Source organism: Trachinotus anak, unplaced genomic scaffold (genome assembly GCF_046630095.1).
Source record: "Trachinotus anak isolate AG129_WGS33_773 ecotype Australia unplaced genomic scaffold, CSIRO_AGI_Tana_v1 ptg000002l, whole genome shotgun sequence".
In the NCBI taxonomy this organism is placed as follows: domain Eukaryota; kingdom Metazoa; phylum Chordata; class Actinopteri; order Carangiformes; family Carangidae; genus Trachinotus; species Trachinotus anak.
In genome coordinates this window covers 2,223,950-2,330,044 of record NW_027273853.1, presented here as the reverse complement: position 1 = coordinate 2,330,044, position 106,095 = coordinate 2,223,950, and the positions used below count along the sequence as shown (strand labels likewise).

Genomic DNA, 106,095 nt, shown 5'->3' with positions numbered 1-106,095 from the left:
GACACAAAAAGGTCAGGACCACTGGACAAATCTGCAGGCTCCACAGCAGTGCATCTCCGCTCAGAAACATCTATCACTGACTTGACATATAGACTTGACATTGCTAAACCTCAACAGATACCGCAAAATATACTTAGCGAAGAACTTTGAGCTGCATCTAACATGAAATATGCTCTACAATAAAGTTATTATTATTAATACTACATGACTTTCTCAGTATTATGCCACCAATCATTAAAATTAAAAATCATAGCAGCTAACATCTGGCTGCATTAAAAAACTGAATGAGCCACTCTCTCATATCAAGGCTACAAAACCTCACAAAGGTATGTGGGGTGGCCTGAGAAGCACTAGCAGACACATAACACCATCGCTTATCTAATAACTGAATACATTAATAAGCTAATGGACAATCTGAATTTCTATCCATCTATCTATCTATCTATCTATCTATCTATCTATCTATCAAAAATAATAGCCTCCACTTTCCAGTTTGACAAATGCTCTATAGACAGGGATTTGCCGGCTGTCTTGGATCCCAAACAAACAGCTGATTAGAGGGCACAAACTAGACAGAATGTATGTCCAGTTATCATATTCCTCTGACTGAAAAGGAGGAGGGCAGAATGGAGGGTGTGTAAGAGCAGACTTCAACCCGGCCCAATTGGGCTGTTTTTAGCAATAAAAATTCTAGTCCCACATCTTGGAGAGGCTAAAACGGGGCCCCTGTCAAAGTCTCCAGGACAACAGCAAAGTCCCAAGAAGGAGTTAGAGAGCAGTAAGGAGTGTGCAACCAATGGACATCCTGTAAACTGTGGGGCCAGAACATGGCTGCCTCGTGGTTTGCCATCTTTCCCAACACGGCAAGCTGAGATGTCAACCAACCACACCTTTAGCATAGAGGATGTAGAGGACTGTAGCTGTAGGCTTTGAGGGACACACAGAGTAACAGAACAAATACTGCAGTGAAATGGGTGCCCCTGCGCTCAATTACTTTCCTCTTATATGAATAGAGAGTCCTGGTGAAGGGGGCTCTGACATTTTGGATAATGTCTATGACCACTAGAGGTAACCCTTCACCTCATAAACTCTCCCGCTCAAAAGCCAAGCAACCAGCTCCCAATTTTGAGGACCTGTTTACATTGACCTGTTTACTGATTATTCGTGCCTTTTCCTCCCTCACCTTGTCCAGCACCTGCTGTAACAGGGGAGAGGGCAGGAACACAATAACAGGGACATTGTTTCTGGCAAGAGATGTTGCTGTTGCTGAATTCTAAGCTATAATGTGGCATTGATCTAAGGATTGCAGTGTTGGTTTGTCAGTCCACCACTTTGGTCCTGACTGAAATATCTTAGCAACTATTGGATGGATTGCCACTAAATTGCAGGCATCCGTTGTCCCCAGAGGATGAAGGTGGTCCTGACCTTCCCTCGAGTGCTACCTTGAGGTTGACACTTGTGGTTGTTAGTGAAATATCTCAGTATTGTATGGGTTGGCATAATATTTGGTACAAATATCTATCTTCCCCAGAGGATGAATCCTAATGATTTAAGTGATGCCTGACTTTTCATCTAATGCCTCAATCAGGCCAGACACTTCACTTCCCCAAGTTAGGTAATCCCCTGACATTCAATATTGCACCATTATAATGTTGACATTTGTGGTTTTGAGTGAAATGTCTTGACAGCTATTGGATGGGTTAGAAAACATATCATAAAATTAACATTCTTTAAACGGATTATAATAAACAATTTACAGTAACTTCCAAGGAACAGGGAGGAGTTGTAGGGGAAGAAAAACCAGTATTTCTTTAACAATCTAGAGTTGCCAGTTCATCTGAGCTGCGTGTTTTTGGACTGTGGGAAGAAACCGCGGCACCTGGGTGAAATCCACACAGACATGCAAAGAACATGGAAACTCCACACAGAAAGACAGACCAGTCTATGAGGCACAGTACTGACCACTGAGCAACCATGTAGCCCACAGCAAAAAAAAAGGTAGTGGAGGTGTGGTAGAATTTACTGAAATGTATATGAGTAACTGCTGAATCACTGTTAATAACTCATACAGGTCATTGCATCCGTTGACACCAGACTGTCTAGTCAGGAAGATTGTAGTGTCTCTGTGTCTGAGCTTACTGGAATTTCTTTCATAGAGGAAACCAGAGAGGTACCTAACCTTTTCCTCTTTGATATAATAGGCTGGTGGAGGAAGGAGCATTTAAGTAGTTCCTGTGATGTTTCTCACATGTGGAGTCTGTTTCCTGGGCCCAGAGGAAATATATTTATTTAAGTCAACAGAGACTGACCAGCGTATATTTCTTTATTCATCAGGAGGAAAGAGAGGGGAGAGCTGCAGTATTTTACTTTGCTGTGGACTGAGCCAGACGCAAAGTAGCATACTACTTGTGTCCTTCTTAATCTTCCACCGCTGCTTTTGTTTCTTAGGTAACCATTATTACAATTGTCGCCTAACCTTGACCAAGTAAACCTAACCTAACCAGACATTAAACAGACTTTACCCTGCAAACTCCTTAGTATGAGGCCTGTGTAATGTCTGATTGAGGCAAGTGGACGTGTTGATGATGTTTCTATCATTTTTCCTGCATGCACTACCCAGGTCCTACCCCTCACCTGAACTAATGTATTTGGCAAAGTGAGAATGTGTCTCACATGGAAAGTCCATCATAACCCCTCCTTGGTGGCACCAGCCTGACTGTTGTGGGAGTATTTTTTGTTATATTTGACCTCCTAGTGTGCGTGAGCTGTGCTTGGTGTGTTTGTTTTTTTCTGTCTACTTGTTTGCCCTTTCCCCCTTGCCCTATCTTTTCCTCTCCCCCTTTCTCCCCCTCTCTCATGAAATAACATGAAGTGGACATAACTGTAAGTATTGCAGGTTACAGATACTTTTATATATGCAGATACTTTTAACTAATGCAGTCTAATTCAACAGTCCTGCATTGAACCCTTCTTCATGAAGGATGTGATGTTAAGTTTGTGTTGAAACTGTGTCAGAAAGGTGTTGATTCAACTGTAATGATGCAGTTTATCTGTTGTTTAGCCTAACGTCATTGATTTGAATGGGGTGGACAAAATAATAGTAACACCTGTCAGCATAACGCAATGTGTGGCACCACAAACTACATCCCCCAAAATGATTGTATGGCTGAATCAACACTTTTAACAGTTTCAACAAAAAACTGAACATTGATCCTTGATGGAGGTTGGATTCATTAAAGGATTGTTGTTTAAGACTGCATTAATTTTGTATGTGCACCCAATAAACTGCCAACTAAGTATATGTTTTTCTTGATAAAGACCATTGCAGTTACTGACTGTACTGACCCTAGAGGGTTAATCCAGCTGTCCTCATACAAGACACTGAGATCAGACAAGTCACTTAGAGCAGCAGTTTGAGCAGCTCACAGCGGTGTGAGCAGAAAACAGAGGAAATAAGATCTACGTTTATTCCATTCAGCAGTGCATATCAACTGCCAATGTGCATCAAAGACACGAGCCTTGATGCACATTGTTTGTGTCATATTGTGTGTTGCACGTTAAAGGTGCAATGTGTAAGATTTGGCCAGAATTTTAGTTTAAAATGTTCAAAAAATGAACTAACACTATCAACAGTGTGTGAAGGAGCCACAGTGATGATGTCATGACCAAGACCTCCATCTACTGTATTTACTGGATATCTACTGAAATTAGCATGCTAACCAGCTTGCTCTGGCCCGTCCTGTCTTGCAATACCACTTTGTGACACTAGATGACAAAGCAGAACAGCTTCCTCAAGAGCTTGAGGTAATGCTACAGCTCTCGACTAGCATCGTGGCCTTCCACCACTGGAGACAGCTCTTGGCGAGTAAAGACATGCAGTTTAATGCTGAGGTCGCAACTTTTCATAAAACCCCATTTTTTGTATCTTTTTAAAACTTACATCAGTGCTCCAGCTGACTCTGTCATCCCAGAGAGCAGTAGAGCCACAGTCTTTCTGGTTTAACAGCGTGCTGGACATCAGTAATTTATTACATAACTGAGATTGTATGGATCCTGTAGACTGAGTGAACACATGTTGATTGGTTCACCATACTGTAACCACTTTAAGTTACTTTTACAAGATTAGGCAGGATTGAGCAGGGGAGGAGGGGGGCTGAGGACTGTCAGCTGTTTTTGTGTTCTCTGAAGGGAGATACACTTTGAAAACCCTTCTTTAGAGCATTGCATTAAATGTTCTTTACCTAAGAGTTAACTTGTTTTTTAACAATGCACACATCTTTCCGTGGTGGGCCTTACAGTCATTATATGCTATAAAATAAAATGATAAAAATATGGTGAGGAATTATGGGACATGACATTAACTCCTATATAAACTTTACTTGGCTGTTATACATGCTTTAAACCATTCCATACTTGGACTCATTGAACCAGGTACATCATTCCCTGTATTTCCTGATTGGACCATGTCCATAAAACTTACAGTAAACCTGGATAATATTGGGCCTCTTAAGCACATGCTGGCACAGCAGTGTGTAAGCAGCAACCTTATCTTCTACAAGTAATTGTCAGGGAGACCTTTACTGACTAACACATTGGCTGAGACTGCAGAAGCCTGTCCGTTCATGTTTCAGTCATTCAATAAGAATAGGATGTACAAATTATTTCAGACTAAAAACTACAAAATCAGTTGTTTATTGCATTTAATTTTTCACATTTTTTTTAGATGCAGTATAGATGAAGTATAGTAGCATAATATGCAAGTTAGTAGGTACATTAATGGGTCTACACAACAGTGTTGTATATATATGTTGCTGGATAATTCCAAAAGGTTTTCCAGAGATCAGAATGGATCCTTTAACAGACATGAGCTTTGGACTACAGTCATATCCTCTTGGTCTGCTCATAAATACAGTAAACGTTACAGATCATTAATTTTCTTTGGGATCAATAAAGTATATGAATATTTATTTCAGATATTCCTCCATGATCATTGAGGCTGCAGGCAAACTCTGCTGGGAAGACGGTGGTCTGATGCCAGTGGTGAGGATGATATCTGGTGACGGAGGCTAATGTAGTAGTCATGAAAGTAGGTGATCACAGCCAGAGGGGGGCCCAGCAGAAGACACAGCCACACTAAACAGTTGCCGTAGTTTCCCTGGAAATAGTCTCTGAGGAATACTGCAACCAAGAGCTGGAAGGAGAAGACACAGGTTGTGTCCAAAGTCACTCACTCATTCACTACTCCCTACTCACTATCCAGGTAGGTCGATGTAGAGGACTATATAGTGAGCTTATCAGTAAAATTGAAAAACACTTTTGGACACTACTTGGGTAATCTTCTCTTTGCTGTTTTTCAGTCTTTCACTGCAAGCACAATACATGAGGGTTATATTGCTTGGTTAGTGACCATCGGTTGAACACTACTTTTAATGGATGCATTGTGGGATACTATCAGTCCACTATATAGGGTATAATAATTCTCACTATTGAGGACTACAGTGTCATTCTCTTTGCAAATTATTCACGACTTCTCAGAGAAAGTGAATCAGTGGCTGTGTAGCTCAAGAGCAAATAATACCTTTTATCAGTTAAGAACATATAGTAAGTTAAATAACAACTTTAAAAATTAAATACATTTGTTTATAGCTGTGTACTGAGACCTCAAAGGAAATACTGTTTATTACAACATAGATTTCATTTACATAACTGCAGCCATCAGTTCTATCAGTCATTATAAAAAGTAAGTGAAAGTGCTAAAAATAGGTGAAACAAGGCAATGAGCAGTCAGATGATCAGACTGATTTTAAACAAACCAACAATTTTTCCAGTTTAACTACCACGATACACAGGAAATCGAGAGTTCCGAATGTAACTAAGGTTCTATGAATTCTGGATGACCACCTGAGACGGTATGTGAGCCTTCCGCAGGGACTGACTGGATTTAGCCCCTCACTGATGATTCATATGATAAACTGTGTTGTCTTCCCACACCTCCAGCATATTTATGTGCTGAAGCTTCTATTAGGTTCCCAAGTCCCCCTGACTGTCCTGTGGTTCCACCCAGCCCCCCAGCCTGAGAGGGAGGAATCTGTTACTGCAATCTCCTGACAGAAGGGAAGTGAGCCCATGGGTACACTGCAGCACACATACGACTTCTTGCTCCAGGTTTTAGAAATCGAAGGCACTGGCTGGAGAGTCAAGGCCCAAACTGTTGACCCAGATCTGCAAGGGGTGCAGCGAGAGGAGCTCTGGATGGACAGCTGCTGTTGCTGCTGTCAATTTGCCAGCAATTGGAGAATCAAGCTGTATGTCAGCCTTGCACCTCAAGAGAGACAAGAGATGAGCACACTGGCACATGGAAGTGTGCATCCTTCAAATCAATGCTTGTAAACTAGTATCTCTCTAAAACAGTCTGGAGAACATCTGATGTGTGAAGCATGTGAAAACGAAAAACCTGGTTCAGCTTTCCGAGATCTAGAATTGGCGAAAAACTGCCATCCCTCTTCAGTTGAGAAGAACCCCCTCAATTCAACAGAACTTTCTTTACATTCTATGGTACTTTTCCTCAGAAGTGCAAAAAATTACCTGCCTGAAAGCCAGAACCCTCACGGGGTCATTGACAACAGTCATTGGCAACACCCAAGGGTCTGAAATCAAGGCTTCCCAGAGGCTGAGATGTTGCAGGGAGAAACGGCTGGTTTCCAGATGGGCATCTGGTCTTAAGACTTTATCTGGAGATACTATTAGAGAAGCGATGGAAGCATCAAAGGCAGGCATCTGGTCTAAGCCATACTGGGCAACATCCTTCACAGCAGCCAAGGCCCTGCAGTCACTGGGTAGGTGGGAGAACGCTTTGGGGTCAGGCCAGCACCTCTAAAGTTCAGCAATGTATGGCACAGATGGTGGAATGCTGAAGGTAGATGGTTGTGGATCTGTCAAAACCTGTTTAGGATGTTCACTGACAAGGTCTTCAATCAACCCAAAAGGAAGTGTCACTCTGCTTACTCATCGACCTACACTGGCTACTCACAAATCAAGTTCAAGTCACTAATGCTTGCCTTCAGAGTGACTTCTGGGTCTGCACCCATCTACTTGAACTCTATCATACAGCCTTATGCTCCTTCTCGGCCATTCCGTTCCTCCAGGGAATGTCATCCTGGCATTGCCATCCCTGCACACAAGGAAATCTCAGTCAGATTATTCTAATTTGTGGTTCCCCACTGGTGGAACGAGCTACCAAATACTATCACAGGAGGGGCATCCCTCTCTATTTTCAAGAATCTCTTGAAAACTTATTACGAGAGCACCTTCTTTCCTAAAAACCTGGACATATCTAACTAGCAATTTTTGATGCACTTACTTATACAATCTCCCAGCACTTACAAAATTAGATATTGTACCTAAAACTTATACAAAGGTTTCCCACTGCACTGTAGCTGTGCTATTGTCCTTCACTTGTAAGTCGCTTTGGATAGAAGCGTCTGCCATATGAGTAAATGTAAATGTAAGGCACAATGAATATCTGTCATGACCATCCTCTGGGCCGAGGTGGAGCAAGCAGGAATTGCAAATAAAGAGCATGATCGATGACAGGCCCAAATGTCTGCTCACAAATCAGCAAGTAGCGTAGTTCATTTATTTACTCAGAGCAACAATTCCCCAACTGTCGACATAATCATTGCAGCAGCATTTGAACTGTTGCAGGTTGTTTGCATCACCCAGATCACACATCATTTTGTTGGTATTATGTCTTGACCTCCTGCGCATGTGCCGATGCATATCCAGGTATTACATACCGTCTCTGGTGGTCGGGAAGAATGAAATAGAAGTAAGCACCTACAACGAGTATAAGAGGAAGTCGGTGTTACCCGTCGATTTGTTCACATCTTGTTTGATTGTCTGACTGTTTGGGTGTCTTGCTCCATTTAAACTTTTTTTTTTAGCCATGTCGCCATGTTCCCAGTGGTATCATACACAAAAGAACACAAAAAACAAAGTTGCAATAAACAGTAGTTTCCCTTTAAGTTATTTTTTTTTCCAATGGACTCACGTGACATACAATGTAATGTTCTCACCTGGAATACCATGACGAGAAAGATCCACAGACGACAGCTGTGAAGAGGCAGAGCGATCATATACTGTGCAGAAGAAAGGGCAGAAACATCACTACAGATTATTTTTGTGCTGTTATCCTCTCATTAGGCTGACATGTAGAAAATGCTACACTTTGATTGTTTAAATTTATTGTAATTTATCACTACGCTGATTTGTCACATAACAAGAGCTGGTTGTAATAATATTCCATACTTATATACATCTAAAAATGTCTGAGCAGAGAAATCTTCCACCTCCGTGCTATCAAAAGATTTTAATTAAAAGCCCAAGTGTGTAGATTACAAATGACATTCAGCAAGTCTGTCATGTACATTTCAAGAGTTCTGAGTTGCTGTATTTGTTCCTCCTGTACATACTGGCCATGAAGAGAGCTCTTACTCAAACATTTCCAATGCAATTTATGGGGGACAAAATGCACAGACCATACCCTGTGCAAAAATGCTTTTAAAAGGTCAACTAAAGCTAATTTGATGCTTCAGGAGGCAGTTTGTTGCAGCTTAGCTTATAAAATAGGTAATTTGTGTAAAATACCTACTGGATTTGACTCACACACAGCTCAAGCCTAATATTAGCTTCAAATGAACTCATCTTTGCATAAAAAGACTGAGTAGATGACCTCTTCATTACTGAGTTTATAAAGAAGGAATGATGTCAGAAATGGCTAACTTGAAATTTGTGAGTAATGTGAGAAATATTTTGAGATAGAAATATGGACCTATCCATTAAAGTCCAGCAGACAAGGACCAATATTAGCATTAATTTGTTTTTGTTCATGTGATAGTTGTAATACCAATATTCATTCTTCGTTTAGCACTGGTTTTGTTTTCATCAACTTCATCAAATATAAGCTGCTTCCTCTGTGAGGGTTTATTAGAGTCGATCTTGTAGTAAAACCAAAGCAATGTGCTAAAAGAGGCTAAACATGAAAGAGTTCATGGGAACTGCAAAGTTGGGTGATAATTCTGACAACAAGCAACACATTACATAAAGTAATTTGATCATTAATTTAAAAAATGATTGATTACTGGACCTGTTAAGAGCTGTTAACCCACCACATAATCACATTAGCCTAAGGAAAAACAACCAAATTTGTTGCTTCCTAGTTTGACAGTCCACATCAACAAATTTTAGCAAATACAGGTACACTATGGATATTCAATATGAAATCGACTATAGATTTTCAATATGTAATGGTCGTCTCCTGCCAAATGAAGGATTCACAAGAATGACTCAAATTTGCTTTATCCATGATCAGTGCTGTACCTCACAAATTGCTGCAGATGTCAGGAAAACCAGTAACTCTGCTTGTGATGATGGCACATTCTTTTCCACCAGCTGTGTGTATACATGTCTTCAAACGAAAGATCACAAAAATGAAATATCAAGAATAAAGACATTTAAGAGGGGAGAACAAAAGATGGATTATTTTGGATTCATGCCATGTGAGTAAAAACTGAGGGCTGTTCCACCCTGTCAGACCAATTTACCTGTGACACCATTTCTGAAAGGGAATATTCCAATTCCTCCAGAAAGTGGTAAGAGTTGTAGCATTCCTGTTAATGAAAGATTAACTGCAATGAGCCAGTGACTACATATGCAACAACACAATGTACAGACACTGATTTGTGCAACTGACCACCAGTCTCCGTAAAAACGACGATCACCAAATCGCAGAAGTTCTGCACAGAAATTCAGGTACGAGTGATTCAAGAAGAAGAAGAGTAGCCAGAGGAAATGTGTTGGTGCCTGACAGGAAAATGTATTAGCAACACCAACATAGCACACATTTAACAGCAGTCTCCTTCCTTTCCCAGTGTTCTTGTGTCACAAAGTTGCACATACTTTTATCTCTAATTATCACGTTCCTCTCCCTCCTTTGTCATCATTACCACCGGCTGGGACAACTCCCTCAAAGAGATTACATCTGTTTATCGCACACTGACATCCCACATCTGCTAAGTGCTTCATAGTTCAGGGAAATTCAAACCTGCATATCTTAGGCCAATAGAATGTAATGTTAAAATAAATAAAAATCACTCACCACCAGTCCCACCAGGTGCTCCACTCTCATAGTAATGTCCATACTCTATGAATAGGAATAAGTGAGTGTGTAAGTGGTCTTTCTTAATATTCTCAGTGATTAGAGGGACTGTGTTTCACTCACAGAGAAAGAGTTTTCTGATCTCTGGAAGATGGGCTCAATCCACTGAGGGTAAAAAACAAAGCAAAAAAACACAGTCACAATGCAAATTCAATGTAAATTCACACCACTAACACATTCAGAAACAAGACTGAGTTGACAGCCACATTAGCAGCACTGTGAGGCTTAAGTAAAGCTGTGCTTTGAGCTAAATGCTAATGTCAGTATGGTAACATGCTTACACTGACAATGGTAACATGCTTATGTTTAGCTGGTATAATGTTTAACAGGTTTACTCTCTAAGTTCAGCATGTTAGCTTGCTAACATTTGCTAATAAGCACAATATAACAAAGTGCAGCTGAAGCTAACTTCCTGGGTATTTGGTCATAAACCACAGCAGTAGACAACTTAACATTTTCTCTTGCATGAGAATCATTATCGTCTGTATTAAACTGCAAGACAATCCATCCATTGTCAAGATATTTCAGCAAAAGCCAAAAATGTCAACCTGCTGATGGCACTGGAGGAGAAGTCAGAGGATTACCAAAGTCACTATGATCATCCTCTGGGAACCATGACTGCCAGTTCAAAATTAAATGGACAACAATACAGTCCTCCCGGGTACTAAAGAAACATTTATGACATGGTTGACAAACACGGTGCCCACACCAAAATTCTGTACAAAGAACATAATGTCCGAAAATATGAGAAAATAATTCTGCTGTATTTATTTTGAAAACTGATTGTGGCATAAGTAGAAAAGTACACAACAAGCTGTGAAGCTGTGAGGAAGCAGACAGTCCCTGTTGTGCGTTCTTTTTTGATAACCCTGCATCTCATTGTGGATTATCCCCTAATATATCGAAGTAGAGTGTAACAGCCATGGTAGAAAGAAGCATACTGTACTTCCTCCCCTACATTACCTTACCTCCCACTACCCTCTCATAGTTTTTCATTATTCTTTGAAAAGCCAAAACATGTTACTGGGTTTTTCAATATTATAAAGAAACTGTTTATAGCATCTACTACAGTGTGTGCTGGACAGAAAGACTTGAACACCTCCTAATGTTAAAAATAAAAAAACATATTGTAATGTTTACATTGTTAGCTTTAAATAACTACAGGTCCCATGACCATGTGACTAAAAATGTGTTGTACTTTTCAGATTCAAAATAGTGAGGAAATCAACAAAATACCTGCGTTTATCAAGCTTGACCCTTATATCCCCACCCATGAGTACATATTCAGAAAGCATCTATTCAGACACATCTTGTACAGTATACAACACTGTAACATCACACATACACACCATACTATACCATGATACATTGATATTATTGATGCTATATCAAATAGCTCTGTGCAAATTCCCAGATAAGTACACAACAACATACTGTACAGTACAAGTTAACCAGCTTCTGTACCTGCTGTATAATGCCAACCATGATCTGGATGACGATCACCTGAAGGTAGAAGATTCAATTCAATTCAATTCAATTTTATTTGTATAGCGCCAAATGATAATATACATTATCTCAAGGCACTTTACAGGGTAAGGTCGAGACCTTACTTTATTATATTATATTATAGAGAAAAACCCAACAGTTCCCACAAAGAGCAAGTGCTTGGCGACAGGGGGGAGGAAAAACTCCCTTTAACAGGAAGAAACCTCCAACAGAACCGGGCTCAGGGTGGGGGGCCGTCTGCCTCGACCGGTTGGGTTTAGGAGGAGATAAAAAAGGGGGGTTGGGGGGAGGAGAGAGGAGAAAAGAGAGAGAGAGAGACCAGGAACAGCTGTGTAGGTAATGGTGTTATCAATAATAATGACAGATAACAGTGGTTAATAGTAAAGATGAGTAGTGGTGGATCTGGATCCTGCTGCTCCAGAGGCAGAGAGACCTGCAGAATGAGGACAGAGAGAGGGAGAGAGAGGAGAAGCACACTACAACACTACTAACTACAGGAGAGAAAAAAAATACAAAGTTAATGGCATAAAGTAATCAAGAGAGAGAGAGAGAGCGACAGAGATAGAGAGAGAGCGCCCAGTGAATCATGGGAATCCCCCAGCAGTCTAGCTCTATAGCAGCATAACTAAGGGATGGGCCAGGACATACCCGAGCCAGCCCTAACTATAAGCTTTACTAAACAAGACAGTTTTAAGCCTGATCTTAAAGGTAGAGAGGGGGTCTGCCTCCCGAACCCACACTGGGAGCTGGTTCCACAGGGTTAGGGTTAGATGCCACAATTAACCCTGTAATGCCTGACCCCAGAAATAATGGACAGAAAATTCTGATTTCTTGAATCTGGAACCTTTATTTGGCCCTTTCACAAAATTTGAAAAAAAAAATTACAAAAAATTATTTGCATATAGGTTTTTCCAAATTTTATACATGATTTTACTACATACTAAAATGCAAAAAAATATGCAATTATAACTTGCTTCAACAGATTAAGTTTTCATGTTATAATATTACTAAAAATTTCAAAGAAAGTGTCACTGGAAAATCGTAAAAATCACAATTTTCTTTCAGTGAGTTGGGAACTATCTGAAGGTGGCCAACTTGGATTGTCCCATGTGCTGTGTTTGAATTGTTGTAGTGATAAAGGTATCCACCAGGGGTTGGAAGACAAGTATCAGATTGAATACAAGAGGGTTTTGAGTGAAGTTTTTACCATAAGGTGATGCAATAGGTCTCAGAAATGCTTGTATCAAATTTGATGCATTTGGCATTATAGGGTTAACAACCTGCAGTGTCTATAAATCCTACAGTATATGTGAATATCAACTACCATATCTGGGCAAACTCATATAAGTAGATTCACTGTGTGCTCCAGCTCATGGCCTCAGGGTGGAACTCCCCTGTGCATGTAGAGAGTAAGAAGGAGTGTACGTTGGCAAGAAAAAGTTTGTGAACCCTTTGTGAACAACCTAGTTGTCTGTATTAATTGGTCACAAAATTTAGTCTAATCATCATCTACGGCACAAGTATAGAGAAACTTAAGGTGCTAACACACAAACTATTACAATCTTTTGAGTCTTTATTGAACTTGGCCATTAAACACTGACGGTGTGAAAAATAAGTAAACCCTTGCATTTCATAACTGGTCAATTCTCCTTGGACAGAGAGTACCTCAAACAAGCTCACCCAGCAGCTTAGACCTGCACTAAGTTGAGGAGGAATTTTTGACCATTCTTCCTTCAGAACTGCTTCAGCTCAGACAGATTCTCAGGATGTCTGGGGTGAGCTACTCTCTTGAAGTCATTCCACAGCATCTCTCTTTCTATGAACACTTTCTTTATTACTATTTCACAGTGCATAACTGTAACAATGAATAAGCGCAAGTGAAATAGAGATAACATAAAGAAGAAAAAACAAACCCCTATACAAATATACACACACATACATACTATACAATAAAAATAACTACTAGCTACTACTTACCAGTGTCCTACTTCTTCCCTCCATACAGTCAAAGTAGGTCTGCTATGTCTGCATCCTGCTCCTAATAGAGGACCCCATCAATCATCTTCATTTTCACTCCTCTGACCCAGTAAACATTCCAAGTTTGTATGTTCAAGATAATTATAGATAATTTCCTTCCATAGAAAGAGTATTTTTTTTCTAAGGATATAGATATAGACAATTCCTTTAACTATTTACCAATACTTGGTGTGTGTACATTTTTCCTTGACAATGTTATCATCCATGTTGCTTAAAACAAACAGCTCTACAAGGATCTGCTCTGTCTTCCTTAAATTGTGTTCTCTGGGGTAACAACCTAAAAAGAAATATTTGAGCTCCATTGTTAATTGTACAGATAAAATCTCTTCTATCATATATTTTACCTCTTCCCAGAATTTTTTCTTTTCTTGTTACATTTCCACACACAGTGTAAAAATGTTCCTTTAGATTGTGCTTAAAACATATATCAGAGATGTTACTACTTAAAATTTTCTGGGGAAATATATGTATGCATCAGCTAGTTGTATTGTAAAAGCCTAAGGTGGGTATTTGCTGTTTGTGATTGAGCTTCTTTACAAACAACTTCCCACTCATCAAATGATATGTCTTCCTGTAAATCCTCTCTTCAAACTTAAAGTTTAGCTTTGGAGGACTCAGGGGATATAAGTAAATTATAAAATCCAGATATTATGCCCTTTTCTGTACAGTCCTTTAAATATTATATTATAATATTATATATTATATTATATATATTATATATTCCTCTAACAGTGAATAGGGAAGTTTATCCAGTGAATGATTTTGTTTTGCTCCAATGATGCTTCTGATTTGTAAAAATTTGAAAAAATGTTTTCCCGTAATGTTATGTGTAATTGCAAGCTCCTCAAAAGACATCAATTTATCATCATTTGACCTGTATAAATCCAGATTAATGATTAATATTGTAGCCAGAAAATTGACAAATTTATTTATCACAATTTATCAGGGCCGGAATAGACAGATTCCTGAGAAAAACTATAACATCATCAGCATACAAAGCGACACGGTTGTCCGTTTGACCTATAATTACACCAGAGATCTCTGTATGGGACCGTACAGCTATGGCCAGGGGTTCTGTTGCTATAGTAAACAGAAGCACTGATAGAGGGCTTCCTTAGCAGCATCCTTTACTGATCTTAATTGGTTTGGATATTGTATTATTCGTAAGTATTTATGCACCAAGGTCAGTATATAATAATTTAACCCATTAACAAAAATTTTCCTCAAATCCAAAGTGTTCAAGGACATCAAAGAGACATGACCACTCGAGCCTATCAACTGCTACTCAGTGTCTAATGTTGGAAGAGCAGTGTCTGGTGTTTCCCTCTGGCTGTATAGTATGTTCAGTACCCTTCTGACATTGTGAAACCCTTGACGACAGCTGATAAACCCATTTTGATCTTTCCCAATTATCCACGGGAGTATGCCCTCAAGCCAACTTTTTATCGCACCTTTACATCTGAATTAAGAAGGCTTATTGGTCGAAGATTTTCACATCTATTGCAGGGTTTCCCTGGTTTTGGTAACAGTGTAATTGAGGCTTCTCTCAAGGACGGTGGAAGGATCTTGCTTTGAAAGGATTCTAATAACATATCCAAAAGAGGGGTGTGTAATCTGGATTTAAACTTTTTTGCACAAATCTATAGATAGGCCACCTGGCCCTGCAGCAGCCTTCCCAGATTTCACACTGTCAATTGCATCACATACCTCTGCTAATGATAACTCAGCTTCCAAACTTGATCTAAACTCTTTGGGGATACTAGGTATTTTGACATTATCTAAAAAGATTTTTTGAAACTGCAGAGCCAAATTATTATCAGAGTCAAATAAATTTTCATTAAAAAGTCTAAAAGCCTCATTTATTTCTATCAAGGGTAGGATCAACTCTGTCATCCCCCTTGCTATTCTGTGTTGAAGTAATGGATCTTTCATTTTGTAACTGTTTCATATGCCAAGTTAATATCTTTCCAGGTTTTCTCCTTGATCGTATATAATGCTTGTTTAAGTCTTAACAGACTTCCTGCTGCTTTAAAAGCTTACAAGTCCTTGATCTTTGACCTCAGTCATAATAATTCTTGTTAAGTTTTAGGGCAGGGTTTCCAAAATACTCTCCAGGGGTCTTATTTTTGATTCCAACATTCTCATTTTCTGGTGTGATTTTAGAGCTTAGAGCTTGTGAAATCAATAATCTGGCCTCTAAGAAACGCTTTAAAAACTTTCCACAGCATCTCTACTGGGTCTGGGCTCTGATTGGCCCGCTCCAGAGGTGGATTGTCTTGGTCTTAAGCCATTCTGTAGCAGACTTACTTTGATGTTTAGGGTCATAGCACCATGCAGCTCCTACTGAGCTTCAACAGGTGGACAGCCACCCTGACATTATCCTGGGAGAGACCTTGATAAACCTGGGAATTCATTTTCCCTTCGATGATGTCGAGCTGTCCAGGCCCAGAGGCAACAAAGCCCCAAATCAAGATGCTCACTCCACCATATTTCACCAATGGGATGATGTTTTCGTGTTGGTCTGCAGAGCCCTTTTTACACCATGCATAGAGCTGCATGTTCCTCCCACACAATTCAGCCTCAGTTTCATCAGTCCATAAAACATCTCCCCAGTTGTATTGTGGAGATTCAAGCTGCTCTTTGGCAAACTTCAGAGTTGCATTGATGTTTTTTTGGACAGCAGCATCTTCCTCTGTGGTGTCCATGGCAGCACACCATGTTCCATGCTCCATGTGGTCAACTCATGACCAGAGATGTTCCCCATTTTCAATGAGTCCTTTAAGCCTTTAGCTGTTACTGTGAGGTTCTTTGTTATGTTACTGATCAGTCTGTGTTTAGCTTATGTGTTGAGTCATCTTGACTGGATACTCACGTCTATGGAGAGTAGCCACAGAACTTAATCATCTCCATTCATAGACAGTTTGTCAAACTGTTGACCAATGACTATCTAAACTCTCTGAGATGACTCTGTAACTTCTGAGCTTAATCAATAGTTTTTAAGGCCCTAACTCCTGGTTTAGCTTTTAGTTGATATCATTAGCCGGGTTCACATACTTTTTCCTACCAACACTGTGAATGTTTGAATGATGTGTTCAATATGGAAAACAATGATTGTCAAGCAAAGTTGTAAGAAATATGGTCAGAATCTCCCCTTCCTGAGTTACGGTGTTGAAAAATGTGTTCTTACAGAACATTATCATGTCACAGTGAAGTTGACCTTTGACCATTTTGATAATAAATGATATTCTAATAGACATTTGCATTAAATTGTGTCATAATTAGCACATGAATTTGTGAGTTATGGCTTAGAAGGTGAACAACCTGAAAACATAATGCCTCCTCCATACTGCTACTTTGTTAGCAGCCAACAACTACAGGTCCCATGACAGTGTGAAATTTGATACATCTCTCATTTATACTGCAATAGTTGAATTTGAATGAATTGTTTTCACTGTGACATTAATTTAATGCCCCATTAAAATCGAAGCACAGAAAACTAAGAGAAGAGTTGAGCTGCATTTCAGTGTTGTCTAGAACGAACAGCATAAAGTTACCAATAATAAATGCAAAGCACTGTCATTGGTTTTCAAGAAGACTGTCAAATCAACTATTCAGTCACAGCTTAGGTGCAGAACCCTGAGAGCAATAATTGTTATTTTAACATTTAACCATGACACATGCGTGCATAAAAATGAAATACAAATGACAGTGTCTCTTGCATTTAACTTAAGTTCTTTGATTTATTTTCATTTAGGCATCATGCATTTTCCATAGTAAAAACCCTCTTAGGCCAATGGAACTATTTATTACTGCTGTAATTATTATTATAGTTGCCACACTGCTGTGATGTTTTTCATATTGAAAAGAGACCAAAGTCCAAAAAAACCCAATAAAAACCCCAATCAAACCTTAAAGATAATGGTGACACTCTGCAGCTTACCATTTCAAGCAGCCTGTGCAGTAGCTTATTGATGTTGACCTTTGGAGTACATGGGAAATCTCTCTGGTAGCACAGAGTAGGGGCAAGGAGGAAATAATACAGATCTGAGAAATCAAGAACAGAATCACAGAGGACAAAATGTATGATCATGAGTTAATGTAAAGAAATCAGTATCATCTTAAGCTTGACAAGCTGTTTCACCTTGGTAAGTCAGATGCTCACTGTGGGCTTTAGGTGCGACACATCCATTCTGGTCTTTATCTAAAAACAACAGATGAAAAATCAGAAGTTGGATTAGTTTTGTTTTTGTCTTAAAAAAAGTTAATACAACTTCTGGTGTTGGAGAAATAATCACCTGCATCAGTTAAATGAGCCTGTCGGTACCAGTGATTAGCTTCCTGATATGAGTAAAGCTTCATCCCCAGAACAGTGTAGAACCAGAGAGAGAAGAATGCTCCACCTGGTGGACAAACAGCACAAACATCCCAGCAAGGCTGGTAATGTCAGTATCTTTTAACTGTTCATGTCATATATATACACACACACACACACACACACACACACACACACACACACACATCTTTAGTTATTACCTGTTGATGTTGTAGGCTCATGTACAATGACTGCAGCTGGAAATAGCAGGAGCAACCCCAGATTTGCGAGATGTAAACAATGGCCGTTGGTGGGGGACAGCATACCCTGACAGATGAGGATAAAACAGAAGTATTGATTGTTCAATAATAATTATTGTGAGTTGATAAATCGTTTGACAGGAGACAAGCACAACTGATATGATATGGTCTGAATTTAAATCAGAGCACCATTGAGCCGAAATTACATTTCTCACCTTTTCCTGAGACCTCTCAAGGAGCAAAGCTGTAACGGCAAACACATTGGCACCTGGAAGAAATACAGATATTTTGTTCATTCACAACAACAGGCTCAGCGTGTTGTTTTACTATTTGTTGCTGCGGCAACCTAGTCCTCTCTAACAGTTTGTTGCCAAAAGGTTATCTGATGTAAATTTCTTTTATCGCTGGCTGTTAGTATTTTTGCTGCATTGAGTTTCTCACCCAGTATGAGGCTGACACATGGCCAGTTGCAGTTGTCCTCGATGAGATGCTGAAAGACCTTTTTGACATCTATCAAAAAGCCATGTCTGTCCAAAGGAGGAGAACAAAGGATGAGGGTCTTCATTCTTCATTCCTTTACTCACCAAGAGTTGCTTTAATTTCTATCACTTACTGTAATACTGTAGATAGCATGCTAACCAGCTAGGCCCACCCTGGTTGGCCTATCTTGTCACTTTCTGATACTGAGTCACTGTAGCACCAGACTGCCCTGAAATAGCTGCTCACAGGACGTATTATAGCCTCTTCTCTTGTAAACACAACAACTGTTTTAAAGATAAAGACTGAAGTTTCACTCTGAAGAAAATCACTTGTTCACTCATTCACTACAGATTATTGGACACTCGATAGTTGACATAGTAGTGGTGCAGTAAATTCAGACTTCAGACACATATTAATTGTTATTTTTCCCACATTGCATTGTGGGATTGTTAGCAGAAAGAAGTGTACATGCCAAGAAGACCTTTTTTTGCTCTGTGAGACTGACTTTGACCTGGTGATGGTGTTAGATGAAAAGTCAAGGAATCACCAGTCATTAAGATTCAACATTTGGTGACCATGAATACCTGTTCACAGTTCAGTGTGAACCAAGGAGGTGGACGGCATACTGACCATCCCAGAGCCATGCTGCTAGCACGGCTAAAAATGAAGGCTGACAGGATAAAATATTGTTGTGAGCAGTATTCAATTTTAACAGTTAAGATTTAACAAACACAACAAACACTTCCTTGCTGTTTTTACTTGTGTGCACATGATTACCAGAAGACCTTTTTTTTATATCCACAACCCCATTAGAAGTTAACATCAAAATATAATATTCTAACAATATTGTGTAACATACACATTCAGGAGGAGGTGAAAACCTATCCAAAGTCAAATTCAGTCTAAGTAGAAAATGTGCCCCATATGTTAATGTGATATATGTACACATATTGAAATTCCATATATGAAACAGGTGTACATATAAAATAAAAACATATATGTAAAAACTATATGAAACCTTTTAGAAATTGGAACAATTTCATACTGACATATGTCTATAGCCCATACAAATATGTATGTTTATGTATGTATGCATGCTTATATTGTAGACATATGTTACACAAATATATAGCCTGTCAATATATGTTGATGTTAACGTTGATGTTAAATATTATATATATATATATATATATACACACACACACACACACACACACATATATATACATATATACACACACACACACACACACACACACACACACACATATATACATATATATATATATATATATATATGTATATATGTAGAGAGAGAGAGAGAGAGGGAGAGAGAGAGAGAGAGAGAGAGAGTGAGAGAGATAAGGATATATATGACATATATTACGTTTCCATAGGGGACAGTAGATAAAGGTTTTTGCCTGAGGAGTGAGTCTATACATCCATTATACTCACTGTATGAAATTCTCCAAGAACAAGTGAGCATGAGTCAGGACCTGAAAATCACAGTGACACACATACATACAGTCAAGTCAGTAGGTCTTAATTCAGAGGTTCTCTTTTTAAATTGAAAGTACATGTTTGGTAACTCAGTAAAAACTCATAAATATCTATCAATTCCACAAAACAAAAAGAAGAGACAACTGACCAAGAGAATGATGATCCAGTTGAGGATGCCTCGGTATCTGGTGAAGCTGCTGTTGGAGCTCAGCAAAGAGTCTTGGACACTGTGGCAACTGGACAGAGAGACTGTTATTCATCATCATGTATGAGGATCTTTTTCACCAGTGTTGCCACCCTGCAAATTCTGGTGTGACTGCACTTTTAATTACCTTTAATCAGATAGTCCCTGCGTAGATAGTTGTTTCCTACAAATTACCTGCAGCATATACTATACATACTCTAAGTGCAGGTGTCTGTATGGGTATACATAATAATATTCTCATACTTAAGAGTCGCAAAAAACATCTGTCCCTCTTCCACTTCCTTCTTATTGACAAAACAACGGCATAACTTAGCTATAATTTTGTATCTCATTGTAGTTGTTTTGCTTCTCTCATTGTGTTCGTTTTGCATATTCTTGTCATCATTTTATGACTCTTGTCTTGAAGTGATGGAATGTCACTAAGTATATTTACACCAGTACTGTTCGACTGCATTTAACTTTACTACATTTATTTAACTAGTTAGTCAATAAATTAAGTTTTTTACATACAAAACATGAGTTCATAAAATGATAATTTGTCAAATATTTAAATTCTCAACAGTAAATAAAATGCTTCAAATTAGTTCTGCTTTGACCAGCTACAGTGTTAAAATGCTTTTACATGCAGTAATAATTCATTAATAATAATACACATATTGCACTCTAGGATTTTCCCAGTGTGTCTCTTCCCCTTGTCTGTGTGTGAGTGTGTGCTTCTCAGCAGGGGCGTGACGCAGCACTTGAACCTCGCTCACCTGTTTCTCATCACGCAGTCACGCTCAGCATAAGAACTCTCTCCCAGCTCTCCTTTCACTCATCGCCAGATTGTTTTGCTTTTCCTCGTGGAACACTCCAACCTTTACCTGTGTTTCCCCCTGCCTCAGCTCTTGCCTGCTCCAGTGCTGTTGCCTGCTCCAGCTGAACCTGTCTGCTGCACTGCGATTATCCACCACGCCGCTCACCTGCTGCCTCAACCAAACCACTCGCCTGCTCCACGCCAGCCATCTTCCTCCTCACTGCTCCAGCAAACACCTTCGCCCCTCATCATTCCCCCATAACTCAATCCATCTCCAAATTTACAACTATTGAGCCCAAATATAATACATATACACATAATAGTAACACAGACTATTTTTCAGCATTGATTACTTTGGACACTTTGGGTACGTAACTTTTTTGTAGAATTTTTACAGTGTAGAACGGCCATTTATACAAAGTACAAGATCTGAACCCTTCCTCCACTACTGAAGTCTTGTATCTGTAAGCTGACAGCTACAGTATGAACGGGTGATGGAAGCATCAGAGAGCGCTTACCAGAGCAGAGATGCATAGGGATGTTCTTGATCACTGGGTGGATCAGAGGCAGAAATGGGAGCACTGTCATAGAGGCCTGCACTGTCTTCTTCAGCTGAAGAAGAGGAGCAGACAGAGGCAAACCTCTTCCTCATCACACCCATCTGAGTCTGAGGGTTCATCCACAGGGGGAAAGTTGATCAGAGTTGGTTAAATCTGCTTTAGGAAAAACAGAAATGGCTTTATCATGTACTTTGCTTTGAAATATCAAATCCTTATCACTGCCTTACCAGACTGTAAAGATGAAATAGTGAGATAACAGCAAATGCTCCAAAGTGTTTGTTTTCTCAATGTCACTCTGTGGGATCATGACAAGTAAACTGTAGGATGGTAAGATAAAAATGTTTAAACACAAAAATCTAAAAATCTTATTTATACCAGAAACCTGACCTATTTCAAACTCAAGAAATTACAACAATGAGGCTTTTTTTTGTCTGTTGCTATTTTGGGCGTAGGACAAAAAGTTTTAAACAGTATTTATTATCACCTGGATATGGGTTTTATATGCACATTACGCATGAGCTGGGGGATTTCATTTGTTAATATTTCCTGTAATTGTTCACTCATTGTATGTGATGTGTAACCATCATCATCCTTGAAATTGTGATTGTGATTGTGTGTAGGACTGAGATCACTTCCATGAAGGCCCCTCTTAAACCCAGACACTGTGGGCTGCTTCCTGTCCTTTCACATGGAGGAGGACCCTGATGGGGGCTGTGGTCAAAAATGACTTGTAAAACTAAACTTCAGAATTTAACAGACACAAAATAACATGCCAGTGATTTAATAAAATAAATCCCAGAGAGCGGAGTTCTTTACTACAACGACCTCCTCACAAAGATACCATGGTGGGCGGCATCTTGGGACATCATTATAACATCTTATCAACATCATTGATTTTTTATTGCTTCTTGGTAGAATATATATATATATATATATATATATATATATATATATGTGCCGAATTAAACAATTGGTGCAATTTATTCATTACAATCATTGTGGGATTTTAATATTCCGTGTTACATTTGCTGTTAAGAAATGAAACTTTAAATTGACCGGAATCTGAATGAAGCCCGGTATGCCTTCCTCTACCAACCGTAAACGACTTACCTTGTCATTGCCTCCGAAAACATGGCATCCTCTCTGGCAGCTCGACGCAGATTAAAGCCACATCCCACAGCATCCACAGTTCATTGGCCTCCTGTCCGGATGTATCTGTACAGACAGAGCCTCTCTGGCCGCTCATTCCGGGTGTGATGTCCTGTGTCGCAGTTGAAGCCCACAAGAACGCCCCGTGAAAAAATTCAAAATAAAAGTCCCCCTGAAGAAAATTCAACAATAGTGCAGCGTCTTTCAGGCTACAACAAACCCCGTTTGTAGATGGTTGGTTTCACATTTGCTTTTAATTTGAAGCTATCCGACTTTCCTCATAATTTACTCTGGTTGTGTATGTTTGACTTGACACATTCCACAGTGGATCTAAAGATGCAAAGTCCTTGAAAGTCCTTTAGAGGAGCCTTTCCCAATCCATCCACCCAGAAACCTGACACCAGTGCCGGTTAACTTTGGGTCATTGAGCTCTTTGGACACCAATCGATCAATAATTAAAACTTCTGACCAATAAGTGAATATTTCCCCTTTTTTAAATCACTCAGATAAATATTCTTGCATGATTGAGTTCATCTTTTTTGTCGGCTTTTAAGAGTCATTTATTTAATTTACTTTTCATACCCGGTTTGTTTCTTTGCTGTTTTCCACGTGTTTATAGTCTGTGCATGTAAATTAAAAGTAATCTTTAACCCACTCAGAAATTACAATAAAGGAGAAACACCAAGTTCCTCAAAAACAGATTTATTTAAAAGGCAACATTTACACTGACAGCAACAAAACTAAATCCATATCATTCTGAGACAAACTCCTTCTCACACACTGACCTTGCATTGCCTTCCTTTGCACGACCAACTTATGTTTCAATCCATACAACAATGCTTTGACAGGTGCCATGTGACCTTAACAGTGACCCTACAGTCAGCCCTGTGATCATTACAAAGCTGTGTGAAGGTTGGTCCTAGTTTGTAAGTGAGATGGCCTCAGTTGATGGTGAGCACGTCGCTCTGGATCTCATGGCTCAGCTGGGTCTGCAGGTCACTCAGCTTCTTCTTGAGGACAGCCAATGCTGACATGACGATGGTCTCTGGTCGCAAAGACCCACATGACTCCACGTTGTAAAAGAACCTGTAAGGGGGGAGGGGAGCTGGGGGTGAGTCATGCTGTAGACGTTTGTTTTTTTTCTCCGCTGCTACCAAATTTGTCTTACAACATGTTCTGTACTTCAGGTCTACCCATGTGTAAAAAACTTCTCTCCTCACCTTTCTGGTTTTCCATTGGGGTCATAGGGAGCCTGAACCTCATCCTCCTCAATCTCTGAGTATTCACTCTTCGGCCTTGAAATCAGAGTGATAAGACTTTCGTCAGGGTATATGCACAAATTTGTTTTATTATTCTGTTGTTATCATTCTGTGTTACACATTAAACATGGTGAACAACACTGGAATAGATTACGCACCACTCCTCAGGTCGTGGGTAGACTGTGTGCCTCAGTGCATTGTCTGGGTCATACTCAAAGGACACCCCGGCTGTTGGGTTCCACTTGGCGTGCTCCTTACCAAAGCCTTTCTTGGCGTATGCCCTGAGTCGCAGCTCCTGACCTTTACGAAGCTTCACCAGCAAAATGTCTGTGTTGAGTCAGTAAATGACAGAGGAAGAATTATAGAGAGCAAGGACAATACAGTGTGGGATTGATGGAAAAAAACAATAATATGACAAAGGAAAAGACCTTAACAGTCAATGTTTATCCCTCCGGACAGCTTTAAGCTTACCATCTTGTTCAACATAGTCATTGGGATCGTTGTCTCGACTCCTGGAAGTCACCTGGAAAGGCACATTGAAACACTGTCTGCTTGCTCTTCACTCCATGTAATGATGTCAGTAAATGGAGAAATGACTCACTGGGATGACTCTGGGGTTGTTGGACAAAAGGTCACGTGAGGTGACATGACGCGTCTGGTCTTCAGTACATCGAACGTCCAGGGTCAACTCAACAGAACACTCTGGACAGAAGTCATCACAGGTACAGTCCTGCAGGAAGGGCAGATAACGGGTGGTGTCTATCTCTCAGTACACACAGTGACAACCAAGGAAAAACTCTGTGGGAGCTTTGATATAATATCACGTTATTATACACTATGTTTGTATGAAACTAAACTTTGGAGATATGATCAAAAATAATAATAATAACACAACATAGTGTGTGTATCAAGATTCATGGTATTAAGAAAATGCCATGAAGCCATTATCGTCCTTGACAAACAACAATAAATGATAGTAGAAAATGTAAGGACACTTTTTAGACACTTAATAATAAATAAATTCATGCAACATATGAAATCACAAGCACAAAAAAAATAACAGACAAACACACTATAAGAGATGAAAGCTAAGAGATAAAAGTCAACCCTACTGTATATAAAAACACTGTAAGAGTGTTAAAGTGACAGTTTGGGCTGTTTGACGTGGGGTTGTGTGAGGTAGTTGTCTGTCTGTTGAACTACTGTTTTTCTATGCACAGGCGCCTACATCTGGCTGCCTGACCCAACAGCTGATCTGCAGAGTAATACAGTGTGCGCTGTAGGTGTGCTTGTGTGTAGCAACACAGTTGTTCAACGGTTCACAAAAGGAAAGCTCCAGAGGAAAGGGCTTTTTAATGGCAAGATGAAATGCTAAAAATATTCAAATTAAAGTGTACACTTCAACTGATTTTTTTCTTTGGGCATTTTTAAAGGGGCTAGAAATCGTTTTTGCAGATGTCCCCCCAGACAGCAGCTCGTCACTCAGCTTCTGTGCCAGTGCTCCAGCTGCTTCTCTACACTGAGAGGGCACTGATCTGAATCTCCTGCAGGTAATACACTTACTACAGATAAGTACCTCACACAACCCCACATCAAATAACCCAAACTCTCACTTTAAGGCTGAAAGTGGGCAAAGACTTTTGGACCTCACTGTACTTAATGAAGGAACTGAGGCTCACTGGCACTAAGCCTAGAACTGGTAAAATCTCAGTCATTTGTAGCCTTGGGGTTTAAATGTCATTTGTGTTTCAGTACCATCGGTAGTCCATTAACAATGATGTTGCTGTATACTTACCCTGGAATACTGCATTTTGTCCACAATATCATCACTTGTGAGAGGTATAAGACCTGACAACACAGGAAGCACCCAACAGTCACCTTCACATGCATCGGACCTCTGTGGTTATTTTCAACTTTATGTCAACTAACTATCACCAAGTCACACTGGTCACACTGTAAATAAGTGCTACATACCGACTCTGTGTGCAATGAACTCATCATGTAGCACTGAGGAGTTGGCATCGATCTGGATCCAATCAATCGCTGCAAATAAAGTAATGCAAGTTATTCGCTTAGTTTTTGTGGTGTACTACTGTCGGGAGAAAGTGCACGCAGAGTACGTTTTCTAGTGTTCCAACGATACTGATAAAGTCAGGCAACTCTCCAAGATTATCCACACTCTCTTCAACTTAACTTATTTCATTTTGATTCATGCAGGTGAGTGATTTACATTTGTATCCATGAGTTGCTTTTTGGACAGTAGCTGAACTTGAATGAGAAACTATTTAGATGTGTTCCAATAGGAAAAGCTAAGTAGCAAAATGAATGATGGCTGAATTCCATTCAGCTGCTTTTGTTAGAGGATTCGGGAATAGATATTTTCATCGCAGACATTTTGATTGTCATTGCAGAGGTGAAACAAATTTTGTTGGCTCAGTTCCATTAAGCCATGCCTGAACAATACCAGGGTCACATACAGTAACTGGCATGCAGTCGTTATTACTGTTACTAAATAAACCAATGCTTTTCCTGCTACATGCCAGAATATCTGTTGTGAAAAAGGTCTATTGTTGCTACCTCACTGTCACACTGTTATGTAGTATCAGAATAGAACAGCAAATATTAATAACACCTGTGCTTTTCATACTACAAGTCAAAATGTCTATTGTGAAAAAAAGCTTCCAACAAAACGGATGGAAATTTTGTTCAACATGTTAGTTGAACTGAATCTAGGTCAAAATACTTTCAGTAATTTCCTCTCCATCTGTTTTTGTGACTCTTACCAAACATGTGAAAATTAAATTTAGCCAAACAAGAATTTACTTTACCTATAGTGGGAACTTCCGACATAAAGACCCGGCGGATAGAATTTGCTACCCTGAAAAGAAGAAAGACAGATGCTTTTAGATTTGAACAGAACTTGCACTTAACTGACCTTTAATGTTTCTAACTGGGATAGTTACATACCACTCTAGAATGACAAAACAACCACAATCTGTTTTCAATCTGATACCGAGTCATACCAGGCCAGGACCACTGATATCAATACTGATATTGATATCAATATTTGTTATTGTTAAAAGTAGCAACAAAGCTGAAAAATTAAAAGGTTAAAACAACTTTGGAAGGGCTCATAAGAAGTACTTAATAGACTTGGCGATATCCAAAATTGAATACCTCCACCTAATACCTGGTATTATTGCAGAGGGGTTTGTGGGGCTCATTAGTGAAACTGCCAGTGAACAGCTGTATTTGTCACAGGTACAATGTACAGTAAGCAAAGCAGTGAAATAAGGGTTGGATTCTGCAGCAGGGCAGACTGTGCAAAACTGCAAAAAACTAATTCTCGATATTATGAAAATTACTGAATATGATGTGAAATATTACAATAATCAATATTATTGAATATTGGCCCAAGCCTAGAACTTAGTCTGTGGTTTTTCATTTGAAAGACAAATAAAGAGAAAAGTTCACATTTATTTCCACTGAACTCTGATTCACTCTGTGTCCTTTGGAAGTGTCTACTTAGAAGCAAAGATATAAACATAACAACATCAAGTAGATCGTATGCACAGGATGTGATCTAACATGAGATGGACCCAGATTTCTGCTATCGATCCTAATGAAGTTATTATCGATCCTCAATACAAGACTTGGTATCAGTGGCGTTGATACTTTGGACATCGATCTGCCCACCCATGCTTCTGTCCTTCCCAAACACCTGAGGTCAAATTAATGTGGCTTCACTGAGGTTCAGAAATGAAGGAGCAACATTTCCTCACACTGGCTCACTGTTTAACAAGTGAAATGTATAACACAGCCGAGCTTTTGGTAATTCATCTCATTTACAACATTATTCATCTTAAAACAAAACACCGGCATCGTCACTTGCTCCTGTGTCCACCTGTTGGTGAGCTGGGTTTGTATATGCCGACACATTTCAGATACAGGAATGAGCCTGTTTGTATCATGTGCAGTTATTTAACGTATACGGTCTCACAGCATCCGTGTGTTTTGGTACCGAGGAGAGTAATGGCTGCTCTCTGCCGCACACAAACACACGCTCTTTGAATGTACGAGTAAAGGATACTCACGCCAAATCAGTGTTTTCAATGACGAACTTGACATTTTCGTCTGTCAGTTCTGTGATTTTCACCGTGGGCTGGTTAGCATACGGCATTACTGAAGTTAAAGATGTCTAAAGTCAACGTTGTGAACTCGACACACACACATACACTACCGCTGTTTTGGCTTGAAGACCTCCACCGAAATATATACCGTCCTCTGATTGGCCAGTAGACGTAAACTCGATTACTGATTGGTCACAGTGAAACGTGGAGGCGGGCCTTTATTTCACATCCGGGTCATAGATGCCTGGAAATCCTCTTTCAAAATAATTGCACTCACTCTCATTTTTCATTCGATTTGTCTCAGTGAGAGATCAGAATTTGTAATTATTTTTGAATGACATTGTTTTGAGATCGCAAATTAATTATTTGTTTCTCAAAATAACAAAGCTTGTTTTCTTGTGATAACATGTTACCTTGTTAATATGAGAAAAAACGCAGATTTCTTTACGTATAGAGACCATTCATCACGTTTTCCTGAGATCATGGAATCATTATAGGGAACTCGAAAATGTTTGTCTGGTGATGGTTCATTTGATCACACCTGATTATCTGCCTTCACTGTCTTTATTATCACTGTCATAACTGGCCGGGAGGATTCATATCTGAACAGTTAATCGAAGTATAAATGTGCAGTTTTGTTTGCTGAAATTATGCATAACATAACAGATACAATAACAGAGTACCAATGGGTACTCTGATAAATGTTGTAAGTAATAACAGGAAACAAACTTTTGTTTTCTTGTGAAAATGGGTCGATTATCTTTTTATCTCGAGATAACAAAGCTTGTTTTCTCTGGATACCCACTGTGGTGAGAAATTGTTAGTGCATAGAATTTAATGTAGTATATTTCAAATTATTCTGATGGCGCACATTTTCATTTATGTTTCGACAATTCCAGTGAAAAAAATTACATAATAGTGACTTTTGACTGCAAAACTTAACTCCTGGACTTGTGTTTGTCTGAATTCTGCCTTTATAGTAGATGACTCATTTCATTTTAATCCAACTCTCTTCCATGGTCATGAGCTCTGGGTGGTGACTGAAAGAATTAGTGAGACTCGTGGATACAAGCAGCTGAAATGGGTTTCTGCCATAGAGCAGCTGAGCTCAGCCTTGAAGACAGGATGAGGAGCTCAAACATCCAGAGGGAGCTCCGCTGCTCCTTCACTTCGAAAGGAGTCATCTGAGGTGGTGCGGGCATCTGGTAAGGATGCCTCCCTTTGGAGGTTTTCAAGGCATGTCCAAGTGGGAGGAGGCCCCTGGGTAGACCCAGAACTTGCTGCAGGGATTTTATATCCAATCTGGCCTGTGAACACCTTGGGATCCCCCAGGAGGAGCTGGAAAGTGTTGGTGGGGAGAGGGATGCCTGGAAGTCCCTGCCTAGCCTGCTGCCACCACAACCCGACCCCGGATAAGCAGAAGAAAATGGATTGATGGATGGATGGATGGATAATTCAAGACAAATGAAATAATTAATAAATATACAATAATAACTACTTTATTGAAGTCTTAACTGATCCGACAACAAAATGACAGATCTGTGTTTCCTTTTATACAAAGAGAAAAAAATGATCTGAGTGGGTTGGTGAAATCTTGGGCAGTCAAACAAATCTGGATTTAGCCACTGGTCCAGCAGGTGAACAGAAAGAGAGACCTACAGCCTCTGACAAATGATCTCTTGCTGAATTAAAATCATAATCCAATATTTTCAGTCATTTCATACAGATAATCAGAAATAAGAGCAAAAAGAAAATTAACTGATGTTCAGCTCATGATACAAACTAGGCATTCTGTCCGGATCAGTGTGACTGAGAGATGTTTGACCATCATCGCCTCTGGTTCACTCCTGTCAGATTCTTCAGCTGTAAAACACAAGACTTGTATGAGCCACATTTCTATCAATACATATAAATGTCATAACATATTTTTTAAACAATCCAAATTTTGTAAATAATATATATAAATGCAGAGCCCCTGCAGTGTTATAATGCACTGAATGTACAAGTCTTCATGCATGATTCAATTAGTAATATCATCATGGGAAAGGTTTCAAGTTAAAAATGGGGATTACTGGACTGCATGTCTAAAATCAAAAAATGAACAAGATTACTGAGGCAGATACTTACTGTTACAGCAGCTCCCATTAGCCCCTGTACAACGGCTTCACCGGTTGACTGCACCTACAGAACAAAGCAGAACACACAACTTGAAGAACCTGAAGGACTGAAGAATCTTATTCTGATTCTGCTTTATGTATCAAAGCATCCTCATCTGTCACTTTTCCTTTGGTTGTACCCATATTCACAAGTCTGTTCAGTAGGAGGAGAATGACATTCTTCACAACACTCAATCAGATCAGTTGTATAATTATTCCACTGATGGGTAAAGTTGGGAAACAGAGTGGTGGGTGTTCCTAAGTATCACCTGGAGTCTAAAACAACTTCTTAATGAGCACACTTCATTTGTTTGGCCTGTTGTTAAACTCTTTAATGCTGCAGACAGTGCAGCCTACCTGTTTGGCAGTGCTGGCCATGTTGACCACATCTTGAATGCGATTGTCAAGGAAGTTCCAGGTGTCCTGGAAATCGGGAGAGGAGTCCTGCACCATCACCAGCTCTGTGGTGTTATAGATGCCTGTCAGCGCTGCTCGTTTGGTGTACCAGTTCATCTATGTAGGAAAGGAGTGGTCCAGAAAGTTCACATCATACGTTTTTGAAAGGAGCAAGGCAACTTTATTTCTCCTGCAGATTTCATTGCAAGGAAACTAACTGTTCTTGATATTAAAATGCACAGAATATGCAGCACATACAGAAGCATGGCCTAAATGAAATTGAAGAAGCTGCAATGGCAACAAGGGAGAGAAGAGAAAGATTTTGGAAAGAAACAACTTAAATGGCACTCTATGACATTCCCCTACATCTGTGAGAAAATATACAGCTTGTTCAAGGAGGGATCATTTAAAAACACAGGAGCAGGCAGCTGAACAGACGAGACACAGTGTTCCAGCCGGCACTCAGTGGGGACAGTGTTTTACAATCAAGGTAAATCAGGCTACCTAATGCTGAAGCATGATCTGCTACAGCTACATTCTCACTCATTCAAACATCTACAACTACAGCTCATATATCCTACTCACTGTATTTCATGCTTTCATGCTCTATCACCTTCCAAGGGCACAACCTAGTTAGTAATATTCTCCAATCACCATTAGTTTTCTTTAGTATGATATGTGAATCTGCACAATTTCTGAAATCTGTATTATTAGGAAGTGTGTGGAGATAAACAAAGAAATATGTGTCGTGTTACTGTAAGTATCTGTGACTATTCTTTCTATCACTTTTTTCTCATTGAAATGTGGCAGATAAGAGAGTTATTATTTTTCCAAACACAAGCTATCACAATAATATTGGTACACCAAAGCAGATGTGACAAACACAGCCTGAGAGTAACACTTCTGGTGTTACTCTCAGGCTGTGAAGGAATTAAGAATAGTTTATTTAAGGGATCATTCACGATCAGATGTCATGAAATATGATAATAATGGACAAGAATGAGGTGACAATCTGAAAAACCATTATTTCCCAATATTAAGGCGTTTCAGAATGAAAATCATCAGTCTGTCCTCTTCTGCCCAGTGTGGTGAGACAGTTTAACCTTCTACACAACCACGCTGTGTACACAACTTTTATGTGCAAGTGTGTACTCGTGAAACATATCTTTGGAAAGAAAAGCTTCTGGAGATGTGATGGATAGAAACCATTTCAAGATAGAATCATAACAGCAGCTTCAATTATGGAGAGGCATTTTAGGTTTATTTTGAAGGAATGTTGTGGGGTAAATTCATCACTACTTTTCGCTCTGGTTAATGTAGCCTAGTATGAGCTGGGTGCTGATTCAGAACAATGATTAAACTTTTGACGGGAGCTATGATAAGACGAGCTCATGCAAACATCTGTTATTTCTATGGCATAAACAGGGTAGGTGGGGGCAGGGGGAGTAACCTGGATGGTGGCAGGTCGGATATCATGGGGGTGGTGATGAGAGGGGGACAGGAAGGTATGAGCAGTAGAGGAAGGGGATCGAGGGTGGTAGGATCCACTCACGTCTGTGGATCGGTCTCCGGCATAGTACCAGATGTCATCCACCAGGGTGGAGAGGTGCTTCAGGCTGTCTGGGATGTTGTGAGGAAGGAGCAGGATGCTCATCGCCTGAGGACAGGGACACCAAGTTGAGGAGCAAATGTAGTTTCTGCTTGAGTCCAGGTCATGTGTTATGACTCATCATCATGCACACTGTACCTGTGGCCATGTCTCAATGTAAGGGATGTACATCCGCAGTCTGGTCTCTACAGCGTCTCTCAGAAAGTCAGCAGTCTTCTTTGGTCTGAAACAAAGGTATCAAAGCTAAAAGCTGAAATGTGCAATCTTTTGTTTGGAGCACAACAGCTTACAAAAACAGCAGACTGACGGCAGTTCTGTGACATGAAAAAAAAACTGCAAAAAAGCTTTTCAAGAGATCTGTTATTTTTTTTTCCCTGATTGCCTGAGGTTAGGCTGAAAAAAGTTTAGTGAATTTACATTTTAACTGCAGAATTGGACTGCAGGTGTGTGTGTGTGTGTGTGTGTGTGTGTGTGTGTGTGTGTACGTACTCAGCCTGGCCCAGCTGGACCTGTTTGTGTTGTTCAGCCAGGATCTCTGTCAGCTGTGAGTTGCACTGGGCGATGAAATGCAGGACCAAGTCTCCAGCTCCATTGTAGAACATCCCCGTGGAAGCAGAGGACAGGCCCAGCGTCTGGTGTCAAAACACACACACACACGCGCGTGTGCACACACGGTCATTTATGTTTTTCATGTATTTTCAATTAATATTTCATTTTTAGTTAGATTAAGTATTTCAGGAGCGTTTTTAGGTCTTTATTTAGGCAGGAAGTGAAATGCTGATTAAGCCAAATAAACTTGAGGCAAACATGTTTTAGGCAGTAGCATACAAGCTAGTGGTAGCAACAACCTAGCTCCCATGAACAGATCTGGGCTGTGAGGGAAACACAAACACTTGGAAAGCAGCATCTGTAAAAATAGTGAATGCATTTTCTGAAATGTCACAAACATCAGAACGGGATCCGTCCAGTGTAAGAAAATTTGGAGTCTGCATCAGAGCCACATCAGTAAATAGTTTCAAGCTGTTCATGTGTGTAGGGAGTCAACAGGAAGTCTGCTGGCCCTGCCAGGGGAAGTTTCCAATGTGCATGCTCCCAACTGTCTTGGCTGGAGAACGTCTCTGGGTCACAAGCCTGGCACCAATTTTTGGCACATCTACCCAGTGAGCAACTTTTACAAGACTGAAGGGTGCACCATCCTGGGATGTGGTGTTCAGTGATTAATACATTCTGCACCATTTAATGCCATATTCTGATTGGTTGGTTTCAATATATGGTTTGTGGCAGCAGTTGTTTTGTCAAACTGTCTTTGGTTGCCGGATCAGCGGCACAGATACAATCTAATTTTACTTTTTCACCTCATTTCTCTCTACACTGTGTGTACAGCTCCTAAGTCAGATGAGCCCCCCCCATACTGTTAGTTTATTCACTAACAGTATGATTTTATCTGAACATAGCACGGTATGTTTGAGCACTCTGACTGTTGGCTGTGTTTGCTCTAAAAGCTACTCCACTTTTTAGTTTGAACAGCAGCTCACCTCAGCACCTGCTGCAATGGCTTCCATCGACCAGCCATGCTGCGGGACGAACTCCAGAGCAGCAGTCAAGATTCGAGCCTGAAGCTGCTCCTCAGTTTCGTACTCTTCCCCCTGCTCTCCACTCTGGTCCTGGTAACTTTACAAAGACACACAGACAGTGAAGTTTCAGCATAAACAGCACAGGGGTGGCAGGAGAAGCTCCTTTGCATCAGGACCTTGGACTTCTACTCTTGGAAATTCTAACACTATAAGGTGATGCCTGTAAACTGCAAACAAGAACGTTATATTTATTAGCACAAAAATTCCATATAATTGATATCCTGCTGAAAACATGTCTTTCAACTGACCTGGTGTTTGGCCTGGAGGCCTCCTCTGCTGCTGGGTCAGATGCTGAGTCTCCCTGGGAAGCTGCTGTTGTGTACTGTTCAGTAGTGTGAGCCTGATAGTGCTCATGGTAGGTTGTGGATGAGGAAGAGGGGGGTTTGTCAGATTTGGATTCATCCTGAAGCCTCAGTGCTGCACAATGGAAGCTGCGTCTCAGGCTTCTACACTGGGGGGTTGTTGCTGTTGGTGCAGCCACCACTGGAGGGGGGAATATTTTGTTTAGCTTCTAATAATTGGGTTGGGAGATGCTAATGTGCTGCAGTTCTTTTTTTGTAGCACTTGAAATCCAATGAATGTGCAGATGTCACTCACACGCCGTCTGACTCAGTACAAACTGCAGGCCTGAAAACAAGTTATTTCTTACAACTTGTAAAGGTGCCAGTACAATTCTGCGAATTGTACACTGCATAATCATATATACTGTACACTTTATGTGTGGCATGAGATCAGATTTAGTTTTTCTTCTAGTTGTTTTGATTTGTTTGTTCAAACCAAATTAGTAAGTGAATACCAAATATTTTCAAGTTAAAAGATTTTCAGAAAGATATCATGCAATATATGAACACAGGCAAAGGCACCAGTCTTTGGCCATGTCTGTATGGATGAATATGAAGTCTGGCAGAAGTGTGGGAGTAGCAATCCTTTAACACTGAAACTGAAATGGGAATATATATACTTGTACCTTCATATTAGAAAATCTAAGCTAATACACTCAGGTGGCAGTTTAATAGGGAATTCCTCACTAAAACTAATACAGTCTTGTACAACAGTCCTGGAATAAATCCTCCTTCACATAGGTTCCTGAGATGTTGATTCAAGTGTACGGTCATTCTGGAGGCTGCAGTTTGTGGTGTTGTTGAACTGTATATGGACATATGTTCCTATTATTTTGGCCGTTCAATTTACTAAAAGAAATACCTCTGTGTATAATGCAGTATCTTTCAACAGCACTACGAACCCCATCCTCCAAAATGAACAAACAGTTGAATCAACACCTCTCTAAATAAATCAATAAAAACAGAACATTATGTCTTTCACGGAGGATTTAATGCAGGATATCTGAATTAGACTTCATTAGTCTTAGCTCGGTGCTCCTGATAAACGGCCAACTGAGTGTAGGGGAAACACACCGACAGCTTGCATAACCAGAGAGAAAACGCCCCCCAGTTGCAGGAACTTGTTTGCCACACAACGCATGTCTAAATATTGAGGTCAACAAAACCGTAGCACCATGTCAACCAACAATAATCCGCCTAGTAATTTCTTTTTCTTAAAGCCACGGCCAACTTACAGTTGCCCAATGTTGTCCTTCATGACAAGTGACTTTGGCAGACCGTTAACGTCAACACTGGCTCGTTTCAACGTCATCATCATACAACTACAAACCGAAAGGATTGACGGAACTAGAGTAATTTCCCAGGCTGTCCGTGAGTAACGTAACAACACAATAACACAGTGGCCTTGTCTTACCGCTGCCCAGCCCCCGAATTGCCCTTCCAGCCCGGAGACCTCTCAGCAGCGCCGCCATGTCCAGCTGCACCGAGACGCTTTTTTTAGACAGTCACGTCACTTTAGCGCGACTCAGTTCACAAATACAAACTAATCAAGATAGATAGAATAAGACCGAAACCCAAAGGATGCACTCCTCAACTTAAAATGCATCAAAATATTTCTGTTGATGTAAACGAAAAAACAGAAGTTGCTTAATAGAATAAAAAATGAACGATAGACCTGAATAAATGTGTGACTATTGGTTTTTTTTTTTTCCTTCATTCCGTCATTTGTTTATCGTTATCTGGATTTAAATACTGGGGTCCGTGTCCAAAATATAAAATTGTGCTATGTGTTCCTGTATCCTGGAAACAATAATACATGTGTGCATTGGTTTAAAAGATAATAATAATAATAATGCAAAAAAACAAATACATAACAACAGTAACAATGGGGGGGTTGTTGTCAAAATTACTTTATGTTATTCCAAAAATATATCGCCTTCCTCATGTTCACCGCATTGTTGCATACAGGGTACAACGCATTAACAAAATTGCATTTTATTTTGAAAATCAAAACCGGAAAGACACATTTCTAGGTTACACAACTTCACACTTTAACTGCCACCAAGCTAGCAGGTAGGTCACTGTGTACATTGTATTAAAATGTTCCTTTATTTAAGTATTTTTTGCCACTAAAAGCTTTTAACATCAATCGCACAGAAACATAAGCACATTTTGTTTGTGTGCAGTCGCGTCCCGGTCTCTCGCAGTGTTAACTATGGGCTTATAAACTTGATAATCACCGGCGTTTTCTGCGTCACGTTGTTTGCTTGAGGTAACATGGAGCTAATCTTTGCATGTCATCAGAGTCAACAGCAAGCTAGTCTGCTAACTACTGGTGAACTCTTTTAGCTACATCATGGTTTTCAAGCTTAGTTTCGAATAATATTTTATTATTTGGTAACACTATTTTTTTAATCATCATGGGCTACCTGCTAGTTATTCCGTATGTAAGTTAATAATATAATGTCAAAATCTTATCCAGTTTTTTTATTTGACTTGGACAGGCGTTTGGGCACGATTTTGAAATTTGTATTTATTGTATGATTTCTATTTAAAACAAATTATCCTCTAACAAAGCCCTTTTTTAAACATGAGGAGAGACTTAACATCATAGGAACCCTTACTTCCGTTGTTTCTCAGTGAGCTGGGTATGACATCCAATTCCAGAATGCTCTTAGTAGAAGTGAACTGAGTTTTAGGCTGACGCTGGTCTTTGACCTTCACTTTTATCGTGAGTCCAGTTGACAAAAGCAAGAATGCAACCAGCAATAATGATATTTACCCTCCCACCACTTCTTAAGACTGTTATTTGTTATTATATAAATGTTAGCTGGCTTTATGTTCATTTGGCATTGTAAGAATGTCATAATGGAGACTTCACTGACATTAAAACCAAGCATTGCAGCACCTTAAGAGAACCTCTACTTTCTCCAGGAAATCATGGCAGACCTTGGCATCAAAGCAGGGGACAAGGTGCTGTTTATTTGGGCACAGCCCTCATCACCAGCAGCCTTGAAAGAGTATGCAGAGGAACTGGGTGCCACTGTTGGTGCAGACGGCAAAGTCTCAGTGGAGAACATGGAGAGACTTTTGCTATGTGAGTGACTTTAAATTTAAATTTTAACTCTTGCTATATTAGCCTGACTCCCAAAGTATGGCTGCAAATCTGGTGTAGGCATGTACACTTGAAGGTGTGATTCAAAGGTCAGGAGTAAAATTTTCTTTCCTCCCCTCCCCTCAGCCTCCCATTCAGCATCCACCTTTGACTGGGTGCTCTCTTGCCTTCTAGCTGACAGCTCCTCCGTCCACAGTTCAGAGACTCTAGCTGAGATGGCCAGAGTGCTGAAGCCTGGTGGGAAGCTAATTCTAGATGAACCAGTTACTGGTGAGAAACACCTTTAGTGTGAAGACCATGTTGGATTGCAGAGATGTTTAAAAGTTAAGACAATGACTTTCTAGACGGAAATGGTGATTAATGTGCTTTATAAGTTAATCAGAAGTTTACGTCTGTTAGACCTTGTTTCTTTCTGTGTTCCAGGAGCTGAGATACAGAGTATGAAGACTGCTGAGAAGCTGATATCAGTTCTGAAGTTGTCGGGCTTCATGTCAGTGACAGAGGTGAGTGAGTGTGGATCCAGCACAGAGTTGTAGGATAAGATACGCTCACACACAAAGAGCTTAAAAGATAAGTCATAATTATATGCCTGAGTGTGTGATTATTTTGTGAAAATGTTTTTCACTGTGTTTTTCCTTGTGTGCACTTATCAAACCTCAATGTGCAGTACAGGAAATAATCCCTGAACATAATTTTTGGATTGAGCCCATAAAATAAATATGAATCTGATATAAATCGTATTTTAGCATTGGTTAAAAAAAACATTTAAATGCTTTTGTAAATGTCTCCTCTCCACCTAGGTTAGTAAAGCAGAACTGAGTCCACAAGCATTAAGCTCCCTCAGGATGGCTACTGGTTACCAAGGAAACACCCTGTCTCGAGTCCGCATATCTGCCTCCAAACCCAACTATGAGGTGGGATCATCTAGCCAGATTAAACTGTCATTTGGGAAAAAGACAGCAAAACCAGGTGGGTTTATAGGCATGGTTTTCTTTTTCTGTATTTCTGTAGTGTGTTTTATCCACATGTCAAATTACAAGAGATCACTGTGCATCTGTTGGGAGGTTTATTCATTTGTGCGTGAGACTGCAGGGGAAAAAGACCACACTGCACTAATAGTAATAGTAATAATAATAATTATTATTATGATAATTATAAGCAGTAACAGCAACAACAATAATGTTAATGTAACTATGATATTATTAATTTTTATAAATTTAGCTGCAGGTGCTCTGCATGCCATTAATTGGTGAATTACCAACAGGAGTGATCCATCACAAAATGGATAACTGTAGCATTTGGTACATATGCTATTAGACTGTACTTTATTATTATTTTTAAAGCACTACAACATCTTAAAGTGTATTGATTAAAGAGTTTGAGATTTGAGAGTTTATATACAGAACCAGATGTACAGTTTTATGACCCAGCAAATACTAAGGTTCCCTCATTTTCTTGACTTACTTTTTGTTTCCAGTTAGTGTCAATTTTTAGCATCAGATTGTGTTAATGTGACAATTTTTTTTTCTCATAATATGCATAATCATTGAATTACCTCATCGCATTTACTGATGTAACAGATTCTGAACTTTGACCAGTGAGCTGTGCCTCACAGTTTCCTGTGAAATTGTATATTCTAAACTGTTGATGTGCATCTGTGGTTGCAGCAGAGAAACCCGCTCTGGATCCCAACACTGTCAAAATGTGGACACTCTCAGCCAATGACATGAATGATGATGATGTGGTGAGATATTGATTTGTATCTTTAAATCACTTACCTCAACGAAGATATTCGCACATCCAGATGTCTGATGCAGGTGCTCTGGAGAATGTCATCTTGAAGGAAAGAATATCTTTAAATCACTAAATGCAGTTTGGCCAGCTGGGCAGGGAGAAACTAATTTTCTCTATGTGGAAGTATACCACCTCGTATATAGTAACCTGTCATGTTGGGGCTCACACATATCTTTTGGGGAAATGCATCCTTTTCATCCTGTCATGTTCCTGTATTCAGGAAAGTTTTCTTGTCCCTTCTGTTCTCTTCCTCTAGGATCTGGTAGACTCTGATGCCCTGCTGGATGAAGATGACTTGAAGAAGCCAGATCCAGCCTCTCTTAAAGCCCCCAGCTGTGGAGAAGGAGCTGGAAAGAAGAAGAAAGCCTGCAAGAACTGGTGAGATCACAGCACAAATGTTTTGAAACCACAGACAAACACACGTCGGGGGTATGTTAGGTAGTCACTATAAAACATTTCAAAAATGTTCCTTACTGTACATTTAATTGTACTTTGAAAGCATTTACATGTTGCATGATGCCATATGTTGTCTGTTGTGTGTGTAGCACATGTGGTCTTGCTGACGAGCTGGAGGAGGAGAGTAAAGGAAAACAGAAGACAAATCTACCAAAATCTGCCTGTGGAAGCGTGAGTATATTTTTTGTTTGAATGTAGTGTCAAATTCTCACCCTGTTCAGTCTTCTGTCAAACTAATGTGTTAGCAGTGTGAAGAAATAATGATTTCATTGTTCTATTTGTGGCAGTGTTACCTTGGTGATGCGTTCCGATGTGCCAGCTGTCCATACATGGGGATGCCAGCGTTCAAACCAGGAGAGAAGATTGTTCTGGACAACAACACACTAACGGACGCTTGAAACCGCAGAGTTCACACATTTATCATTTATGCTTCAAAACATTACATTCCTTACATTTCTATCCATCCTGAGATGCCCCTGAAAATATAATTTTCTCTGGAGCTGCTGTTGGAGGAGTTCAGTTTCAAATGACAACACACGGCACCTTGTTTCCTCAATGACTCAACCAGCATTGGTTGTCATGCTGTCATGTCACCATAATAGCAATCACAGAGTTTCTTAATTTGAGAGGTTGGCATTGGCACTCCGAAAGTGAGTAACAGTGGGATTTGAATGAAATGGAAAAAAGTGCACTGTCATTGCAACTTTACTCCTACTGCTGTTATTGATGAAAATGAGGCGTGAGATCCACCTGGAAGGTTTATAGGAAGTATCTGAAAGCACTGAAATGTATTTGTTCTCTTAATTTACAATTATATTTACATCTGATCATTGAAGCAGTGACAGTATACACTCAAAACTGAAGTATGCAGGAGTCCATATGAGAAGGATCCAAACTGATGGGATTCAAGCTTATTTATGTAAATAAAGACACTTGTTTAGCGCTTCTGCCTTTTTCTGTTTCATTTTAATAAAATAAACTAGAGCTAGACGTATTGTGTTAATAGATGTCCCATTTATTTCACTGAATGTTGTTAGTAGTAGTATAGACTGGTGATAAATTCAAGGACAAACCTGAATAAATGAGTGTAGAAACATAAAAAATACAGATGTGCACACAGGTGGACTGCATGTTACAGTTAAACAAAGAGCTGAGCAGGCCCAGCTGATTTTGATTCTCTGTCAAGATGGAAAGAGGAAAAGATCTGAGTGACTTTGAAAGAGGGTTCATTCATTGCTGTTCACTGCTTCAGTCACAGATCTTCAACTGGCTCATGTTTCAATATGAGCAGAGAATAAACTGACATCTGTATTTACAGGCATGAAAAAGTTTGGACACCGTATTAAACATTTACTTCTTTATGAAGAAATATCCACATATCAATCCTCTCTCAAATGATATCATTAGATAAAAAATCACTTATGCAAAAAAATTCACAGATTTAACAAAAGAAATTGTCAAAGATGCCAATTCCCACTGAGGAAAAAGTTAGGACACCTCCACATTCATTATTACTTAAAAAGCCTAGAATTAGATTCCAGTACACCACATCAGGTCCAAATGATCAGAACATCGTTACAAAGCATGGCGAGATCCAAAGAGCTCTCTGAGGCCTTCAGAAAGAAGACTGTACATGTATGAGTCTCAGAAGGGCTATAAACAGGTCTCAAGAGAATTTGAAATCCACCAGTCCACTGTCCAGAAAATAATTTACAAGTGGAGAACATTTGAAACAACTGCCAACTTGACCGAGTCAGACCATCCTAGCAAGTTCAGCCCAAGAGCAGACCACAAGTGCTTAAAGAAGTCTCCAACAATCCTAAAATGTCATCACAGGACCTACAAGAAACTCTGCCACAGTTGATGTCAAAGTACACGCATCTACCATCAGAAAGTTTACATGGGAGGTGTGCGAGGAGGAAACCCTTGCTGTAAAAAACAGAAAAAAAAAAACATCAGGGAAAGACTGAAGAAATGTCATGGTTTGGGGCTGCTTTGCTGCAGCAGGGCCTGGCCAGCTCACCATCATAGAATCCACTATGAATTCTTCATTGTATTAGAGGGTGCTTGAGGACAGCGTGAGAGCATCTGTCCATTAATTGAAGTTGAAGCGGGGGTGGACCATGCAACATGACAATGACCCAAAACATTCCTGTAAATCCACCAAGGAATGGCTCAGGAGAAAGAAATGGAGAGGTCTGGTGTAGCCAAGTTAAAGCCCAGATCTGAACCTTATTGAGACGCTATGGGGAGATTTGAAATGAGCTGTGCAGGCAAGACCCCTCTCAAACATCACACAGCTGAAAGAATTCTGCGCTGAAGAGTGGGGGAAACCTTCTGCCAGTTGATGTCAGAGACTGGAGACAATTATACGAAATGCTCATTGAGATTATTTCAGCCAAAGGGGGAAATACTAACTATCATGGCACAGGGTGCCCAGGCTTTTTCCTCATTAGGAATTGGCATCTTTGTTAATTCCTTTTATAATAAGTAAATATATACTTAAATAAATAAGTGAATGTTTTGTTTTCACACAGCTGTGGGAAAGAAGTCAGTAAACAGGGCTGGACATTTGATGACAGTGGTGCATTAGTGAAATGGGAGGAAAAACAGAAGCAACTCTTAACGTTGAACGTTAATGCAGGACCTGATCAGACCGTCAGCAACAACAGTCTGTCTGCAGTTACACAGAGAGGGATGTTACAGTAGGGCTGCAGTGCATGAGGGTTCAGTTGTGCAGAAACCTATGGGAGAACTGCCTTAATTCTTTGTGGCACAGATTCAACAAGGTGCTGGAAACATTCCTCAGAGATCTTGCTCCATATTGACATGACAGCATCACACAGTTGCTGCAGATTTGTCGGCTGCACATCCATGATGTGAATCTCCTGTTCCACCACATCCCAAAGTTGCTCTACTGGACTGAGATCTGGTGACTGTGGAGGCCATTTGAGTACAGTGAACTCATTGTCATGTTGAAGAAACCAGTTTGAGATGATCTGAGCTTTGTGACATGGTGCGTTATCCTGCTGGAAGCAGCATCAGAAGATGGTTCACTGTGGTCATAAAGGGATGGACATGGTCAGCAACAATGCTCAGGTAGGCTGTGGCGTTTAAACGATGCTCAGTTGGTACTAAGGGACTCAAAGTGTGTCAAGAAAATATCCCCCACACCATTACACCACCACCAGCAGCCTGAACCGTTGATACAAGGCAGGATGGATCCATGCTTTCATGTTGTTGACACCAAATTCTGACCCTACATCTGAATGTCGCAGCAGAAATCGAGACTCATCAGACCAGGCAACGTTTTTCCAATCGTCTATTGTTGAGCCCTTGTGAACTGTGGCCTCAGTTTCCTGTTCTTAGCTGACAGGAGTGGCTCCCGGTGAGGTCTTCTGCTGCTGTAGCCCATCTGCTTCCATGTTCGACGTGTTGTGTGTTCAGAGATGCTCTTCTGCAGACCTTGGTTGTAACAAGTGGTTATTTGAGTTACTGTTGCCTTCCTATCAGCTCGAAGCAGTCTGGTCATTCTCCTCTGACCTCTGACATCAACGAGGCATTTTCTCCCAGAGAACTGCTGCTCACTGGGTATTTTCTCTTTTTCACACCATTCTCTGTAAACCCTAGAGATGGTTGAGCAGGAAAATCCCAGTAGATCAGCAGTTCCTGAAATACTCAGACCACCAACAACCATGCTACGTTCAAAGTCACTTAAATCACCTTTCTTCCCTGTTCTGAAGCTGGTTTGAACTTCAGCAGGTCGTCATGACCATGTCTACCTGCCTAAATACAATGAGTTGCTGCCATGTGATTGGCTGATTAGATATTTGTGTTAACGAGCAGCTGAACAGGTGTACTTAATAAAGTGGCCAGTGAATGTATATATACAGTGGTGTATATATGCTTTTACCATTTAATTGGAATATATATATAAGTACCGGTATGTATACATTTTAAATTTGGCCCATGGCATCAGTTCTTATTTAAAAGTGTTGAATTGACCGACAACTGACCCCCCCCCCCCCACTTCAGCTCCCCTCATCACAGCCTCCACAGTTAACAGTTAACACATGCAGACTGAGAGGACTGTGGAGCAGCACTCCTCACTGATCAACCTCCACTGAAAACCAGGTAATGTCTGTTACTGCTGTGATAGACATAAAGACTTCACAAAGCACTTCATCAAAAGTAGCTGTATGGTCGGGCCCTTGAAGTTGGGCCACTGACAAGTTTCTAACATCTGAGGAGCCTGGTCGTCTGTGAAGAAGTAAACCACCTTCCTTCATGGAAACTTTACAACAGAGATACCAGACAGAGGAAACCAATATAAAACTTCATTCAACATTTCTATAACAACACATCTGGCATTCTTATACACAAACTGTTCAATAACTGTAGAATTGGTAAATACTCTACTAGTTGCTTATAGGAAGCCCTTATTATGAATGTTTTACTTACATGAAGTATATTTATGCTCATATTAATATAATCATAAATAACATTCCTTGGATGTGGTGGACAGCTTTCATTCTCCACAGTCCAACATTAGATTCTGCTCAGTTTTAGGCCTGATAATGGTCAAATTACAATTAGTTAGATAATGAGTTAATATCATCAAGGCAAATGGCACACAGCACTGGCTGAACCCCAGACATTAAATATGCACTCAAAATACAAACAGTGACATGAAGTAAAAAGCAGTGCTCAGAGTTCATGGTTGTCCCACGTCAGTGGGACTCGATGCTGAAGTCCATCTTAATGTCTCCTAAACTGGGTTCAAAGGTGAAGCTGTAAGACACTGCAGCTCTGCCATCACCTGAGCTCTCCCATGGTGACCTGAAGAAATACACTCCCTGCTTCCTGTGCCGAGTCCACTCACAGTTACCCTGCAGGAGAAGGCAGAACAAGTAGTGATCAGGTCTGTCAGACGAGCTAACATCACCAGTCCCACTGTGTCACCAAACTTCATTCTGCTGCTTCCAGCTGATGATTGCTCTTATTTGACAGAAAATGCTGGAACGTTGGAGCAGCTGAAAATGATTTGAAGCAGGCAGAGGGTGCAGAAAATCATCTGCAGCTTCCGGCTGCTCTTAATAAGCTTTTTCTCTCAAACACAATTGATACAGAGTTCAGTGAGTTGCCGAGATTGATCCATCACAGACTGATCATTTCTAGTCGTATTTACTCTCTGAAAACTGAAATTACAGTGGATTTCCTCAACAACTACTGTCGAAGCTACTGAGCTTGTTCAACAGAGCAGCTCAGTAATCAGGAATAAACTCAAATGACCAGTGACAAGAAAAAAGAACAAAGCTCAGATTTAAAATACAAAACCACATAATATACATCACCTACACTGCACGTATTAAATGACACAGATTAGATGGAGTAAGATCGTTAATGAGCCAAAACCAAGTAAGAAAAGCTCAGGGTACAAAGGTGTTTAGTTTGTTCAGCACAAAAAAGCTATGATACCTGCTCACTGATTGATCCAATCAGACCCGCACTGACAGTGATGTCGCTGGTTAGGTGGTATTCCATCCACAATGCAACACCATGGCAACGACCAATCCTGAAACAGACATTTTAACAGACTGTTAACGACTCAACACTGAGAGAGTGAAGAAAAAAAATCAGCTCCTTTATATAGATAGATAGTTATTATAGATACTGTATATATTTATAGGAAGACAATGCACCTTATGAATGGCAGTGAGCCCTGACTGCTGATTGGCTGTTGAGGCACACACTGTGTGAAGTCAAAGGTCATTATGGCTGTGGACTGGGTCAGAGCACGGCACGGGTATTCCCACAGAGGGTGGGGCTCTGCCTCACGGGACTCACGGAAATCCAGAGATTGCTGGAGGGACAGATGAGACGAATTCTGCTTAAAAGAAGAATTTTTCAAGAAATGGACCTGATTTCCTTATGGCAAATCAAAACAGACCCAATTCAGGCCCTGTTAACTTCAAGCAAACATCATGAACCTGTCTTTAATCTCTCTTCTTCAATGTCAAACCATGAAATAACTGTTGCAAAGAAGCATCTTCTGTTCATTGTATTATGTCACCCTCTTCTCCCCATTTCAACCGTGTGTGTCCAAATCATGCTATTATTGTAGTAGAAACACCCATATTTTCAAATGTGCTGACATTACTATGTATTCCAGGTGAACATTTGAAGAAATTCCCTCAAGGAAACAAGTTTTTTCTCTGTAACACCTTGAGGGAATTTCTTCAAATTTGGTAAAAATGTTCACCTGGAATCAAGGACAAACTCATTAGGTTTTGGTGGCTAAAGGTCAGAGGTCAAAGGTCAAGGTCACGTTGATCTCACAAAACCTGTTTTTGGCCTTATGAACATAATATTTCAGTAAAACCTTGAAATAAACTATTCAAACTTTGCACAGATGTCCACTTGGACTCAAGGACAAACTGTTTGAAATTATGAAAAATATTGTAAATGGTGGGAAATATTGCAATACTCCATATAATCAAATAGTAGCCCAAGCCTAACAGTGAAGTACCAGTGAAGTATCGCTAAGTCTATGTAAAAACTGACAGCTAAGAAAATAAATGAATTACAGAAAAATATTACCTGGACCATTTCATCCATGGGTGTGACATCGAAGCCCTCACATTTTCCACATGGTGCTCTTATCCTCCACAAATCCTAACGATCATGGTAGAAATAAGAGTCATTCAACAGGGACTTCTCTTCATCTTTAAGAATGATTCATCTATTGTACTATTACTGTTATAAAATGTGAATCTAGCTATTCACGTGTAAGAACTTTGCATTCTGGATCTTAAAAAACTGATATTGCCTTCAACAGAAAACTTCAATATCCTAAAAAAGTCAAGGAGACGCTAAATGAAGATGACTAATGACAAAGAGAGCAGGATGAATCTATACCTTCGCAAAATACTATGAAAACAATAGTGGATGTTCTTTTGTGTCCCGTTATAGAAAACATGTAAATGGATGAAAATATTCTTATCTGTCTCACCTGGAACTCCACAGCCACCATGTGAAGTGTAGCAGAGCAAGGCAGGATGGTGGCCTTGGGCTGAAGGAGGCCTGCCAGGGCGGTCCGACAGTACCAGAAGAACAGCGAGTGCCAGGGCAAGAGACTGGTGCTGAAGTACGGTTCACCCATCAGGACTGAGATCTGGCCGGGCGACAGGTTACCCAATTACACAATTTACATTTGTTGGGATTTTTAACCTGAAATGTTATGAAATGGGTTGAATTCCAACAAATGATCGTAAAGCAAAGAGCTGACAGATAAAGATAAAAAATACTTTTTTAATCCCTGGGGAAATTCAAATTGTCCAGTGGCTTATTCATGCATTTAGTTAAGATTTGAGTGGTCACTGTCTCAGCCTGTGGCTTTGTTATGAAGGCGTGTTGTTTCACATGGTGCATTATTAGCATACTGATTAGTGCAGCTTTAAAGCCCCTACGTGCAGGCCATGGAATTCCTCAGTTCACCTAATGGTAACAATAAATCAACAAACACACTGGCAGATGACAAACAATGAACACCACTACACACTTGTTCTTAAGGTACCTGTTCTCCTCCTAAGTCATTACTAGTCAGCTGGTCAGGCCTCATCTCCAGCAGCTCAACATCTCCTTTCATCAAGTTGGCATCCACCACCTGTAGGGAAAAGAAATGTTCTCCTGCCTCTGGGGTTCATGTTCTTATGTTGAGTAAACACAAGGTAGTACTTTATATAGCTGTCAGTTACCTGCTCAATGACCTGTTTGGACATTCTGGAGTTTTCCAGACTGTAGACCTAAGCAGAGTAAATAAAAGTGAAGGAAAAGACAAGTTATTACCAGCGTCTGAGTGTGGTGTTTGGTTTGTAAAGCCACAGAAAAGCTCATATGATCACAGCAGAATACCTTCTTAGCTCCGAGCATGTGGGCAAACACAGGAAGCAGACTTCCATCACTGACGCTGAGACACACGCTGTCCTCTCTCAGAACCTGAAGGCAGCACAGCAGGTAGTGAGAGAACAATCATATGCATTCATTCATTAATAAACAGTCTGGAGTCTGGTTTGTCTTGACCTACACTGCGCAGCGCGCTGACGTAGCTCTCTGTACGCTGCCTGTCGTTGAGTTCACCGAAACGAGGCCGAGTCCAAAGCAGGTGAGCCTGGCAAGTACAACACGGCCGAGATGGAGGAGCTGTGGTCTGTGAGTCCTGCTGGCTGAGGACACGAACATGCACACAGTCTGTTAGCTGAGGGACGGCCAAGGTCTCTCATCTCCTGCCACAGTCTTTACTATAGTTAGCTCTGAAGTCATTTATGTTGAGCTGACAGAGCATCTGAAACAGCACTCCATGACACTCAAACTTGATAGTGACAGTGTTTATCCAAAATATCTATATTCAAACCAACCCATCCTGAATCATGTATTCTGCTGTGTCAGACAGCAGACAGTCAGGTTTCCATACATGACTTCCAGTTATCTGAGTAAGCACAGTGCTTTGCTTCTGGCAAAAAGAAAATCCTGCAAAATTGAAAATATTTCAACTTGAGCAAAATAAAAATGCTTTCCATAGTTGTATGATTTCATGTACAAGGATCAAAAGGATGCTGGTTTGACATGGTTGGTTATACTAACCACTGCAGCCACTAGCCACTAGCAGGGCCCTATGATCAGGCTGCAAAATATCTTTGCTTTTTGAGATGGTCCTGGATCAGGTTATGTTATCACAGAGTCATGAAGTCTTTACTTCTCATGGTGTGAATGACTTGGCAGAGAGACATGGTGATCTGTTCCATCTGACAGAACCAACAACATGTTTACAGTTGTGTCTAGAGGAGCTCTCTGTGTTTCTAATGTCCAGTCTTATTAATGACACTGTAGAAGTGGTCAAACCAGACAAGGAAAAGCACATTTATTTTGACATGCTCTGTCAGGTCACATCATTCCCTGATTTCATCAACTGATACCATGAGGTCTGATGTTATCTGCTCACCTATTCTGAATAAGTTGTTTTTATCTGTTAATGAGTCACTTATTGGATAACTGTAGAAATGAAAATGCTAGAGTAACACTGCAGCAGATTGTGTGATACCACTGAAAGCTCAACAACAGCTACAAAACATGTGACCTTGTGGTGAGACTGATGCTCTTGCTCCTGAGGATTGCTGCTGACTATCAGTTGGAGAGCTTCTCACATTCAGTTTGCAAAACAAGTGCTGCTGTTGCACTTTTCAGTGGTGCAACAGGCACAGATCCATACAGTATTTCTACACATGCACTATGATATTTTACCTGTGAGGCTGCAGGCTGTACCACAGACTGTAGTCGTCATGGCAGACAGTCAGACTGAGCGCTTCTCCTTCAGTCACCCTGCTCTCCTCAGGCAGGAAGTACACACTCTGCATCCAGTGGTCCCTCCACTTAAACACACCACAGCATTAACAAGGGCCGATGGAAGCCTGAATCAGAGCATCATAACATTCCCCCAGTTCCAATGTCCCCCCTCACACCTCAAGCCCCGAGCCCTGAACTGATGTCAGCTGGTAAGTGATTGAGTGTCAGCGGTGGCTCAGAATGGTATAAATAGGAACGGGACAGCACTTGGTAACTTATTACGTCACCTTAACAACATGAGAACGATGCCAATCCCCTGATGTAATGAAAACATATTTGGAATTTATTATGTTATCAAGGAACTAGCAACTACGCGTTGTTCTATTCATGAATCACCAAACTACGTGTTAACACTTACATGCAAACTTTTTTCTTTTTTTTCTTTTTCTTGAACTTTTCCTTTGAATTGGATGCCCCCTCCATGGGCGTTTGTTTGTTTATGTGTCGTCTTCTTAATTTTTCTTATATCGATATTTCTGTTTTGTTGCATTTGTTTACCTTTTATATTTCCGGGTTTCCCCTGGTAACGTCATATTTCAAGCTACAATGCTATGAATTTTGGGCAATTCCCCCAGGAAAAGTGGGCAAAGATGCTCGCTTACAGAGAGGGCACATAAAGGGCTCTCTCCAGCCCTCAACCACTTAACGATTTGTCAGTGGGACGGTCCTAAGCTCACAGGCTTAGAGAGAACGCGCATCAAAGGGAATGAGTCTGAGTCTTCGGTTTGGAACTGGGGGATTGTGTCCTATAACTCACCGGAGCCATCTTTGGCTGTGGGTAGGTCCAGCTGGGAGCCATGGTGCATACAATGCTTCCACTGGGATCCATGTCAAGGTCCCACCAGGACAAGACCACCTGTGCTCGACCACCGGACTGAGCAACAAACTGGGAGGAGTGGGACTGGAAGGCGCTGCTTACTGGCTTACTGAAATCCACACTGAAAGGGAAAGATGGAGTGCAGAAGGGAGGGGAAGCAGAATGTGAAAAAATGTTGAGAGAAAACTGCCTAGAAGAACATGTTTACCTTCGCACTTTCACACCTGAACATGGTGCAGAGAGGACCCAGCGGGGTGAAGCTGCACGGGGGCACCTGGCTCAGCTGAATGTCACACACTGAATGAGCTCCAGCACAGTGGCCCACAGCAGGCGGCGGGACCAGACGGACCCCCTCCACCTCCACCGGCTGCAGCTGAGCCCAGCTCCACAGCAGCTCCGACTCCACCAGCTGAGCGTAGACGGTGGCCCGATGAGGAACCGCCTCACAGCTTTCCTGCAGGGGGGAGGGACACCACCAATAGATGAATTTCACTTCTTGGCCTCATGCAAACATACAAAGATATGACCGTAAAAAAACACACACACACACGCACACACACACACACACACACACACACACACACACACACACACACACACACACACACGCGCGCACACACGCGCACACACACACACACGCGCACACACACACACACACCTGGACCAGGTTTTGATGAGCATGTTCATAGCTGGGCAGGGCTCCTTCACCAATCAGTTCTGTATCAAACAGCTCTGTTATCAGGATGTTGGCCTTCATCTGCATATCACCATCTGTAACAAATCACAAATACACATCTCAAGCCAACCTCTGAGAGAAAAATTCAATGAAGGTAAATTCCAGACAAATATCAACCAGAGACACAACTAGTTTGTGTGTGTGTGTGTGTGTGTGTGTGTGTGTGTGTGTGTGTGTGTGTGTTTTTCTCTGACCTGGCCCCACAGTGACATCAGTAGAGTGCTTGTTAATAATCTTGATCTTGTCAGTGAAGCCGTTCTTCTCCACGATGCATTGGGCTGCTTCAGCCATGGGCTTAAAAACCTGCAGACACAAAGCAGACAGAGACAACAGCTGGAGCTGTAAACATCTGGGCCTGGAGAGTGACAGGCGCTGAGAACAAGAGGGAAGTGCTTTAGTGAGAGGAACAATACGGTTTGCTGAGGACTAAAATGATTAGTTGATTAATCAGTTTGTCACTAGTTGATAGAAAAAAATGACTCTACAACAATTATGATATTGGATAAACTATTACCCAGCAACAATATAGTCTCTGGTTCCAGCTGCCCAGATCTGAGGATGTGTTGTTTTGTTTGTTTAGTATCATAAAAGTTAATACATGTAGTTGGCTTTTGGACTGTTGGTCAGTAAAAACTAGCAATTTCAAGTCATCACTTTTTTCTGTTGCCATGGCGCCGCGGATGGCTGCCTCGGTGTTTTGGTGCGCATTTTTTTGCCTTATTTTCTTTATAAATCCAGTTTTCTGCTTTGGTTTCCGGAGCTCTTTCACCAGAGAAGAGCTCATTAATATCAGAGAAACAACTCCAGTGGATCTTTTTCCTACTTTTCTCGACTCATCTGTGGGATTATTGGACATTTTGGTCAGAGGTCACTGACCTTTGCTCTCGCAGTGAAACGCCGGAGGAGAGGAAAACGTGCCGGTGCGCTTGCGCGTCTCCGCCGGCGCGGACTCCGCACACCGCTCCCAGGTATCTTTCTCTCCAAGGTGCGTTCACTGCCCAACAAACTGGATGAACTTCAGCTACTGGTGCAGAAGAACAGAGACTTTTCCTCATCTTCCGTCCTGTGCTTCACGGAGACGTGGCTGTGTGGATCGATTCCGGACTCTGCGCTGGAGCTGGCCGGCTTCCAGCTCTTCAGAGCGGATCGCGACACAGAGCTGTCCGGCAAAACCAAAGGTGGAGGAATGTGTTTTTATGGAAACAGTGGCTGGTGCAGAGACGTGACAGTGATCCTGCAGCACTGTTCTCCTGACCTGGAGACTTTCATCATAAACTGCAGGCCCTTCTACTCCCCCCGTGAGTTCACCTCATTCATCCTGGTCGGTGTTTACATCCCACCACAGGCCACAGCAGATACTGTGTGTGGAGCGGACCAACCCGGACTCCGTAGTTATTGTCCTTGGTGACTTTAACCTCAGCCACGAACTGCCCAAATACAGACAGTTTGTTAATTGCCCGACCAGAGAGGGGAACACTCTGGACCACTGTTACACCACAATCAGTGGTGCTTATCACGCCGTCCCCCGGGCTGCACTGGGCCACTCTGACCATGTCATGGTCCACCTGATTCCCACATACAGGCAGAGACTAAAACTGTGTAAACCTGTTGTGAGGACATCGAAGCAGTGGAGCAGTGAAGCCATAGAGGATCTGCGGGCATGTTTGGACTGCACTGACTGGGAGGTGTTCAGGACTGCTTCCAACAGTCTGGATGAGTTCACAGAGGCTGTGACGTCATACATCAGCTTCTGTGAGGACTGCTGTATCCCATCACGCACCAGGGGGAGTTATAACAATGACAAACCCTGGTTCACAGCTAAGCTCAGTCAGCTCAGGAGGCAAAAGGAGGAAGCTTTCAGGAGTGGGGACAGGGACAAGTTTAAAGAGTCCAAGTACAGGTTTAGCAAAGCGGTGAGAGAAGCTAAACGACTGTACTCTGAGAAACTTCAGCTCCAGTTCTCAGCCAATGACTCTGCTTCTGTCTGGAAAGGGCTCAGACAGATCACTAACTACAAACCTAAACCCCCCCCACTCCATTAATGACTTCCGTCTGGCCAACAATCTGAATGAGTTCTACTGCCGCTTTGAAAGACAGTGGGACAAGCCTGACACTAACCTCCACATCAGAGCCACATCAGAACCCCCCTCCTCCTCCCCTACCAAAGGAACGTCTCTCTCTATCCTGGAGAGAGATGTCAACAGGCTTTTTAAGAAGCAGAACCCCCGCAAAGCAGCCGGTCCTGACTCTGTCTCTCCATCATCCCTGAAGCACTGTGCTGATCAGCTGTCTCCAGTGTTCACAGACATCTTCAACACCTCACTGGAGACCTGCCACGTGCCAGCCTGCTTCAAATCCTCCACCATCATCCCTGTCCCCAAAAAACCAAGGCCCACAGGTCTAAATGACTACAGACCCATTGCCCTGACCTCTGTGGTCATGAAATCATTTGAGCGCCTTGTCCTGTCCCATCTCAAATCCATCACTGACCCACTCCTGGACCCCCTGCAGTTCGCCTACAGAGCCAACAGGTCTGTAGACGACGCCGTCAACATGGCTCTCCACTTCATCCTCCAGCACCTGGACTCCTCAGGGACCTATGCCAGGATCCTGTTTGTGGACTTCAGCTCTGCCTTCAACACCATCATCCCGGCTCTGCTGCAGGACAAGCTCTCCCAGCTGAGCGTGCCTGACTCCACCTGCAGGTGGATCACCGACTTCCTGTCTGACAGGAGGCAGCACGTGAAGCTAGGAAAGCATGTGTCTGACTCCCAGACCATCAGCACTGGATCCCCACAAGGCTGCGTTCTTTCTCCTCTGCTCTTCTCCCTGTACCCCAACACCTGCACCTCCAGCCATCAGTCTGTCAAGCTCCTGAAGTTTGCAGACGACACCACTCTCATTGGACTCATCTCTGATGGCGATGAGTCTGCCTACAGGTGGGAGACTGACCGTCTGGTGACCTGGTGCAGGCAGAACAACCTAGAGCTAAACGCTCTGAAGACAGTGGAAATGATAGTGGACTTCAGGAAGAGCCCAGCCCCACCCACCCCCATCTCCCTGTGTGACTCCCCCGTGGCTACCGTGGAGCATTTCCGCTTCTTGGGAACCACCATCACACAGGATCTCAAGTGGGAGCTAAACATCAGCTCCCTCATCAAAAAAGCTCAGCAGAGGATGTATTTCCTGAGGCAATTGAAGAAGTTCAACCTGCCAAGGACTATGATGGTGAACTTCTACACCTCCATCATTGAGTCCATCCTCACCTCCTCCATCACCATCTGGTACGCTGCTGCCACGGAGAGGGACAATAACAGACTGCAGCGTATCATCCACTCTGCTGAGAAGGTGATTGGCTGCAATCTTCCGTCCCTCCAGGACCTGTACACCTCAAGGACTCTGAGGCGTGCAGGGAAGATTGTAGCTGACTCCTCCCACCCTGGACACAAACTCTTTGTGACACTCCCCTCTGGCAGGAGGCTGCGGTCCTTCAGGACCAAAACCTCTCGCCACAAAAATAGCTTCTTCCCATCTGCTATTAGCCTCATCAACAAGGCTAGAGAGCCCCACTGTTGCTGATCAATTGCACCAATCACCAGAAAAAATTCCTTGTATGTGAAAACATACTTGGCAATAAAACTGATTCTGATTCTGATTTGGCATTTTATGCTGTTAATTCAAATCAATCAATAAACAATTTAAATGATGATCCTAGCTGCTCCTGTGTCCATCCATGCCAGAGTCAACAGCCTAACGATTTTAACTCATACCTTTCACTTCATCTTTGAAATGTACAAGTGGGGATCAGCTGCAGATTAAACCTACAGGTAAAATTGGTGTTTTGAATATGATTGGGACACAGATCCAGACTAGCAATGACCATGAATAGTTGTGTTTACAGAGTGGGGACAACAGTACTGGCCCTGCTAATGTACCTCCACAGCATAGCAGAAGTCAGCACCAGCGGTGATGGCCATCATGGACAGTAGACCTGTTCCTGTGCCAATGTCCAGGATGATGACCCTCTCGCCACGAGCCTTTACTCTGGCCACAGCCGCTCGGATCCCCTGGTAGTACTTCTCATTCTGGAAGTGAGAATGGATGACAGGTGTGTTATGGGAGTGCTTGGTGGTTGTTCTGTGAACAACTACTTGTTCACATTTAATAAGTAAAATGTGGTGCTGATGAGACAGATCCTACTGAACAGGCTAACAATGTGTTATTTATCTAGTCATTGCTATCAGAAGTTTGTTTTGAACTATTAAGTTTCTGATTCTATGGTAGAGTTTTCTTACACCTCAGGCAAAAAGCACAGTGGACAAATTTCCATCACGTGTAGATTTTTGATGCCCACTAAAAACATGGAGAAATACTTGTGTTCATGCAGCTGTCACATGTACATCCCAACCAAGGACAGACTGTACAAACCTTACTACTGGAACAACATAAATACTCCTCAGCCATGTTCTCGAACACTCACCCTGTCATGATCATGCAGCATATCAGCATAACAGGACCTGAAAGAGAAACACACTAATCTCAGATGTGATTAACAGGACAACAGATTCAGAATCCATTGGTGTTCGTTAATGAAACAGCCATGTAAGAGAATGACAAAACACCAAACTCAAGTCAGGGCTCCTCAGCCCTTGTGTGCTCTGGTGAATTGTTGCCACGAAGTTAACAGTGCACCACAACACACACCATAGAAACAGAACTGAATTATGAAGGCAGGTGTGTTGCATACGACAACCTCTTTTTTAAGATGCTGTGGGCACATGCGATGTAAACACAGCAAAAAGCAGCCATGATTCACACAATGAATAATAAACACGAAGCAGATTATAAACAGCAGAAGCAGAAAAAACACTGCGTTGTCACTGTAGTCCCTGTAAAAAAACCCGAATGTGTACAGATGAGAGTAATAGTATATAATATTAGCATATATCATAGAGAAATATAATAGTGAAATAGTATATATAATAACAGTATAATACAAATAATAATATAGTATATAATAACAACAGTGCTAGTGTAATACAGTAATGATAATTGATGTGATGATATGTTATCGTGTATATACACACACACACACACACACACACACACACATATATATATATATATATATATATATATGGTGTAATTTAACTGTGGTTTTCAGGTGTGAGCTGGACTACAAAGTATTGATTCATATATGGCATATAAATAATGCCGGTCAACACTGACTGCATGTTACTGCAGAGCTGCCATGCATTGGGAACACAGTGACACCACTACTACACAAACATGCAAGTGTGGAGCTTATCGTCCTCAAAGGCAGACAGAAAACCACCCTCCGTATCGAAATAAAGCTGGTTTACATGTTTGGGGGGGGGCTAAGCTATATTCCTGCTTTCAGCGCGCACGATAGCGCTTAAAAACTCAATTATCTGACATACATAAAAAAACACATACATTTTATGTTTTCAGAGTGATCATCTAATGAATTTCAGTGTTTCATGAACTGCTTCATTTCCAGGGACAACATGACAATGTGAGCAGGCTCTCCCCATGCGGCTGCGGCGGCGCCGGCTCTCCGCTACCTGGCTATCTCCTGGTGGTAGTCGTACTCGTCGCTCTCCTCCACCCAGTCTAAAGATCCAGTGGTCGGGTTGGCTCTTCCGCAGAAGGTTTTCATCTCTGCCACGGCTGCTGTAACACTCCGCGAAGCTGTGCGGCCAAAGGCGTTGTTTTCCGAAATATTCCTCACAAGCCTAAAGGTAGACTGGGTTACTGAACAAGCATTGCCTCAGCGGAAGCGGCCATCTTTCCCAGAGACGTCACACACCCCTCGGGTCACGTGTTTCCGCCTGCTCCTGTGGAGCGGTACAGAAGCTGTGGTCCGGAGGTATGAGTTTTCATATGTTCAATATTACTTTCAAAGAGAAATGGTTAACTAATTTGATGGAGAAAATAGACAACATTTAGAAATACGTTCCCTGAACATGTTTTAGTTTGATAGGTGGAATTAATTTTCTTCTTAAATGTGAGTGTAAAATTGATACTTTAGCTGTAAAGCTGTGTCATTTCCAGAAAACAGGCGCTGCTGGCCTGGAAACTCATTTACAGACATCCCTTTCCCCCAAACTGATTACCACATTTGGAGTAACAAGAACGTTCTATAGAAAAATAAATCTCTATATTATGGGAAGTGGGTTGACAATTGCATTGTATTGGTTAGACAACTTATGATTGGTGGAGCACAGACCAGCTGTTCATTACCTTTCTGGATATTATGATTACAAAATACTTTTCATTGTAATCACTTGCAATTGATAAATCACTGGTTAATCTCTTTGAATGCGAGTTGTTGTCAAAGACATAACTTTTAAAGGGTTTCTCTTGCTTGATGGTGATGTAGAACCAGTTTCATAATTAATTAATGAGGAAACATGCACATCCACACCACTGTTAAATGAGAAAAAGAGTGCCAAGGGTTGAGTCTAAATCAGGAACAAGGCATGAGACAATCCAAGAGCCAAGTGTGGGAAATTCTTTTGAGTTGAAGAACACACGATGACCAGGAGTTCAGCTTTCTCATTTCCCAGCATTCCTCTGTGTGCTGGTGCCCGCATGAATGTTGTGTAGTTCCTCTGATTGACTAAGTGAACAATAGTTTATGTACTCGGTCTGGTGATTTCTGGCTGATCCTGTTTTAATGCTTGACAGTGTTGACACTGGGTCACCTTGCTATCATATCTTCTGTCCACTCTAACGCTAGCAGCTCAACAGCATACATTAAGATAATGTGGCGTTCTCCCACTGACCCCACTGTCCCTGTTGCCTCTGTTGGCGGATCAATGTCAGCTGAAATTGGCTCCAGCCCCCCTGTGACCCCAAAAGGATAAGTGGTATAGCTCATGGATGGATGGATGTATAATGGATGGATGGATGTATAGTGCCAATGGCCCCTTCTTGATGCACATGGTAGTCACACATTGGCATTAAGGTATTAAACACTAGTGTCAGATATTGCATAGATCTTTCGCCTTGCCAGTATTCACATCTATCCTTGTGTGTCTGCCATCATTAATACAAACGAGGTGTTTCCCGTCCAGCTTATTATGTGCATTAAAATGTTCTCACCACACAGCGCTTCTTTAAGGTTAATTGTACCCAATAACTTCACTGTAACTGCAATAGTATAAAATGTCAATATACATGCTGTTGACACTCTGTTAGTCTAAAAATGTGAAAAGGACAGTTTAAAAAAATATATTTATATTAGATTCATGTTGGAATTATATGTAATAACAAATGATGATGATGATGATGATGATGATGATGATAATAATAAATGATGAAAGTTTACTTTACAAAACATTTACGTAAGCATTTATTTACCAGAGCAAGATGAGGTTGGCACTGAATCAGGACCAACAAAATACCCTTTGAAATACCAGTAAGAAACACAACTCAAAAGGAAATAGTCGAAAAAGTCCATAAATACAATAAATACATAAAAAAAAAATCATATTAAAAACACCCAATGTAAACAACACAAGATACATTTGGAGAAAATAAAAAATGCACAAAGACAGATGAATGAAAGGGGATTTTTAAGGGAGATTTTTAGGTGATGAATTAGCAGCATCAGTTCCTCAGGTAGGACAGGCCACAGTCTAGGAGTCCAAACTGAAAATATACCGTATGTTGTAACTCATACAGCCACCTTCATCTGTTACATACTGCAAAACAACTATCAGAACACTCTTGCACTTGTACATGATTCTATCGCATCAATGTTTATTTGTTTATTTTAAACCTGTCTGTCTGAATACTTTACAATTGGTCTGAGGCTGAACATGAAATGTACATTGCATCATATTCATAAACTGATGAGCCAATTCAAATTCAATTGTTAGTTTCAGTTTACTTCAGTGTGAAGTTATCGGAGGCTTTGAATTTACTTATTTTCAGTGATCATTTGCAGAACTCACGGGCCAAAGGGGTAAACGCTTCTTACTGTGACTCTGGTTAAGAGCTTCTCAACTGATGGTCAGGAGTCACAGGTGTCACAACTTCCTGAATAAAGATCTCTATGAGGCAATAGCATTTTACATGATGGCTAGGTGTAAAGAAATGGGTCTGTTCCCCCAAAACCTTCTTAATTATTTCTGGTGGAATTTAGCCTCACCGATAGCTTCAATATTCTGTATTGAAGTCCCAGGATAAACTTCTGTTGCAACCTGAAATACACTGGAGGTGAAACGTTTGTGGTGCTCAAAGCATTGGTCACAGTACTGTCAATGAAAACTGTTGACAGTAAACAACAAATTGACCCTTTAAAGTGACATTATATAGCCTTTGAAAGAAGAAATAACACAATCTGCCTCATAAAAATTAAAAGTTGAGTTCATAAACAATAAGATAAACCACTGCTCAGTTCAGTCCACTCAGAGGTTTTGCTGCTACAGCCACAGTTGGTCTGGCATAACTAGTAGCTTGTGATGGCTAATGTTAGCAAACTTGAGATGCAGTAGATATTGGTGTGAGTTTGGCCATTTTGACTCATTTACACATATTACATATATACATTTTTCACAATGATGACAATCTACAATAGGTGATGGAATCGGAAAGCATCTACAACCGCCCACAATATGTGTGTCTTCAGAAAACAATGAAGCATTGAGAAGAGAAAAAACACAGCTACTCTTGCTGTCTAAAGTTGCTTACTGCAGCTTTAAATTTCACAAATAGCTGAGACATGTGACAACAACTTTTAAAGGCATTAAAACCACCCTTGTTACCAAATCAGTTACAGTAGCTCATAGATTTAGAGGAGCTTGTTGGATGATCCATCTGAGAATCAGATCCACCTTGATTTTAATGTGAAAACCTGGGCACAGGCCAAAGTTGTAGTTCTTGCAGTCATGCACACTTGGCGGTGGGCAGACAGAAGGCCATGGTGGTTGGAGGCACCAGGATATCAATGAAGATGGGCCGATATCCTGCTGGCAAAGGAGGGGCGCTCTGCTCCAGCAAGTCCAACACAGCCCCTCTGATGTCCTTCGAGACATCACCACGGATGTCCAGCAATACAGACACATGCTCTTCACTGAGGGACGAGAAAAACGTGAAGGTATAATTAATTTTATCAACAAAGTCTTTGTACTTAATTATTGTAATTACTTTATGGATATTCTTTTACTTTTTGATTGGTAGATACCCAATTCTGACATAAAATAACATTCCCATGACTTAAACCGAACACTGTTAGTGTTAGCTCTTTTGCAAACAAGGATCTGGTTTGACATTAACGGATAGTGGACTAATATTAAACAACTACAAAACAAGATGGGCAGACTGAAAAGCATGAGGCAGTTGGGGGAGAGCAGGTGACCTCAGATTACCTGATATCAGGGTATTTGGCTGCAAGTCCTGACACTTCCAGAGTGAGCATGCTGGGGTCTTTGAGTCGGATGAAGTCAGCCAGGACGGGTAGTAAGGCTAAAGGGTTCACTTCAGGTACTGACCCATCACCCTCCTACAGGGACACAAAGTTACACACCTGATTATGGGCTTGTGATAGCTGATACAAACACCAATACTTTGACTGTAATTGCGATTGGCTACTGGAGATGTTTTACATTTACATTTACTCATTTGGCAGATGCCTTTATCCAAATTAAATATTTAACTTCACTTTGTCATTCTCACAAATCAGTGTTAAACCTACTTTGCTCAATATCATGATGTACAATATTATTGAATATCAGCCCAAGCCTACCTACATCTACATTACGAAAACTATCTCAAATATAAGTGGATAGTAATGTGGAATAAAGTCATAAGTTTCCTATAGAATCAATTAGTTTCAGGTCTTCCTACATGTAATATTGATCCCCATACAAAAAATGTAACATATTCTACATGTTTATGTATGATCTTATTAATTTCTTATTCATTTTAATCATATATGTCCATCTTTTATATTTACATATATAATAACATATATTGACAGACTTTGGGATGGAGAAATGTTCATGTAAAATATGTTTATAAAAAAAAAACATACATAGATAAACATACAGTATATGTCAATGTATGAAAATGTTTCAATTTCTAACAGGTTCCATAGGTCATTTTTACATACATAGACTATGTATACAAATAGGTACATATATGATCTCATTTCATAACATATATTTCATATATGGAAATGCAATATATGTACATATATTGCATGTGTGTATAGGTTAGTTCAACAAAATAATTATTAATATAACATTAATGGTAAACATTTCTGCATCATGACAGTTCGAGTCAATCTAAGGTGATCACGATGATGTTTTATGTAAGTACTGCTCACCAGGCCGTGGAGGATTTCTCTGAACAGCTGGTCGTCCTGAACCATCTGCTGAGCAAGCTGCCTCCTCTCCTCGGCACTGCGACACACGAACCTCTTCTGCATCAGAGCCCTGACATACTCCACTACCATCAGCCACTGGGCCTCCTCCTGCAGACGCTGTAGGTACAAACAATAGACTCAGCAGGCATGTTGACCATCTATACAAGGTTTTACATATGCACCATACCACAGCAGGATAGACCTGTGTCAGACTGTTACTGTATGCAACAGTGTTGTTTTGTTGATATATTCATGACAACCATCATCTTGTCATTTTGTACATAGGTTGCTGTGAAGCATGCTCTGACACTATGCATCCCCAAAATACTGCACCAAAACATTAAAATAAAACTGGCATCAGTATTATCATCCTCTGATGGTGGATATGTCAAAACAGTTTGACTTAGTACATACACACATATATATGTGTTGTACATTCTTTGATCAGTGGTAAGTCACCACTTCTGTGTTTTTTTAACAAAGACACTTAGTAAATACTGACGCAGAACATTGTTGTCACTGCTCTAAACCAAATAATGATATCAACCTTCAAAAACTGTTTTCAGCTTAACCCTGATTCTTTTAATAAAGGAGCTTTCAGATTAACGTTGGTATGAGCAACGTTCATATACTCTCTGTCACAATCATTCTTAGGCCGTGCTGTAGCAAACATTTGTGTTTTTGGCAGACAAGAACAAGAAGTTGACAAAACTAGATATGTGATTGTTATAATGATATACAGGACATATTCTACACACATTTAGAATACATATCAAGCTGGTAAAGCAAATACAGCAGAGTATTTGTGAAGTGGCCTGAAGGTTCTTCCTCTCTTGTTTAATGCATTTTAACTGGGCTTTAATCTATTTTTTTTGTCACAAAATACTTCTGTTCCACTCACTGAGTTTTATCAAACATTCACTTCCTTCCTTCACTTCCTTCACTTCCTTCTTCTGAACAGTGTTACCCCAAAGAAACACAGTACAGTTAAACTACATTCTGCCCATTAGGGATAGAAACAGAGCAGAGCCGTGACCTGTCGGCAGGGTGGCCGGACACGGCCATATAGCTCCAGGTGACGCTCCAGGACGTGGCAGAGTTTGGGTGTGGGGTCTCCCTGGACCAGCCAGGGTCGGGTCAGCAGACCCGGGAGGAAAGGCTGAAGGTCCAGCAGCAGCTGATCCATCACCAGGCGACACGCCCGTCTCACCGCCCGGTCCAGAGCTGCCAGTGGGTTGGGAGGAGTCCGAGAAAACTGGCCTGCCGACCGGGACAACTGCTGCTGCTGCAGGCTCTCTGTAGACTTTCTGCATCATACACAACAGGACATTTAAACTGTGGCCTGTACCTGATTTTTATTCTTATTTCATTGTATTTTTTATCTGGGTTGTTCTTGAAATGAGGTAAGACAAAGAGCACTGCCTTGAGTGGACAGACCAGTAGAGCAAGAAACACATGAACTAGATGAGAACCTTGTTACCTGAGCAAAAACGTATATCTTTCTCTTTGAGTAGAGGGAGAGAGCAGGCTACTCAGAGTCTTTCACATCTGCATGGGGTGTATGGTGAGTGAAGACTGGAGACAACACTGTGAACTTTACCCTGTAGTTTTTAAGAAACCGTTTAACCAATACTCTGCCATAATCTTACTTGAGGATGATGCAGTTACTGATGGAGGCCAGCAAATAGTGGAGGTAGAACTTGTTTTTGTTGTTGCTCAGATCTCTGCGATGCTCTTTCCCAAATTCCACCAGAGCTTCCCGAAACCTGGAGGTGAATATGTGAACAAATGCTGCTAAATGAAAGATTAAACTGCCGGAAACAGCTGACAATTAAACAGGAGGCAGGTATGTAAAAGTAGTGACAAGCAAAACATGCATGAACACACACACACACACACACACACACACACACCTGTTCAAGAGGTTCTCCATCTCATACAGACCCATCTGTATAGTCTGATCTCGTAGGGATTCCCCAATCATCAGAGCCACCCGGGCGTTCTCCTCCAGCATCTGTCACAGTACCACAAACACAACACAAAATATAAAGCATGACCTGGCTCATCTCAGGCTTTAGGCTCTGTGGGGCTGAAAGTGGTTACAGACAGCTTTTTCAAATTCAAGCAGGCAAAGAAGCAATAAGCACATAATGTTGTTACAAACTGTGTCTTCAGGGAGTGGACAGGGATAAAGACCATTACTGTGATTACATGAAATTAGATGAGATGAATTTCACATCAGTTTCATGATGAGGTTCAGATGTAATAAGGCCACATTTCTGCCTGCAGTCCGCCTGTGTATGTGTACGTGGTTGTACTTTAATGGACTGTATAGCATGTTGTGTACCTGTGTGATGATAGTAGGCAGGCTGGTTTGGTAGAAACCTTCATGGTCTGTATCTGGTTCCTGGTCTCTCTGCCAGTCTTGCAGTTCCACCTGTAGAGCTTTGTGCATCCACTCTGATACACTCTTCTTTATCAGTAACAAGGAAACACACATTGAATGTACTTGAATGACACACTCGTTACAGGCTCCCAACACAGGCATCAACACACCCACAACACAAGGGCAGATATTCACCAACAAAATGTTGGATTTACATTTACATTTCCTTATCTAAAGCTTCAGTACAGTAGGAGACCTTTGCTATTTAATACAATATATGAGCTATGATGGGTGTCTAGCACAAAATGTGCAGTCACTGTAGATCCAGACTATGCAATGTCTTTTTTATTAAAGTTACATACTAAGGCCAAAACACAGGGACCCTGCGTTCACAGTTGAAATCTTGTGAAATCTTGACGAAAGGTTTGTGGTTACTGTTGACTCACCCGAACACTCTGCACATATTTGCTCTGTAGCTGCTCCAGTCCCTCATTGGAGATGAGAGGTCCCAGCTCCTCTTTCTCCATCTCAGTCACCAGCTCTGGATGACCCATCATGTCTGGGCTGCCAAAAAAATAAAAGTTAAACCTAAAAAAAACTACTTTATTAATCCCTAGGGAAATTCAAATTGTCCAGTAACTTATTCATGTAAGATCTGAGTCTGTGTCGTGACCCACAATATACACCAGCCACTTCATTAGGTACACCTTGCTGGTACCAGGTTGAACCCCTTCTGCCTTCAGAACTGCCTTAATTCTTCGTGGCACAGATTCAACAAGGTGCTGGAAACATTCCTCAGAGATCTTGCTCCATATTGACATGACAGCATCACACAGTTGCTGCAGATTTGTCGGCTGCACATCCATGATGTGAATCTCCTGTTCCACCACATCCCAAAGTTGCTCTACTGGACTGAGATCTGGTGACTGTGGAGGCCATTTGAGTACAGTGAACTCATTGTCATGTTGAAGAAACCAGTTTGAGATGATCTGAGCTTTGTGACATGGTGCGTTATCCTGCTGGAAGCAGCATCAGAAGATGGTTCACTGTGGTCATAAAGGGATGGACATGGTCAGCAACAATGCTCAGGTAGGCTGTGGCGTTTAAACGATGCTCAGTTGGTACTAAGGGACTCAAAGTGTGTCAAGAAAATATCCCCCACACCATTACACCACCACCAGCAGCCTGAACCGTTGATACAAGGCAGGATGGATCCATGCTTTTATGTTGTTGACACCAAATTCTGACCCTACATCTGAATGTCGCAGCAGAAATCGAGACTCATCAGACCAGGCAACGTTTTTCCAATCGTCTATTGTTGAGCCCTTGTGAACTGTGGCCTCAGTTTCCTGTTCTTAGCTGACAGGAGTGGCTCCTGGTGAGGTCTTCTGCTGCTGTAGCCCATCTGCTTCCATGTTCGACGTGTTGTGTGTTCAGAGATGCTCTTCTGCAGACCATGGTTGTAACAAGTGGTTATTTGAGTTACTGTTGCCTTCCTATCAGCTCGAAGCAGTCTGGTCATTCTCCTCTGACCTCTGACATCAACAAGACACTTTCTCCCAGAGAACTGCTGCTCACTGGGTATTTTCTCTTTCTCTGACCATTCTCTGTAAATCCTTGAGATTTTTGTGCGATATACACACACAGACACATATAGATAGATTATAGATTTAAAAGATTTAAAAATCTGTGGCACAAAACAAAAAATATGTTTTGTGCCACAGATTTTTTTTCCTTTCTATCCTGTGAAACACTGAAACTCAATTTAAAATAAAATAACAAGTACGCAACAGACATGCAGCTATGATCAATTTCCCCAGCGTTTCTGCCTCATTAGACATTAATTTGGGGAAAGAGAGACAGTGTGTATCAAAGGTAATCAGCTGCATCTGAAATGAAATGTGCAGTAAGAGTTTTATCAAACTTAATTTAAGGGAGGGATGGGCACTCAACCAAATTAGAAGTTGTTCATCTGTTTCGACTTGTTCAATCTCTAAAGTCATATCAAGCCAAAACTGACATTATTGTTAATGTATAATGTAGCTCCACATTACACAGACAGTTTTAAAGCACAAAGAAACACACTGACAGACAGACAAAGAATAAAATACAGACTGTGTACAGGTTGTTGACCTCACCTGTTGTAGATGTGCAGCACCCAGTTGAGCACAGCAAAGATTTCACCACTCTCCAGGTCCCAGCTGCTAACCTAGGCCACAAATATCCCTTTCATGTGTATAGTGAGATCCCCACCAGTTTCAAAATAAAAATTAAAAATATAATTAACTTTGTGCATATTTCATTTTTTATATGTAAACCATGATAATGTAGAGTGAAAAACACATAAGTTAAATTAACCATTAACTATTGAACTATTAATGAACTATTAGTCTCTGTAATTGTTTAGAGAGATTTGTAATCTACAAAGTAAGGAGAGTTTATTTCTCACGTCACTCACCTGTGCCAGGTGAGCTTGTAAACAGTGATGGCTGGCCCTCAGGTAGGCTCCTGTTAGCCGATAGTGTGGTGGGACACAGTGCTCCAGCAGGTGGCGCACAGTGCCCAGGTCTGCCATGGTAGCGTGCTGGAGAGCAGAGAGATGGCCTGCCAGTCCAGGACCACGCGTGTGCAGGTAGGAGACGCTGCGAAACCGCGCAGAGACTGCCTCCTCTAGTACCTGAAAGGCAGGAGATGTGAGAGAGGACAGAGCTCAAGACACAAGCAGACATTTAAAAGGAGCAACGTGGTGGAAGCTCAAGTGTTATGTATGAGCTAGTGCTGACCTGGAAGAAGCAAGCTCTCCAGCAGCGAGGTCGTCCAGGGGGTAGAGGCCTGCTGTTGCTCCCGGTCCCACCTCTCTCCTCCAGCAGAGCTTGGTCCAGGGCTTCCTCCCGCTCCACGATCCTCACCGCCGATACAAATGGTGTGGGGTTTTGTCGTGCCAGAGCCAGAGCACTGCTCACCACTGCCCACAGCTCCTTACCTGCAGTGACAGGGTGGAAGTTAAGGATGTGATATCAGACTCATCTGGGGGCTGATCTTTTTTAATTAATACTGCTGATACTCATATCACTCTGCCTCTGCTCTTAAACTGTAAATATAAATATTCAGTAGCCTAATGTTTTTTTTTTCTTTGATTTTTTTAAGTTTTAGTAGACAGATCCTGATGTTGAAAATGTGGTTTCCCACATCCCACCATTTCATTTGAACAAAGTGACTATGTGTAACAAGTCACGTGTCGCTTTTAGTTCCAAACCCAGATAATTGTTGCCCAATCCTGAAGTTTTCAGGATAAAGACAGACTCAGAGAAACTAAATCCTGCAAGGTTGGATGGTGGGTCCAGGTGGGCGGGGCTTAGGCCATGGCTGAGAGCAGTGACTGCTTCATTGTGACATCACAAAGTTCCAGAAGTCCTGATGGCTAGTTTAATTTTGATTTGAAGGTGAAGCTTTAATAAATATCATAAGAAATTATTTTGTTGTGATATCTAAATAAAAGCTACATTAGAGAGGCTTCAAGGAAAAATGTTCTCTCTAAACTGACCAACTGAGGACCAGTGTTATATGTGATGATCACATGGTATAATTTATCACAGACACAACAGTAATACAGTCATTTTTGATTCTTATTCCTCTGCTTTGTTTTCAGAAGAAGACCAGTGCTAATCCATTAAAGTTCTGTATAATTTCTGTCACACTCTGAACACTGCTATTTACTTACAAATGTGTCTTTCTTTTATTTAACCAAATTATTCAAACTTGTCAAATGTGTTAAATGTTGTCTTAACACAAACAGCTGAACACGAACCATATTAAATTACAGTCTAAACTGATCAACATTCAGATTTAAAGTGTCTGTGTCTGATCCAGAGATAATACTGGCTTCAATACTTGAAGCTATAGAAAAAGCTTGGTTCGTACAAAAGTGACTAATGACAGTTGAATTGAATGAGAGAGTAAACTTGCCCAGGGCGTCTACAAGCTGCCCAACACCAGAGAAATATTTGGACACCAGCTCCTGGTCTTCAGTGCTGAGTGCACTTCCTGTTGTCCCAGGAGCCCCATGGAGCTGCCAGAGGATGTCGTCCTGCCAGCGTTCCAGATCCATCAGCTGGGCATGGGCCTCCAGGAGCCGCCGGGATTCCACCAGACGCTCAGTCTCCAGCACCATGCTACGTACTGCAAAGGACAGGGAGGAGGGAGGCAGAACAACTTCCTCAAACTGTCAACTATTTATGCAACCTCTTGCTGCCACTTGAGGCTGAGAGGCAAAGAGGGAAGTTATCCATTTTAGTTTCCAGCAGAAAATGTTCTACATTACATCATAACTAGCTGTGGAAGCTGGAATATTTCTGAGAGGATGCAAGTCTAAATACTTTCTCTGGTTCTACACAGAACCAGAATAAGTGGGTAAAAGAAATCAGATGAGCAACACAGTGTTTCAGATACATAGGAGATGTAAATACACCTAAACACATTAGCACTTAGATGATGATTAGAAAATGTTGAAATTCAGATGCTTGTTAATGGGGAGACCAACATTTTTCATTTTTTGTTGAACATCTCTATGTCATTATCTTTGGTCATTATCGCTTATTCTGTGAGACAGTGACATACAGTGCATCCGGAAAGTATTCACAGCGCTTCACTATTTCACACATTTTGTTATGTTACAGCCTGATTCCAAAATGTATTTAATTCATTTTTTACCTCAACATTCTACACCCAATAATGACAAAGTGAAAAAAGGTTGCTTGAAACTTTTGCAAATATATTAAAAACAAAAATCTAACATGTACATAGGTATTCACAGCCTTTGCTCAATACTTTGTTGAAGCACCTTTGGCAGCAATTACAGCCTCAAGTCTTTTTGGGTATGATGCTACAAGCTTGGAACACCTATTTTTGGGCAGTTTCTCCCATTCTTCTTTGCAGAACCTCTCAAGCTCCATCAGGTTGGATGGGGAGCGTCGGTGCACAGCCATTTTCAGATCTCTCCAGAGATGTTCAATCGGGTTCAAGTCTGGGCTCTGGCTGGGCCACTCAAGGACATTCACAGAGTTGTCACTCCTTTGTTATCTTGGCTGTGTGCTCAGGGTCGTTGTCCTGTTGGAAGATGAACCTTCGCCCCAGTCCGAGGTCCAGAGCGCTCTGGAGCAGGTTATCTTCAAGGATGTCTCTGTACATTGCTGCGTTCATCTTTCCCTCGACCCTGACTAGTCTCCCAGTTCCTGCTGCTGAAAAACATCCCCACAGCCTGATGCTGCCACCACCATGCTTCACTGTAGGGCTGGTACTGGCCAGGTGGTGAGTGGTGCCCGGTTTCCTCCAGACATGACGCTTGGCATTCAGGCCAAAGAGTTCAATCTTTGTTTCATCAGACCAGAGAATTTTGTTTCTCATGGTCTGAGAGACCTTCAGATTCCTTTTGGCAAACTCCAGGTGGGCTGTCATGTGCCTTTTACTGAGGAGTGGCTTCTGTCTGACCACTCTACCATACAGGCCTGATTGGTGGAGTGCTGCAGAAATGGTTGTCGTTCTGGAAGGTTCTCCTCTCTCCACAGAGCAACGCTGGAGCACTGGCAGAGTGACCATCGGGTTCTTGGTCACCTCCCTGACTAAAGCCCTTCTGCCCCGATTGCTCAGATTGGCTAGGCAGCCAGCTCTAGGAAGAGTCCTGGTGGTTCCAAACTTCTTCCATTTACGGATGATGGAGGCCACTGTGCTCATTGGGACCTTCAGTGCTGCAGAAATTTTTCTGTACCCTTCCCCAGATCTGTGCCTCAATACAATCCTGTCTCTGAGGTCTACAGACAATTCCTTGGACTTCATGGCTTGGTTTGTGCTCTGACATGCACTGTCAACTATGGGACCTTATATAGACAGGTGTGTGCCTTTCCAAATCACGTCCAATCAACTCAATTTACCACTGGTGGACTCCAGTCAAGTTGTAGAAACATCTAAAGGATGATCAGTGGAAACAGGATGCACCTGAGCTCCATTTTGAGTGTCATGGCAAAGGCTGTGAATACTTCTGTACATGTGATGTTTTTGTTTTTTATTTTTAATATATTTGGAAAAGTTTCAAGCTAACTTTTTTCACTTTGTCATTATTGGGTATTGTGTGTAGAATGTTGAGGTAAAAAATGAATTTAATCCATTTTGGAATAAGGCTGTAACATAACAAAATGTGGAAAAAGTGAAGTGCTGTGAATACTTTCCGGATGCACTGTAGGAGACACTTACTTAGATTGCACAAATTCACAAACTTGTCACTTACCAGACTTGCATCAATAGTTTTGTGACAGAATATCAAAAATTAAACATTATAGATGTCACATTAACCGTGGGGCTGATGTATTGTATTGTATTATATTGCTAGTATAGTATGTTTAGAATCCTGTAAAATCATTCTCTCATGGTACAGTTGGATTAGGGCAAATGCAACTATGGTAAAATGGAAGGTGAACTACACCATTTAGCTCCTGATTACAACAGGACATAACTATTACAAACACAAATGTATTAATATTCTCATAAAAAGACTGAAAAGTTCAAAATGAAACTGATTCAGAGCAGCGTCTCACCAGAGTAAAGTCGTGGCAGGTTGCTGACAGCAGCAAGGAGCTGACAGTGGTTGACTGACAGTTCTCTTAGCCGTTCTAGAGACTTCACCCCCTCTGCGTTCTGATTTGATTCTAGTCCTGCTTTCTTCAAAGCATGTGACACGTCCCTCAGCTCCGCCCTGGCCTCCTGGAGCTGCTCCAGACCCCAGCCTACCCCCTCCAGGTATGACTGCACCATGGACTGGAGGGAAATGATTGATACCCAGAAAAACAGCAGTGCTGATTGAATCACTAGTCATTGCAGGGATTCAAGTGCATGTTTGCATTTATGAGAGCATTCAATAAACTGTGATCTCACTGTGTCATTGATTTGTCTTTATGCATGTCTGTGTGTGTCCCCATGTTGTCACCTTGAGTCTGGTGTGTATGGAAGCAGTCCTCTGACTCTCTCTCTTCCTGTACTGGCTCACTCGCTCCAGATGTTCAGGCTTACAGAAAACACCTGAAGCCCACTTCAAGGCAGCACCGCGGGCCAAACGCTCAGCCCGCTCCACCTCTGGCCAAACCTTAGCCACCACCGGCACCGTGTCTGTCAGCAGGAGAGGAGAAGCAGAGTCAGGGAAGTCAACTACTGGTTCATGTTACAGACAGATGTTTTGTCTAGAGAAACCACACTGATGACACAGATTTCATTTCACATCTCGTGGAGGTCGAGCTCCTGGAGACAAATATGAAACATTGTTTTTTGAGTTAAAATTCCAAACGTGTAGAGTTTTGTACATGATCATCTTTTAGAATTGTCTGACGTATATGTTTTTATTTGCCATGGTCATGTTGTCAATACTAAGCTGCCAAACCCTTTACAGTCACAGTCGTTCCACTGCTGATGGTTCTCTGAGATCAAGAAGTCATGTCTTTTTCTGAGTTATATTTATGCTAGGGGTCCTTTGTCTACACTCAGGCCTGCTGCTCAGCTAAATCTAGTGCACATTTAGGGTTTTGGATTTAGTTGGAAACCCGACTCACTCTGAGAACTTTCGCCAAATTCGCTTTTTCCAGTTTGTTGAAAAACAAATCTTTTATATCAATTATACAAAGCTGGAAAGGTAATGCAGCAGCATCCCACAGCACCTGATGTCGAGCAATCACACAGCTGATATACATGTTTGCTATTCAGTCATTTTAATGACAGTGCTCGCCTCCATGCGTTCAAATGTTCCACCAAAACAAGTTCCACTCTCAAAGTATTCTGCGGGGGTGCCGTCGCTGCATCCATGGTTCAGTGCCTATCATTTGAGTTCAGAAGGTTTCTGCCTTATATTGTAGGAGAGTTAAGTCTTGTGCCAGTATCGCCCTGCAGCATGTTTTTATATAACTGGGAGATGCCCTTCAGTAGCTTATAGTTATCATGAAGTAAACTCTTCATTTTAGATGGTTTAGGTTCTTGTCTCCTGTTAATAGAACCATGTGAATAAATGAGCAGATGGTAAACCAAGCCTCCCTTTCAAAGAGGTTGCTCACTTCTCTAATCTAATTGTGCCAAAATTGAAATGTATCATCATTAAAACAGAGAGAAAGAGGTTTCTCGACACTGGAGTGAAGGGAGAGACTGCTTGACTGTGGCCCATTACTCTACAATACGTTCGTGTGGGGTGTGCAAACTGTTTATAATACAAGTGTTCTTTGTGATTTTTATAAATGCAGGTGATCCAGTATACAGTATTATAATGTAAGGATGAGGTAAAGTGGAAGCAGGGTCATCCTCTTTCATCCAATACCTGAAAATAATTCAAATTATAAGCAGTATCAGTATTTTGTCATATAATTATACCTGATATTTCATATACTCAGGAGACCATTTAAGCCTAAAAGTTGTTTGCAGCTGTTCAGTGTCAAACTTAAATTGACCAGATAAAAAAAGATCAAGCAATATAAAAACTGCTGAATCTAAGAGTAAAGGATTTCTTAAATAAAGCGAAATGTCATCAGCATACAAAGAATCTCTGATCTTAATGCACTCTGGTCATGTGACCTAATTATAGCAGCGAAGAGTTTAATTCCAAGGGTGAATAATATTGAGACAGTAAACATACTAAACATGACAGACGTGAAATAATTCAATTCACCTGAGTCAAAGGCTTTTTCAGTGTCCATAGAGATGGTAACCACTGAATAACACTGAATGACCCTGACGAAATAAGAAGTTATAAATGTAACAACTTGTTATGTGGGACTTTAAAAATGTCTTTTTAACTAACAGTTAAAACCTGGCAGGTCAGGGTGAACTGCAACGAAAGCTTGTTCTGATGTGCTCTGCCTGGTGTATAGCCTGAATGACAAATAAAAAGTCTACCTATCTATAACTGATTCCCACTATACAGCTTACATTTTTGCAGTGATCTAATAATCAGCATTTAACAAATAGGTGGGCCTGTATGCAGCACATTGCACTGGGTCCCTGTCCTTCTTCAGCAGTAAAGTGATGGTAATGCAGTACAAGTTGTCTGTAAAGAAAGTTCCCTGTGAAATTCGATAGGGACACCATCAAACAGTGGTTACTTTCCACGTCTGAAGAACCACTAGCGCTGGTGGATGAATAATTTTTAAATTGAATGATTTTCAAAATCTTGAATTATACAACTGCCAGAAAAATCACCTGAACCTGGGACACAACCTTCCCAATGACAGAAGAGCTGGAAGAGGTCTGATTATCAGCCAAATGATCGTTATCTGTCTCTATAGCAGCTCTCTGCTGTCAAGAGTCATTATGTATTGGCTCACTTATTGTTTCTGATTTACCAGCTCAGGACAAGTACACCCTGATTTTGTTATGGCTCCCAGCTCTCACATGATTTCACTGCTCACTGTTGAACTACCAACAATGTCTCCCGTAAAAACAGAGATTTTTTAGCAGCAGTAATATTTGGTGTTTATGGAGTGGAATATGCTGTATAGTGGAGAGGATAGTTTCACAGCGGCTGGCCGGTCAGGTGAGCAGGATATCATCTCATCTCTGCAGAGCAGCCGTCAGAGCCACAAGACAAAGCTTCCATTTGAATTACACATCGTTATTGGTCTTAACTGAATAATGTGCCAGTTAGTGACTCAGCAGAGAATCGTGTGCTGTGCTGAGTCACCAGCACAAAGCGATTCCTGAAAGTTTAGGGAATGTGTTGGGTTCAGAATATCTACCAGTCACAGATAAGGCATTTAAGTCCAGATTCTGTTCTGAGGTCCTGATAAGTATAGTAATTCAGTAGTCTCTCTCTCTCTCTCTCTGTAGGTCTGTGGAAACCTCAGTTACACAAACAGGACTGTCTCTGTCTCAGGAGGTTATGGGACACTCTGCCTTCTCCTATCAAGCCTAAATCTGAAACATCATCATCAGCAACTCTGCAAAACAATGAACCACCGAGCTCACATTCAGGAGAGTGATGAGCGTCACGTAAGCAGAGGACAGCAGTCAGTCACCGATGACCACACTATCATTCTGCTGCAACGGAGGGTGGGTATGTAAAACAGCAGCAGACTCTTTGGTCATGATGGCACATGGTGCAGAATTACAGCTACTCTGATCATATTTCTTTAGCTTAGTTTATGCAAATATTCTGTGCCTGTAAAGCAGCACTTCACTAGTATTAACATGTCAGTTTACTAGTCATGGGAAACACAAAAGAAGATATCAGGCTGCATCATGGGAAGTGTAGGATCCATAGTTTTTGGAGCTTGACCCATACAAGTGGCCTTTTAATTAAAACCAAAGTCAGACCCAAACCCACAGTGAGGCATCATCCTTCTATCACCATGGTCCACATCTCTGGAGCAGCCTCCCTGAAGAGCTCGGGGCCGCAGAGCAAACTCAACACCTACCTTTGTAGCCTGGATTTTAATTGAATTTTATTTATCTCATCTGTCCATCTGTCTTATTGATTGGCTCACACTTTTCTTCATCCTTGTCAGTTCGGCAGTTGAGAGAGTCTCTGCACTGAGGTCAGTTTTTTGGTGCCAGTGTTGTGGAGCTTCCAGTCATGCCACATGATCTTCATCCACAGCTGGCAGTTTTCCCAGTTGTTAAGTAATTGTACATGTTGAAATTGTATTTTTTTTTTTTCCTCAGCAGCAAATCCTTAAAACCCCCAGAAATCTGAACACGACAACTGAGCAAACACCATCAGCTGATGAAGATCATGTGATATGATCGAAAGTGCTACAATAACTACTACCTAACTTTGTGGTGACAGTTGTTTCTGTTTAAAATTGCGTTTGGACCACCAGGGGACACTAAAACTCCATATTCAAGCTAAAGAACTTACAGCTTTTAAAAGTTCACTTCATTTTTGGTTTTACAAAAGCTTTTTCTGTAGCTCTGATCAGGGAGGAACCTTCATGACACCGACTTCCTGATGTTCAATATGGACTCAAAAGCCAGTGCTGCTCCACACATTAGACCATCATTCTCAACCTGACTCCTGAATGAAGGAGAGTGAAGAATTCATTCATTTCTCTTGTAGAGAAGCGACACACAGTCACACAGTCATACAGCCACAGCTTTGCTTTGTCTCTAGCAGCTCAGAGAGTTTAGAAGAATAAGTAGGTGTTAGCAAAACAGCAGTGCTGTCGACAGGCAAAGTGTGTGTGTGCGTCCAGTGTGTGTGTCCCATTACCTCCTGGTTTGTGACCACCATTCTTCTGATCTCCTGCTGACATTGAAGTTCACTTTTAAGCCGCCCATCCACTGGACGAGTCTCCTGTTCCCTGAGGGCCGGCACTGAGGGTGCCCGGGGCGCAACGCTGTCTGAGGAGGGTGAAGAAGATCAGATGAGACGCAGGATGAGAAAAAGGAGGAGGAGGAGGAGAAGAAAGGGTGGAGGAGAGAGGGCACAAATCCATTCTACTAACGGCTTTCCTCTTCTCCCTCACACACACTCTCTCACCCAGACACATCCTCTGTTGAGAGGCCAGCAGGAAAGGGAGGGAGCAGGGAGGGTGGAGGAGAGGGAAGAGAATAATGCTGGAGGGTGGGGAGGTGGGAGGGGGAGGGGGGAGAAAGGGGCAGGGAGAAGGAGGGTATCAGGAGATATGATGCATTCATGGGCCTGTTGAGAGGATGGTAAATACAACTAGACAATAACATTCACCTCGGCTTTCAGATTCAAATTTCTGCTGAGGGCTTCAACAAAACAATCCCAACTCAAGGTCCACTTTCTCTGAAGCTTGCAGTCTTTACAGCTGCTCAGCTTGAATGTCAATAGATCTATCTCCATGACAACCAAGCAAACTCCACCCTCTGATGAAGACTGTGTGATATGGTTGAAAGCTTGAGAATTTCCAAGATCAAGAAAGGACCTTCATGCTTTTTCACATCGGATCTTTTCTTTTTTTTCTTTTTTTTTTTATGGGAAGTGCGACATTATTTTCTTTTGTTGCTGAGTTAGATGAAGATTGATGCTCTAATATTTCTACGGTAAATGAGATCACTGGCAGCAGCAGTCAGCTGAGCCCAGCACAGGCACTGGAAACCTCACTGCTCACTAATTAACACCTTCTACCTCGTCTGTTTAATTTGTACAAAAACTTCAGTGTAAACACTAAATGTTTCACATAGTGCCACATGTTTTGATTAAATTGTTTTCATGTTGAAGTAATTATGATTTGTCCCACAGGACATTAAAAGCAGCGAGAGAGAGAGAGAGAGAGAGAGAGAGAGAGAGAGAGAGAGAGAGAGAGAGAGAGAGACTGGGTGAGGGGGGGGGGGGGGGGAGCAGGGGGTAAGTGGACCTTTTGGGAGCCTGATAGTTCCCTTGACTTGTAAAGGGAAACCAACGGAACAGTTACAGGAAGAAAGAATGTATAATGCAGAAGTCATTAGGCAACAACCCACCATAAAGATGGGAACACAAGGGAGCCAGGAACTAATGGAGTCCTCATCGTCTTCATGAGCACTCCACAGGGGCCCCTGGTGACTTCAGACACTCATCAGTGCTCGGCACCTACTCCACGGCCTCATCCTGCCCTGAGGCCTCCGCTCACTCGCTCACTTCTGCGTCACTGTGGGTAAATCAGTCATGACTCACACGCATCAATCATTGGCCTTCATTTGACAGCAGGTAGACAACCTTTGTGGCTCTGTGTTGTTCTGTTTTCCCCTGAGACAAAAGACTGTGTGATTGGCCGCCTCTGACCCGCTGCAGCTGCCGGCTCCCCCACCGCCCTGTTTACGCCTCCGAGCTTCCCGGAGCTGCTCAGAGCGCAGCGAGGATCACGCCAAGTGGCCCCGTAGCTGGAGCCCGTTCAGACCGGGGATCTGAGGAAACACAGCACCGTCATCTGTCACGCTCTCTCATGCAAGTCCAAAATCTGTGCGTGGGCGTGACGACTTAGTCTGAAAAACAAACTGAAGCTGAACAAGGGACAACAATAACGGACTTTTAGAGTGGTTGTGTAACTTGTGTTTTACTTTAAAAAAAAAAGCAAAACAAACCCTCAGTCATTGGCTCCTTCACCATATATCTCAGAATAATGATGCATGAAGAAGTGAGGACGATGTGCACCAATTCATACCGTCAGTGAACACAACACTGACATATAAGTTGATAAGGAAAACTTGTTCACATACTCATCCAACATGTATAAAGCAACATTAGCATGTTTGACTGCATTGATCTGAGGGGGAGAGTTTGTCATTATTTCAGTCATTTGGCCCATTGCTCTGACAAAATGTTGATCATAGCAGCTTCAAACACAAATAAAACCCAAGGTTTATGTGCATTATACATCTGAGGTGGGAAGGCTAAAATAAAACATGAATAAAATAAACACTCTGTTGTGTGGAAACAGAGCAAAGCGTGTTATTATGGGCAGGTCCCATATAAATTTACTGCATAACATCCACTGATCCACGATGTTTCCATCAGGACCATCCTCCCGTCAAAACGACTGTTTCTTAGTCATGCTAGCAAGGTCGCCCTCCTCGGTATCACCGCCACAGGAACAGCTTCCTCCAGGGTGGTGTAAGGAAGCGAGCAGACACTGACACACCAGGATGTTGTGCAGAGTGTATTCCTGTCAGGGTGGGGCCACATCGCCGAGGACAACAAGGCCGCTGACCTGCTCAGCCCCCGTCTCACTGCTCAGTCACTCCCCCTGCTGTACACCAACAATCACAGGCTGAAATCAGAGATGAAGTTCAGGATCCTGACAAATCACACTCAGGTTCTAACTTCTGTGACTCCTGACTGGCTGTCCATCCACCATTACATCCACCCAGCACTTAATCCAGACCAAAACATTTGTAAAGCTGTCACGGTGATATGAAATTCACTGGATGTCCCTGGTCTATAGACAATGTGCTGACTGTAGTACCACCAACATTTTCAACTGTGAACAAGATGCAACAGTCTGTTGAGAAGGAACTGCTCAGATTTTTAGATTTTGATTTTTCACATGGACAGATCTTAATAATTGTACAAGTTTCCATTTGCATTAACCTGATGTGCTGAACTTAAAATCTCTGCAATAAATCACAAAGCTGTGGAAGGTGACAAACCCACAGAAGCTCACTGCACTGTACCACTGCTCGGTGTACATGTGTAAGAATGCTGAAACAGCCAGTGTTGGTCCATTCAACAAAACTGTGTGTGTCCTGAAAGCAGAATGAAGTGCTTCCCTCCCCGTTGTTGTTGTCATCACCTTGAGCTCCATAATATCCAGCAGCACCTCCACCCAGAGGGGCTCTGGGACGAACAGGATGTCTAATTCTAGACCACTTCCTGTCTGACATTCCTGACCTGAGCTGCCTTCCTGCCAGACTCTCTCAGACTCTGTACGTATGGAACATCTATGGCTCAGCCACCTAAACCTTTACATTTTGTATGTGAATGTAAATATACACATGTACAGTACATTCATTTCAAATAACACTGTGTACTGACTTCAAGAAAAGAAAACTGAAAAGTGAAATCACAATATGTAACATTGAGGAGTAACTATACATTAGACATATTAACTTTTTTTATTTAAACTGTATTTGTAGCCATTTCATTCCATTTATTTTATTGGTACCTTACATTATGTGCATAGAATGAGAGTTCACATGAGTAAGATTTACAACAAAGTGACAGACTGATGGGCTGAAACACATGGAAAAGGACACTAGACAGAACGGACTACATTCATTGTAGCAGCATCACCGCAGGCCACTCCTTTACCCTGCCAGTTCTGTCATCGACTGGATTACATATATAATGTGGGTTTACATATGTAAATATACAGGTTTATATATGTGCAGTAGCTAAAATCATGTAGTAAGGAATAGGAGTGAACACTCCAGGGCACTGAGGAGGAAGTAAAACCCCCAAGACACCAGTGCCACATTGTGCTGAAAAGAGGAACAGATACAGACTCTAACCAGTGATTTCTTTAGTAAGACACAGAAACAGAACCTGTTGGATCAGTGGAACAAAAACCCACTGACTTCTACTTAGAATGGATTCAATTTGTCCCTGATCAAAAGACTTCACTTAACAGAGGCAGATACTGTCTAAACGTCTAAATGACTAAGAGAGGATCCCATTCCAACACCCCCAACATTCCTTCAATATTCTAATTATTCGTAGTGTTCCCGGCCATTTCAAACACATTCTCATCCTAGAGCCGTTTAGTAGAGTTAAAGATTTCCTTCTCCCTCAATATTTATTAGTGTCTCTATATAAATTTCTTTATCCTTCCAGTTTAAATGATACAAAAATAAAATATGAACCTAAACAGAGTAAATTATTTCAAAAAATGTGAGCTACAAGAAAAGTTTCACCTTAGCTACTCAAAGTGACCAAATAATAATGCCAGCAGAGGCTAAAGTAGCTGATTGCCACAGAAAGAAAAGTCAACATAAAACTTAATTTTCACAAAATCATGATAAAGAAAAACTAAAAATATTCAAATGGCAATTGTAACTTAGCAAATAAAAGTGAAAACCAACAGTTGGATTCAGATTAAAAGAAAGAAACACAGATATCACCCAAAGATCAATCAACATGAGAAACATTTGGCCTGGTTATGTGTTTATAATTTCATTTAGATCTGAGCCCTGATGTCAGCTCATCTACCAGACACATGGAGGCTGCTTCCAGGATGCCTTCATGATCCCAGACAACTGAAACTCTAAGGAACTGCAAATTAGAGTATGTATGTTGGTTTAGTGATGTAGTTACAGTATGCTCTCCCTCAAGTTCCCACTGCTCAGCGTGCTTGATTGCTGACTGACTGTTTGGGTCGCTGATGTTTGGTTCCATGTATGAAAGTCCAAAAGAGCTTGGCTGAGCTTCTCCATCCAGTCCAGTCGCTCCTGTTTGGTGTCAGCCGAAAACCAACACCTGAACAAGAAGGAAGAGCATCAGTCAGTTAGTTTACTGCGGCCGGAGGAACATTTCAACGATTAAAACTGTTTCTAAATTAATCTCAAGCCATGATGCCACTAGTGATGTCACAGCTGTCAAAAGTCAACACCCACTGTGACGTCAGTAGTTGGGTGCAGTCGACTATCATCATCCTCCAAGTTTACAAAAGTGTTAAATTTAATTTGGTTTACACGATAAATGAAAAGGCTTATTCTCTAATGGTCAAAATGTGCAACAGAGATGACCACAGGCTCTGGGTCTGGGACTCACACATGGAGTCTGAGTTGATTAGAGTCCATGAACACAAAAACAAATCCCTGCCAGGACATTTGGTGTATTTATCATCTTGCACTTCACAAACTCCCTAAGATCTAGGTTTACTCTAACTTACTTGGCCAAGGCTTCCTGGCTGTCGTCCTGCGGCTGCTGTGGGATGTTGCTCACCAGCTCAAAGGTGAAAGGTCGGGCACATGAGTCCCTCTTGACAAGCCTGACACACTGACTGGGAGAGCTGGACAGAGAGATGCTGCCCTCTGCCTCCTGGGAGGTTCAAACAGAAGACACCATCAAACCTGCTGAAAGCAACATTGTGACTAAGTCTGCATATCTGTCTGTTGGTCTAGTCTTACCTTGGTTTCTTTGTCATTTGGGTGGTTCCAGTAGTACATGCTGCATCCCTCCAGGACAAAGTATCGGCGATGCCACACCCCGTATCCACTGATCAACTCAAACATTGTCTGGGAACAGAAGCACAAAAAGTGAAAGAGTGAATTTAATGCAAAAAAAAAAAAAAAAAACACAGATTAAAACCGTTTTCTCACAGTGTTTTCTAAATGTCCATTTTGTCGTTTTTTTTTCTTTTTTCTTTACAAGAGTTCAAATTCCTTCTGGAATGTCGTGTAAATCTCATCCCATTTGCTTTAAATCCTAACATTTGAATACAGTAAGGCTCTAAACGGCTGGATGTGTGATGTAGCCAGAGAGTTGAGTAAAAAGAAAGAAACATTACTGACCAGGAAGCCTTGGTGCTGCACATTCGAGTGACTCTCACTGCTCAACTGCAGGTAGATGTTGCCCTCTAGAGGAGAGAGAAAAGGCACCTGCAGTCAAGGGAGGAGAGACAAACTGTTATGAGGAAGACAAAGAGAAGCAAGAAACAACAGTATATTTGAAGAATTTCATTCCAACATACTGTTCATTCAGTCATTAGAGGAAACAAATCAGATGTGGTCATAACTTTCCTTTCAGATACACTAAGTGTCATTAGTATCACTATGGGGAATAGAATCTTGGAGGAATAATCCTTGTATATATATATATATATATTTTTTTTTTCTCTCTCTCTCTCTCTCTCTCTGACACCGCTATTGTTGAATAGCATATTGTTGAATATGTTGAATGTTTGTACATTTTACTTGGAATGTGCATCAGAAAGTAAATGTCTCATAGTTTATTTTTTGGCCTTGTCATTTCACAACTGTACTGACTTGTGGAGGCTAAATAAGAGCACAATGGATTTTTGAGATCAGATGGGAAAGAGCTGGAACTGAAAAAAGAAATTCATTCACCACGAACAAACCAATCGAGACTGAGGCAGTGGTTTACTGGTTTGATTGAAACCATGAGTCAGAGATTTTTTTTTGTGAAGCAGCAGAGGGAAATGTGAGAAGTGAAGGGGTGACAGCACTGAGAAAAGAGTGACACCTTTTCCTGAAATTCATCTCCCAGCAGCCTCCTGATTTTTCCTTCAAGTTTCATCTGAGTGGAGGAAGCAAGACAGAGGGAGGGGAGAGAGACAGATATGTTACATCACCAGTGAGCCTACCCATGTGCAGAAAGTTGTAACAGAACAAAAAAAGGACCAAGGGAATACACAGTGGTGCCTGTAGTGCCGTGCCGGTTTCTTCAGTGGTGGGGGTCAGAAATACAATACGATGCGGTGACAGTGGATGTGGGCCGTGCTTTTCCCCACTGAATGTTATCACTCAATTAACAGTTTCCACATAGTATTCTGCACTTAAAAGAACATCTGCAAAACTGTGTTCATGACATTTAACAATCCAAAACTGCTGTTTTGAAGCCCCAGGTTTGTAATTTGCCTGTCGCCATCTTGGTTTTTTTGAAACCAGGAGAAACCATATTTTGACGAGAGGGTGGAGCTGAGGAGGAGTGAGGGGTGGATCTGACCTGCTCTGTCCTCTATCCTGATTGTCAGGTAGGTCAGTGCGTGTTGTACAGTCTGTCAATCACATGGTAGTCCCACCCTAATGCAGCCCCTGCTTTATGGTCTATTTTCCTTTAAATGGAGCATAATTTAATAAATGAACATCATGTTGTATTGAAGAAGACTTGAAACTAGAGACTGAGACCATAAACTCATCAGGAAAACCTTTACTGAGGTAATAAATCAAGTGAGAAGTAAATTTTCACATAGACTTCAATACAATCAGACTTCTTTTTACAACCAGTGGAGTCGCCCCCTGTGGGTCATTAGATAGATGCAGGTTTAATGCTCAACACATTGTTCAGACGCAATCTTTGGTGCCAGAGTAAGAAAACTGTGTATTCACTTTCAATTCTTGAAGATGCCAACAACAGTGTGAGCAGCTCTTCCCACCAATATCAGATAATCACCTTATCCAGAGGGAACTTGCTGTGTCCCAGTGAAGCCAAGGTGATCTTATGGGAGCCCACGAGACAGAAGTTACTGGAGCGACGAGTGTTGAGAGCAGGAAGACCAGCAGCTGATGGATGAAGAAGCACAGAATCAAACCTCAAAAACCATCATGGAAAAAAAAAAGCTCCGTCAGCAATAGATGACCAGTATAACCAGTGTTTGCCAGGTGTATTTGATACAAAGTAGAATTGCCTCTACATCAAAGTCACATTTTATTTTTGGCAGCCCAAGTTTTTTAAAAAATTTACTAGCAACCATTCTAGAGTTACCGAAGTGAGTAAAACAAGGGGAGAATATGGCTTCTTATTGACCAAAATATACTGAACTCACATGTCAGACTGTTGTTGGATCTCTGCTGAAAACAAAGACAAGGTTGAAGTAATGATTCTGTGCAGAATATTTTAAAAAAAAAACACACGACAATACTTGGGCATGAAATAAAAGCACTCACTGTGATGGTGTTCAGAAGCTTTCTTGGTGTGACCTGAATATGCCAAGATGTATATCAATTAGTTACACTGTCATTAATAAATACACACCTGGCTCATTATTTGTGAGAAATGCATCCACTTACCCGTGATTTGGTGGTGGTACGGTCCATGCTGGAGCTACTACCTGAGGCATTGGACTAGATAAAAACAGGCAAATCAAACAGTAATGGTGACGTGGTTTTAATAACCTTCTTCAACTGAGGAATAAAACATCATAGAAATTAAATGGACTAAAAAAAATAACCTGTGAAAAAAAAAAAAGTCATTATATCCACTTTGTATTTGCTTAGACTAACCTGCATTAGCTTGCCCCACTGGCTTGACAGGCAGTTTCATCTAAATGCTATGGCCTGTTCAGTGGTCCAACATTTATCTAGCTCCACTAGCTCTACAAATACTTACTAGTTATATCAGGAACTGTCACAACATCCTTTGACCGCAAAGACGTTCTTGATTCATCGTTAATTAATTAATTTTGACCTCAACTCAAATTTAACATCTGCCTGACATTACATTGACGCGCCGTGCCTGCTGAGTATGAATAACAATATTGAACTTGTAAATTTGAATTCACTCCAACTAGTTTACCCTTCTATTAATTTTATTTCAATTAATATGTAAGAAAGAACAGCAGTAGATCAAAATGTCAATGTTGTGTCTCACCAGACTGTACACTTCCACATCAATCTCAAAGGATGAGCGAATATCCTTCCTGAAATATGATGGAGACAAAACAAGCCAAGACTTAATCTACATTATAGATTTCCATTGATACAATCACACAGTCATTGATACAGTAGTATACAGTATACACAACTCTTTAATTTCCCAGAGCAGGTGAGCAAAATCATTTCAGAGCCTCTATATGAAATCACACAGAGTTTCCTTGTTTGGTCAAAGTTGTCTTGATGTGACTATTCATTAATTATTTAAAAATATACATTTGTCCATCAAATGGGAAAAAAAACAAAACAAAACAAAACAAAAAAAACAAACCACAGACCAAAGGAAAACTGCAGCTTACAGAATGACAGATGTAGGGAAGGAGATGGTGTCTCCATTCTGAGCGTCAGCGGCTGTGGCCAGTGGGGTGGCGATGATGTTGCAGGGCCCGTAGCGGATCAGGATGAAAAAGTAGTGACTTGGCCGACCTGAACAAGTACGTGAACAGTTCTTTCAGCCACTATGTTTGTGTTAATTAAGCCCTGAATTTTCAAACACAGGGTTTTATTGAAATCATACAAAACATCAATAATGTAATAACTGTGTGAGGCAAATAAAAATACAAAATAGCAGAAATGCTTTCTTGCTGTGCTACCTGTTCGGCTGTGTGAGGAGCAGACAAATTCAACCTTAAGAGGCAGCTGGATGTTTGTGATGCTGACAGTCCCTCTGCAGGGCTGCTGGGAAACATACTCCCCGTCCTTCCCTGCAGCATCTCCAGTCTCTGAGTTCCTCTCTTCCCTCAGTCTGGTCACCTCTGCCAGCAGGGCAGAGCGTTTCTCACCTGAAACAGACAAGCAAACCACGAGAATAAGAATGTAGCTGCTAACTCAACTGGCTAAAATTAAAGCCGCGAGCAGTTACATCAGCAGAAAGATGACCAAGACGAATCGCACACTTGTTTCATCAATACAATGTTTCTATTTCAATAACATGCTAATCATTCTGCCATTCACTACATGGCATCTGAGTTATAAACAAATATATGACAGGCCACGCCCACTCTCACAAGTCAATGTGTCACCTCAGATTTTAGTTCAAGGTTTCCACACACGTATACCAATGAACTTTCAAAACTTTTCTGTGATATTTTACCCCATTTCCATGACTTAATTTAAGTAGTTCAACATAGTTAGGCCCATATAATGATCATAGACTGCAGTAACGAGGCTCTCACTTCAATGTGCTAACAATATGACAGGCTGTGTAGTAAAAATGTAGCATGGTCTTTGGAATGGAATCACTTCAGTCGACAACAGTTCATTGGATGCGGCAATGGACTGGTTGAGCGTCAGCTGTTGTCTTGCATCTCTACCAATGCATGCCCTGCTTGTAGGAGCGGTAACATCATCTGGGCTGGCTACAGCAGGTGAGTAGTATGTGCCGATGCTGGCCGTCTGCTGAGCAGCCTTTTGGTTGTCTTGATGCTTTTTCCCATTAACGTGGGTAGCTGCTTCCCCAATGTTGCTAACGTCAAAAGTTTTGGTGCAGTACTTACATCCAGCGCGGCTAGTGTCTGCCTCTCTTTGAAACCTTAGATTTGTGGTTCGAAAGCCACACATTAAAAACACACCTGCCTGTCATTCTTGCAGATAACTATCCTGCCAGACCTTGCTAACTTTACTCACTCGTGAGACATTCCTGCCACCAACTAGCAGCATACTTGTGTATCATGTGACATCAGTGACGTGAAGTTCATGCAGCCTATGCAGCAGTGCTACATTTTAAATTAACACAAGGAATGTAATTCATAATGTGAGACATGTTTTGTAAATTCTATGAACATATTTTAAACTATATGCAAAAACAGTATCTCTCAAAACTTTTCCAAAACATTCAGTTACTGGAGCGACTTTTCCAAACCATTTCCAGGCCTGGAAAACTGTTTTTATAATTTCATAACTTTTCCAGGAATTTCATGACAGTGGGAATCCTGTTGGTTAGTACTTGCCCCTATAGCACTGCTAAACTGGTACATTTCTGTCCACTGGGTCTTGAGGTACATGTTTTTGTTATTTGTGGCACCCCCTATGTGTCAGGCTCAAAATGCTTTGATAGACCTACACTCAAAAAGATATGTAGCCAGATTTATGACTGCAGTCACTATATACATTGATGCTTGCATTTTCAATGTCATCAAGTCGTGGTCCCTGCCATCAACTTAATAACATATCAGCAAGCTTTCTGCAGCTTTTCATAAGCTTGGTCCAGTGATGATCTACAGAAAATTTCGTAGCAATTGGACTAAGAGTTCAGGAGATGTCAAAAGTGTGTTTTTCAAAAAATTCTAAATGGTAGAAAATCTTTAATGGCAGACTTTAATGGTCCAAGCTGGGATAGGAAATTTTCCCTTCAGATGATAACCCTGTGACAACACGTGTTATCATCAGACATTTTACAAGAAAAGATGTGCCTGGAGATTCTAAGTGTTAGCTCCACATGCTGCCACCTCCAGACAAAGTTTGCAGGTTGCCTAATTAACGTCATCAGGTTTCCCTGACATTGGGTTTAAATCCAAAATACTGTCAAGTAACTGCTTTTGCTTTTTGCTTTGATACCAAATCCTTTGCCATCGTCTTATTGGACTCTTCTCGTCACATGATACAACTCTGCTACTCTGTCAGGTGACTGTGCTCTGGTGGTGCAGGGAGCAGATATGTTCAGTCTGTAACTGTAGTGTCTAAGTATTGATAACTAGTTTCTTATAATTTGCACTATTGGGCGCCACCGTCTGGCTGATTGGCTCTTCTTTCTTGGGAAGCACATGCACATCATTTCCTGTTCATGTGCCAAGTTTCATGTTTCTTGCTCATTCCAGTTCACAGCAATTTGAGCTGATTTGACAGAATCATTATCTACACTCCTTGTTTATCATTAAATGTTAAAATGATATATTGCTCTACTTATATATCTATCTATATTTATCTGTTTATCATTAAACAAACAGATACGTGTAAGAGTATCTTATTATTAATACTGCTGTTATTCTGTATATATTGTTTTATCTGGATGTAAAATGTACCCAAATAGTAAAAGAAGCAACTGCTGCTAAGGCAGCTTTCTGTGAAAACAGAGTAATATGAACATGGCTTCCTACACAAAGGTGGGACCGTTCAAACAAAAAGGTTGACCTACAGGAGACCAGCAGCAGTTTTTCAGCCTCAGCCTCCTCAAGCGAGCCTCGTCCATGCTCCTCATCAGTACAGCAGCTCAGAGCGTGCAGAGTCTGGTTGATCACATTCTGCAGCTTCCCTGCTTCTTCATTAAGAGCCTGGAGAGACACAGAACAACACTTAGCATTATAGGCACTACAGTGTACTTTCATTTGACTAAATTAGTAAAGTTGATGTTTTGCAGTGGGAATTCACTCTGAATACTAACTGACCAACTCTGAAATTTTGTCTTCCTCCAATAATCATAAACTACTCACTGTGATTTTATCCTTAGTGTTGACAGAATGTTGAGGTTGTGACTTCTCCGGAGCTCGTCTCTGAACCCCCGGGGTGACACTCTGCATGGTGGGCAGCTTATTCTGCCTTTGTGTACGGTACGCATCAATACTGTCAATCACAGCAACAACCAACATCACATTATAGTTGCATATTATGCATCCATGTTACAGTGCAATATAAACTCATATTGAGGATTGTTAGTGACAGTCCAGCTGCCTCTGCTCATGCTGCCTTGTGCAGTGACACTGACTTGCCCACTCAGTGACAAACAGTTTACAATCCCCTACTTAAGAACTTCACTGGGTAGAATACACACACACGCACATACATGCACGTAATATATACAAATTACATAATATATTTTATATATTATGTAATTTGCCATTGGAGTGTTTCAGAATATATTAAACAAAGATTTGAGAAACACTTTGTAAATATGTTATGTTGATAGAGTTTAAAATCTTTAAAATCTTCTTAGAAATGCATGAGTGGAAGACAAAAGACATATTTTCAAACATAATCACAACCAAAAGTCACACCAAAAGGTTACACATTGGATCACAGCAGAGCAGTTATGAAGCATCTAAAAGTTCCACTTCACATATTCATAAGTGGTTTTGGTTACATTTCTATTTTTAACATTTGTTTAACCACGCTCTTTCAGTTATCCTCATAGTTTGTTCTAGAAATGGTTACTGGTTTCACGCTACAAATGCCAGACAGTTAGTATTACTGTTTAAATCGTATCACTATAAACTTCAATTCAGTTCCATTTCCGTGGTTAGTTACTGCAGTAAATTTAACTCACCTCAGGTTCTGTACGGCATCAACAAAGCAACAGTCTCCCACCAACTATAAATGCGATATTGCATTTTTATACCATTCCATCTCTGCTTTATTCACCAAGTCACCAGTGTGAAGATTTCAATAGTAAAATGAGTAGTCGGTCAAATTACATCACTTGATGATGGTGATTAAAAACTGGAAACTCAATCTGGGTTTACTCCAAAGTGAATTTGTATAAATGGCCTGTACCTGTACAGAGGAGCAGTATCAACAGGGGTGGTGGTGGTCTCTTCTGGACTCAGGAGCAGAGATGGAGGATTTGATTCCTGGCTTGCTGCTAGCCGCTGTTGGTGGAATATGTTTTATTAACACACAAATATTTTTACAACTTCTGAATTTATTAACTTTCCCAGTGGAACTAATGGCACTCATGTATCAGCAGCTCAAAGCTAATTCATCTTACCAGAGGAGTGACCACAGCCTCTACAGACTTGCTGAGAGGAGAGAGGATGCCGCTAGGAGGGAAAATAAGAAGCTCATCTCCATTGCTCTCATCACACTCTTCTTTAGTTTCTCCCTCTTCCTCACTCTTCTCCTTCTCTGACTCCGTGTCCATTTTATCTTTGTCCCTAGAGCAAGCCCCAATACCACTATCGCGGTCCTCAGCATCTTCATCATCCCCTCTCTCTTCCTCCATCCTTCCAGCATATTCCAGCACCTCCTCGAACATCTGATCAATTATTTCAGAGGTGTTGGTCTCATCATGAGAGCTGAGTTCAGCATCTAAGGAAATAAACATCAAAAAAGATATACAAAATCCCTTTCAGAAGCAAATAAGGACTAAGATATCTACAAAAGTTAAACGGCTGCTGCGGTTTAAAACCAATAATTAAAAATACAGAAAACCCACAGACAATGGTCAGGGTTTTCAGTTTTCCCAACACCTTCACCAGTGTGCTCCACCTCTCCTCAGGTGTCCTCAGGCAGCCCAGGTGCTCACACATACATCTTACCAGTCTCACCTGAGATACTTGTCTCTGCCCTGGACTCCACACACGTACTGGTCTCAGACAGGAATGAGTCATTGATTAACTCAGGTTCCAGGATAAAAGTGACCTTCTTGATACTCTCTCCTCCCTCTGCCTTGTGAGTTTCTTCTGTTAGCCCATCTATAACACCCTGCCTTTCATCTACTGCTTCATCTGTCTCCAACAGGCATTCTGATAACTGGACGTCTGCCAAACTCAGAGCCGGATCCTTTGTGTCAACGTCTACTGGTTCGACCTTATCCGGTGCTACATCTTCAGTGTTTCTTTGAAACGGTGTATATTCTGTCTGTGTTTCTTTCAGAGCCTGAGCTACATCTGCAAAAGGAGATGCCTCCATTTGTTTCATTCTTGTATTTGGGCCTGTTGTGTTTGACTCTAGATCCATGTTGTCTTCTTTTATATCAATTGTATGGATGTCCTTCGACTGTTGACATATATCATCCTTATGAGTACATCCTTCTGTATCTCTTTTGTCTTCTCTTAGAGTGAAAATATCATTCTCTCCTACCTCATTGCATTCTTCAATGGACTCTATGTTCACTTGGTCTCTATTTAAAGTAGTCTTGTCTTTCACAGAGTTCTCATCTGGTATAGGTTTCTCATCTTCCTGCAAATCAGAGGAACCAGCAATCTCACCAGAGACATTTCCCAAACAATGTTCACTGTCCTTGATGTCAGAGTGATGCTCTGTCTCTCTGCCCACTCTGGCTGATTCCAACTTCCCTTCTTCCTCTTTAGCACACACATATTGCTGCCGTCCCTCAGCTGTGATAGACTCTTCTTCTTTGCAAACCTTGTATTGAGGATATCTCCACAACCATAACTCCTCATCTGTTGAAGGCTCAACATCCTCTTCACTGTATGAAGAAGCATCAATCATTTCATCTTCTTCAAAAGAAAATGTACCTGACCTGCTCTCTTCAAAAACTTTGGAAACCTCCCCCGTTTCTTTCTCGTCTGAACAAGCTGATTCGAGCAGTGTCTGTTCATCACCTGACACATTCTGAGCCTCACCTAAAGATGTTTTGGAGAGACTCTGATCCTCACTAAAAGACAATTTCAATACAGTCTGGGTCTCTGGTTCTTGGGAGCCTCGCTGCTCTTCTTCATTTCCAAATAAAGCCTTGTGGTCTTTCTGCTTCATGAGTTCTTCACCCTGATGAGTATTTTGGTTCTTCCATTCCATTTGCAGCTGCCCTTCACTAGAGCTTTCAAGCTCTACAGATGCTGCATGGGCTTCAGAGTCACAAGGTGCCCTCTCACCTGTTGAAAGATTAGTCTCAGATCTTAACACTAGGTGCCTAGGCTCCATCCTTAATATACTTTAGAGCAGTTACTGAGTATTAATATCAAGACTGCAGAGTAAGATGGCTGCATTGGGTAATATGGCAAATTTGGACGGAATTTTTTAAATATGTGCCAACTCTTTTGTATTTGCTACTATTGATGCATTCCCACTTGCAGAAAACACCAGCCGTGTTTACATGCAGATGTCTTTTCATTCTGATTGAAATCATCCCGACTGTTTACATGGGATATCATTTAATATGACCTGGTGTTTACATGCGCCGACGCATTTAATGAAAATGCTGTGATGTGCACAAATGTGATGAATACGTCATGCTTTCATCTTCCTCAACAGTTATCTTATCTCCTCATCATCTAGGTGTTGACTCATGTTCAGTTCTTCAGAAGTTTGTATTTACAACAAACTGCAGAGAGGACCAGTTCAGCTTGGAGACTGCCATTTTTGGGGAGCGGAGGAATGCATGTCTCATATTATTGTAGAAGGGTTAGAAAATTTTAGTGACTAAGAACCTGTATTTAATGCAGATCAATCACACCTGGCTAACAATTTATCAGACAGATAGATACTTTATTTATCCCCAAGCTGAAATTCAAATATCCAGCAGCTCATTATAGAGACAAACATTCCTCCCATCATAATCACAAAAAAGACTAAATAATTAGAGTAATTAAATAACAATTAAAATAGAGATAAAAATAAAATAAAGTAAAAACATGATAATTGTTTAATGTCATCAATATTGATGCTGATTAAGAACCAATATAATGGATTGGTTCATCACTGGTTAGTAACAGATGTCTATGTTGGGCTTGACTGTAGTGTGTATATGGCCTCTGTGTGTCATGATGGATGGGCATCAATAATGACCTTGTTCATCAATTCAGGACATTCCTACATTTAACAAATTCAACCAAGCTGAAGTCTGAACTAGTTAAAAGAAAATACATGCAGTCCATTTTATTACGAATACATAATGCCAATAGTCTCACCTGTTGTATTTACAAGTGGCTTCTCTTCACCAGATGTAGAAACTTCAGTGAAGCTGCCATCTTTCATCTCAGCATCATCAATCTGAAAGAAACAATATCAGCACTGGGATTTCAGAATAAAAGCAGGGAAGCAGAGCTGTTGATCACATAAAATAACAATAAACGCAAATAAACGAGTAAATATTAGGGCTGTCAAAACACTGAATAAATTTCAATAGTCAATCGCATGTTTTATCACATGATTAAAATTCTATTATCTCAGAACTGTTTTCTCTTGCTTGACAACACATAACCGTCAGTCTGTCTGAACTAGAATCTAACGTTAGCATGTCTGATGTGTAATTATGAAGATGTCTGATCATTTATTTATCCATAGACGAGCTCTGGGTAAGTTATTTTCCAACTCATTCGATCTCCAACAATGATTCAGGCGTTGGATATAAACACTTTAGGTCTCCTGACACGCCCCTTTATGCAGACCGGAACTGCCCCCTTTTGCTCTCATAGACATGACTTGTCATGAAGTATGTTGCTCCGCCATGTAAAATCTTTGTAGGATGTCTCTATAGCAGCTTGACAACAAGTAAGGGTGCAGCAAAGGCTCAAAATAGTAGCAGCCAAAGATTCTAGAAAATAGCACTCTAGAACCTTTGGTAAAAGCAGCAGTGACGGTGTAAAATAAAGAATCTTTGGCAGCACATGATTAACATGATTTAAAAAAAACAAAAAAAAAACCCCAAAAACAACAACAACAACAAAACAAAACCAAAAAAACACGTTATGCTCGGAGTTTAATGCCTTAATGCTGACAGCCCTAGTAAATATATAAACAGTGGTGATTGTTATTTAATGTGAAGGCCACCGTCATTACGCAGAAGTACCATAAAGGTAACTCAAATCACAAAAGCAAAAAAAACAGGATGCATTGATACAGTCCAGTCTGTAAGACATTTCCACAGTCCCAGTTTTAATTTGAGAAGGTTTACATCAATATAAAAAGAACTGTGTGGGAGATATAGTCATATATATATATATTTATATATAACATTGTGCCCAAACTGCAAGGCTTCAGAAGGCTTAAATGTTCATCATTTTAAAGTTTGTACACGAGACTCAGAGTTGACTGACAGTTGAGAGATGTAATTTAGATTGAGGAGCATTGGTCTCAGTTAAGCGGTGACTGTGTAGTGACAGTGATAGTTGTGAGGCTCAAAAACCGAAAAAAAAAAAATTACATTAAAAAAATAAACAGATAAACTGAAAAGATAGGTGGTTTACCAAAAACAGCAAAGGCACACAGGGGAAAACTAGAAAATGGAAACCCATTTGGTAGACTGCATGGTGTGGAATGCATGGTGAAGAAAACCCCTTTATGACTGCACAACAAGTCAAGAATACTCTCCCTCATGTAAGCAGATATTTTCCTTGTCACTGATCAAGAGATTATGATCATAACCTCAGAGGTTTCACCACATGATGTAAACCCCTGAAACAGACAGGCCAGGTTGCTGATCTGGAACAAAGTGTCCTCCCCTGCTGGCCTGCGCTTACATTGTAGTTTAACAATAAACAGCAACACTTATCAAAAGTTATTAGGACCCATCCAGTTTTACTCCACAACACATTGTTAATGTAGTTTAATGTAAAAAAGTTTACTTTGTTCTGAGGCTAGTTTCTCCACCAATGAGGTTACCTTGGTGGGTTCATTCTGGTTGGACAACGCTGGGCATTGTGTGTGAATAGATGTCAATAAATATATTCCAGTTTGTGTTGCCGTGAAGTGTCAGTTTATTTCAGTGTAATACCTTCTGATATTCAGTCTGACCACTGAGGTGGGTAATATGTTTGTAATATGTAATATGTCTGGGTGGGGGGTTGGTTACAGGGTGTGGACTGGCCTTCTAGAGGAAACACTGAACTGGCACACTGGTGTTTACTGACAGGAGCAGCAGGATGAATGCAGAGGTCAACGGGAGAACCCTGTGCTCAGATTCAGCCAAGTGCATCAAAACTCACTGAACGACATTTCATTATTCAGCAGGACAATGATTCTGAACAGCTGCCAAAGCAACTAAAGAGCGTTTCAGGGTGAAAAGCTGGACTGGACTTTGACTGGCTCAGTCAGTCACTTGATCTTAATCCTGAAGACCAGACTAAAGAAAGAGAGCATCTAGTGATGTCGAAGACCTCATCGTCAACAAAAGGATTTTCCACAAAATATTAAATATCATGATTTCATGTGTATCTGTCCAGTTTCTTAACCTCTAAATTTTGGGCACTGTAGAAAGGTATCTCCCACACAGATGTTGATGAAATGTCCAACTGTCCAAGAACTTATGGTCTGGACTGTATACTATACACCACAGGGATGTTAGCGAGGATAATGACCATGAAACTTAATGAAAACAAAATCAAAATACAAAAAACAAATAAACATTCAGCTTCATGACCCCACCCTGACATAAGGAATAAGAATAAGACAAATTCATGTTCACCACTGTTCATGCCCACTTCCCCAAAACCTCACCACAGACATAAAAAGATGCACCATGAAGTGACTTCCTCTGACGACTGGAGCATGTAACATGAGGAAATTCTGCCTACAACAGTGCATCAGTAGTTGCCCTCCTCCCCAGTCCAGTTTAATTCTTATCAATGCCCAAGTCAAAATAACACAGTGAACTGGCTTTTAAACCTTGCCCATGTGCACAAAGTGACCAGACAGTACAAAGTGTTTTTTTTTTTGTTTTAAATCACTGACTCACATCCCTGGGCTCCATGGGGGGCCAATGAAATCTCCCTCTAGATCTAGGGATCCAGGAGGAGGAAGATGAAGGGCCAGGGGGAGTCCTTCCCTGCTAATGTTTACACAAGCAGGTGTGTATTAAATCTAAAACAAACTGGAAAAGAGTCTGCTAAACATTAGACAAACAAAAATGACTTCCACGTAAACTAGTTAAAATATGACTTGTCATCTGCAGAGTAAGATTTCTTTTGGACGCACTATGTGCTGGCAAAAGAAATCCTTGACTGGAATCTAATACAGAAATTACATTAATCCAATTTTACACAAATGATTGTGAGAAAATCAAGTGAGTTTTTTATGTTCAATCGATGGTTTAGGAGCGAAGAAAACTAATCACATTACCATCAATGCATCTCAAAATTCTGTGTGACAAGACAAAACTGACAATGTTTGACAAAATATCAAAATACCACAATCACAAACCCACCTGAGCTAACAAGGGATCAGAGCTGCTCCTTTTTAGCCAGGCATTCTCACTGATTGGTTGGAACGGCAACTGGCTCAACTCCTGCTCCCGTTCCTGAACCAGGAAACCATGACAGATGTCAGAAACAACCTCTTTATGTAATTTAAATAATTTCATCATCTGAACGTGAACAGCAAAAATATAAAATCAATCCATTCATTGATTCTGAAAATCATACAAACAAAGGGCAATGTCACTGCTCGTAGCTTTATTTTAGAGAGATTTTAATGTTTGAAGATTTACAAACATCATTTAGCAGTACTGATATATCAGAAATACTTTATGGGTGTAAAACATTTATTTCACAATGCTTTTGAGTTTATTTACCCATCTGACTCTGAGTACTTGTGAACTACAAACATGCTAATCCTATTATTCTATATACTACTGGTGCATTTCACTTATAAAGCCATTCAGGCTACAGCCACACTTTTACTACCTTTACTCTTGCCGTCCACACTACTTAAGTTTGAGACCTTAATAACAGGGACTTTTGGAAACACTGCTGATCCCGCTTTAGTTTTAAATCTCTGGAGTTGCGTTTTAGTCTGGAGGGGCAGAAACGGGAGACCTCTGGAAACGAATACACCCATGTCACCTCCCTGATTGGGTGTCATTGGTCACGACTCCCAGTGGTGAATGCAGCATGGATAACAGGTGAAACCTGTTGCTGACCTTGTTGTCTTTGCTCGCAGCTGTTCTGCAATTAAATTCTGCTTTACAACAGTTTTTTGTTTGTACTATTTTCTTCAACTAACCAGCTGCAGAGTGACAATCTGCTTTCTGTTTACACTGGCGCACGCATGCCCAGTGTTTGTGAATGGTCCTGTGATATGTGTTTTCAAGTGTCCTAGTATGGACAGAGATTATTTCTGATACGGAGCCAAAACACTTGTCTGGCTGGAGATCGTTTTTGTTTTCAAATGAAAACGTATTAGTATGGACATAGCCTCAACCAACCTGGCGCATGCGAGAGGCCTGCTTGGAACTGGGTGTTGTAGTCCCCTGGAGTTTCTGATGAATGCCAGATACAAAGTTGGAGCAGGTTTGAGGGCAGAGGTTGACAGGGCCCGTTGCAGGGGCAGTCGTTACGGCCGGCACTTTAAACCGTTCCATTCGCTGATGGAATTCTTCCTCACCTGGTGGGACAAAAAGATATGATTTTCCAAACATAAATTTAGAAATAAATTTTTTGCCACATTATCCTGACGATGTTTTCTCTCCACAATGAAAAGGTCTGCTGATACTAAATTCTAATCTATTTATATTTTCCTGCATTTAAAGATGTATGGGTGTGTACTTCAAGGAGATTTGGATTAGTTAAGACAGCCCAGCTTAGGTAATAAGTGCTTCACAACAAAATTGTAAAATAAAACAACAATACAATAAAATTAAAAGAATAAGATACAAAAATGAGTAATAAAATAAAGTGGAACTTTATGGAAAATCAGGGTATGCTTTCCGATACAGGTATGTTTTTAGGAGAGACTCGGACAGTCTTATTTCCTCGGGGGGCTCCTTCCATAGTTTCGGGGACTCTGATGGCAAAGCCTAGACTCTAGAACTGACAGAACACTGGTGCCCAAGGATCTCAAATTGTGCATAGGATTATAAGGTTTTAGAAATTCAAAGATGTATGCTGGAGCCAGGCCATGACGAGCTTTAAAAGTAATCAATAAAATTTTTTAATAAATTCTAAAACATACGGGGAGCCAGTATATGGAAGGTAAAACAGGTGTGACTTGCAGGAAGCCTGTCATGCACTGTCTGAGACAACAAAATAGGCCACCTTCTAAACAGTCTCCTCCAATGTAACAGGGATCCCCTCTAGAAATGAGTAAAAGTAGTTTTAATTTCTGTCTTCTTTCATTGTTTTTGTAGTATAATTGTAAATTTCCTCTATCATTTTTTTAACTGACTCTTAAAATCTTGCCAAAGTATAGATATAACTGAACTCAGGTCACCATCATGTTAGTCTCCATAGCTAGGTCTCTACATAAGACACAGGGGTAAAAAGACTTAACCAGGAGATTACTAAAAGAATTTTCAAACACAAGATTCACTTGGGACAAGGGTGCATTGTGCTTCATGGACACATCCCTTTTCAAAACAGTATAGAGTCTACTAATTCTTTTTTGGCTTTTCTACAATTAATCATAGAATTTACATTAATTAGTGACAACTGACATGACCTGCCATTTTCATGTTAAACTACAGATGCAAACATACGTACTGGGTAAAAATGAGAAGCTACTGCCTGCAAGGGATCTAGGGAACTAGGTATGGTTGCAGTTAGGATTTTATTGATTCTACTATTCATCTGTGTGGTACAGTATATACGCTCAATAACATCTCCCTGAAAATAATAGAAAATCTAAATAAAGTTAATAACAGTCCCCACATTAAGCACTGGGTGAAGTTTACTGATCACTTGTGGTCAGCTCTAAGTTCGGGACTAATCAGACTGTGTCAGAGGACGTCAATAGATGAGGTGGTCCTTCAGTGTGGCCTAGGACACATTTGCATTCACACTGCTAAAAGAACATGGCCACCTCTGAATGTGGTCTGAGTGATCAGATCTGAAATGCGTCCTCAATGCGTCCTGGGTGCGTTCACACCTGAACTTGGAGCTGTTCACAGGTGATTGGATCAACTGAGACAGATGTTAATACCAGGACTGAACAGGGCCACAGACCTCATTCGGGGGTGGTCTGGAAGGGCTGCCTACTCAAACGATGTCCTCTGCCACACTGTCTTTAGTCCCAACACAGTTTCATAATGAACCAAAAACATTCTATGATTTCAAATGGATAAAACCTGATTGTACTGCAGAGCTGTGCACAATGATTCACTTAACCCCTCTTTGCCCTGCTCGGTCTCTCTCACTCACACAGACACTTACACACAAGCACATTGACAATGGACCCATCTGTTGATTGGCTAAAAACAGCATATGCAGCATATTTGCATATAAATCGGGAAGTGAGATCCAGTCACAAGTTGTCACTGGAGACCCATGTGGAGACGCATTTTAAAGCCAAAGTTGACCACTTATGATCAGATCACTGAACACACATTAAAGCCGGGTCTGAACAGGGCCACAGAATTCAGTCCCTATCAGTCATTCATCCTTTGTCCACCTCCTTCCTGCTGCTGATGTGGATTCACTGCTGGGCGGGTATTGCTTTTGGGAGGAAGGGCTTTTTTGGGAGTGGGGCTTCGGTTTCTTTAAGTACAGATAAAATGTTCCCAGTCCTTACGAAGTGAGAACTGGTTTAGAGATGGCATCCCCAGGACATTTCAGCACTGTGTCCAACTAATTTTTCATATCTGCATGATAAATTTCACCCATGTATACAAGTGAAATGATGACACTGTGCAGCCCTGTACCGACTTCCATCTACTTAAGTTTCCATGTCTGTAGATGTTGTTTTGAAATTTACAGATAGAAAAGTAGCACTCCATGCTTACCGAGGAGATGCTCTTTGAAGCCCTTGGCATGGATGACGGCTGATGGGCTGTCAGCACCAGGATCTGACAGGCACCTCTGGGCCAGTGGAGCTCCTCCAAAACACAAACAAACAAAATCCTGCTGTTACAAACTACAACATTTACCTAACATCCAAACTATCACATTGACTTGACACAGATTACTCAACTCCTGGACAATGGTTATTATCTCGTTTCCAGATAATCTGCCTTGTCATGACATGTCACCATCTGGAGAAGTACTACAAAACCCTACCAAAGTACCTTACAACACTCTTGTAAGTACACATACACTCGGTTACCAGTGCCAGCTGGCTAAGACTAATGCAATCTAATACAACAGCCCTGTAATAAATTCTACCTAAATGAACATTTTTGTTGAATCTGTTTCAGAGAGGGGTTGATGCCACATTATGGTCATTTTAAGGTTGTACTTTGTTGAGAGTCGTCTGGTGAATTGTTTTGGGTTATACCGTCAGCTGGTTCTCATATTTAGACAGCCTCTTTATGAAAAAAATGGGTGGACAAAAATGTTAGAATGGCTGCTTCAACAGTACAAGGTAGGATTACCCTCTCTTCGCTGGGTGAGCTGCTGGACTCGGGACCTTACTGAGGGAACCATCGGTGTGTCTGGCTTCGTCCCTAGCTCAACTAGGCATCCAGAGCTGGATGGTTTAGGGCTACGGTTCTCCTGACCAGCAGCATCCAGACGCCGCCTCTTCTGGCCATCATTCACCTCTGAGCCATAAGACAGAAAAATGATGAGGGACAAGACATAAGTCACAAATATAAACAACTGCAAATACTGTTGTGAATATGTGGACATTCTGTGTCTATAAAAATGTAAACATTGACAGTCTTGCTAATACAGACAAACAAACCTGATGGAGAGAAGACGTTGTCTTCAGAATCTGACAGAGGTGCTCTCTGTCTCTTCAGGTTGACATTGCCACCATTTTCCTCGCCAGCTTCCATGTTGAGCTGCAACTATTGCAACATTACAGGGTGGATATGTTATTTAAAGGTGTCAGCTCTCACTGTTATTGAACAGAAACCTACAAACACAACAGCAGCAGTTCAAACAAGAGTCAGTTTTCTACAGAATTAAGTCTACAAAAAACCTGCTTATGATTAATAAAGGTTCTCCTTGAAAAAAAAAAAATAGAGATTTATGGATACTGAAGGTCACGTACGTATAAAGCATGGGCCAAGTTATAGCCATGAAAGATATTTGGTTTAAAAAACAAAGCTTGCTCTTATGCACGTTTAAAAAATAGAAATGTATTAATAACCGTTTCAGCTGTATCGCAAACTTAATGAAACACGACAACGCCCCAGCGTTTCAGTTTCAGCTCAGGTCAATTTAAAATGAAATGCACCGTCGTTGCTATCTACGTTAGCAAGTCAGCTAAACCAACACATGAACAGAACCCATGTTAGTGAAATTTGATTACACTTCTTACTATTTTCGAGCACTGACAATCCGCCACTTAACAGCTACTTAAATGAGCTACATTAGCCAGTTTATGTTAGCATTAGCAACACTGCCCGACCAGCTCATTTCAAGCTAACTTGTCCAAAGTGGGCCAACAAAACATTAGGCTAGCTTAGGATGGCGAGCTAAACTTTAGCCGGAACAAACTGTCTTGAAGTGAGCAGAGCTTATGAAAAATGCAACGCAAGTCGTTCGTCTTCTTACCTGCAAAGAAGTCTGTATGAAAGTACAGTTGTAAATCAGGTCAACGCTAACTGACGGGGAGCAAGACGCAACCAGTCTTGTTGATTTACGCTTTCAATCTCCTCCTTCTCTAACTTCGAATTTCAGCGGGTCTTCTGACGTCAGCAGAGCAAACAAATGGAGTCCCGTAAATACTCTGGAATAGCACTGATCTGGAATCAGCCTAAACAGCAGGCCTGGCCTCGTCTGCGTACTGCAGAATTCCTGATCTGATTCCACGTCTGTACTTGCTGAGCAGCTAGTGAGGCCGTTTTACCGTAAGAAGCCGAGTAAAGGCGCGAAACAAGATTCCGCGACACTGCTGAGCTGGTCCAAATGCGTGTGTTACAGCGTGACACGGCTTCCACAGAGGCAACAACTACGAGTTATACGTTGAATAAAGTCTGTTTAACACATGAATGGTTTGTTTCATACACTGTTCGTGCTGAGGTTCATCTTCTCCCGACGTTAAAATGTGCGAAGCCTGTGAGGAGAAGGACCACCGTGGCAAAACCGGAACCTTAGGCCTACCTCTGTGATGAAGGCATCTTTCAAAAAAAAAAAAAAAGTGTCGTATATAGTATAGTATAGTATTTTCTCCCCTACTTGCTGATATGTATTAGCTATATGTTTATTTATCTAGTTTGTCTATAAAAGTCATACTGTATGTTCACTTTTGTGGCCCTTGTTTTTGCTGTTATGTATTAGTACACTGATGGCCTCTGGAAACTGACTCATATTCCTTGTATGGACAAACATACTTGGCCAATAATTATGATTCCAATATGTCAGAATCAGAAACAGTAAACAGGATGTTAAGTTGTTAAAATTAGCCACACAGTGACTCAGGCTGCTATCTAACATCTCTCACATGACATTAAGCTGCTGAAGCCTGTTTTTGATTATATTATGTGCACAGGTTTATAGCATGTTTCAGCACTGAGGTTCAACCGTGGGCCGGTTTTTCAGCACTGTTAAAGGGCCCAAAATTTTACAGGAACACTGTATGTTTTCCACATGTATAATTCTTTGATTTCTCTGTTTGTTTTAAGACAGTATTGGAGGTCAGATGTAATTTTAATATTAGTAAAGGAGGGCTGAGTTACATCATCTCATGTATTCATATTAGACCAAAAAAACACAGGCATGCAAATGTATGTTGTGTGTTGCACTATGATGTAATGGATATCCACATATGATAAACGATGGCCTGGCTCAGATATGGTTGAATGAAAGTACTGTTGTTGTTGAGTAATATGACCTTTGTGTAAACATTATTATTTATTGTAGATATGTAAATAAGCATGTAAACATTTTAATATATACTATGAAAGTGAAATCTTCAGCTTTTGTCAGGGGTCAAATACATTTGCTGGAGGGCCAGTTTTGGCCCTTGGGCTGCTTGAGTCCCCTGTACCCTGCAGTAATGGAATTTAGGCTAATGTTTGTTCACTCATACTCTAATCTTGTTTTACCGCGGCAACAGGTGGACTGGGCCAAAACCACAATGACCTTCCCCAGTTAATACTATTGACATTTTATTTTGTATAATGTAAACAGTGAGGTACTGGGCAATATGAATTTCCCCAAGTGACTAACAAAATATCTATCTATCTATCTATCTCTCTATCTATCTATCTATCTCTCTATCTATCTATCATGGTACCACAGTGACAGTTCCTTGAATATTTTGTCAAAGTCTGACATATCGTAGTTTAGCTGAAACACATGTAGTACAGTACATGCCCCATAAATGTACATTATCTTTAAAAGGGAAGTTATATATATCATATGTGTTATAGGTCTAAAGAAAAAGGGCTCATTGCATGACACTGGCAGCCTGTTAACGGTTATACAAATAAATTACAGATGATGATCATGAGGAAATTGATGGGGTTACATGATAATGATCTAAATAGGTCACAGCTGCATAGCTAAGCTGGGGTTTGAAAACAGCTGTGATAAGATCTTGTGAACATCTTGTTATCTCCATCAGTTTATGTGCACAAAACATATTTGCATAAGACGGGAAACTCCACTCGTGAAGTAGTAATGTCATTTACCCTGACAGAACCAGAAACCACTATGAGTTTGTGCTTGGCATTTTTTTTTTATTTTTTACTAAGACTCCTGTAATCATTCAATTTAAGGCCTTTTATAATTAAAAGAAAAATCAATTAATCCAAAACTTTTTGTACGCCTCGACCACCAATAGGTGGAAAATATTAGTTTTTTTGTTTTCTTTGTTTGTTTTTGGGGAATCAATCCTTAAATATGAACACTGTCCACACCTGGACACTCACTCTTACAAATATATCAACTGTCCAGACTTACAGTATATCATATGGTCAGTCCTCCAGGACTAAAGAAATCGCAAGCTAATATTAGTTGCATTCAAAAATCCACTAACCTCTATACTGGCTTTGGCAGTTTATGGTCTTTTATTTTGTACAGTATTTTTATGCTCTCTTATATTTGCTTTGGGGAAGTGTGATTACATGCATCAATCTATGAATAAAACACAATACAACAACAACAAATACAACAACCACTAAATACCAACCACAAGATAATGAAGACCTCGGCTACCTCGAGGCCCCTGGCATATCAGTTGATGTTGTGCTCTAGTGGTGACAAAATATCCATTGGACCTGAGTATTATCTAAATAAAATGTGCTTCTGTTCTTTATGTGTTCTCTGTCCTTTGTTGAAAACGGATGACCTTAAAAAAGATAATGAAAGATAATGCTGTATAGATTCTTCCATTGTCTGTGACACAAGAGAGGAAAAAATCTTAAAAAACCCAACAAAACAGAGGTGTGAACTATCTTCTTACTGTAACCACCCTCATCTAAGTAGAGGGACAGCAGTTCTCTACAGTGGATGGAAAGTGGAGGAGGTGTGGGATGTTTTGTGGTTGGATACATTTTGGTTGGAAAGGCTCATTTGGGTTAACAATGGACAGGATTTATATCGGACGCAGAGCTAGAAATCGATCACAGCAAAGAAGAAGAAAGACAAAGAACATCACCTTTTCACTGACAGCATCATGAAGACTCTTTGCTTTACTCTGGGGCTGCTGCTGCTCACTGTCTGCTGCTGCAAAGCCATGCGTGAGTGATCTCTGCTCCTTATCATCTTCAGAGTTTGCTCAGAGATGTGTTTGCATTGACTTTGTATGTTTTTCTTTCTTACAGCTAAAGCATTGCAGTTAAACGCAGCACCAGGAAACTGCTGCTTCAACTTTTACACACGCAGTTTACCATTAAAGCTTGTGACCAGCATTACGAAGACCCACAGTGCCTGTCCAAAGAAGGCTTTCATGTAAGTTTGTGCTTCATTCTTTTGCTGTTTTGTTTTTTTCGTGTAACCGCCAATGAAATGATGAATACAAAAGTAGACAACCTGTGTTCTTTGGGGAGGCTTTATCACACGACCACAGCATTGAAACCTGAACAAAAGAAGGTGGATGTTATGTTTTCTAATGTCTGTATGTTTTACAGAGTCCGGACTGTTGATGGGAAACAGATCTGCTACAATCAGACTTTCCAGTGGGGTCTAGATGTCTACAATCAGCTCCATGAAGGCAGCAATCAGCAGCACTGAGGATGTATTATATATTTGATTTATTGTATGAATGCCTGGTCCTGCAGACTTAAAGGCATAAATTTTTTTTTTTAATTTAATAAAGTTCTAATGGACAATATTGGTGGCTATGTGTGTTTTCTGAGTACAGTATGCAATGACCAGGGTTAGACCATGGACTGCATCTTAGGTTTCCAATTTCTGCCTTTTACAAATGATCAGACATGTCTAATCTTATCAAATGTTTTTTCCAAATCAGCAATAAAAATGAACCTTGTTTTGTTATTTAACTCATAATTTTCAATAACCTTCCAACAACTGTCTGATATTATTACCGATATAATGACCATGCAAAAGTCCTGATTGATCTGGATGAATAATACTTGTGAGTACATTCTTCAATCTATGAGCTATACATTTTTAGCATTATAACATCATATTATCTCTGCATCGTAGACAGAATGTAACAATGGACGTAGGCACGTAGACACAGTGAAGCCTGAAGAGCCTTAAGCTAAAGGGTTCTATCTAATGAGCCACAGGGGGCGACTCCACTGGTTGTAAACAGAAGTCTGATTGTATTGAGGTCTATGGGAAAATGTCTCCACTGTCTAACTGTGTAACTACAGCAAATGAAACCTGCTGGTCATGTACAAAAACAGCATCACAGCCCTTTGAGAGCAGATATTTTGACTTGTTGGAGTATTCCTTTACAGTGAACCATTACAAAATGACTGCAAATGGTAAAACACAGGGTAAACATGGTGAGGTTAATAATTTAGAGTCATGAAGATTGAGAACTGAATCAGCAATATAAATCAATATCTGTTAAAAGTTAATGTTGATGGCAAAGCAAACATTAGCTAACTTTTGCCACCAGAAGAAGTAAGATATATATATATATATATATATGTATATATATATATAAAGTAGCAGGGGTGTGTTTCTTATAAATCAGCCTTTCAATTTTAAGTGAAAAAGGGTTTTATTTTTTCCTTTTAAAAGTTGGTTGGTCATGTTTTTATCACGTTTTCTGCAAAGAAATGACAGAAATCCATTTCCCAGCCCTTTAATGCACTATGGGGAAAGATCAGAGGAGCTCTGCTGACTATGGACGAGCAGTTGAAGTAAAGGTTTTAGTTTGTAAAATGTGACCGACTTGTATTGTACAAATAAAAGTAGTTTTAATATGAATATGAATATGATATCATTCATAAAGGTGTTCTTTCAAGCATAGCTTATTCAATAAGAAGGTCTATTGTTGACCCTGAGTATGTGGGTCATGAGACAAATTTCTGATGTATTATATTTTATGTAAATACACAACATGAAGGAATTCTTAGCATTACTTGTGAAACAATCAGATAATCTGCAGCAGTTCTCCTGCACAGAAGGACAAGATGCTTGTTGTTGTGATAAGATCAGTGAGGTTTTAGTATTTGAAAAACCAGAGCGCCTCTGCGAATTGTTGTCGATAGCACGTTTGTCTGTGTGTGACCACAGCTTGGAACAAACTTGAATATTTCAAGGTCAACTAAACCTATATCCACCCTGATAGCATCGAGAGAAGTTGCTGATCTGATCTGCAACATGCAGTTTTATCTTAAACAGTGTCAGTGGCAGGTGTTGCTTCGCTGATGGCCTGCATCAGGGCAACAACAACGACTTCTAACCCCAACCTAACGGTGGTGAAGTCTTACTGTTGAGTTTTTAGAGTTTATTGCACAAATTTGTAAATAACTAGATTAGATTACATTTGAGATTAGATAGAGATTAGAATAATTTACAATGCATGTATTTAGTGCAGAGACAGCAAGGTGTACGTAGTATGGTGGAGTATATAGTTTACATGATGCATGGATTAAAAGGTTTATTTGTTACAAACATAAGTATGACATTTGTTTAAATGCAGTGTGGCTTGCTACAAAAACTCACCCACATTTTTAGCAAGGGGGAATTTTGGTAATTTGTAAAGCACACCAAACATACTGTATACCAAAACCAACTTTTCAGAGCAAGAATGTTTTAAATGATAATCCAAACTATTTTGGTTCAGTAAAATAGTAAATAGTATATACTAGTAAATACTACACCACTGCAACAGAGCCTATTGAGTGGGGTGGGGATTTTATAACCCCAACACAATATGTCACATGTGAATCTCCTTGATCGTTCTTCAGCTAATCACTTCGACCTCTTCCCAGAACATCAGTTCATCAGAGTTCAGTCAGCGTCTTGTCCAGAGTCACTGTCGTTTCACCGATGCTCCTCAAAGCTGTTGCACGTGATGTCATACACAACTAGATATAGAGCATACTGTTCTTACATACAGTTAGGGAGCTGTTGAGAGAATATTCTTACTTGTATATTACATTTCCTTAATAATCTATAGCCTTGACTCAGGTGAGCTTTTTGACAAAATGCTTACTTGACAGAAGAGCTCAGTTTGCACTGTTAAAGTCTGTGACAACTGCTTCCGCCAGACTTGTATTTCAGCTCCAAAAACATCACTGTTGTGGTTTTTGGCACATTTACAGTTCAGAGTAAACTCAGTTTCCAGCAGCAGGCAAGTCTTTTCAGTAAAAAAAGCTCATTATCATCTGCAGCACACAATCAGACTGAGATAGCAAACAGATTAATGACATTGTCTGGCCGGCGACAGCATAAAAGTTCCTGTTACTGGCTCATCATAGTGATGGATCTTAATACGAGAGAAAAAAACAAACAGTGAAAGGAGCTTTTCAACATTTTAAATGTTTTAAACATAATTTCAAATGATTTGTTGGCCCACTTGCAATACCTTCACGGCCCACCAGTGGACCCCAGCCCACAAGTTTGGACCCACTAGTATACATTATGCTGGGGCAACTGAAAGCATGAGTGATGAGTAAATGGGGGCTTCTGGTGGAGAGGTATGGAATAGCAGATGTGAATTAAGCCCATGACA

At 40.9% G+C, this 106,095-nt stretch overlaps 8 protein-coding genes across 36 annotated transcripts; 2 read left to right on the top strand and 6 right to left on the bottom strand.

The window, feature by feature from the left end:
- Nucleotides 1-4,676: 4,676 nt before the first annotated feature.
- On the bottom strand, nucleotides 4,677-23,152 carry LOC139628159 (diacylglycerol O-acyltransferase 1-like). 14 transcript variants are annotated; one of them, XM_071489603.1, is made up of 19 exons: nucleotides 22,983-23,149; nucleotides 22,100-22,189; nucleotides 21,831-21,979; nucleotides 20,460-20,560; nucleotides 20,267-20,307; nucleotides 18,773-18,858; nucleotides 18,547-18,599; nucleotides 18,293-18,398; nucleotides 18,055-18,159; nucleotides 17,901-17,960; nucleotides 17,700-17,803; nucleotides 11,681-11,719; nucleotides 10,280-10,321; nucleotides 10,157-10,201; nucleotides 9,752-9,861; nucleotides 9,603-9,668; nucleotides 9,379-9,466; nucleotides 8,076-8,138; nucleotides 4,677-5,191 (listed from the first exon to the last, which is right to left on the bottom strand). In XM_071489603.1, exons 3-19 carry the CDS (start codon nucleotides 21,898-21,900, stop codon nucleotides 4,988-4,990), a joined length of 1,383 nt encoding a protein of 460 aa, XP_071345704.1. In that variant the 5' UTR covers nucleotides 21,901-21,979; nucleotides 22,100-22,189; nucleotides 22,983-23,149; the 3' UTR covers nucleotides 4,677-4,987. The 14 variants fall into 14 exon arrangements, 11 of the variants coding, with proteins under 11 accessions (XP_071345704.1, XP_071345713.1, XP_071345685.1 ...); XM_071489612.1 differs by lacking the exon at nucleotides 22,100-22,189 and having other exon boundaries at nucleotides 8,076-8,112; nucleotides 20,460-20,547; nucleotides 21,831-22,028; nucleotides 22,983-23,150; XM_071489584.1 differs by lacking the exon at nucleotides 22,100-22,189 and having other exon boundaries at nucleotides 21,831-22,025.
- A 555-nt stretch (nucleotides 23,153-23,707) lies between these two features.
- Nucleotides 23,708-28,545, bottom strand: polr2c (RNA polymerase II subunit C). 2 transcript variants are annotated; one of them, XM_071489538.1, is made up of 9 exons: nucleotides 28,375-28,544; nucleotides 27,109-27,158; nucleotides 26,255-26,323; nucleotides 26,076-26,128; nucleotides 24,882-25,010; nucleotides 24,752-24,803; nucleotides 24,439-24,607; nucleotides 24,242-24,316; nucleotides 23,708-24,107 (listed from the first exon to the last, which is right to left on the bottom strand). In XM_071489538.1, the coding sequence occupies exons 1-9, from the start codon at nucleotides 28,458-28,460 to the stop codon at nucleotides 23,963-23,965; spliced, it is 828 nt and encodes a 275-aa protein (XP_071345639.1). In that variant the 5' UTR covers nucleotides 28,461-28,544; the 3' UTR covers nucleotides 23,708-23,962. The 2 variants fall into 2 exon arrangements, with proteins under 2 accessions (XP_071345639.1, XP_071345647.1); XM_071489546.1 differs by lacking the exon at nucleotides 26,255-26,323 and having other exon boundaries at nucleotides 28,375-28,545.
- Nucleotides 28,546-29,887: 1,342 nt separating this feature from the next.
- coq9 (coenzyme Q9 homolog (S. cerevisiae)) lies at nucleotides 29,888-36,117 on the bottom strand. Of its 2 annotated transcripts, none has more exons than XM_071489490.1 (9): nucleotides 35,961-36,117; nucleotides 34,454-34,688; nucleotides 34,107-34,242; nucleotides 33,061-33,203; nucleotides 32,710-32,794; nucleotides 32,413-32,619; nucleotides 30,924-31,079; nucleotides 30,538-30,591; nucleotides 29,888-30,273 (listed from the first exon to the last, which is right to left on the bottom strand). In XM_071489490.1, the coding sequence occupies exons 1-9, from the start codon at nucleotides 36,016-36,018 to the stop codon at nucleotides 30,238-30,240; spliced, it is 1,110 nt and encodes a 369-aa protein (XP_071345591.1). In that variant the 5' UTR covers nucleotides 36,019-36,117; the 3' UTR covers nucleotides 29,888-30,237. The 2 variants fall into 2 exon arrangements, with proteins under 2 accessions (XP_071345591.1, XP_071345600.1); XM_071489499.1 differs by having other exon boundaries at nucleotides 32,515-32,619.
- A 365-nt stretch (nucleotides 36,118-36,482) lies between these two features.
- On the top strand, nucleotides 36,483-40,901 carry ciapin1 (cytokine induced apoptosis inhibitor 1). Of its 3 annotated transcripts, none has more exons than XM_071489518.1 (9): nucleotides 36,483-36,619; nucleotides 37,481-37,643; nucleotides 37,788-37,931; nucleotides 38,085-38,164; nucleotides 38,462-38,630; nucleotides 39,329-39,405; nucleotides 39,712-39,833; nucleotides 40,001-40,082; nucleotides 40,199-40,901. In XM_071489518.1, exons 2-9 carry the CDS (start codon nucleotides 37,487-37,489, stop codon nucleotides 40,307-40,309), a joined length of 942 nt encoding a protein of 313 aa, XP_071345619.1. In that variant the 5' UTR covers nucleotides 36,483-36,619; nucleotides 37,481-37,486; the 3' UTR covers nucleotides 40,310-40,901. The 3 variants fall into 3 exon arrangements, with proteins under 3 accessions (XP_071345619.1, XP_071345627.1, XP_071345611.1); XM_071489526.1 differs by lacking the exon at nucleotides 36,483-36,619 and adding an exon at nucleotides 36,952-36,993 and having other exon boundaries at nucleotides 37,836-37,931; nucleotides 40,199-40,412; XM_071489510.1 differs by lacking the exon at nucleotides 36,483-36,619 and adding an exon at nucleotides 36,952-36,993 and having other exon boundaries at nucleotides 40,199-40,412.
- A 3,333-nt stretch (nucleotides 40,902-44,234) lies between these two features.
- prmt7 (protein arginine methyltransferase 7) lies at nucleotides 44,235-56,686 on the bottom strand. Of its 2 annotated transcripts, none has more exons than XM_071489473.1 (17): nucleotides 56,452-56,686; nucleotides 55,347-55,383; nucleotides 54,802-54,951; nucleotides 51,061-51,169; nucleotides 50,789-50,901; nucleotides 50,355-50,584; nucleotides 50,071-50,251; nucleotides 49,212-49,339; nucleotides 47,998-48,136; nucleotides 47,826-47,909; nucleotides 47,669-47,716; nucleotides 47,488-47,577; nucleotides 46,924-47,085; nucleotides 46,512-46,586; nucleotides 45,614-45,798; nucleotides 45,390-45,486; nucleotides 44,235-44,800 (listed from the first exon to the last, which is right to left on the bottom strand). In XM_071489473.1, exons 1-17 carry the CDS (start codon nucleotides 56,544-56,546, stop codon nucleotides 44,642-44,644), a joined length of 2,082 nt encoding a protein of 693 aa, XP_071345574.1. In that variant the 5' UTR covers nucleotides 56,547-56,686; the 3' UTR covers nucleotides 44,235-44,641. The 2 variants fall into 2 exon arrangements, with proteins under 2 accessions (XP_071345574.1, XP_071345582.1); XM_071489481.1 differs by having other exon boundaries at nucleotides 45,614-45,774.
- Nucleotides 56,687-58,231: 1,545 nt separating this feature from the next.
- exoc3l1 (exocyst complex component 3-like 1) lies at nucleotides 58,232-76,235 on the bottom strand. Of its 4 annotated transcripts, none has more exons than XM_071489446.1 (16): nucleotides 76,096-76,235; nucleotides 74,879-75,009; nucleotides 70,625-70,803; nucleotides 70,236-70,455; nucleotides 67,615-67,827; nucleotides 66,432-66,631; nucleotides 66,107-66,325; nucleotides 65,787-65,857; nucleotides 64,095-64,212; nucleotides 63,610-63,735; nucleotides 63,176-63,276; nucleotides 62,912-63,028; nucleotides 62,299-62,569; nucleotides 61,224-61,379; nucleotides 60,265-60,398; nucleotides 58,232-59,969 (listed from the first exon to the last, which is right to left on the bottom strand). In XM_071489446.1, the coding sequence occupies exons 2-16, from the start codon at nucleotides 74,919-74,921 to the stop codon at nucleotides 59,783-59,785; spliced, it is 2,355 nt and encodes a 784-aa protein (XP_071345547.1). In that variant the 5' UTR covers nucleotides 74,922-75,009; nucleotides 76,096-76,235; the 3' UTR covers nucleotides 58,232-59,782. The 4 variants fall into 4 exon arrangements, with proteins under 4 accessions (XP_071345547.1, XP_071345554.1, XP_071345537.1 ...); XM_071489453.1 differs by lacking the exon at nucleotides 76,096-76,235 and adding an exon at nucleotides 75,353-75,453; XM_071489436.1 differs by lacking the exon at nucleotides 76,096-76,235 and having other exon boundaries at nucleotides 74,879-75,185.
- A 1,971-nt stretch (nucleotides 76,236-78,206) lies between these two features.
- Nucleotides 78,207-100,080, bottom strand: anln2 (anillin, actin binding protein 2). Of its 8 annotated transcripts, none has more exons than XM_071489357.1 (25): nucleotides 99,546-100,078; nucleotides 98,728-98,833; nucleotides 98,417-98,584; nucleotides 97,829-97,921; nucleotides 95,318-95,496; nucleotides 94,319-94,411; nucleotides 93,851-93,943; nucleotides 91,086-91,167; nucleotides 88,761-90,050; nucleotides 88,202-88,521; nucleotides 87,988-88,082; nucleotides 86,931-87,060; nucleotides 86,636-86,771; nucleotides 84,096-84,284; nucleotides 83,802-83,928; nucleotides 83,441-83,489; nucleotides 82,861-82,914; nucleotides 82,738-82,770; nucleotides 82,617-82,641; nucleotides 82,244-82,353; nucleotides 81,314-81,367; nucleotides 80,623-80,709; nucleotides 80,239-80,346; nucleotides 80,001-80,149; nucleotides 78,207-79,585 (listed from the first exon to the last, which is right to left on the bottom strand). In XM_071489357.1, exons 2-25 carry the CDS (start codon nucleotides 98,819-98,821, stop codon nucleotides 79,420-79,422), a joined length of 3,924 nt encoding a protein of 1,307 aa, XP_071345458.1. In that variant the 5' UTR covers nucleotides 98,822-98,833; nucleotides 99,546-100,078; the 3' UTR covers nucleotides 78,207-79,419. The 8 variants fall into 8 exon arrangements, with proteins under 8 accessions (XP_071345458.1, XP_071345474.1, XP_071345467.1 ...); XM_071489373.1 differs by having other exon boundaries at nucleotides 93,851-93,940; nucleotides 99,546-100,077; XM_071489366.1 differs by having other exon boundaries at nucleotides 82,617-82,638; nucleotides 99,546-100,075.
- A 2,503-nt stretch (nucleotides 100,081-102,583) lies between these two features.
- Nucleotides 102,584-103,216, top strand: LOC139628073 (C-C motif chemokine 4-like). The gene is made up of 3 exons (XM_071489424.1): nucleotides 102,584-102,676; nucleotides 102,761-102,887; nucleotides 103,067-103,216. Exons 1-3 carry the CDS (start codon nucleotides 102,613-102,615, stop codon nucleotides 103,167-103,169), a joined length of 294 nt encoding a protein of 97 aa, XP_071345525.1. The 5' UTR covers nucleotides 102,584-102,612; the 3' UTR covers nucleotides 103,170-103,216.
- Nucleotides 103,217-106,095: the final 2,879 nt, after the last annotated feature.

Excerpts from the sequence above, each read along its gene's own strand:
- polr2c (XM_071489538.1), bottom strand. The coding sequence starts at position 28,460 with ATGCCGTATGCTAACCAGCCCACGGTGAAAATCACAGAACTGACAGAC. Across the intron at positions 26,129-26,254 it reads GTTCATTGCACACAGAGTCG|GTCTTATACCTCTCACAAGT; the intron begins GTATGTAGCACT and ends CTGTGTTGTCAG. Across the intron at positions 24,804-24,881 it reads ACAACCCCAGAGTCATCCCA|GTGACTTCCAGGAGTCGAGA; the intron begins GTGAGTCATTTC and ends GTGCCTTTCCAG.
- prmt7 (XM_071489473.1), bottom strand. The coding sequence starts at position 56,546 with ATGAAAACCTTCTGCGGAAGAGCCAACCCGACCACTGGATCTTTAGAC. Across the intron at positions 47,910-47,997 it reads ACGTCAGCGCGCTGCGCAGT|GTTCTGAGAGAGGACAGCGT; the intron begins GTAGGTCAAGAC and ends TGCTGCCTTCAG. Across the intron at positions 47,578-47,668 it reads CCAAACAGGTCATTGAGCAG|GTGGTGGATGCCAACTTGAT; the intron begins GTAACTGACAGC and ends TTTTCCCTACAG.
- LOC139628073 (XM_071489424.1), top strand. The coding sequence starts at position 102,613 with ATGAAGACTCTTTGCTTTACTCTGGGGCTGCTGCTGCTCACTGTCTGC. Across the intron at positions 102,677-102,760 it reads CTGCTGCTGCAAAGCCATGC|CTAAAGCATTGCAGTTAAAC; the intron begins GTGAGTGATCTC and ends TCTTTCTTACAG. Across the intron at positions 102,888-103,066 it reads TGTCCAAAGAAGGCTTTCAT|AGTCCGGACTGTTGATGGGA; the intron begins GTAAGTTTGTGC and ends TATGTTTTACAG.
- coq9 (XM_071489490.1), bottom strand. The coding sequence starts at position 36,018 with ATGGCGGCGCTGCTGAGAGGTCTCCGGGCTGGAAGGGCAATTCGGGGG. Across the intron at positions 31,080-32,412 it reads TCCGACCTGCCACCATCCAG|ATGAACTGGTACACCAAACG; the intron begins GTTACTCCCCCT and ends TTTCCTACATAG. Across the intron at positions 30,592-30,923 it reads TGGCCAGCACTGCCAAACAG|GTGCAGTCAACCGGTGAAGC; the intron begins GTAGGCTGCACT and ends TTTGTTCTGTAG.
- LOC139628159 (XM_071489557.1), bottom strand. The coding sequence starts at position 21,991 with ATGAACCCTCAGACTCAGATGGGTGTGATGAGGAAGAGGTTTGCCTCT. Across the intron at positions 11,720-17,699 it reads TGCACAGGCTGCTTGAAATG|GTGATCGTCATCCAGATCAT; the intron begins GTAAGCTGCAGA and ends TTCTACCTTCAG. Across the intron at positions 9,467-9,602 it reads TTTCAGAAATGGTGTCACAG|ACATGTATACACACAGCTGG; the intron begins GTAAATTGGTCT and ends TTTCGTTTGAAG.
- exoc3l1 (XM_071489446.1), bottom strand. The coding sequence starts at position 74,921 with ATGTCAGCAGGAGATCAGAAGAATGGTGGTCACAAACCAGGAG. Across the intron at positions 62,570-62,911 it reads AGTAACTGCATCATCCTCAA|AAAGTCTACAGAGAGCCTGC; the intron begins GTAAGATTATGG and ends TGTATGATGCAG. Across the intron at positions 59,970-60,264 it reads GCCAAATACCCTGATATCAG|TGAAGAGCATGTGTCTGTAT; the intron begins GTAATCTGAGGT and ends CTCGTCCCTCAG.
- ciapin1 (XM_071489510.1), top strand. The coding sequence starts at position 36,967 with ATGGGCTACCTGCTAGTTATTCCGTAT. Across the intron at positions 37,932-38,084 it reads TCTAGATGAACCAGTTACTG|GAGCTGAGATACAGAGTATG; the intron begins GTGAGAAACACC and ends TCTGTGTTCCAG. Across the intron at positions 39,406-39,711 it reads ACATGAATGATGATGATGTG|GATCTGGTAGACTCTGATGC; the intron begins GTGAGATATTGA and ends CTCTTCCTCTAG.
- anln2 (XM_071489357.1), bottom strand. The coding sequence starts at position 98,821 with ATGGAAGCTGGCGAGGAAAATGGTGGCAATGTCAACCTGAAGAGACAG. Across the intron at positions 88,083-88,201 it reads AGGCTGTGGTCACTCCTCTG|CGGCTAGCAGCAAGCCAGGA; the intron begins GTAAGATGAATT and ends TTCCACCAACAG. Across the intron at positions 82,354-82,616 it reads ATCCAACAACAGTCTGACAT|CTGCTGGTCTTCCTGCTCTC; the intron begins GTGAGTTCAGTA and ends TTCATCCATCAG.